This window comes from Stenella coeruleoalba, assembly GCF_951394435.1.
Source record: "Stenella coeruleoalba genome assembly, chromosome: 17".
Classification (NCBI taxonomy): Eukaryota; Metazoa; Chordata; class Mammalia; order Artiodactyla; family Delphinidae; genus Stenella; species Stenella coeruleoalba.
In genome coordinates, this window is record NC_137163.1 from 33,060,275 (window position 1) to 33,204,453 (window position 144,179).

General features: G+C 44.3%; 1 protein-coding gene and 1 pseudogene across 2 annotated transcripts; one reads left to right on the plus strand and one right to left on the minus strand.

Moving 5' to 3' along the window:
* Positions 1-35,902: 35,902 nt before the first annotated feature.
* LOC307175974 (large ribosomal subunit protein eL8-like) lies at positions 35,903-75,160 on the minus strand (annotated as a pseudogene). The gene is made up of 5 exons (XR_013831787.1): positions 73,992-75,160; positions 66,439-66,552; positions 59,502-59,574; positions 55,290-55,391; positions 35,903-35,967 (listed from the first exon to the last, which is right to left on the minus strand). The product of XR_013831787.1 is annotated as a large ribosomal subunit protein eL8-like (transcript).
* A 12,868-nt stretch (positions 75,161-88,028) lies between these two features.
* Positions 88,029-120,376, plus strand: AZIN1 (antizyme inhibitor 1). The gene is made up of 12 exons (XM_079901958.1): positions 88,029-88,388; positions 92,878-93,015; positions 107,371-107,568; positions 109,569-109,742; positions 110,914-111,086; positions 112,744-112,878; positions 114,227-114,308; positions 114,662-114,736; positions 115,337-115,496; positions 116,865-116,980; positions 117,307-117,521; positions 118,068-120,376. Exons 3-12 carry the CDS (start codon positions 107,467-107,469, stop codon positions 118,177-118,179), a joined length of 1,344 nt encoding a protein of 447 aa, XP_079758084.1. The 5' UTR covers positions 88,029-88,388; positions 92,878-93,015; positions 107,371-107,466; the 3' UTR covers positions 118,180-120,376.
* The last annotated feature ends 23,803 nt before the right edge of the window (positions 120,377-144,179 follow it).

The window sequence follows — 144,179 nt, forward strand, 5'->3', positions numbered from 1 at the left end:
TATTCACTTTTTCTGTTGTACCATTTCTTCACTGGGGGGATGAAGCTCATCTGATGAGTGTTAAAGGAAAACTGCAACCATCACTCACATGAGCTTTTATCTGTGACTTTCAATACCTTAATTCCTTTTTTTTCTTCTTCCATGGGCCCCTCTTCAGAATAGTGGTTTTAAATGCATAAAATAAAATAAGGAAAGGAAATCAATCATATTGAAATACCATTCTTAAAATATGTTTTAAAATGTGAAATAGTAATACATACATGTTCTTCATTAATACATTAGAAAACAAGATCTAGAGGCAGGTCTAGTAGTTTTCTAATTTCAAAGTATGATGAGTATAAATGATGTTTTGAAATAGTCACAGCAACTGTAATGTTATATGAAAATATCTGTGATTTTTATTGGTGACAAAGTCTTAGGTACTGCTAAGTTTTGTTCTGTACATTCATAATTAAAATTTTGGTTAAATGAGAGTGAAAGTAAAAATACAATGTTTTCCTCATCCAAGTTCACGGGCTCGCTGAATTCAAGGTCCTTGGGCTGTGGGTCCAGGTTAAAAAATCTTGCCTTAATCAAATGGCTTGATTAATCATAGCAATTCCAGTCACTGCAGCTGGCCAGTGCAAACTCTTCCTATGCAAACAGGATGTGATGTGAATTTTTTAGCCATAAGTCTCCACCTGTATTGCCTGGCAGTTAGTAAGTGATTAGAAATTTTTTGGAAGCTTCTCTACCTTGGGTGTTTATCTGTGCTGTGTCCCCATCCAGTTCCATCTATTCCAATGATGCCCCCAGGCCTTCCTGCTCCCATCCCATCCTCCTCTGGAATCTTCAGCTGCTGGTCCAGGCCCCCTTTTCTCCTCTCCATCAGGCTTGATGCTCCGTCTTGTGCCTGTTCCACTCCCTCCCCTTCAGCTTCTTCTGCTTTTCACTGTGTCCCCTACAAATCCCCCATCCCCTCTGGGAGCTAACCTGGCTGTGTTCCCCAGTCTGTCAACAGGTGCTTACAAACTCTTCAAGGCTCTAGTCCCATGAGGGACACAGAAAAATACCATTCCTCTGGCCCCACTGATCAGCCAGGTTTGGAAATAATTTTTTTCACTCTGTGGTCCCAGGCATCAGTGACAGACACTTCGGCAAGTCATTTGGCTGCAGCCTTACTGGATACCAAAGCACTGATCTGACCCACTTCTCTAGTTGAGTGCCAAGCCTGAAACACACATCCATATAAAAAGAGGCACTTCATATCCTTGAGAGAGAGAGAGATTACTATCCATGTTTTACAAAGGAGGAAACTTAGATACGAGAGGCTCAATAACGTCTAAAATCAAACAACGAGTCCGTAGTGGATCCAGGATTTTAACTGCTGTTGTCTGATGCTCATCTGTAAACAGCAGGTGGTCAAAAAAGGGTGATTGTAATAATAATAATAATAATAAATAATGATTATTATTATTACAGAGTTGGTGGCTTTACATTTGTATTCCCTGGAAGCAGATTCTGAGACAAGGAATATCCATAGGAAAACGATGCATTAGGGAGTGCTCCCAGGAAAAACCCTAGGAGAATTAGGAAGTGGGGCTGGAAAGAAATGAGGACCAAGTAAGGGAGTGACATGAAGCAGAGGTGATTTGGAGAGGGTCTGGGTCACATCTCACAGTTGTCCCATCAGAGGAAAGGGATGGGACCATTTATATGCACATATCTGTCAGTCATTGATTAAGGGCTGCTCTTGGGGGTTGTAGAGGGGGGCGGGGAATCACCAGGGAAATCTGGCTGTCTTAGGAGCACAGGTAAAGTGGGCTATGGCAGAGAAATTGTGGCCGGTGGTGGAAACCACTCCCAGAGCCACACTGACAGCATCTGCCAGGGTGATCTTGAAAATGGAGCAGCATCATAAAAGGAAACAACATACAGCTCTGATTTTGCTATGTTTTCTTTCCATACAGATACCCAGCGTACCCTCAGCCTCCCCTCAGAACCATGTGCAACCTTAGAGGCAACACTGAAGATTCTAAGTAAACGCTTGTTGGTTGACTGAAATCATTTTATTATTTCAGCACTGTAGGAATTTAGGTGGTGGCTAGCCTCCAAGCCCCCTTCCTGCTGGGTCTCTAACAGCAAGACTTCCTCTCATTTTCCATGTTTTTGTTATTCTTCTGGGGGGGGGTTGCTTTTGTATATATGATTCAGCTCTTCAGAGGGAACCCATGACAGTCATGTGAGATGTGTTTAATTTTGTACAGTTTAACTGTATATTAGTAACAGGGTTTACTGGATGACTCTGCTTTTCCAACAAAACTGGAAAGGAAAAATCATTCCAGATTTGTTTTTCTAGGAGAATTTAAAATTGGGAGACATAAATGACTATTCTCTTTTTAAGTATCCATGCTGTAATGAAGTAATAGCAAAGAGTGGGCTCTTTCCCCAAAACGTATGAATAAGTGACTCTTTTTTTTTCCAGTCTCAGATGAGATTGATGCTGTTAGGCCTGTACTCTAGTCTTATGGTATTCTTCAATTAGTTTGCAGCTGGAATGAACTTTTGTCAATGCTGTTATTTGAGGCAGTTGGGTGTGAGGAACGTGACCCCGATGACATGGTTGACACAGAGACGTGCTGCCCAGGTTCCCCTCAAGGAAGGATGTGCTGCCCAGCCGTGGGACTGTGGTCCAGCAAACGACATCCAGCTGTCAGCTCCTTCAAGGTGGGCCTCAGCTGCCTCACCCCAGGTCCTGCCCTTCCCAAGACAGCCTGAATCCAATGACTGCAGAAAGTAGGGATAGAAAGGCATAACCATTTTGGCCTAACGGGGGAAACCCTGACAAGCGGGACTGCTTCAGATTTTCCTGTTGGGTTGCCAAAGATTCTGCTGCACCGACGTCACAGTTAACTTCTTCCTCAACGCAATCCTGCTTCCTCTCACATCCTTTTACGGGAGTGGATCACTAATAACATCTTGCACCGCAAACTTCCAGAGACTCTAACCTGCAGCAGTGGTTGCAGGACGGGTCTCAGAAAGCAGGCAATAAAGTGAGGGTTTGGAAGTGGATCACACAACATCTGGCTAGCCATGAGGATCCCACAGCTGGTAGCAAATAGAGTCCAGATGCCAGTAGCACAGTGGCCACTGAACTGTTAAATCTTCTATGGGGAGTGATCTGGGCGTGTGTACCAGTAAGAGCAAATACACTAGCAGGTACAGTGTATCAGGTATCTGCAACTCTGAAGGAAAAGGTAGATGTAAGGATGACAAGATTGAGTAGCTATGGCTAAGTGCCACTGATGTGCTACAGACAGATAAGAAGCAGCTGGGGGTGAAAGCCACGTATGAAACCAATTGTGAAAGCCAGGAGGCTCATAGGATATACAAACATGCTCCTTTGGCCCTGCAATAGCAGGACAAAAAAAGATTTGGACTTGCCCAGCCAAGATACTGAACTTCATAAAAAATCAAGGCAGCTTTGTGTCAAGGTCAGGGCCTAGGTTAGAAAAATCTTTAATCCTCACAGATGGAATGAAGACATCTTGGTGGATGTCCCCAGGTATTTCCACATCACAGGCTCTGAACTTCCTAAGCCAACAGCCACCCTCAGACTGGCATGCTGGGCACATGAATGGAGCGGCCATGGTGACAAGATGGACACTGCAGATACTTCCAACGGCACACGAGGGCAGTTCTTGCCTTGCACAGTAGAACAGGATGGTAAAAATGACCATGCACCCTGGGACCAGGTAAAGCAATCTTAGTAATCAGTGGGGAAAATTACAATTGCTCTGTGACTTTAAAAAAGTTTTGTCAAAATATTAAAAACAGTTTTAGTATAGGGAAATGAAAAACAGTTGTGCAACTGGTATTTGTTAGTACACTGCAACTTAAAATATTAGAAACACTGAAAATTAAAGTGGTTGATTTCTATCTAAGCACACTTAGCAAGAATAGTTTGGGCAGGGACTTCCCTGGTGGTGCAGTGGGTAAGATTCCGCCCTCCCAATGCAGGGGGCCCTGGTTCGATCCCTGGTCAGGGAACTAGATTTCACATGCATGCCACAACTAAGAGTTCGCATGCCACAACTAAGGAGCCTGCGAGCCTTAGACCCTGTGCAACCAAATAAATAAATAAAAATAATTGTTTGGACAGTGCTTATCTTCGTCTTGTTATTTATTTTTCATATGGAGAGAGCATCTTTTCTATGCCTCTAAGGAGAATTGTATACCTTACTAAGTCTGGATCAGCTTCCAGCATTTTATCCTTTGTACTTTCAATGTCGTGAAAAATTTCCAAGAGTTGCTTCAACGTGAGATTTTTGCCAGATCCACCTCCTCTGGAACATCTTCATCTTTTTGCTACAACACTTTCTCAGTTACGTCGCTAAGTCTGCCTTCACTGAGTTCCTCTGCTGCCCATGTAGGGTCTCCCAAAGGGCGGCCATGTCCAAGTTCCCACAGTCAGCTGCTTTTTCTACTACTTTATTCCATTCAAATTTCACTTCCAGGTTGTTATCACTTTTTGGATTTTTTGCTGCACTTTCATCTTTGTTGGCCAATTCCTCTTTCTAATATTCATTCTTATAAACTGTGACATGGGTTTATTCAAAGAGAAAGAGGCAACACAACTAGATGCTTGGCTGTGTGTGAGCTGAGCAAAGATGTGCTGTGACCAATCACCAACCGACTTTGAAAGAAGTGATGTGATTGGTTACTGATCATGACAGGATCTTCTATTTACATAGTGACTTGTGAACTAAAGAGCTAGCAGTGAGGTTTGTACCCTATGCGGTTATGCATGGTTAATACAAGGTTGTAGCTGAAATTTGAACCACACTGTTAGGGGACTGGTATGATTTAACTAAATAATAGTAACTGAAGTTTGTGCATATTGGAACTGTGCAAAGCCAGGACTAAATGTTCTTTCAACACTTACCAAGACTGATCTAGCTACTGCTACTGTCCAATGTCCAATTTGTCTGCAACAGAGGCGATACCAGCCCCCGATGTGACACCGTTCCTCACTGAGACCAACCGGCCCTTGATGGCAAGTTTGCCCCTTCCATTTTGGAAGGGTGAGCAGTTTGCTCCCACGTGTTTTGGGTAGAAGCTTTCTTTTCCTGCCTGTAGAGCCTCATCCAGCACCACTCTCTGAGGACTTAGAGGATGTGACTCAGCAGCACCAGATCCCATGTAACATTGTGTCAGACCAGGGGGTTGACTAAACAGGAAAGGAGGTGTGGAAATGGACCATGACCACGGATTCCACGGATCACACTGCCCAGAAACTGCCAGCCTTATGGGCTTGGAACCACCTGCTGAAGACAGGCCTGAAGTGCCAACTCAGAGACTTTTCTCTGTGAGGATGTGGCCTCCGGAGTACAGCGTGTGCATTGAAACTAAGTCTTTAGATGGCTTTGTGTCCCCACTAGGAAGAATAAAGAAGCCCATATGACTTCACTTACTATTACTGTCAATGACCACTTCTGAGGGATTTTGTGTTTCCTGTCCCCGCACTCCTGAGCTTTGTAGGCTTAGAAGTCCTTGACCTCAAAGAGGACTCACTCTTGCCAGGGGACCCAGCAGGAGTGCATCAAATTATAAGCCTCAGTGGCTGCCCAAGCACTTCGGGCTTCTTGTGTTCAGGGACCAGCAGGCAAGAAGAGAAGTCACCATTTTGGCAGAGGTAATCGACCCTGGTCATCAGGAGAGGATAAGCCTATTATTACACAATGGGCAGGAGAAATAGGTATAGAACTCAGGTGATCTCCTTGGGTATATCTTGGCATTCCTTTGCCCAATTATGACTGTAAATGGACAGGTACTAGAGCCTGGCCTGAGAAAGGGATAGTGACCAGGGCTCAGGTCCCTCAGTGACAAGAGTCTCGGTCAAGCCACCAGGTAAGACTCCAAGGCCAGAGGAGGTGGTAACCAAAGGAGAGGAGGATCTGGAATAGATAGTGAAGGAGGGAAATTTATGTGGGTCAGTTGTAGGTGGAGACCAACGCCAGAGATGGGGGCAGAATTTGTCCCTCAAAAAGTATACCTTAAGAAGAGAGGCCACCAGAATCCCGGAGAAGCTACGTTCTCAATGCGCTTGGAGAATGAATCCAAGCGGCACAAGGGGTGGACTATAGCAGACATGACGGCACACAGCCCAGGACCTCCCTTTGAGAAAGGATGGACATGCTGCCCAGCTGCAGGGAGGGGGTCAACGAATAGCCTCTAGTTGTCAGGGTCGGTACAGCTGCAGAGAGACTCCTCACCTGAGTTCACACCTTTCTCTGGTGACCTAGTAAGGCAGGCGTATAAAGACCAGCCCTATCAACCTGACGTGGAACACTGATGGGCAATACGCACTTTAGGGCTCCCGACACGGTTGAAGGCTTTGTGGCACTACATCAGATTTCATCTCCTTCTGCCCAATCTGCTTCCTCCCTTATGTTCTGATACCTGATAAATATCTTATACCCCAAATTCCATCTCAGTGTCTATTTCTGGAGAACCCGACCTCCAACAATATGTGTCCACATCCTGAGACTTTGTTGAGCTAAACCTCTGTGTAATCACCATATTTCAATTTTATTTTAGAAGTAATTTAAAAAATTTTCATCCTGTGATGGTGAAGATGTTATCATTGCAAGAAAGCTGATAGTCCTCTAAATATAAGAACTCCAGTAACCCAGATTGCAAACATCACTATACTAAGTTGTGAAAGATAATGCTGTATATTTGTACAATGTGTCACAATTTACAAAGCACTTTTATATTTATGGGGTTACTCTTTCCAAACAGCTATTCCATGCACTAGGAAGATATCTGAATTCTCTCGTTAGAGAAAAGAAGTTAAGATGGACTGCAAAATATCTAGGCATAAATCCCAGAGAAAATTTCCCCCTTGTGCTCAAGGAGAAAATACAAAATTATAAATACCAGACTTTTAATAGTGAAAAATTGCAATAGTGAAAAGTTGGAACAGCCTAATGCCCCTCAGTTGGGGATAAATAAAATGTGGTATAATAATAGATTACAATAGCATACAGTTAGTTAAAACAGATGCAATATAATGTAAAGTTTACAAAATATACCAAATCTCAATATAAATCTCTAAATATAATATCGAGTCACTGAATAGAAAGTTTCAGAATATATATACTGTGATATCACTTAGGTAAATTTTAAAATATTGAAATATAATTTACATACAATATTATGTTAGTTTCAGGTATACTACATAATGATTTAACATTTGCATACAATATGAACTGATCACCACGATAAGTCTAGTAACCATCTGTCCCCATACAAAGTTATTACAATATTATTGACCATATTCCTTATGCTGTAAATTATATCCCTGTGACTTATTATATAGCTGAAGGTCTGTACCTCTTAAACTCTTTTACCAATTTCGCCCACCCCCTGACTCCCCTCCCTTCCGGCAACCACTCTTTTGTTCTCTGTATCTGTGAGTCTGGTTTTTTTTTTTGGTTTTTGGTTTTTAAAGGCAGACTGCTACCTGCAGCGCCTCATTTGGATGTGTCTGGAGTCTTGGAAGCTTGACTACCCTACGTTCTTCTACAAATGGACCTTGAGAGCTTGTTTCGAGGTTCTAGCAGGGGAGCGCAACTACTGGTATACCCTTGACCGAAGAACAGTCCTCTATCGGGGAAGGTCGTCCTCTTTGACGGAGCACGCAGCTTCGGGAGGGACACACATGGAGTAGTGAGGGAGGAAGGGGACACCCGCCTAGCCAGCCAGATCACCTGAATCAATCCTGGTGATCAATGGGGTGACAGATGTCGCAGCCAGATCGCCCTCACATCCTATGAGTCTGTTTCAGTTTGGGTTTTTTTTTTGTTTTGTCTTGTTTTTTAGATTCCATGTATAAATGTAGTATTTATCTCTCTCTGCCTGACTTGTTTCACTAACCATAATATTCTCTAGATCCATCCATGTTGTTGCAAATGGCAAGATTTCAATTTTTTTATGGCTGAGTAACTTTACATACTTCTTTACCCATTCATATATCTATAGACACTTAGGTTGCTTCTGTATCTTGGCTATCATACATAGTGCTGAATGGGGCTTCCCTGGTGATGCAGTGGTTAAGAATCTGCCTGCCAGTTCAGGGGACATGGGTTCGAGCGCTGGTCCAGGAAGATCCCACATGCTGCGGAGCAGCTAAGCTTGTGCACCACAACTACGGAAGCCTGTGGGCCTAGAGCCTACGAGCCACAACTACTGAGCCTGTGCTCCACAACAAGAGAAGCCACCGCAATGAGAAGCCTGCACAACGCAATGAAGACCCAACACAGCCAAAATAAATAAATACATTTTATTAAAAAAAATAATAATGCTGCAATGAACATTGGAGGGCATATATCTTTTTGAATTAGTGTTTTTGTTTTCTTCAGGTAAGTACCCAGAAGTGATATTGCTGGATCGTATAGTAGTTCTATTTTAAATTTTTTGAGGGACCTCCATACTGTTTTCTATAGTAGCTGTGCCAATTTACATTCCCACCAACAGTGCACAAGAACTCCATTTTCTCTACATCCTCACCAGCATTTGTTATTTGTTGTCTTTTTTTTTAAATATTTACTTATTTATTAATTAATTTATTTTGGCTGTGCCGGGTCTTAGTTACGGCATGTGGGATCTGTACTCGCAGCATGAGAACTCTTAGTTGTGGCATGTGGGATCTAGTTCCCAATCAGGGATGGAACCCGGGCCCCCTGCATTGGGAGTTCGGAGTTTTACCCACTGGACCACCAGGGAAGTCCCTATTGTCTTTTTGATGATAGCCATTCAGACAGGTATGATGTGATAGCACGCTGGATTCTGATTTGCACTTCCCTGATGATTAGTGATGTTGAGCATCTTTTCATGTGTCTGTGGCCATCTATATGTCTTCATGGGGAAAATGTCTATTCAGGACCTCTGCTCATCTTTTAAATGGGTTGTTTGTTTTGCTGATGTTGAGTTGTATGAGTTTTTGTATATTTTGGATATTAATCCCTTATCATATATATCATTTGCAAATATCTCTTCCATTCAAGAGGCTGCCTTTTCACTTTGTTGATAGTTTCCTCCACTGTGCAAAAGCTTTTTAGTTTGATGTAGTCCCATTTCTTTAGTTTTGCTTTTGTTTCCCTTGCCTGAAGAGACAGATCAAAAAAATATATTGCCAGGACAAGTTGTCAAAGAGCATACTGCCTATATTTACTGTTAGGAATTTTGTGGTTTCAGGACTTATATTTAAGTCTTTAATACATTTTGAGTTTATTTTTGTATATGGTGTGAGAAAGTAGTCCAGTTTGACTCGTTTGCATGTAGTCGTCCAAGTTTTCCCAACACCGTTTATTGAAAAGACTGTCTTTTCCCCATTGTATATTCTTGCCTCCTTTGTCATAGATTAATTGACCATACAAGTATGGGTTTATTTCTGGGCTCTCTATGCTGTTCCATTGATCTGTCTTTGTGCCAGTACCATACTGTTTTGATTACTGTAGCTTTGGGCTATAGTTTGAAATCAGGCAGTGTGATGCCTCCAGCTTGGTCCTTTCTCAAGAGTGTTTTGGCTATTTGGGGTCTTTTGTGTTCCCATAAAAATTTTAGAATTATTTGTTCTAGTTCTGTAAAAATTGCCATTGGTATTTTGATAGGAATTGTATTGAATCTATAGATTGCCTTGGATAGTATGGTCATCTTAACAATATTAATTATCTCAATCCATGAGCATGTATATATTTCCAACTGTTTCTGTCATCTTCAATTTCTTTCATCAATGTCTTGTAGTTTTCTAAGTACAGGTCATTTACCTCATTGGTTGGATTTGTTCCTAGGTATTTTATTCTTTTTGATGCAATTATAAATGGGATAATTTTCTTAATTTCTCTTTCTGATAGATTTCTGTATATTAATTTTAGATCCCATAATTAACGTAAAAACAATACTAAATATTTATACTTATATAGAACTTTTAAAGCATTTTAAACAGACTGATTAGTTACACCCTACAGTCCCTGCAACGATTTAGGTGAGAGTAAAGGCAGGGAAGATCCCTTGCTTTGTAGAAATTTTTCTTGGATTTAAGATATTTTAAGACTGTATTGGGAGCTGGCAAAGAAAGATCCCATTGAATCATGGTTGGTAAGTAAGCACAGCCTGATTTTTTAGCTTCCAGCTTTTTGCAGAGACCCGTGATCTTCATTTCCCTTCTTCCAGAGCTAACCCATTCTTCCCACGCTCAGATTTCTGATTCTGGAATACAACATGTGCTCTGTGAAAGTCTGGGGGAAAGGAATGCCCCTCACAGCCCTACCCTCCTAGCCCCTCTGCACCTCCCCATCCTCATCACAATGAGGTTTAGTCCTGAGGTTAAGCCCAGTGGCAGTGAGCACTGGGGCTCAGCCTGCCTCTCGGCACCTGGGGCAGGGATGCTCTGTCTGCCACCCCAGGACGGTATGAAGTGAACAGCTTAGTGGAAATCCACAGAATCTTTCTTATTGAATGGAGTTTAGTCAGAAAGGGAGGTCCACTGAAAACCAACCTGGCGAGGGAGGCTCGCGCAGGTTCGTGGCTCTCCATAGCGCCTGACACCTGAGTTACTGCAGATATTCCTCCTTCCCTGTTCAGTGTGGGCAGAGTGCTGAGCTCAGGGAGGAGGAAGAAGGTACAAGAACCTCATCTTTTCCAGTTTGGGGAGGAAAGGAAAGACGGTCTCAATGCCTCCTTAGGCATAAACTGCTGAGGCATGCTGCACTGTGGGAGTATCCAGAATCCATCCCAAACTCTCTAAGATTTGGCTTGATCTGATTTATCATTCCCAAATTCCACTTAACAGTATGTATTTCTTGATAATTTTATTAATTTTTTCACACCTATCCTAACCGGAGTGCTTTTGAATTGCTTCTCTTCTCATAGGTTGAAACTATCAAGGCATCTAAGATCATCCCAGCTGTTAGAGTTTGCAGCCCAGGGAACAAAGAGAACAAAGGAATATTATGTCAAAATATTTTACATATTGAATTTTTTAAGCAATTATTTGAAGCTTTTGAGACACTAATGTATTCTTTACACCCAAAGGGGTCACAGAGAGCAGAAAAGATTTTTTTATTATTGAGAATAAAGATCAACTCTATTTTACAAGACTGGGACATCTGAGAATTAAGTGAGGCAGGGTTTGCAAAGCCCTTGGTAGATGGCCTGGCTCTCAGCAGGTGTTTAATAAACTCAGTTGCCATTCTGTTTTGTGTGGGCCATATTAACTCTTCAGTCCAGTTTAGAAAGATTCCCGCTCTCTTTAAAACAGTCCTTCTCACAGGTTATGTGCAAATAAATGACCTGGGGGTTTTGTTAAATTGCAGATTCAGACCCAGTGGGTCTGGGGAGAGGCACGACAGTTCAAATTTCCAACCAGCTCCCAGGTGTTGCTGATGCTGCTGGAATGAGATCCACACTTGGGATATCAAGGTTCTGCCTCATGGATTGAAATTATCATTCCTACTCATTTCTACTCCTACAGTTGTAAGTACGTTGCTTTATCCCATGAATCTTCACCTGTTCACCCCCAATCACCTATTCAGATCCTACATAACTTTCAAAGTGTAGTTGAAGCCGCATTTTTTTATGAAACCTTCTTCCCCAATTTTTGCATTTCTAAAGGATTAATATCATCTGATACCCTGAATCAAATTTAGTTGAATCTTTTTTATTGATATTAATACTGGTGAGAGATTGGTTAGTTCACCTAAAAAGTTGGTTAAAGTGGGAATAACATAATTTAAACATACCTACTTTAAATGTTTAATAAAAACCTTTAAATGCACATTTGTTGCCCAATTTTTTGATGTGAGGCCTAGTCCTTTCGTTTGAGTAGGTCTCCTTTGAGATGTGTTCTGCTTCTTCTTTCTTACACAAACCATCCCTATTCATATTGTTTAATTCATTTTTTCTGAAACTTTCACAGATTTCCTGGCCACCTAATCTGACCACATTTTTTTTTTGATTTTTTGGTATAAATTTATTTATTTTATTTATTTATTTTTGGCTGCATTGTGTCTTCGTTGCTGCAAACGGGCTTTCTCTAGTTGTGGCAAACGGTGGCTTCTCTTGCTGCAGAGCACAGGCTCTAGGTGCATGGGCTTCAGTAACTGTGGCTCGTGGGCTCTAGAGCTCAGGCTCAGTAGTTGTGGCGCACGGGCTTAGTTGCTCTGCGGCATGTGGGATCTTCCCGGACCAGGGCTTGAACCTGTATCCCCTCCACTGGCAGACGGATTCTTAACCACTGTGCCCCAGGGAAGCCCCATGACCACATTTTTAAAATGACTTACCTTAGTTCATTTAACGTGTTTTCCACGGACACTGCAACTCTTTCTTTTTGCCCTCAAATTTCATTGGTTTCATAATTTTTAAATTGAATTAGGTAGTTAGAAGGACAAGCACAAAGACAGGTCTGGAAACAAACACAACCAACTGTTGGTAAGTGTACAGTTCACCTGTGGGAGGAGAAGTTGAGGGATGGGGCCGGGGGCAGGCAGAATAATGGCTCCCCAAAGATGTTCACGTCCTAGTCCAGAAACCTGTGAATATTACCCTATATGGCAAAAAGGATTTTGCAGGTGTGATTAAGGTAAGGACTTTTATTTATTTTTCAAGTTTTAAAAAAAATTTTACTTATTTATTTTTGGCTGCGTTGGGTCTTCGTTGCTGCACCTGGGCTTTCTCTAGTTGCGGCGAGCGGGGGCTACTCTTCTTTGCGGTGCGCGGGCTTCTCATTGCGGTGGCTTCTCTTGTTGTGGAGCACGGGCTCTAGGCATGCAGGCTTCAGTAGTTGTGGCACTCGGGCTCAGTAGTTGTGGCTTGCAAGCTCTAGAGCACAGGCTCAGTACTTGTGGTGCATGGGCTTAGTTGCTCCGCGGCATGTGGAATCTTCCCGGACCAGCACTCGAACCCGTGTCCCCTGCACTGGCAGGCGGATTCTTAACCACTGTGCCACCAGGGAAGCACTTTTAGGATTAACTTTAATCCTAAAAGTTAAGGATTAACTTTAATCCTAAAAGTTAAGGATTTTTAGATGAGGGATTATCTGGATGAACTCAACATAATCACAAGTATCCTTACAAGAGAGACAAGAGAATCAGAGTCAGTAGTATATGTGACTATTGAAGCAAGAGGTCAGCGTGATGTGAACAAGGGGCCATGAATCAAGGAATACAGACAGCTTCTAGAAGCTGAAAAAGGCAAGAGAACAGATTCTCCCCTCAGAGCCTCCAGAAGGAACCAGCCTGGCCAATACCTTGACCTTGGCCCAGTGAGACTGATTTTGGACTTCTGACATCCAGAGCTGTAAGATAATAAATGTGTTGTTTTAAGCCATACGTTTGTGGTAATTTATCGCATTGGCCATAGGGAACTAACACGGGGCGCAAGTGTACTGCTCTGAAGAGGTACTCAGAGTGCTGTGGGCAGAGTGGTACTGAGGGGATGTGTTGGCTTGTCTGGCAGGTGCAGTAAGTAAAGAGTAATCAAAAGCATTTCTACTGACATGAAAAGCTGCTCAACATCACTAATTATTAGAGAAATGCAAATCAAAACTACAATGAGGTATCACCTCACACCAGTCAGAATGGCCATCATTAAAAAGTCTACAAATAACAAATGCTGGAGAGGGTGTGGAGAAAAGGGAACCTTCCTACACCGTTGGTAGGAATGTAAGTTGGTGCAGCCACTATGGAAAACAGTATGGAGGTTCCTCAAAAAACTAAAAATAGAGTTGCAGTATGATCCAGCAATCCTACTCCTGGGCATATATCCAGACAAAACTGTAATTAAAAGAGAAACATTCACCCCTATGTTCATAGCAGCACTATTCACAATATCCAAGACATGGAAACAACCTAAATGTCCATCAACAGATGAGTGGATAAGGATGTGGTACATATATACAGTGGAATATTACTCAGCCATAAAAAAGAATGAAATAATGCCATTTGCAGCAACATGGATGGACCTAGAGATTATCATACTAAGTGAAGTAAGTCAGAAAGAGAAGGACAAATACCATATAATGTCACTTACATGTGGAATCTAAAATATGACACAAATGAACTTATTTATCTATGAGACAGAAACAGACTCACAGACATATAGAATAGACTTGTGGTTGCCAAGGGGGGTTGGGGGAGGAATGGATTGGGAGTTTGGGGTTAGCAGATGCAAACTAGTATATATAGAATGGATAAACAACAAGGTCCTATTGTATAGCACAGGGAACTGTACTCACTATCCTATGATAAACCCTAATGGAAAAGAATATAAAAAAGAATGCATATATATGTATAACTGAATCACTTTGCTGTACAGCAGGAGTTAACATAACATTGTATATCAACTATACTTCAATTAAAAAAAACACTTCTATTGTAATTAATTTGGAATTGTATTTTGTTCACTAAACCTTTCATATGTCTTACCAGATGAATGGTGAGTTTTTTGAGGGCATCAACATGTTCTTTTGCTGGCTTTGCATCTTGAGAGATAGCATTTTAAATCAGCAGCTAATCACTTTAGTTATTTGTAATTTAAAAATTGTGTGGCGTTTTTGTGGCTTAATGTTTAGACTAGTATACTTAAGATTTATTTTCCTGTCAAAAATATTGTATCCTCAAAAAAAGAAATTGTATCCTCTACTGTGCTAAAAACCTGTAATCTAGGAGACAGGAGCTGAAGAAAACATAGCAAAGGTTTTGGAGTCTTAGCCTGTTTTCTGCTATTGCCAACACTGTGGCCTTGGACCTGTTAGGGAACCTCTCTTACCTTAGTTTCTTCTTACGTAAAATGGTGATTATAATACTTTCCACCTAACAGTCTTGTTGGGAGGAATGAATAAAGTACCAAAAAATGCTTGGTCCATAGATACACAACAGTGGTAGTGATTCTTACCACTGTATTGTTGCTAGAGATCATACTCTAGGAATGTGTGAAGGAGTGAAAGGACACTGAGAGCAGCAGTGCAGATCAGCAGACCTTTTATATTCTAAAGCCAGAAGGACTCTCTAAGACCACCTAGAATAGGGGTTGACAAACTATGGCTCATAGGCCAAAACCGCCTGCTTCCTGTTTTCATAAGTAGAGTTTTATTGGAATACAGCCACGCCCATCCATTTATCTATCATCCACGGCTGCTTTTGCACTACAATGTCAGAGTCCAGTAGTTGTGACAGAGACTTTACGACCTGCAGAGTTTAAAATACTTACTTTCTGGCCTTTTACAGGAAAAGTTCAACCACCTTGATCTAGAACACCTCATTTACAGATAAGGGAAAAGGGCTAAATGACTTTGTCCCCAGTCACATTGCTAGCTAGAGACAGAATCAGGACTCAAATGTAGATGCCTTGACTCCCAGTTCAAAGCCTGAATGAGGGAGAGAAAATGACAGTTCTCTGAATCCAGCCCAGAATGGGGTCCTTCGGTGGAGTTTGGCTCTGATCTAGGCTTCTAGGGAAAAGACTGACAAGGGCCTCTCCAGACACTCCCAGGCTGGTTCACACCTCCACCTCCTGATATGTGCAACTTATAGAACCACCCTGTGAGAAATGCTAACAGGAGTCCTTCAAGCAGAAAGGAAAAGATACTAGAGTAACCTGAAGTCATACGAAGAAATAAAGAGCACCGGGCTTCCCTGGTGGCGCAGTGGTTGGGAGTCCGCCTGCCGATGCAGGGGACACGGGTTCGTGCCCCGGTCCGGGAAGATCCCACATGCTGCAGAGCGGCTGGGCCCGTGGGCCATGGCCGCTGAGCCTGCGCGTCCAGAGGCTGTGCTCCTCAATGGGAGAGGCCACAACAGTGAGAGGCCCGCGTACCACAAAAAAAAGAAAGAAAGAAAGAAAGAGCACCAGTAAATATAACTACATAGGTAAATACAAAGCCAGTATTATCAAATTTTTCACTTGTAACTCATTTTCCCCCATATGACTTAAGATACAAATGCAAAAACAGCAAGCATAGATCTAGGTTAATGGGCACATAATGTATAAAGATTTAATTCGTGATGACAATAACAACATAAAAAGGGGATGGAGTTGAACAGAAGTGGGGTTTTCGTATACTATTGAAGCCAAAGTGGTATTCATTCAAAATAGATTGTTATGTATACACACTACTTATAGCACAGGGAACTGTACTCAGTATTTTGTAATAACCTATAATGGAAAAGAATCTGAAAAAGAAAGATGAAGTCTCTTCCTGAGACAGCAGAAGTCCTGGGAGTCATTCTGATTGGACTGGTGATGGGTCCTGGGGGATTCGGGGCCCTGATGTCCAGTCCTGTTCTGGAGTCTGGGTCAGAGCCCCACCTTTAGGGTGGCCGCCCTAAAGGAAGGAGAGTGCTAATACCTGTAGAAGGGGGCCTCTCCACCCTGTCCTCATGTAGGATGCCAGATGGTGAGAACACAACCAAGGTCCACACATTCTTCACTCAGATGTTCCCGAGGGGGGATATTGATCAAGAAGGGAGTCAGAGTCCAAGATGTTAGACGTAGCTGCATCCTCAGGGAGCCTCTAATCCAACCCCCTTCATTGTGCAACTCAAGAAACTGAATCCAGAGAAATGAATGACTCCCACAGGGTTACAACTTCTTTGTAGCACTGTGCCGGGGAAAGTCCAGGTATTCTGACCCCTTATACAGACCGCTCCACTAAGTAACACTAGCAGAAGGGGTTAATTAGTAGAACTTTCTGAATACCTTAGGACAAAATCTTTCTCAGAAACGGACAAAGATCATAACTTACACTTTCTCTACCTCCCCATATACCCAATAAGATGTTGAAATAGATATATGTGTGTGTACATATATATAGATTATATGTACATGTATGCGTATAGATACAGGTGTATATGTAATTGTATGTATATAAATGGTGAGAGAGAGATCGCATTTTAGACTCATGCCTGTGTAGAAACACTTTAAAAAGCTTTTGGTTTTTTCCTTTAAAACGTATAGAGTTACAGGATAATTATTGTTCATGTCCCCTGCACTGGCAAGTGGATTCTTAACCACTGCACCACCAGGGAAGTCCTCCCTTCTACATTTTAAAGAAAACGTTTTATTTTCAAAAGTCACACTTAAGGTCAAGGGTATTATCTTGAAAATTGCATGAAGTTGACAGTTTTGGATGGCAGATTTGGGCAATCTGACCCAAGTGATTTTCAGTCCCTGCTCTAGTAAATTATCTGAAGGCTGCTTCTTCTGAAATTCACTCTTCATCATTGCTAGGACTTGATCAGGTCACCTTGCCAAAATTGCCAGTTTATTTATTTAAAGAAGAAAACTGTTCAAACTCTTTATCCATTTGAAACCACTCTTCTCTGTTCTGGAGCCCCAGTCTCAAGGTCACCTAGGCCACCAAACTTAGTGTCCATTAGTGGAGGAATGGATGAGTAAAGTGAGTGGACTGCACACTGTGGCATTTTGTGCAGCAGATAAAAACAACAAATGTGATGAATGGACCACAACAAGCTTAGCTCTGTAAAACATAGCACTGGATGAGAAAAAAATTAGCAAGAAAAAATAAAATTTATAGCACATACACACAAAGCAATATACTTTATTTTATAAGATAAAGATATATTTAAGGAAATATATGAAACACGAAAGTAGGTACTTAGCGTGGGGAGTTGGGGTAGGGGATGAAGGGGAAGAATAAAACAAGAGAAGCTTTGCTGCAAATGCGATCATGAGGTAGCATGAACAGAGGAGTAAGATGAACTCTTTTGAGGCCTCAAGAGAGGCGCAAATAAATACTAATTCAGAAAGATAATCCTGTAGATTAATGCTTCCCAACAAGGTTCTGCGGAACTTGAACATTCTGAAAGATGTTAATGGGTATTTCCCCAAAGCAGATTCCACAGTCAAGCACATCTGGGAAACTTAGGTTAAACGAAGCTAATCAGGCCTCTTCACTTTAAGTGTTCTCGGAGCATATAATAAACAGTCTAACGTAAGATGGTATGCGCAGCATTCCCCAAACATCTTTGGTCTTGAACTGCTCTTTGCCAAATGCCATTTTGCAAAACACAGAGCTCTGAACATTGACGACAGTTACTTTCTTCTCTCAGGACATCCTTCATAATCCATCCCTACCTGTGCTCCAGGTCTCAACTCTTCCATGAAGCCCCTCTGCAGCCCACAATAATCTCTATTCTGATCTTATTGCTGCAACTCTCTGGCCTTTGGACAAAGGCCAATAAGCAATAAGATCAGAATACTTTACTGTTGCTGCAAAATGCTTATTACTACAGCAGTCAGATCAGATACAGCAGGCAAACTTTACTGCTGCTTCTGCACAGACTGCTTTCTTACGGACGGGTGTGACATTTTATTTTATCTATATCTAGATATTGGTTAAGTTCAATAAATTACATGAACGTTCCTTTCAGCCAATCATTTCACAGCATCTATTCAAATCGGGTTAATCTTTACAGTCTGCCTCTCTTACTGAGAGGTGAAGGTGGATGAGTCCTATTTACAAAGCATCCCAACAGTCATAGAAAAAAAGCTTTCTTCACAAAGTTTTGATGCTTTACAGGGAAGCATCCTATCCTGTCTTGAAGGGTAAGAAGAAACTTGCAGGCAAAGAGTAGGAGATGATCATGACGTATTGGCAAATGTGTAAAACCGGCACTCCAGGTAGGGGAAGAGCACTGATGTGAAGCATTTGCTAATTTCCATGGTGTAAATTCTCCTGCTGCAGCAGAATTCAAGGTTCCAACGTGATGTCACTGAACAGAGTTGGGACTAGATGTGCATGAGCTAGTAAGAGCCAGATCCAGCCAGCACACCACTGGAGGCCCCAGATGAAAGCAATAGCACAGGCAAAGGCATGGAGTCTGGAAATGTCCGGTGATTAGGTGGCTGTTGTGTGGAGTGTGAGACAGTAAAATCGAGCAGGACCCTGTGAGGTCTTCCTGAGGACAGACCCTCCCCCCACCCCCCACCCACTCTTCCCCCTCTACCTCTTGTTTGTAGAAAAGCTTTAGCCTCCCAGGCCTTCCCTGAGTTCCAAAAAGAAAAATTTGATCAGAGAAGTTAAAAAAAGATACAGAAACAAAAGAAAACTGTCAAGCAAAACAAAATAATAATAGTTCAGCCATAAAATAGTCAAGGACCTTTAGTTCCTTTTCAGGGGCTGTAGATAATATCCTGAGCCATATCCTTGAGTTGTTCGGCAAATTCTCAACTCCCCACCAGGTGGAAGAAGTTAACTGCATGCTGACCACCAGTGCGAGACCCCAGACTGGTTGGAACCAGAAGGTTGGTGATTGAGATTCCTGAAACATCACCCTGTTACTTCACCATCAACCAGAGAACTGTCCACGAGCTGATCACACACCCTGTGACCCTCTCCCTCACACTGTCTTTTAAAACCTTTCCCTGAAATCCACTGGGGAGTTTGGGTCTTTTGAACATGAGCTGCCTGTTTTCCTGCTTGGCCCTGCAATAAACACTGTACTTCCTTTCACCACGACCCCAGTGTCAGTAGATTGGCTTTTCTGCGCATCAGGTGAGTGGACCCAAGTTTGGTTCGGTAAAAATAAGGGCTGGAATATAGATGGAAATGGAGAAGCTTGCACAATCTAAACCAGGTAATTCCCAAAGAGAAGACAGGTGTAGCCTGGGATAGGAAAAACAGATCATGAAAGAAGAATTTGGAAAACAGTTTAGGAAGAGATTGCAAATAGCATTGAAAACTTTTGCAATTTTCTCTTTTATACAGTTGATAGTGATCTAAACCATCCAGATTTTAGAAGAATAACTCTAGTGGCAGTATGGAGGAATTACTGTAGGACAGGGAGACTGGGAGTAAGGCAACTGGTTGACAAAATTTCAAAATAATCTTGAAAAGAGATCTAAACTGCCAATGCTTGGCATCTTTGAGCCACAACGCAGCCATTTCAGTACTACTCATGTATATTCTACCTGAAGGGGTTCTTTAACTCAGGTCTCTGGAAAACAACAAAAGGAAATAAAATAATTTTTAAAACTACTAAATATAAACTATACAATATAGTTCATAGCTTAATCAAACACAACTGTGTGTATATGTTTTTACATACTACGAATTCTTTTATGAATATCCTGTTCTTCCACAGCAGGGAATACACTGTAGTTTATCTGCTTCTGCTTATCTTCTTATGGCTAATTCTTATTGCCACTTCCTGAGTATCACACTGGTCCCATTAAGCTCTCAAATTTGTTCTATATTTGCTTGATGTTCAATTATACAAGAGCTCACCCCCTTTAACTACAGCAAAGTTTGTTTCTGCAGCTGCAGCGCCCCTGCTGCTTGTTATGCTGAGCCAGGTTTCCTTGGCATTAGTGCTGGAGCTGAACTCAACACCTACCCTGGAGATGTCACACTTTCTCAGGCCTCCTGGACTAAGCCACATGGCCCGGGAGCTGATGGCCCTGGGTCTATGTCAGCTGACTGGTTGGAAGGCTCCCTGATGAGTTCTAGTTCCCTTGTCAATAGTGGTCCATGAGATGGTGACGTAACTGCAGCGTCTGTGCTTTTGCCACAGGCTTTAATGATTGTTTTCTAGGCACAAATATTTACCCCCATGGGTGGTCCTGTGATCTATAAAGGGAGGTGTGAGTGTGACAATGTCTGCAGAATCTCATACCAACTCTCTGTCTCTGTCTCTCTCGAGCTCTTATTCTTTCCTGTTCCTCCTATATTTGGCATCAGAACGAAGCATTTGTTACCAGGGCTGGGACCACCATTGCCCAGCTCCTTTAACTCTTGTACCACCAGCAGGTGGGGACAGCAGCAGCGCAGGAGAGCACGGGAGGTGAGGGAGGGGTGGGAAAGTCCGTTGCTGCTTCTCATACCTGCTCAACCGAATCCTTGGAGCCAAGAAGGCAATCTGCTCACTTCCTCCCAAACATGCTGGTATTAATGCCGACACACGTCTCCGGCCACACTGGAATGTGCTGGTTAAGAGTGTGGCCCTAGAGTCCCACTACCTGATTCAAACCTTGCTCTATCACCTGCCAACAGGATAACCTCAGTAGGCTTGCCAGATTTAGCAAGAACAAACAAATGCAAACAGGACACCTAATTTAACTTGTCAGGTTAATGATGAATAACTTTCAGTATATATATTGTCCCATGCAATATATATACTAACCTATTTTTTTTTATTTATGAAATTTAACTGTATTTTATCTGGCAACCCTAGCCTTCAGGCAAGTTACTTAACTTCTCTGTGCTCAAATTCTCTTACCCGGAACTTGAGAATAATGGAACTGTCCACCAGAAAGCATTGTCTTGAGGATTAAATGAGATAATATATGTAAAATGTTAGGAACCTGCTTGTTGGCACACACTAATAAATGTTATGTGGCTGGGACTTCCCTGGTGGCGCAGTGGTTAAGAATCCACCTGCCAATACAGGGGACATGGGTTCAAGCCCTGGTCCAGGAAGATCCCACATGCCGCGGAGCAACTAAGCCCGTGCGCCACAACTACTGAGCCTGCGCTCTAGAGCCTGTGAGGCCACAACTACTGAGCCTGCGTGCCACAACTACTGAAGCCTGCATGCTTAGAGCCCGTGCTCTGCAACCAGAGAAGCCACCGCAAGGAGAAGCCCGCACACCACAACGAAGAGTAGCCCCTGGTCGCCGCGACTAGAGAAAGCCCACGTGCAGCAGTGAAGACACAACACAGCCCCGAAAATAAATAAATTTATAAAAAAATGTTATGTGGCTATTAGTCAATATATTATGATGGAGTACATGGACTTGGGGAGCCATACAGACCAAGTTCAAGGTGAACTTGGGCAAGTTATATAACTTCTTTGTGTCTCAGTCTCATCATCTACAGAATGGGGATAATTATGGTTCTTACCTTATGCTGTTGAGAGGAGTAAATAAGACAGTACATGGCAATCATTTAGCACAATTCCTGGCTCGCAGCAAATATAACAAATAGTAGTCTCTGTAATAAATAGTCATAAGAACACCCTCCCCCGTCAATCTGTGAGCCCTCTTTGCTGTGCAGTGTCTCCATCCTATTCCAGGGGGCACTGATTTCTCTTCCTCTGAATTTCTGTAGTCCTTGCTGATTTTACCCCAAACAGAACCTTCAACTATACCCTGCCTTGCACTGTTTGCTAACTGTTCCATTTATGGATGCCATATTTCATTGGTCAGATCCTGGAAGCCTTTTCTTCCAGCCCCTCCCTTGGGTGCTGGGCACCATTTTTAGTACATATCTGTTTTTTGTTTATTTTTGTTTTTGTTTTTGTTTTTGTTTTAGCCGCACTGCATGACATGCAGGATCTTGATTCCCTGACCAGGGATCAACCCTGTGCCCCCTGCAGTGGAAGCTTGGAGTCTTAACCACTGGACCACCAGGGAAATCCCCAGTACATATCTGTTGACTGATTAACTTTTTAGTGCCATCGTCATGGATGTGAGGCCCAAGAGGAAGAGTCACATTTGCACTATCCAATGACCTACTTCCTAAAATCGACAGGCAGAGAGGGGAAGTCCTGTTTGAAATGTCAGTGTACTTTCCCCGCCCATGGAACCCTGGAGAAGGATGCAAAGTGGCAGGGCTGCCATTGTCCTGAGCATGCTCAAGCAAGGGGCTGAGGTGCTTACCTTCTCTGAGTGTCTGTCTAGGTCTCTGGATCCTTCTCTCAAATCCTGCAGATGGGGCTTGAGACATGAAGATGTTCAGCATGTGGTTACTGAACAAATCAACCATTATGCGTTGGAAACACAGCCCTAGACCTTAGTAAGGTACAAAGTCAGGAGTTTTCCGTACATCCCAAACAGGATAACAATAGTAAACCCTGTATACCAGTGATTCTCGGCTTTGACTGAATATTATAATCACCTGGGGAGATTTAAAAGCTGCCAAGGTTCTGGCTTAGTTGATCTGGATGGGGTGGGGCTGGATGTCTGGAGTTTTAAAAGCTCCCCAAGTGATTCTAATGCACAGCTGTGGCCAAGAAACTCTGCTTATACTGCTTTAAATGGAAACTAATGACTTGCCTGATACGGGATTTTTGCAAAGTACAGAATATTTCTAAATTGCCTACAGGTTGACACCTAAACACATACTTTGTTTTTGCTTCTGGACAGTAGATAAAACAACTCTAAAATGACTTGATGTTCTTCCAAATTACTGTGTAATTAGTTATCACTGAACGAAGTTCTTGTAAAGCTTTGCCAGTAGCCTATTCCTATATCCTGTTTGGCGAGCAAACTGGGAGCCAATTTTCCATTGTGGGGTAAACTCTGGTTTGTGGGAACTGATTACTAAAATCACCTGGTGGCCCATGAAGGCAGGAGCAGGGATCACGAAACTACAGACTGTTAGAGCTGGAGGGGACGTGGGAACAGAGCTTTCCTAACTTCAACATGCACAAAAATCAACTGGGGTCTTGTTAACGCCCAGATGCTGACTCAGTGCGGGGACCTGGGATCTGTGGTGCTAACAAGCCCTCAGCTGGTCCCAGGACCACATTTTGATAGCAAGGCCTTGGAGTAAATCTGCCTTACAGAGCTTTTAAAAATTTCCAGTGCCTAAGTCCCACCCCAGATCTAGTGAATTAGAGTCCTAGGGTTGGGGTGTGGGGCTGAGCATCAGCATTTTCCCAAAGTTCCCTAACTGATTCTTTCTTTCTTTCTTTCTTCTTCTTTTTTTTTGATGTCCCTGAATTTTTTTAAGTGTTTTTTTAAACTGAAGAATAGTTGATTTACAATGTTGTGTTAGTTTCAGGAATACAGCAAAGTGATTCAGTTATACATACGTATATATCTTTTTTCTTCAGATTCTTTTACCTTATAGGTTATTACAATATATTGAGTATTTTTCCCTCCCCAACTGATTCGACGTGCAGTTAAGGGGAGCACGATACCTGACTCCAAAATATTCCACTTTGGCATGTGGATTATTTTGAGCTGAAGGGATTCAAGACCAAGCTGACTCAAGAAGAACTTTTATCTCTCCCTTAACTACCTAAAAGTATTCAGACAGGAGCCCTGGCTCAGAGAGAGCTATTACCAGAGATAACTTTTATCTAAATGACTGACCTAGCTGTATGGCAGGCAAACATCTAATTACCAAATATCTGCTCTTCTTATCATCCTGTGAATTCATCCTCCTCCCCTTTGAAGCCACAGGCCCCATCCCATTCCTTAGCTCAAGATGGCATACAAACCTCAACTCTCCGGCTTGTCTTTGGGTCTCACACACTTATAGGGCTCCCCTACATATGTAATTACATTTGTTTTTTTCCTATTAACCTATCGTATGTCAATTTAATTAATATAGACCAGCCAAGAGAACCTAGAGGGGTAGAGGAAAATTTTTCCTCCCTACAGCAGCCAAGACTGAGAACCACCCATCTGGCAGCTGAGGAAACTGAGGTCCAGAGAGATGGAGTGAAAGAGGCAGTTGAAAGTCCCACCTTTTAAAACAGCACCCAGGATTCTGCCTATAAAAACCTTCTTCCTCAATTCTACAGGGACAGGAAGTAGATTAGTGGTTGCCAGGGGCGAGAGAGAGAAGGGAAATGAGGGGTGACTGCTAATGGACACAAGGTTTTTTTGGGGGTGATAAAAATGTCATAAAGTTGTACAGTAGTGATGGTTGCCCAACTCTGTAAATATATGAAATGCCACTGGGTGGTACACTCTAAAGCGTGAATTTTATGGTATGTGAATTATATCTCAATAAAGCTATACAAAATTTTTTTTAACTTCTGCTTCTCCTCATCCTATCATTTTCCTTCATCTGATTAAAGAGATTCTAAGAGCAGTTGATGGGGGTGGGGGAAGGAGAGGGTGCACAGGTGTGTATAAATCAACTCCTGATTGGTCACCAGCTAACTCAGGGGTGTTTCCAGCTGAGCGTCCTTACCCCTTAAAAGCCACCTTCCTTCCCATACTCCATTAACTGCCATAGTTTCATAGCATCCTGGGGTCTCTGTTCTGTACGGGCTTTCAGTTGCAGGGTGAAATTTGGGGTTAAGTCATAAATGGTTCAATCACTGTTAGGTCACCTGCCTCTCAAAGGTGACCCCCTACACTTAGGGACAGAAGATTTTTCTCCTATGCAAATTGGGACTATAATAAAATAATTTCCTTGAGATGGCTTTTCTCTTCAGAGACAAGGAAATAGGAAGTGAAACTTTTTCCATAGAACCCATCACTATCATTGTAATATAGTTAAGGTTCACACATATTTATATTTCAGAAGATTAAGTAGATCTCAATAATAAATAGGTTTAAGGTGATAAACGCTCAGCAACCTGTAGGTAATTGGCAGGCAAAAGTGTTTAAAAGGATATATCCGGGCTTCCCTGGTGGCGCAGTGGTTGAGAGTCCGCCTGCTGATGCAGGGGACATGGGTTCGTGCCCCGGTCCGGGAAGATCCCACATGCCACAGAGCGGCTGGGCCCGTGAGCCATGGCCGCTAAGCCTGTGCGTCCGGAGCCTGTGCTCCGCAACGGGAGAGGCCACAATAGTGAGAGGCCCGCATACCACAAAAAAAAAAAAAAAAGAATGAATTATATTGACTTGGAAAGACTTTCATATTGGTTGTTGCTGAATGAGATCTACAGAGGTGAATATAATTTCATTTAAAAAATATCATGAGCATTTTCCAGTACAAATATGTAAATATATATATATCAGATTTTATGAGCACTGAGAAATAAGTGATAACACAAAGCTGTTAACATTGATTTGTGGGGAAACAGGGAGGGGATAAACTTGATTCTTATATCCAAAATGAAGCAAGAGTCATAATGGAATTTTTTGAAAATAGATGTTATTTTTTTAAATGGTAGATTACAAAAAATCTTTACTTTTTTTTTTTTTTGGCCATGCCGTGGCATGCGGGATCTTAGCTCCCCGACCAGGGCTCAAACCCATGCCCACCCCCCAACAGTGGAAGTGCGGAGTCTTAACCACTGGACCATCGGGAGAGTCCCGAGAGGCACTTTTTTCCTGCATCGGAAAGTCACATTTGTGTTTGGGTAAAGGATCTACATAATTAGATTCATTACTGCTCCTGGAGTTTTTAGAGTTACTCACTGCTATTTACATTTATATTTGAGAAAATCAGATCTGCTGTGATTATACATGGTTTTCTCTCCCACGTCTCATGATCGCATTCCTTGGGGCTAGTGGAAGAGGATTAATCCAAACCATGAGGTGCTCTTGAGACACTGCCAGCTCCTAATGTTGGCCCTAGCACCAGGCCCTGATAACACCCTTTTTATTTTTTAGGAGAATCCTCAATTTGTGAAAGACTAGATGGGAAGCAGGACACCTCCTGCCACTACAGAAGCTGGAGGGTGGACATGTGACCCAAATCAGCCAATCAGATGCTTATTTCAGGACGACCTCTCAAAGGACTGACACAATAGTGCAGGGACATTATTCAATATGGCAGCAGCAGGGTTGAGAGTCCACTGGGTGGTGAAAATAGGTTTTGGTATCTGCAGCAGCAACCCAGCACTTCAGGTTTTTCCTGTGGTGTGGCCTCAGCATGTTTTTCCTGCTGCTCGGCTCTCATGGCTATTTCCTGAGCCTGATTCTCTAGCCCTCCAGTTGATTATGCGAACACAATATTCTTCCAGTACATTCCAGTAAAGAGGTTATCGAGAGTCTGTTTCTGTCGGAGACACTGTGATGGGCTCTCTAATTTCCCTTTCAAGTCTGAAGGATTTATTTTGTCAGCTGTTGAGTGGGTTGCTGGCAGGCCGTGCTCAGCTGTCAGCCTGCCTCAGAACTGCCTCAGCTGAAGAGAGGCTCATAACCCAAGGTCACACCCCTTGCACTGGGGCAGTCTGAATCCAGAGATTGGTCAACATAGGGCGGAAAGACCTGGCCCCTCGTCCCAGCTCAAGTGGGATTGCCAGAGAAAATACACAATGCTCAGACAATTTCAGATCAACAGTGAATAATTTTTTCAGTATAAGTATGTTGCAAGTACTGTAGGAGCCACACTTATATTAAAAAAATATAGTCACTGTTTATCTGAAATTCAAGTTTAACTAGCCATCCTCTATTATTATGTGCTAAATATGGCAACACTAAACTCAGGGCAAGTCTGAAGGACCATCCCAGCCTCAGAGCACTCTGTGGGGTTGGCTGGGGATCACACTGAGACTGCATTTCAGCCCAGCTCCTCCCCCTGCCCCCTCCTGCTTCCATCTCTTCTCTTCCTTAGGTGGTGATCCCAAGACCACTTCCTGATACAGCTGCTGCCAGATGATCTCTGTCTCAGAGTCTCCCCTCAGGCAACCCAAGCTGTCACAGTTTCTCTTCCTTGCAGTAGGGTGACCAACTGTCCTGGTTTGCCCAGGACTGAGGGAGGTCCTGAGATGAGTTGATCACTCTAGGTTTGGAATTCTAACAGATATAACTGTCAATAGCTTGGGCGACCAGAAAGTGTCACTGCTCCTTCCCCTTTGAGGTGCCTAACAGTCTATGGGCCTGGGCTTTTGCCTTATTGTCTGAGCCCAGTGCTCCCATGCCCTGTCAGGACCAAACGTTTGTTCTGAATCCAAGCCTGTTCCACCGAGGCCCTGAGGTCCTGCATGAGATCATATCCTGTGCTGCTAGAACCCGAAGCTATTACTTCCTGACTTGGGCAATTGTCTGGCAGCTAGGCTTTCCTTGTTCTAACTGCAGGATTGGTCCATCCATCCCCTGCCACACCACTATTACATGCCTCCAACTACACTTGAGATTTCTATTATTAATAGCTCAGATGTTCAGACTTCCCTGGTGGGGCACTGGTTAAGAATCTGCCTGCTAATGCAGGGGACAAGGGTTCGATCCCTGGTCTGGGAAGATCCCACATGCCACGGAGCAGCTAAGCCCATGTGCCACAACTACTGAGCCCACACGCCTAGAGCCCATGAGCCACAACTACTGAGCCTGCGTGCTGCAACTACTGAAGCCTGCACGTCTAGAGCCTGTGCTCCACAACTAGAGAAGCCACCACAATGAGGATCCCACACAACGCAAGGAAGAGAAGTCCCCACTCACCACAACTAGAGAAAGCCTGTGCACAGCAAGGAAGACCCAATGCAGCCAATAAATAAATAAATCTTAAAAAAAATAGCTCAGATGTTTTCTCCAGGGCCAGTCTCTCTCTTTCCAGAGCTGACTTTTTTCTCTCTTTTGATAGCCCATGTTTCTGAAGCCACATGCCTAAGCATCCCTCTCTATTGATCGGAAACCTAAGAGCAAGCTGAAAACGCATATAGATTCATGTTGTTTCCAATAATATTAATTGAACATTCCCTCTATGCCACACTGTACCAGGAACTTCATTCATTCATTCACTCATTTGAAAAATGTAATGATTATCAGCTATGTGGCAGGTACTATGCAAATGACATTAGGGATATAACAGTAAACAGGAAGATGAGGTATCTGCTCTGGGGCTTCCTTTCTAGCGTGGGATGCAGTCAATAAGCAAGTGCAGCCAGTACTATCCCAGCCTTGCTCCCTGGGATCCCTTACAGTATTTCTGGGTGCCTCTGCCCTGGCTCCTGTGTGCATTCGCTGTGATGGCCACGCCTGCCAGTCTCCAGCAGCCTGCTCTTGGGCAACTGGAGGGAGTTAAAAGTGATTGGGAGTTGACCCCTCCCCTAGTCACCCTTAGCTAATGACTGATTGGAGCAGGAATGTGAACATGCTGCTCATTTGCTTCAAGGTGGGATAAGCTCAGAGGCAGGATTTGCACTGCAGAACTCCCCTATAGGACCAGGTTGAGGCTGGACCTGTCCCTTATTTGAAATTTTGGGGACTTTACCTTATGGAATCTCACCTTTATTTGCCTTCTTCCCCATCCCCGTTCTGCTTCCCCCACACCCTTACTCATTTCCCCTGGGAGAATTTCCTTAATAAATCACTGCACTTGAATCCTCTTCTCAGGATCTATTCCAAGTGAGCCTGATCTATGAAAGCAAGTAAGTAAATAAGTAATGATAAGCTGTGATCAGTCTATGAGGAAAGGAGTACGGTTATAGAGAAAAATGGAGGGACTTATTCTAGACAAGAAGACAGGACAGGCCACCCAAAGAGGGCACATTTCAGCCAAGAAGGAGCCAGATACATGAAAAACCAGGGAATGTGTATTTCAAGGCAGAGGGAAGGGCAAGAACAAAGTTCTTAAGGTGTGAAAGAACTTGGCACTGACCACGTTCTAGGAATTGTCCAAAGACTAGTGGGGATGGATGGCAAGGAGCAAGGGGGACGGGGCACAGGAAGGCAGAGGCCAACTCACATGCTGCCTTGTAGGCCATGATAAGGACTTTGGAGTTTACTGTAAGTGAGATGGATACCGCTGGAGAGTCTTCAGCTGCGGTGTGATACATCTGATTACCTTTTAACTTTTTTTTTTTTGTGGCTTGTGGGATCTTAGTCCCAACCAGGGATCGAACCCGTGCCCCCTACCCTGGAAGCATGGAGTCCTAACCACTGGACCGCCAGGGAATTAACCTGAATAACATTTTAAAACAATTGCTCTGGCTATCTGGTATAGATGATGGGTGGAAGTAAGAAAAGCAGTTGGGAGACTATAGCAACAGTCCAGTACTCAAATGAGAGCTGGTGTCGACTGGGACTAAGGAGGAGGTAGAAGTGGAGACAGAAAGGGTATATTTTGGAGGCAGAATTCTTTAAGATTTTTTTTTTTTGACATGGACCAATTTTAAAGTCTTTATTGAATTTGTTACAATATTGCTTCTGCTTTATGTTTTGTTTTTTTGGCCTCGAGGCATGTGGGATCTTAGCTTCCCGACCAGGGATCGAACCCACACCCCCTGCATTGGAAGGCAAAGGCTTAACCCCTGGACCGCCAGGGAAGTCCTTTGGAAGCAGAATTGACAGGGCCTGTTGATGGGTATTAGCGAGAAGGATTAGTTAAGAACAACCCTCAGGTTTCTGTCTTAGTAATTGAGTGAATGGTGATGTCTTTCATTAAGATAAGGATCACTGGGAAAGAATCAGGATGTGGGGACAGAGAATCCCACACATGATCTAATTCTTGCAAAAGCCCTTTAACCAATGTGGAAACTGAGGCAGGGAGAAGTAGCTGTCTCCAGTTTACAGCTAGTACATAGTAGTGGAAGACTTGAAACCCTGATCTGAACACTGGCCATGGCAACTCTGGGCTGTCACAGCAGGCCACCAGAGTCTTATTTGCATAGGAGGCCCTCTGTCCCCAGAGAGTAAGACTACAGGAGGGCTCATGCTAGATGCTGAGGTTACGAGATGCAGGAGGGACTCCCCTGGTGGTCTAGTGGTTAAGATGCCGCGCTCCCAATGCAGGGGGCCTGGATTCCATCCCTGGTCAGGGAACTAGATCCCACATGCTGCAACTGAAAACCATACACGTGGCCACAAAGGTCCCACATGCTGCAACTAAGACCCAGCACAGCCATATAAATAAATACATACATAAATAAATATATATTTTTTAAAAATAAAAGAGATGGGGGAGATGAATCTACCCTAATGTCTCAAAAGACTGATCAGGGAGCTCACCTTGAAAGGTTTTTTCACTCCTATCAAAGGCTTGGCTGAAAGAGCATCAAATAAAATCACCTATTATTGGGGACAGAAAAGTGATGCCTCTTCCCAGTGTCAGGGGCAGCTATGGGGCTGGAGGGGTTGCAGGCAGGCCTGGCCGGGATTCCAGTGGACCTCTCCTCGGCCATCAGCTTTAGCATTACAAGGTCCTTCCTCGCCCCGCCCCATGCAGCTCTCGCGCCAGCCAGGATCAGCTACCTACTGCTTTCTGAAGGCAGCAAGCTCAAATGGATCACTGGTCCCTCTGTGGGGTGCTGGGAATGCGGTTCCTTCCCAACCCTATACCTGGTGGTAACACCTCCTTCACCTCTAGGATTTAGCTCTAAAATTAGCTTCCTTGTGAAGTTGTCTCCACTTCCGCAGGCTGTGTTAGTCACCTGTCTGTGTTCCCGCAGCGTCCTGTCGATGCCTGTGCTATGGATTTAACTATCCGCATATTGCAGGCGGGGAAAATCTGAGCCTATATAACAACTGAACAGAGGGGAGAGAGGTGGGGCTGGATGTGGGCACTAGAAAATTCTGTATCACTTGAGCCACATGGAGAAAGAGAGTTTCCAGATGACCCCAACAGGCCTGGCTGGGCGAGGATGGGGATCCAGGAATGATGGCAGAGGAAGTGGAATTAGGGAAGGCCTGTTGGAGAGGCTGTGACATGGGTTATTTTATGTTCTTTCTAAAACCTTTTCCCACAGCAGTCCACAAATTGAAATTATTCCTTGTTGTGTCTTTTCTCTGGAACTTCTAAGAGGACTGTGGACGTGAGCACTTCACTTTGTCTGCCTTACTCAGGAAGACCCTAAGTGTGGCTCTTCACCAAAGTGACCCCAATTCATCCTGTCTGCACACAGCACTGTGCAAAGTAAATTAAAGAGAACTATCCCCTGCTTTATATGTTGTGAGTTCTTGCCAATATTTGCATTAATAGAATCTCCCATTTATGCAGCACCTTGCAATTCACAAGCTGCCAAATTGTTTCATTTCCATTTTCACAAGAAGTCAGGGTAATTCTGCTGTAAACTCATGTTACACGTGAGGAAATTGAGGCTCCCATAGTTCAGGTACCCCAACAGGAGGTCACAGACCCAGGACTAGAACCCAGGTGCCACCAATTGTAAGTCCATGACTTACCTAAAGCATGACTAACATATGCTCCCTGGGCTTCCCTGGTGGGGCAGTGGTTGAGAATCTGCCTGCCAATGCAGGGGACACGGGTTCGAGACCTGGTCTGGGAGGATCCCACATGCCACGGAGCAACTGGGCCCATGAACCATAACTACTGAGTCTGCGCGTCTGGAACCTGAGCTCCGCAACAAGAGAGGCCGCGATAGTGAGAGGCCCACGCACCGCGATGAAGAGTGGCCCCCGCTCGCCGCAACTAGAGAAAGCCCTCGCACAGAAACGAAGACCCAACACAGCCAAAAATAAATTACTTACTTAATTAATAATAATAATAAAAAAAACCCATATGCTCCCTGAGGAAAGGTCTTGCTTCCACTCTTCCAAAAGCCTGAGAAAATTCTAACTGCTTGACCTTCAGAACTCAGGAAGACCTTTTTGACTGTGGTTTGTGTCCTGGCCAAAAAAAGCATTATTACAGGGCTTTGTGATGACAGGGGCAGTTTGCAGCAGGCCCTAACCAAACCAGGAAGAGCTCCATCATAGGTTGATAAATAACCCTGCTTCCATAAAAGAGAGATGATTCCAGAGAAAATAAACACTCAGCAAATTGCTCCTTGTAGTAGGAATGTTCCAGTGTGTGGGTATAATAAGGAGCATTTCATAAGGAAGGAAGAGAATGCTGTTGGGGGATAGGAATAGGAGATATTGTGAAAAAGAACTGAGAAGAAATACCAAAGAGCAAAAAACGGGATTGAACCATTGGCAAAAAGAAAAGGATGTAGAATGTGGTCCAACAGAAAGGCCTTGAAATGTCAAAGATAAACATTTATTTAACAATCTGAAAGTAAAAATGAAAGAAATGTGAGGTTCTGGATTGAATCAATATGTACTGAATCCCACAGGGTGATTGTGCCATGACAAGAGAGAAAATGACAAGACAGAAAAAAGACCATTATAGTTATATTTACTGAGTTCTTTGTGATATGTCAGGTGCTGGCCTAAGGCTTTAAAGATATAACCTCATTTTAAAAAGATATGATCCCATTTAAGGGCACAATGACCCTTTAATTTTGCAATTGTACAGATGAGAAGCTAAGGCACAGACAATTTACCTACCTTACCCAAAGTCACTTAGCTGGTTGGTGCTGAAGTCAGGATATGAACGTGAGGCTCCTGAGCTGATGCTCTTAACTCTATGCTGTATCATTTGGAATAGGTGGCCTGCCTTGACAACTCAAGGTTTACAAGGTTAGTATTCAGATTAATCTTTAAATCCAATGAATTCTACAAATGGATCCTAGCAAACGTGTGTGGGGAGAGGGGGTGGAGGGGGTGGAGAGAACTCTCTGGAGAAGGAAGTGATAAAACACAACTTAAACTAGGTTAAGCTAAAAGGGAGATTTTTGGCAGCCAACTGAGATGGCTTCCAGAATGAAGGATGAATTTGACAACTAAGCTGTGGGGCTCAGGAAACAGAGAATCTCTGAGATTTTAGGTCCTGGAATCAAGGATTTGAAAGGTCTCAGGATTCTTCACCTTTCACCCTGTTTCTCTCCTTGGGTTGATATCATTTCTCCCATTGCAGGAAGTTTCCTTTATGGGGTTGAGGTTGGCCTCTAGTAGCCCTGTGCTCCCAGCCTAGCAAGAAACTCCACAAGTGGAGAAGAAAAAGCCCTCTTCTTTACCTCTTGTTCCCAAGGTAAAAAAAGTTCCCAAGGAAGAACCATGATTGGCCCAGCTTGGGTCATGCATTCAACCCTGGGCCAATCACTGTGGCCTAGGGGCAGGGTTCTATGATTGTCAGCTCCCACCCACTAGGGTCAGATGGGGCTTTGGTGGAGCTTTTCTCAGAAGAAGGGAGCTGCTATTCTGGAGAGTTAAACCAATAAATGTCCATGTGAAATTGGACTACTGCTAAGAAAATTACAAACATCAGAAGAGATGCAAAAACAGCCAAGATCAAACATATGATATAGCAAGGATAAAATACTCAATAAACTTTGGAAACACTATATAATGAAAGCAGGATTTAGGCATGACGAGCAGAGATTTATCTAACAAAGTAGAGGGTCTAAAAAGCAATTTAAGAGATGAATTAAGATGCCAGCTCTGAGGAATTCCCTGGTGGCACAGTAGTTAAGAATCTGCCTGCCAATGCAGGGGACACGGGTTTGAGCCCTGGTTCAGGAAGATCCCACATGCTGCAGAGCAACTAAGCCCATGCACCACAACTACTGAGTCTGCACGCCACAACTACTGAGCCTGCATGCCACAACTACTGAAGCCCACGCGCCTAGAGCCCGTGCTCCACAAGAGAAGCCACCGCAATGAGAAGCCTGCGCACCGCAACGAACAGTAGCCCCCACTCACCGCAACTAGAGAAAGCCCGTGTGCAGCAACGAAGACCCAGCGCAGCCAAAAATAAAATGAATAAATAAATAAAAGCAATCATTAATTAAAAAAAGGGAACAATTCTTTTTTTAAAAATTTATTTATTTATTTTCGGTTGTGTTGGGTCTTCATTGCTGCACGCGGGCTTTCTCTAGCTGAGGCGAGCAGGGGCTACTCTTTGTTGCGGTGCGCAGGCTTCTCATTGCGGTGGCTTCTCTTGTTGTGGAGCACGGGCCCTAGGCACGAGGGCTTCAGTAGTTGTGGCACATGGGCTCAGTAGTTGTGGCTCATGGGTTCTAGAGCGCAGGCTCAGTAGTTGTGGCACATGGGCTTAGCTGCTCCGTGGCATGTGGGATCTTCCCGGACCAGGGCTCGAACCCGTGTCCCCTGCATTGGCAGGCAGAGTCTTAACCACTGCGCCACCAGGGAAGCCTGGGAACAACTCTTTAAAAAAAAAAAAAAAAGATGCCAGCTCTGAAACCTTTAAATAGTTCTATTATTAAGGTAAATGCATTCTGGGAAAGTTGACTAATGCAGGATCATGCTCCTAGTTTGTGCCCACTAAATTATTAATTCATTTTGATGACAGGTTTTATTAGAAATTATTGCCTGCAACACTTACATATTTATAACATATTTTTAGCAGAATAATTTGCATATATAAAGTTATGCATAAGTGCAACCAATAACAGTTTATTACAGAGTCATTGGGCTTATATTTACTCATTCATGTATGCATTTATTCATTAATCTGCTAGTGACTAATTGAGTGGATACTTTATTTCAAGGACCCTGTTGGGCACACCTGGTTTCTGTCTTCAAGGTGCTTAGAGTACAGGGGAGGAGACAGAGCTGTAGGTAAATTGTGCCTGGATAGGTGTAGAGTGGACACTGGTGCACTGGCAGGTCCCCCCTTCAAGACTGAGACACTTTGCTCCCATGTATAGGGAGTGTGTTAATGTTAAAGGCTCATAGATGAGTCCACCTTGGGAATTGCCCTTGACTGTTGGGAGCTGCTTCCTCCAAGGTTATGTCCTCTAAGGCTGGGACAGTCCACATCCCATGACTGGGCAATGACTGGTCATTGAGAGGGTACAATGGCCAGCCTCCTTGCCGCCACTGGTGCTGGCACTGACGGGTTGCCCCAGCCCTCAGGTCCTGGTGGGATCAGCTGAGGCCTCTGCTGCAATTGCATCACAGTGCAACTCCTTACTTTGCCCAGTCTTGCTTTGCTCACTTCCCTATAGGCATTGTTCCTGAGAACACTGTGTAAAAAACTCTACGTGCAGGTCTCAATTTCTGATCTCTTTTACAGGGAATCCACCTAAGACAAGGTGTAACTTAGAAAACTCTAATCAGGAAAAGTCAGGTTCACAAAGTTGCCAGAGCCTGCTTTCCAGTTAGAAGACACCAGTCACCTTGGAGCAAGTCTTTGTTTGGAGAAGAATCACCTGGATCGTTTCCCCACTTTGTGTAAATGTAGGAAAGAAGGTACCCTTTGCTCTGGAGAAAGAAAGTTATAGAATATTCTTTGTAGCATGAGAAAGCCTGGCCCTCTCAAGTGTCATGATGTATAGGGCCAGTTTGCTGGGGAGAAAGGATATTTTGCATAGGAGACCAGGAGCCTCCTGGGAAGGGAGGCATAGAGAATTGGACCCTCTCCCTTGTGAGGTTCAATGTTATTATAACCTCTCTGATAAATGGGATGGTCCCTACTGAGGTCCCCTGGTGAGAGAGGAGGAAAAGGCTTCAGCGAGGAACTTACCAGGAGCAAAGGGGGAGTCCCTGGGAAGCCCCTCATGTCCCAGCCAGCCTGGTAGGGAGGGTAAGCTTTGAGAGAAAGAGAAAACACAAGATTGTAAGTTAAAGAGCCAGAGAAACATTTTAACTGAGGACAACACTGAAGGAATGAAGTCATCTTTTCTCAGAGGACTGCTTGGCCAATGAGGAATATTAACTTGCAAGACCATCATCTCAAACACCGTTTTACAAAGCCAACTTTCACTAGCAACCCTGTAGGGTAGTAACAGAATCAGCCACATGGAAAATAGGGGCATACCAGGACACTGATGAGGATTTCCTGTTGCCTTTTTCAAATGTGGGTGACCGGAGTTCCCAGTAACTGGCTAAGGGAGGCTGTGAGCAATTTAACACTCAGAAGAGACGTGATTGTATAGGTACTTTAATCTGGTGAAAGGGGCCATGCAGGGCACAAAAAATTCCCAAACATTATGAGTTGTACTTTAAGGAGGAATGACTACTGTCAGGGAGGAAGCCTTCCCAGAGGTGAGCTAAGCGAGGTCTTGCAGGCTGAGTGAGATTCTGAGGGTAGATGATGAGATGCGGACATTGGTCAGAAGAGCATCTGAGACTTCCCAGGACAAAAGCACCAAGGAGAGAAGGCACACTGTCTCCTGTAAACAACCTGCGTAGATCTGGAGCCCAGGAGGCACTGAAGGAGGAACTGCAGGTTGGGTGAGACAGTCAAAGGCCCTAGAAGCCAGGATAAGACATTGAAACATGCCCAGGTTACCAAATCTTGTCGAGAAGAGCTGGAATTCCTGATTTTTATCAGACAGACCCAGAGTTTTTTCAGTTGGCAATTTTTCCAAATTGAAAAAAAAAACAAACAACCATTGTGGGAGCTAAAACAAAACATCCTTAGAGGAGGCCACGGGCCTCTAGTTTGTAACTTCTGCTAAACTGAAGGGAGCTTTTAGACAGAAAAGTGGAGAGATCAGACTGGCATATTAAAAGTTCACTCTTGGCAGTATGATTAGAGAGAGTAAGAGACTTGACAGGAAGACTGGTTAACCCAACAACAAATATTTTGAGACTTCTGTGTATGGCGAGAACTAGAGTCACAACAGTGGGTTGTGGACCTGAGCTTGGTGTGGGAGACCAATCTCAGCAGCAAATACACAAACGTGTAATTAGGCACAGTTACAAATGTGTGATTATTCCAGGGAAGAAAAGGGGAGGGCCTAAATCGTGGGGAAATATGGAAGAGAACACATCAAAGAGACATTTGGAAAGTTTGGTAACAACTTTAGACAGGGAAAAGAGAAAAAGGGAGTTTCAAGGTCTTACTTGGGTGAGTGGGTAGATGCTATTTTAGAAAGAAGCATAAAAACGATCACGGGGAACTTTGCCACTACTGAGAGTTCTATAAACAGAGTAAGTATGGTTTAGACAGACAGGGCAAAAGAATGAGAGCTAAGACCTATATTTTCATTTTTATCCTGAGGCTTCCAAAATGTCATATTTGCTTGTTTCTGAAGATAATACCTGCCCTGCTTATCTCACAAAGCACTTGGATTAGTCAGGGTTCTCCAGAGAAACAAAACCAGCAAGAGTAGAGAGAGAGAGAGGAGAGATTCATTGATTTAGTTAGTATAAGGAACTGGCTCATTCAGTTATGGAGGCTGACCAGTCCTCAGGTCTGCAGTCGGCAAGCTGAGGACCCAGGACAGCGGATGGTGTATTTCTAGTTCCAAAGCCAGCAGGTTCAAAGCCCAAGAAGAGGTGATGTTCAAGTCCAAATGCAGGGGAAAAACTGGCGTTCCATGTCCAAGGCAGTCAGGGAGAGGAGTTCCCTCTTAGTTGAGGGAGAGTCAGCCTTTTTGTTCTATTCAGGCCTTCAAGTGTTAATTTCATCCAGAGACACCCCCATAGAAGCACCCAGAATAACGTCTGACTACATGTCTAGGCACCCTCTGACCTAGTCAAGTTGACACATAAATTAACCGTCACAGAACCTTTGAGTATAAAATGAAATAATTGAAAAGAAACTACCTTAGGTAAGTCAAGGGCCATACATATATATGTAGTAAGTAGAAAAAAAATTCATTGTCTATAATGTATATGTTGCGTATTCTCTGTTTGCCCCTCCTGCCCTATGCCTGGCAGGCTGGTCTCCGTCTACTGTAGTATCTGGACTCCCTGACGCTCTGGTTTCTGGTTGGGAGGTACAGCAATAGGTTGAGAGTAAGAGGAAAGAAAGACTGGGTGGGCAGGGCATTTGTTTCCCCATTCCCTCTTTGTCCCACTTGTGACTCAGCCTCCGCTGGCATCTCCTCTTCCTTTGACTGCAGCTTCCTCCCCTACCCCATCAGGCCTAGGGGTGCTAACAGCTTCTCTCCGCTTGCATCTCTGGGTGCTTCTCCATCCCTTATGGGGCTCTTACCCCTGCCAAAGAGCAAGCATCTAGGTGCTGTATTGATAATGTTAACATTAAATTCATATCTAAGCTCTCAGAGGAAATTCTTGTCAATTCTATTTCTAATCTCAAATCAATTTCTTGCCATCTTTTTTCATTTAACTTAATAATGACGGCTTTAACATGAACATGTGTTTGACTCTCAAGAAACCGTCATATGTACAGGGAAGAGTGAGCTGCCCACTGAAGGGAATGCATGATGCTTAGGGATGGAGGGAGAGCTGTTTCTGGATCCAGGTGATATTCAAAGACAGCAAAGCAACTGAGAACTGTACTCATTTGAATAATCAGAACTTCTTCAACTACTGGGTCACTTCTTCCTTGGGGTAGGGGCTGAGTACAGGCCCTACCCCAAGGAAGGGCCTTTCCTTCCTTGATGGTGACATTCTTGGGCTGCTCCAGCCATAGCATGAGGTCAGGGTCTCAGCTGGCTCCTTTAGGGCCTTGAGGACCACCTTGCACATGCGCGCCTGATCCTGAGGACAGGCAGCTGTGTGCGGGAGGTGGCAGGAGGTGTGACAAGCCTGAGCTACCGAGCCGCCCACTGGCCAGGAGAACTGAGCCTGTGACAGATCGGTAGATCCGTCTGTGACACCAAGTATGGCACCAGGAACTGCAGCTCTGCGCCGAAGGGTGCTGTCTTCTTGCCCTGTTTCTTGCCACCTTCACTGCCAGTGCCCTAGCTCATGCCACTATCTTCTCCCCACTGGGTGACTGCAGTGGCCTCCTAACTGGACTTGATGCTCCTGTGCTGGGTATTTCCCTTGGTCTTCAGGATACCCTTCTAAGCTCTTCTCTACGATATGGGGTTGGGATAATGCAAACGAAATCTCCCCACCTCCCAGCTAGCTGGCTTCCTGTTAGGTTCTGCAATGTGAGGCATTAAAAGGAGAAAGAAAAGTGGAGGGGAAGGAGAAGGGACTTCTTCTTTCCTGATTTTCACTTCCTGCTTTTCGGCATTGCTCCGGTAGCAGCATATAACTGGCCCCAGCTTCCAGAGACTTTGAGTGCTCCCAGCATGCCCCAGCTGCCAACAGTCAACAGTCAGGCCCCACTGCCTCACCTGTGGAGCTGTTGCCCCGGCAGGGCGGGCAGGGAGGTCCCCTTGGTGGAAGCCCGATAGCCAGCACTTCCTCCTCAGAGGTCTGAGCAGGGCAAGCCTTCCTTCAGAGATCCAAGCACCAGCCCCCTGGGCCCCTCTGCCAAGCTCCTAGTACAGGTAATACCACCTGTTCTCCAGCCTTAGGAGGCAGGAGTTTCTTCTTGCAAGTATTAATCCCTGGATTACTGCCTTCTTCCTTTTTTTCTTTTCCTTTTCCTCTTTCAGCCTTCTAATGCCTGTGAAAGCAATTCTTTATAGTAAAGCCCCTCTACTTGAAGTAACGTGTTTTGATTTCTGTTTCTGGCTGGTCGCTGGCTGATACCCCTTCTTATCTATTTTCCACTTAGTAGCCAGTTATCTTTTGAAAATGTGCTTCAGATTGCATCACACCCCTGCTGTACTAGTCAAGATGCTTGCTTCCAAACCACAGAAACCAGCACTGGTTGACATTTAAACAGAAGAAGAATTTACTGAAAGTGACTGTGGAACTCAGAGCATAAAGAACAAGGCTTGCACAGTGAAGCTCCTGGAACGGTTTATTGAGGATGTGGCCCCTGATTCCTTTTCACAGGACACTTACGGGCATCCAGGTGCCAGTAGACATTGGTCACCATATGCTGGACTCTGCTGCCCTTGCACACTCATCCCCATGCACTCCTGACTGTACCACTGTCACCTTAATAATTTCTAATTGACCTTGAATCTTTGAGACATGCCCTCACGCTTCAAAGTCCCAGGTAGGAGCATCAGCTGGCCTTGTGTATGCCACAGAAGAGGAGAGGAAATACTTTCTCTTGCCTTCGATTTCTATAAGCCTTGGAACTAGGACCCTGCCTCCCATTAGTTTTGTGATTCCCCAAAATAAGAAGGGCTTTTGAATGCTGGCCAGCCAGTGACAAATGTCTGCCATACTGCCTAAAACCCTCCAATAGCTTCCCCTATCTCTTAGAGTAAAATCCCCAAATCTGGCTTTCACGCCACCAAACTTTCTGACCTCACCTCATGTCACTCTCCTTTGCTTCATGTACCAGTCCCATGGAGTTTCTGTCTGTCCCTTGAACATGCCACACTCATTCCGACCCCAAGGAATCACTGTTCCCTCAGCCTGGAAGACCCTTTCCTGCTCTTCTCAAGGAACTTCCTTCTCACTTCCGAGTCTCAGCTCAAATATCTCTTCCTCGGTGAAACCTTCCTAAAAGAGCCTCCACCGCACACGTCTTTCCTTTGTAGCGTTTGTTTGTACCTGATATTTTCTTGTGTGTTTAATTATCTGCCTCCTCTCTCCTTGTCTGTCAATTGCTGCAGTATCCCAGCACCTGGGAGAGCATCTGGCTCAGAGCAGGTGCTGCATGTTTGTTGAATGAATGGATGGACGGATGGCCCAATTTTGTTTATTATAGAATTCTACCTGATTAAAAAAAAAGCAAAACAATTTTGTGATGGAAGAAACAGCAAATAGGATTACATGAAAGCTTTTTAAAATAATTAACTTTTTGACATTTCTTATGGAAGTTTTACTAAGGAGTTAGGGCTCTGAGGTGAGCCCTAAGAGGCTGTTTTGACCTTCTGGAGAAGCTGTAGGTTTCCTTCTAATGGCTGCCAGCTGGGAGTCCTCCATTTTGTGAATTAAAGCAGAAGGTAAAGTTTAGGTAAGGAAAACCACAAAGCACACCACATCTTACTGAGTATGAAAGAAGCCATATAGTATAATTGTTATAGTCTTGGGTGTATGATAGACCTGAGTTTTACTCTCATGTCTGATTCCTATTAGCTGTGTGTTTGCTGGCTCTGCCACTTCTAGCTGTGTGACCCTGGGCAAGTCACTGAACTTCTCTTTGCTTCAACCCTATATCATAGGGTTGTTGTGAGGATTGAAATGGGTCAATATATACAAACCACTTAGAAGAGTGTCTGGCATTTAGTTAGCTTTGATAAAGCATACTATAAGCATAAGCTGTTATTATAGTTAGAATCGTGTTTGTCTGTGATAAAAGAAATTTTAACAAGATAGAAGTTTATTTATCTTTCACACAAGTCAGAGATAGGCAGCCCAGGGTGGGTACAGCAGTTCTGCGGTCATCAGAGAACAAAGTTCCTTCTTTCTCCACCACCATCTAATACATGCCTTATATCTTCAAAGTCCAAGATGGCTATTGAAGCTCCTGTCACCACATCTGCATTTCAGGCATCAGGAAGAAGGAATGGAGAAGGACCTTATGGCAGAGTCAATACTCTTTACAGAATCTTCCCCAAAGTCCCACATAGTACTCCATTTGCGTCTCATTGACCAGAATGTAGGCACATGATCACACCTAGCTGCAAGGGGCACTGGGAAGTGCAGCTTTTTCATTGGATGCATTACCACCCCAAATAAAGCTGGCATTGTGTTACTAAAGAAAGGGAAAAGGGATATTGCACCTTGTGCAAATTATTTAACTTCTCCAAATTTTAGTTTTGTCATTTGTAAAATGGGAACAATGGTTCATACCTCATACAACTCTCTGGAAGTTTATATGAAATAAAGTCTAAAAACTACTAGCACAGTGCCCAACGCATACTAAATAAAGATTAGCTGTTATGAGAAGGAAAAAAATATATCTCTGAATACTTTTAAAAATAAGCTAGATAAAACCAAATGGCACAAAAAGAAGAAAAAAATATCCCTGCCAAAAAAGTACTGATTAACTTCAGAAAGAAACCTACTCCACCTGCAGGTTTCTTCCACCTTTTCATGGCTTTGGCCCTCTTTTTCTGAACTGATTCTCAGCTGACAAAGTTCCAGTTTTAAATATCGCATCACACTGCTTTGCTACTAACAAAGGGCCACTGTGTCTGGGTGGGGACATCCCAAACTCACTCTCCTAAATCTTTCTGGTTTCACCCACCGTCCAACTTCTGTCCATCTGCGTCCAGTATTATAGACCAGTGGATTGCGAACCTGGCTGATCCTAAAAATCACTCACTTGCAGAGTTCTGTAAAAATACAGACTCTCGGTCCCCACCCCAGCAATCAATCCAAAAAACTTCTATATCTGCCTCACCTGTGTCAAACTGACCCTGGGTTTTTTTGGACTAAACGACTCAGCAACTTGAACATTTACATAATACAAGGGAATGTAGTTTGAAACATAAACATGGTTTGAATGCTACTAGGAGCCAGGCACTGTTCTAAGCACTTTGCATGGACTAACTCATGTAGGTACTATTATTCCCCTTTATACAATCAGGAAACAGTCACAGAGAGGATAAGCAACTTGCTCAAGGTCACACAGCTAATAAATGGGGGAACTGGGAGTGGGGATTCAAGCCCAGGCACTCTGGCTTCTGAGAGTCTGTGCACTTAACCTTTATCCTCCACCACCCTCCCATCTCCCAGGTTCGTATTAAACAGTCATGGCACTTCAATACATATTATGGAAAAATTTGAACAGACTTCCTCCTAGCGTCTATCAGTAAATCGCAAGAAATTCTAATTCATGATCATTTATCCTCCCAAGCACGTGGGTCACAGATAAGCCTGATATAACAGTATTTCAAGGCAGCCATCCATCAAAAATGGTGTTGACAGGGCTTCTCTGGTGACGCAGTGGTTAAGAATCCGCCTGCCAATGCAGGGGACACAGGTTCCAGCCCTGGTCCGGGAAGATCCCACATGCTGTGGAGCAGCTGAGCCTGTGCACCACAACTACTGAGCCTGCACTCTAGGGCCTGCAAGCCACAACTACTGAAGCCCATGCACCTAGAGCCCGTGCTCCGCAACAAGAGAAACTACCACAATGAGAAACCCGTGCACTGCAACGAAGAGTAGCCCCTGCTCGCCACAACTAGAGAAAGCCCACGCACAGCAACAAAGACCCAACACAGCCAAAAATAAATAAATAAAATTTTTTAAAAAATGGCCTTGACAATGTTCACTGCAGCTCTATTTACAATAGCCAGGACATGGAAGCAAGCTAAGTGTCCATTGACAGATGAATGGATAAAGAAGATGTGGCACATATATACAATGGAATATTACTCAGCCATAAAAAGAAACGAAATTGAGTTATTTGTAGTAAGGTGGATGGACCTAGAGGCTGTCATACAGAGTGAAGTCAGAAAGAGAAAAACAAATACCCATGCTAACATGTATATATGGAATCTAAAAAAAAAAAGTTCTGAAGAACCTAGGGGCAGGACAGGAATAAAGACAGAGATGTAGAGAATGGACTTGAGGATACAGGGAGGGGGAAGGGTAAGCTGGGACGAAGTGAGAGAGTGGCGTGGACAAATATACACTACCAAACGTAAAATAGATAGCTAGTGGGAAGCAGCCGCATAGCACAGGGAGATCAGCTCAGTGCTTTGTGTCTACCTAGAGGGGTGGTACAGGGAGGGTGGGAGGGAGACGCAAGAGGGAAGGGATATGGGGATAGATGTATACATATAGCTGATTCACTTTGTCATAAGCAGAAACTAACACACCATTGTAAAGCAATTATACTCCAATAAAGATGTTGTTTTAAAAAATGGTGTTGAAACTATATTTTTATATGGTATATGTTCACTATGACCGATACTCTTTATGTGAAGAAATATATCCACACACATATATATACACATACTGCGTATGACTATAGAAAGTCTGGGAGAAAACACAGCCAGGTGTGACAGTTAATTCTGCGTGGTAACATCACTCTTTAATTTATCTGAAATAAGCATTTGAATTTTATTTAATAGAAAAATTGTGAAAATTTACATATTTTGAAGCAAAAGCAATGGAAGACAATGACTATATCCCGTCTGTTTTCTCAGAGAGTCTTACGAGCTCTTCATTTTAACGTTCCTCCTATAAGACCCTTTAAAAGGAAATCTGATGGAAGTATGGGATTACAGGTGTGTTTGCATGGTGGCGGAGCTATTGGTTTCAGAGTCTAGCAGATACAGGTTTAAATCCCAGCTGTAAAGCTTCCTGGCGGAGACACAGATATAAGACAGGTCACCGATTGGTCCATCCTCACTCAGGCATCTGTGTAAAGGTCCAGGGGCCGAGGCATTTCGCAGAGCTGAGCACATATATACAGTGGGTGATATAAGGTAGCAGCTGTGCCGAGCAAGCGGCTGTCATCATCAGAACATAACTCGGAATTGTTAAATGCCAATCACAAACCCAGCACGTTTTTTGGCTCATAATAAAGATTGTAAATAAATTACTACTTAGAGTTGAGAATCCACTTTTGTGAAGAGATCCGAGGAAAGGGAAAGGTCAGGCTGCCCTCGGGAATCCAGCTGAAGTTGGTTTAAGGTATTGTTTCTAGTTCAATGCATGTATGTTACGTGGGACAGGCAATCCCTCTAAGCCTTGGCCTACCAGCTTCTGAACTTTCTGTTTTCCAAAACACAGATTTCTGTGTGGTCATACCCTGTTGTTCCTTTCTGCTGCCTCTGTGGTCGGCTGCTTCCATCGTACCCCTGGCCGTGCCCACCTCTTGTGCATCGCTGGAGACTCCTAAGCCCTTCCCTCCTCACTCTGCTTCCATCTGGCTGCCTTCCCTGCAGCACTGCTAAACCTGCTGTCTCAGAGGTTAGGGTGACATCCTTATTGCCATATCCAGGGTTCAGCCTAATCTTTCTGGACCTTCTTGATTCATTGTCACTCTCGCCATGGGTCCAGGTACCTTCCTTTCAGTCTACAAACATGCCCCAATCTCCGGTAGCCTTAAAAAATAATAAGAAAATGGGGCTTCCCTGGTGGCACAGTGGTTGAGAGTCCGCCTGCCGATGCAGGGGCCACAGGCTCGTGCCCCAGTCCAGGAAGATCCCACATGCCGCGGAGCGGCTGGGCCCGTGAGCCATGGCCACTGATCCTGCGCGTCTGGAGCCTGTGCTCCACAACAGGAGAGGCCACAACAGTGAGAGGCCCGCGTACCGCAAAAAAAAAAAACATATTACTAAAAATCTTCCAGATACATGTTAACTATTTTTTAAAAACATATTTATTTATTTATTTGGCTGCGCCGGGTCTTAGTTGTGGCATGTGGGATCTTTTAGTTGTGGCATGCAGGATCTAGTTCCCTGACCAGAGATCGAACCCTGGCCCCCTGCATTGGGAACATGGACGGAGTCTTAGCCACTGGACCATCAGGGAAGTCCCAACTATTTGCTTTTATGCTAGAAAAATGAGAAAGAAAAAATGTGTTTTCAAAACCTTAGGAGAAATTCAGAACATTCTCTGCAGGCTGATATAGATTCCCACAGGCACCGTTTATTATCTACTTGTGGGCATCTCCTTTGCAAGCTGACTATTACTTTCAAGCACAGAACCCAAAGAATGTCTGCATTTTTGGTATCTTTGTGATCATTGCTTTTGCCTCTGACATTAGTAATTACTAAGAGAGATTCACCATTCCTAGAACCAGTTATTGCCTAAAAAATAAGAGGCACTGAGCAGTAGTACCAATAATTAAGTTTTAAAGAATCAGAATCTTCTTCTTTCTTTTTAAATAGATAATGTATTCATATAGTCCAACATTCAAAAGATCAGAGTGTACAATAAAAATTTTTCTTCTGCTTTGTCCTTTAAGAGATCTTCTGTTTATACAAAAGAATACGTATACATATGCATTTTTTCCTACTGCCTGCTTTTTTCTAGATCCCACTATACACCCTATCTTGCACCTAGCTTTTTTCACCTAACAATCTATTTTCACCTAACAAACAATACATAAAGAAAATTTCTCACTTTATTTGTTACATTATATAGATATACCACAATTTATTTAACCACTTCCCTACTCATGGACATATAGGTTGCTTCCAATATTTTGAAATTCAAACAGTGTTGTAAGGAATAACCTTACTTACATCATTTTGCACATGTGCCAGAATATCTGTGGCATAAATTCCTAGAAGTGGATTAGCTGAGCCAAAGGGTATGTTCACTTGTGATTTTGTTAGCTACGGCCAATGTTCTTTCTAGGGAGGTTGTTGTAGCAATTCGCCCTCCCACCAGCTTCCTTGCATCTCCACCAACAGTGTCAGCTGACTTCCTAGGCTTTGCCAATTTGGAAGGTGACGAATAACATCTCCATGGATTCAAGCTTGCATTTTTCTTATCATGAGTATGGTTGCACTTTTTTTTTTTTAAGTCCTCAGTGCTATTTATACATTCCTCTCTCTCCGTATAAAATAATGACAACAACAACAATAATGATAGCAAACACTTATGGAGTGGCTTACATCTCCCACGTATATTACAGACAGCTCATTCATGCCTCTCAGCAGTTCTGTGTTGTAGGGACTGTTACGATCCCCAAATTACAAATGGGGAGACTGAGGCTTGGAGAGTGGAAGGGGCTGGCCCCAGAGTCTCATAGCAGCAAGCAGCAGGGCCAGGGCTTGAACCCAGGCTTCTGACCACAAAGCCCCTGTTCTTAAACACAAGGCAGCTTCACCTACTACCTAACAAACGCAACAAAAGTAGAGACCTTGGGGCACTGACTCTCAGATTACCTCCCTGAGATTCCAAAGAAGTCAGAGATGAGGCACCGACTGGAGCCTCCCGAAATGCAGCCACGAGAGCTGAGTAAGCGGGCAACTGCGTGGACACTAGTTCACAAATAGCAACCTCAGGCCTACAGGTAAGGAAGAAGTGAAGTTCATCCAGTCAGCAAATACTTACTGAACATCTACTGTGTGCCTGGCAGTGTTCCAGGCACTCAGACACAGCAGCGAACAAAACAAACCAGGTCCCTGTTCTCATAAAACTTACGTCAGACAATAAATAAACAAGAAAAAAAAAAGGATAGTAATAAGTACTATGCGGCGAGTTAAAACCGTGTGATCTGGTAAAGAGGGGCTATCTTGGATTGGTCAGTTGGCGAAGGCTTCTCTAAAGGAAGTGCCAGTTACACTGAGAAATAAATGGTATATGGGGGAAGCAGCTATTGAAGTTCGGGGGAAGAGCATTTCAGACAGAGGAACAGCCAGTGCAAAGGTGCCAGGTTGGGAGCAAGCTGGTGTATCTGCAGACGGGAGAGCCTAGAGGCAGGGGGAGGCGAGGCTCTGGCAGAGGCGGGGGTGACAGGTGTGACCAGATCTCACCTCAGGGCTCTCTGGATCAGGAAAGAAAACTTGGCTTATACTGTGTCCAGTGGGAAGCTATGAGAGGTTTAAACTGGTGGGTGGGTGGGGGCTGGGGAGAGGAGGGTGTGTTTGTGTGTGACATAATCTGATTTAATTGTTTTTGAAAACAATCACTCTGGCTGCTAGGAGGAGAGCAGATTATGGTGCAGTGAGAGAGTAAGGACGGAGACCAGTTGGAGGCTATTGAGGGAGCTTGGACCAGAGATCACAAAGCCTTAGACCACATGAGTACTACTCAAACTTATTTTTTTTAAAAATGGTTACGATGGTACATTTATTTTATTTTAATTAATTTTGGGGGGCGCACCGTGCAGCTTGTGGGATCTTAGTTCCCAGACCAGGGATTGAACCAGGGGCCACGTCAGTGAAAGCGCTGAGCCCTAACCACCGGACCACCAAGGAAGTCCCAGTACCACTCAAATTTTAGAAGGCATCAGAATTCTCTGGAGGGTCCCATCCTCAGAGTTTCTGATTCCGGAGAAGGCTCCAAGATTTCTGCATTTCTAACAAGCTCCCAGGTGACACTGATGCTGCTGGTCTGCCAATGGCACATTGAGTAGCATTGGACTAGACTGGAGATGGAAGAAGTGGATAGATTTCAATATATTTTGGAAGCAGAGTCAACAGGATTTACTGATGGATTGATTGCGTCTGGGGGACAAGTGAAAGAGAAGAATCAAGATGACTTGGGGTTTTGGTTAAGCAACGGAGGAAACAATTACAGGCATATACTGAGAGTAGAAAATAGAAGGAGGGGCAGATGGAAGGGGAGAAAAACAAGAGTTCTGTTTTCGGCATGTGAAGTTTGAGAGGCCTGTGAGGCATCCAAACGTTTCCACCGGGTGGTGAGTTCTGGTGTTGGAGCGAAAGGTGAGGACTGGGTAGACCTCAGCATAAAGATGAAATTTAAAGTGATGGGACTGGATGAGATGGGCCAGGGAGAGATTGGACTTGGGGAAGAGAAGGAGCAGGGAACTTAGCTCTGGGCATCCAACACCTAGAGATCAGGAAAAGCAGAGGGATCAGTGGGCAGGAGGACAACCCAGAGACTTAACGTCGTTCACGCCAGGGGCAGAAAGCCTTTTAGGAATAACGGAATGGTCAGCAATGGGGCTGGAAGCAAGGTGTGGTATGAGAGATCCAGAGAACAGAGGAGAGCACCCTCTGGGCAAAGAAAAGAACCAGCAAAAGTGACTGAGGAACTTCAGAATCTGTAGCTCTTTGTATCCTCAGATGGATCCTTCGAGAGTTGTGATTAACAATCAACTCAAAGCAAAAGGCCCCATGCTTTTATTTTTGGGAAAGTAGAGAAGTGAAGAAACGTCAGATATATTACAGCTGTCTCTCCAGCCAGCCTCCTGTCCTGGAGGGGTGGTGCCTTTGAGGAGGGAAAGAAACAGACTGAGTTCCGGGAACTGGGCCTGGAAAGGAGAATGTAAGTAGGAAGATGTCTTGGGATTCCAATATGACCATAGATGGCTTCTCAAACAGACAGGCTGTACCATTCTGGAAACTTCTCTACTTCCACCTCAAAGAAACAAGCATCCCTTCTCCCATCCGAGAGCGGTTCTTCAGCCAGTGTTTGCGAGCCCTGGCTCCAGTGGCTGTCTCCTCCCTCGTCTGTATTTTGATGGCTTCCTCTAGCCTGGCTCCTTCCCCTCAGACTACAATAATGCCACTCCAACCTAAAAGAAAGCTCTGTTCCTCCACCCTTCCTCCCCTGCAGCTACTGCTTTCATTGCTTTTACCCCAAACTTCCTACACCAATGCTCATGCTTCCTCACTTTCTTTCTCGTCTGCACCCACTGGAATTTGGCTTGGGTCCCTGCCACTGTCTCCAAAGCCATGGCCACGTCCTAGTCATCCAACCTAGGGCCTGCTCCCCCAGGCCCTTACCTCAGGCCATCTCCCTGCTGCATTCGCACAATGGCCACACACTCCTTCTGGAAACTCTGGCATCCTCCTCTCGCCAGCCCACACAGTGCTCTCCCTTCCCTCAGTGTGGTCTCGGGGGGCCACTACTCTGCGTTCTGTAACTGGTGGTCGCATCTCCTTCTCTGCCCTCTCCCGGATGATCTCCTCCAGACCCTTCCACCATCTCCTGGCTGTGATCTGATGACTGATGACAACTTACACTGGTATTTCCAGCTGCCCATGTGAGACTTTCTTCAGGCACGTAAAAGATGTCCAAAATAAAACCTAGATCCACAGTTTGCACTTAATAAATGGATATTAAGTACATGTTTACTGAACGAACTGTTTTCTCCTTGCCCACTCCTGCCTCCTACATGTTAAAGAGAAAACAATAAACAACAAACCAAACACAGATACGTCTTCCCCTTCTGTCTGGACTAGTGGAATCACCTCACACCCTCCTCTCTCATACATCTAATTGCTCACATGATCTTGATTCTATCTCCAAAATGTTTCTGGGATCATTCCTCTTTTCTCCTTTCCGTCCCTACTATGTTGCAATTATCCTCTTCCCAGCTGCCTAACAGTAGCCTAACTCAGTGGTTCTCAAAGCTGGCTACACGTTAGAATCACCTGGGAGATTTTGAAAATCCTCACACCCAGCCTCCACCCCAGATTAATTCAATCGGAATGTCTGAAGGTGAAGCTGGAGCACTGGTATTTCTAAAAAGCTCTACAGATAATCATAACATGCAGTCAGGTAAGAGAACCACAGATAGTTTCCTTCGCCAGTATCCAGTATTTCCCTCCCTACCACCACCCACCAATCAGATCTGATCTTAACATTCTTCTGCTGTAAAACTTCAGATGACTTCCTATGTCTTACAGCAGGATTCTTAACTTGGAATCCAGTTTTAAAGGATCTGTAAACCCCATTAAATTGTATGCAAAATCTAGTATGTATGGAGAAGACTCCTCCATTCTCAAAGGAGTGTGATTCAAGAAAGGTAAAGGACTATTAGCTGGGTAGTAGTTAATAGTGATTCAACACTTACTGTGTGCCAGGCACTGTGCTAAGCACTTTACATATACCAGCTTGTTAACATTCAAAACTAACCCGTCAGTATGAGCATTACCCCCATTTTACAGATGATGGTTAAGCAACGTCCCCAAGTCAACAAACCCTTGGAGTCTGGACTTACTTGTAACTGGAGCTACTCTTTACCACCTCCCTGGTTTGCGGGACCATCCCACACCCTTTAGTGGAGCAAAAAAGGCCTCCTCTATCTGCCTAATTAGAGGCACCCCTTGTCCCCCAGCAGGCTCCAGCCGCCCACTCCTCTCCACTCTCTCGCCCATGCCTCTGTCCCCCTTCAGGCTGTAACCACTCCCTGGAATGTCCTCCCTGCACTTCCCTGCCATGTAAAATCCTAGTTACACTTCAGGGCACAGTACAAATGTCCCCTGCAATTCTCTGAAACCCTCTCTCCTCTCTGACACTTTCCTAGAAGACACTGATTACGGTGCTTTCAGCATTGGATGATAGATAGTGGTGTTGACGTCTCTCCCCTGCCAGGCAGTTCTTTGAGGGAAAGGACTGCTTCTTGTTCACCTGCAGCTCCCCAACATCTTGCAGTGCCCTGGTCCACGGGGGGGGGGGGGGGGGGGGGGCTCAATGAACATTTGCTGAAAAATAACACAATTTAAGTGTCCTTTCTACTTACTAGGGAGTACCCAGGTTCTAAATACAGGGAGTAGGCCTTTGTCTTGTGAGAATGACGTTGGGGAGGTTCTTATGTTGCCAGGATGTCCCTACCGATCTCATCGGGTTATTGTTAAGATTAGATGAAATAATTCTTTAGAAGCACTTGCATTGTTAAACACACTATGAAAAAGAAGGCCTGATTATTAACTAATTCTCTGCTCACGTCCAGTGGCTAACGGACCATTATGAATGCCAGGAAATACAGATTTAACAGCCACCAGCTATATGCCTTAAAAAAAATGTCTGTCATCACATTGGCATCTCCTGCTCCGAAAAAAACAATTTCCTCATTGCTGTGGCATTCTGCACAGCTGAAAGAGCCACACCAGTAATGCCCGATTGAATTAATACTTACTATAAATTAGTTTTATAAAACATGTCTCAAGTGTCTTGAGAGGTTCAAAGAAAATTGCTTTTTACAGGGGTGAGGGAAAAAGGCATCAGAAGTGCAGTTCTGCATATGTGGACTATTATGAAGCTTCCTGATTTTGGTGGTATCCTACTGAGGGAACCCTAAAATAGAGCACTTGGGAATGAATGAGATAAAATTGGTCTTTTAATGAAAATTATCAAATTGTGTCAAATTCATGAGGTTTGATCCTAATTTTGAATGTTCTCATACTTTCTAAGCACTCTTAAAGGTTACCCTAGCTTGCCCCACTTGCTAATGAAAGACTGGGATATTTCATTTGTGGGGAGTGATTTCCAAGCCCAATTCTACAGGCTAGTGGCAGAGAAAATTGTTAAACTGATGTTAGCATAATATACCAAGCATAATAAAGTGTGAGTCATTTGGCAACTCACCAAAAAAAGAAAGAAAGAAAGAAGAAAGAAAATTTGAAATTTTAAAGTCTACAAGGAACGGATGAAAGGAGACCTCACCTGAGTCCCCATCAATGGACAGCTATATCTAAAAACTTTATACTGTGTCTATAAGTCTGTGCTCACATGCATGTACTCAAAGTAGAATATTAAAAGAAAGCCTCAAATTGTAGGCAAGGATCGGAAAGACCCTACCAACTCCTGACCTCATCTAATTCTTCTTAGACAAGAGTATGACGAATGTAATAGTTAAGAGTTCTGGCTTGGATGAACCGGTTTGCAGGGCAGAAATAGAGACACAGATGTAGAGAACAAACGTATGGACACCAAGGGGGGAAAGCGGGGGGAGGGGTGGTGATGGTGGTGGAATGAACTGGGAGATTGGGATTGACATGTATACACTGATGTGTATAAAATTAATGACTAATAAGGACCTGCTGTATAAAAAAATTAAATTAAATAAAATTCAAAAATTCAAAAAAATAAAATTTAAAAGATCATTATTACTGGAAAAAAAAAAGAGTTCTGGCTTGGAAGTCAAACTGTTGGGTTTCAGTCCCACTTCTTTTTTTTTTTTAATAAATTTATTTATTTTATTTATTTATCTTTGGCTGTGTTGGGTCTTCATTGCTACACGTGGGCTTTCTCTAGTTGTGGCGAGCGGGGGCTTCTCTTGTTGCGGAGCACGGGCTCTAGGCATGTGAGCTTCAGTAGTTGTGGCACGTGGGCTCAGTAGTTGTGGTGCACAGGCTTAGTTGCTCCGTGGCATGTGGGATCTATCCCGGACCGGGTCTCGAACCCGTGTCCCCTGCATTGGCAGGCAGATTCTTAACCACTGCGCCACCAGGGAAGCCCTCCACTTCTACTTCTGATGGCAGTAGAGATCTCTATTTGTCCTGTAGTAACCATTCTCCCTTTCTTCCCTGAATTTTTAATGGACATGTGGCCAAGGTGAAGACTACATTTCCTAGCGTCCTTTGCAGTAAGGTATAGCTATGTGACCACATTCTGGCCAATGGACTGTGAACATAACTTCCAAGTCATCCCCTTAAAAGGGGCAGGTTTCCCCTCCATTTACGTTCTTCCTCTGTTGAAATACAGAAGTAACATTGCTCCTTGCTCCATCTTTGACATGGAGGAATAGGGTACCCCCTCTGATAAGGCAGAGCAACATGAAAGAGGCCTGGTCCCCAACAAGGTTGAGCTACCTTATCAGCCCCAGCCAGCTCAGGATGAGACTGACATGAGAGAGAATTAAATGTCTCTCTTGTCTAAGTCATTGTTACTTTGGGCCTTGTTAGTAGCAAAATTGATATCCTACTAGAGTAACTGTGATTAAAAAGCAAGTTACTTGGGGCTTCCCTGATAGCGCAGTGGTTAGGAATCCACCTGCTGGTGCAGGGAACACGGGTTTGAGCCCTGGTCCGGGAAGATCCCACATGCTGCGGAGCAACTAAGCCCGTGCACCACAACTGCTGAGCCTGTGCTCTAGAGCCCGCGAGCCACAACTACTGAGCCCGTGCACCACAACCACTGAAGCCCACGTGCCTAGAGCCCATGCTCTGCAACAAACGAGGCCACCGCAATGAGAGGGCTGCACGCACCGCAGCAAAGAGCAGCCCCTGCTCCCTGCAACTAGAGAATGCCCGCAGGCAGCAACGAAGACCCAATGCAGCCAATTAATTAATTAATTAATTAATTAAGTTTTTTTAAAAAAGCAAGTTACTTAACTTCTATGGACTTCAGTTTTCTCATCTGTAAAATACGGAAAATACAATGACAACAAGAAAAACAATAACAAAAATACCTTCCTCATAGGGATAGGGCATGTCAATTGATTAGATGAGTTTCTGGCTCATGGTGAGTACTCATAAGTGTTAGCTATGATTACTAAAGTAAAATTATCGAATGCCTATTATATGTACGGCATGATCGTAGCCTCTAGTAGTTGTAAGTTCATCCTCTATACAGCCTTCCTCTTCTCATTGGTATATGAATATCTTTGTTCAACTACTAAACACTATTATAATTATATTTGGTGTGTATCAGTTGTATCCCCTGAGTATCGCATGGTATATTTTTTTAAACAGCTATTCTGTGTAGATTTCAGAGTATGACTTTCATTAGTTACGATCCAGAAGAAGCTCAAAGTTAATCATGAAGGGTGGTATGTATAGACTCGAGGGAATTCAGTGATAGGCAGCTTTGAGATTCCATTAAAATCAGGATTTATGTTTATAATAGGAAGCTGAGAGGTCACACGGATAAGCTCAATATATTCAGAGCTGATTTCCTCTCCCAGGCCCTCCCCAAACTCAATCCTCCTCCTTTATTATTACAATCCACTTTAACCACCAAAAAGAACTCAGCCCTAAGCACTGAAATCAAAAACCTGTATGTGTCCCCAAGCCCTCGGGGCTGAGCTGCTTCTGGTGTGTGAAGCGATGCAATGCTCCTCCCAAAGGCACTCATGTTTGCAACCTGCAAAGAACTTTCTGGAAGGAAACAGTGAGACCTAGGGCCTCTCTTTATAATATAAAAGTTAATATAATATCCCGGCTGGACTTGGGCTGAGGTTGGCTGGTGGGAAAGAACAGAAATGTCCCCCAGGGGACTCAGGGTCAGAGTGGGGTTCTGTTCTGGACAGCTGACTCTGGGAGCAGTACCAGAGCTGGTGCCCTGTGGTCCAGCCACTTGACTCCATGGGTGAGCCCAGGGAAAATGGCTAAGAGTGTGGGGTCCTCTTGGCTGTGGAGTGGTCACATCTAAGCATCGCACAGGGCATCGCCCTCCTCAGCCTGAGACTGGGAGCCTCAGCGATGCCTCATTTTCTACTGTGTTCAGGGTCTGGCCTAGACTGCTGTGGCTGGCTGGCATTCGTGCCTCAGTTTCTGCAGTAGGTCCAGGGATGAATGGAGCCTCCTGAGGAGATGAGGCCTCCCCACTAGATGACTTTCTGCTTGGGGCCCTTATACCTTTAGCCACTGCAGAGGAGAAGGGCTTATCAGTAGACATAATGGTAACCAGGACTGACTCCTTAAGACCCAATGAGCTCCCCTGGGGTTTTGTAAACGTATTCTAAGAAGGAACCCCAAAAAGAAAAGGAAATAAAAGGAGGAAGGGAAGAATGTATCATCATATTTGCTTGAATGCACATTTTTAAATATCTCTGGAAGGATACATAAGAAACTAGAAACAGTGGTTACCCTTTGCAGGTCCGGGTGGGAATTGAGCAGATGGGAGAGAAGTGAGAGGAACACTCTTCACTGTCTTCCTATCCTGTCTTGAATTTTGAAGCATCTGTGAAACTGAAGTCAAAAAATAAAATAGAATAAATTAAAATAATAGTAAAGTAAAACGATGTCTTCAGATAATGTAGGGAGGCTGAGCAAGGATGCCTAGAGAAGAGAAAGGAGGAGGGAAGCAGCTACAGACCCCATTCCCATTGCAAGTCTGGGGTTCCCACAGCTTTGTCACAAGAAGGGGGCGTGGGAGGACCGGCTGTCTTTCAGCTCTGCAGAGCCAAAAAGAGAGGTGACCTCATTTTGGACCTCGAGCTAGTAAAATAGCTACAATTATTATCTTGTCTCTGCTGCCTCTGAAATGGCCCTTGCGTCTGGGCTTTCTTCATCTCTCACCTTGGTTTCTCTGACAACCTTCCAGCTGGCTTCCTTGTGCCAAGCTTCTAATCCCTCAAATCCAACCACCAATCTTTAAATTTTTTTGCGGAAACGAAAACCTGATTGTGCCCCTCCAGGAGCCCTCCGTGGTTAACGTCCTCCCGCAGTTGCCCATGGAGCACATGGTAACACCTAAATTCCTTCTATATTCTTTCAGGATCTTGCCACTCTCCCACTTACCCTGCTCTACCCACACCTGGCTGCTTGTGGATTTCTGGATGGCCCATCATGTCATGCTTTGTGGCTTTCCATATGCCATCCCTTCCCCCTGAAGTCCCTCTTTGTGTTTTGTCGCCCTGGACAACTCCATTCTTCTGTCAGGATTTGGTTGAAATGTCATCCTGTCTCTGTGACCCATGATGGCCCCTCTTCGTGCCCCCAATCCTGACCCCGGTCACCCCAGAACACATTGAACACATGACTATTAACATTTACTTTAATCTATTTGTATTATTTCTACATTTTTATCAGACTCTCAGCCTCCTGAGAGCAGGAGTTATGCCTTATTCTTCTTTGTATTTCCAGTAGATGGAAGAAACTGGGGTTATAAATGGATGAAAATTTTGTTCGGAATTAAATCCTCAGGATTGGCCACAGAGAAGAACTGTTAAGGTACCCTGAGGTTAAGCTTGCCTTCCAGAATTCTGTAAAGTTGGCTCTGTCCCTGTCTAAATGATGAAGCTTAAACACTGCAATTGGCTCCGTCCCTGACTAAACAATGATTGGAGTTTAAACTCTAACCAAATAAATCCTTAGCTCACTTTTTTTTTTAATGCTTAAGTATTGAAGGAGATGTGGCCTTATATCAAGGAACAGAGTGGTTTTATGTACTGTGTGAATGCTCTGAAAGTCAGGACATGTCTCATTCCTTAGTAACAGCACAGTGATACTGTAGCAACAGGTAGGGTCCAATAGCAACCATGTGTGGACAGATTCACTTTGGGGGAACTCCAAGGAGTAGACTAGTGGTGTTTTCAGTTCCAGCTGGGAGAGCCAAGTGTGGTTCTCACATGGTACTCCTCTCTGTAGCGTAGTTATGGTGACTGTCAATGGAATTATAAACTGCTGAGATGAAACCCCACAGAACTTTTTATATACTTTTTTTTTTGGTGATTTTTTTAAATGGTACTAAAATATACATAACAAAATTTATCATTTTAACCATTTAAAAGGTATAGTTCAATGGCGTTAAGTACATTTGCAATGTTGTGTAACCACTATCCATTTCCAGAACTTGTTCATCACCCCAAACAGAAACTCTGTCCTCATTGAACTTTCCGTTCATCTCCCCCTCCAGCTCCCAATAACCTTCATTCTACTTTCTGTCTCTATGAATTGGCCGATGCTAGGTACCTCATACAGGTAGAATCATATAATATTTGTCCTTTTGTGTTTGACTTATTTCACTTAGCATAATGTTTCCAATGTTCATCCATGTTTTAGCATGTGTCAGAACTTCATTCCTTTTTATGGCTGAATAATATTCCATCATATGGGTATACCACAATTTGTTCATCCATTCATGCATTGATAGACATTGTTTCCACGTTTTAGCTATTGTGAATAATGCTGCTATGAAAATGGTGTACAAGTATTTGAGTCCTTGCTGTCAATTCTTTGGGGTATATACCTAGAAGTGCAATTGCTGTACAATATGGTAATTCTATGTTTACCTTTTTGAGGAGCTGCCAAACTATTTTCCACAGCAGCTGCACCAGTTTACATTCCCACAAACAATGCACAAGTGTTCTTTCTTTCTTTCTTTCTTTTTTTTTTGCGGTACACGGGCCTCTCACTGTTGTGGCCTCTCCTGTTGCGGAGCACAGGCTCTGGACGCGCAGGCTCAGCGGCCATGGCTCACGGGCCCAGCCACTCTGCAGCATGTGGATCTTCCCGGACCGGGACACGAACCCTTGTCCCCTGCATTGGCAGGCGGACTCTCAACCACTGCGCCACCAGGGAAGCCCAAGTGTTCTTTCTTTATATCCTTGCCAAGGCTTGTTATTTCCCTTTTTTTTTTTTTTTTTTTTTTTGGTTATAGCCATCCTAATGGGTTTGGTAGTTTTGATTTGCATTTCCCTAATGACGAGTGATGCTGAGCACCTTTTCATGTGCTCATTGGCTCCTTGCATATCTTTTTTGAAGAAATATCCAAATCCTTTGCTCATTTTTTTAATTGGGTGTTTATTTTTTTCTTGCTGAGTTGTAAGAGTCCCTTATACATTCTGGATATTAATCCCTTTCAGATATATGATTTGCAAATATCTTTGCAAAATTTTAAGATTTCATCCAAAAGAAAGTAGTAATGTTATACTTAGTAGCCATCAAAGTGGTGATGCCCAGGCTTTCCAATGCTAAAATGAAAGCTCTGTTACCAGCCAGGCAATACATTTCCCTCCTGTCAGCACCTCAGAAATGGGGGCAAGCAACCAACAGCAACAGGTGGCAAGAATGAGAGCTCAGCAAGGTCAGGGTGGGAGGGGAAGGATGACCAGAGCTGGAGTCTTGTTTTAGGAACTCAGAGGGTCAAGGGAACAACCTGGGTTCTCCCTCCCTGTGCCCCCTGCTGCCATGGATGTTGACTGGGAAGTCTCTTCTGACTCCTTCTAGAGCCTAGTCAGAAACATCCCTTACTGAATTTGCCACCTGGGGGCACCCCTCTCCCCTGCCTCACCTCCCCACCTTGTTCCCCAGTCAGGAGTCATGCAGTTATTTTAGGCCAAGCTTTCTTTTCACTTTGCTTCTGGGGCCTCATTCATTCAAGGCTGACAATGGAGCTGGTAATGAGACAGCTGAAAGTCCCTGTCTCTCCCAAATAGAGTTGCAGTTAAGAACAAGGGCTCAGGTGTCAGGTGTAGTATCATTTTTTTTTTTGGCTGCACTGTGTGGATTGCAGAATCTTAGTTCGCCGACCAGGGATTGAACCCCAGGTCATGGCAGTGAAAGTGCCAAGTCATAACCACTGAAATGCCAGGGAATTCCCAGTAGCGGCATGTTTGAGCTCAGTTTTTGAAGAAACTGGCTGCATTCGAATCCTGGATCCTCCGTTTACGAGCGCTGTGATCTTGGGAAATCACATCTCTGTGCCTCATTTTTTTCATCTGCCAAAGGGGGATAATAATAGGATCTACATCAGAGGGCCAAGGTGAGGATTAAATGACAAAGTTCCTGGAATGTGCTTAGACCAGGGATGGCACATTGTGAGGGCTTAATAAGCATTAGTTATTATTATCTTCACTCCCTCCAACGTTCCTCTTAAGCTCTGGAATTGGCACTTTCCTGTGAGTGACACTAAATGTTGTTCCTCCTGTGAATTTCTGCTCTGCACCTGTCCCGGATGGCTGACTGCATGTTCTACGAATAGGTGATGATGCTGCCAAAGGGGTCCGGGACTCACCACCGATGACATTAGAAACTGAGTCACAGTGCCCAGGTACAAAGCGAGAGAAGAGGGTGTCCCAGGGAAGGTGAATCACTCAACGCCACCCTCTGCAGAGCATCCACAACACTCTGTGACATTTTCCTTGACCACCGACAATAACATCATCCTCACCTGGGAACTTGATATAATTTCAGCGTTCTAGCCCAGAGCCAGTGATGGCAGCAGCAACCCAGCCACGAATAGGTCTGGCATGCCCGGGAAGAGATATTTGAATGGATACCCTGACTCAGCCCAGAATCACCATGGCAGAGCAGCTAAGAGTGTGGGTACTGGGCTCAGGCGGCCTAGATTCTTACCTGGGCTCTGCTATTCATCAGCTGTGTAACGTGGGCAAGTAGCTTAACCTCTCTGGACCCCAAGTGTTATTATCTGTAAAATGGAGATTAGGGTGCTAATCACTTCATGTTCTTTTATGAGGATAAAAAGAGTCAATACACGTACAGGACTTAGAACAGTGTCTGGTGTATAGTAAGCAGTCTCTTAAAAACGTATGTGATGCTCTGAATTCATCAACCACTAAATGCACAGAAATGGAGGAAAAATGGAACTATCAAAGAGAGACAGATGGAGAGGGTGACCCCAGATCCACCAAGCAGCATGTCTGGCTGTGCGGTGAGGGAGAAGATAGCGCGGGGCCACGCCTCAGTGCTGGCACTCAGTGGAGAGGTTGGCCCTCACTATTCCAGGGAGACACCTGCACAGCTGGGTACGGGGAGGAAGCCGAGGTTAGGAAGGATAGAGAAGCCTCACAGGGGCTCTTTAGGGGCTAGGTATTGGGAGGTACCCCCAGATGGGGCATTCATTCCATTCAAAACATCTTGGAAGAAGACCAGTTTATATTTGCATATGACTTAAGCAACATCAACTTCATGGTTTCCACCAGCCTTTAGCTGGGAGATGACATTAACACAAATTCAGAAACTCTTCCCTGGCTCTCCACACCTCTGCCACTTCCAAACTGGGTTAGCATAAGGCAGTGGCCAAGGGTGCTGCCTTTATGCTCCTCAACAGGCGCACGGGGTCTGCTCTTCTTGCCTCCACTTGGTGTCCCAGGAACACCTCCGCTTGGCCCCGTGCTTTCCAGCTACTGGACTGCCACTTCTCAGGTCTCAGACCCCTTCTGGTTTTGACACTTTGGCAATGACTGCCTTCCTGGCTCAACTGGCATCTCCTGGCGCCCACCCTTGTTAAATCTATCGGCCTGAAGCAGCAGTACACCCTGATGCTGCAAAGCTCAGGGCTTGAGAATCAGGTGAGAGTTCAAAGTTGCTTTCAGTTCCTACTGGCCATGTGAGTTCCTACTGGCCACGTGGCAAACGACTCCATTTCTCAGAGCCTTAGTTTCCCCATCAGCAAAATGGGAATCACTGGCACCTTCCAGCACTGTGGTGAGGTTTACAGGAAATAAAGAAGTGTTTAGTGCATACCTGGCAGAGTGAGTGCTGGATAAATGCGAGCTCTTCTTAGCAGGCCTTGGATGGCACATCTAGGTCCTGTTTTGTTGTTGTTGTTGTTTTGCGGTACGCGGGCCTCTCACTGTTGTGGCCTCTCCCGTTGCAGAGCACAGGCTCCGGACGCGCAGGCTCAGCGGCCATGGCTCACGGGCCCAGCCGCTCCGCGGCATGTGGGATCTCCCCGGACCGGGGCACGCACCTGCGTCCCCTGCATCGGCAGGCGGACTCTCAACCACTGCGCCACCAGGGAAGCCCTGCAGCTGCTCTTTTGAATCCCCACTCCTCCTCCTTCCTTTCTGCCAGGCACCAGGTTTTAGGATTAGGGTAATTACTAAGGTGTTGACAACTGGGTGGGGCACAGGTACATTTGGAATTACAAATCAGTTTGTAACAGACTACTTCAGCAATGCAGATTGTGGGGAGCCATCGGCCCCAGGCAACTAATTGCTGCTGTCTTGTGAAGTAATTTGAGTTGGCGCCCCAAACACCCGGCTCTGTTTCTGGCAGCGGAAGTGCGCTGACCTGGGCAAGAACTCTAAAGGAACCCACCCACAGGAAGGGGCGGATCCGGTCCCTTTCTGTTCTCCACGTTCCAGCTGGATTACTTGCGAGGGCTGGGGACAACTGAGCCAGAAGCCGGAGGTACTAGGATTTGGTTTTTGGCACCAGGGTAACCAGACCTTAACTGACTGTTGTACCCACTCTTGCAGGGCAAAACAAAACAGAATCCACCACCACCAACCCAGGTGTCTTTGGCCCACACTGAGCACGGCTACTCTGACGAGGGATGCTGGTATTTGGTGACCTTTGACATCACTGGAATGAGCTCTACTTGTCTTCCAGGCAGAAACAAAATAGAGCTTGGGTCCTCTAGCCCAAAGGAAAACAGTCTGTATCTCTTTGAGGTCAACCTCTTCCCTTTTTGCCGAGCACAAAAGGGTCAGAGGTGCCCATGCTTATCGCTCAGCCAAATCCAGCTTTTCTTTTCCGAAAGCAAGCTTTCAGAACTGGCCACTCTCCACTTGTTACAGGTGAACCACATCATTCTTCCTGGAGTCCCCTGGGGCTACTGCCCTTGGGGCCCAAGAGCCCCCAGAGGTCCCTCCCACCAGGAAGTATCAAGCTCTGGCTTCCCAGTTTCCTGAAAGTTGGTGTGCACTACATCACACTTCCTGTGTGAAATCCAAACTGGAGCTTTCTGTTGCATGGGAGGAGGCAGAGGAAAAGGAAAATTCCCTGTAGCATTTCTAAGCGGGGCTGTAATTATATACACAGATGTATTATATCCTCTAAAAACAAAACTTGTGACTTTTCTTTTTTTTTTTTTTTTGCTTCCGGTTAACCTTCCCTGAAAAATCTCCTAAGAGAGTCCTTGATATTGGTTTCCCCTCTTTCCCTTTCCCTCATCTTTCCTTAGAGCCTTCTCCTTTGCTCCCCTCCACAGACAGTTTTGGAGGCTGGCAAATCATCCCTATCAGGCAATTGCAGAGATCGGATATGGAAGTAAAGATGGTTGGACATACAAACATTGCCACAGCTTCAGATTTCGCATGGTATTTTCTATCAGCCAATGCCTCTCTACGGGAACAGCAAGAGAAATCTGAGCCACTGGCTTATGACTCTTTTCAGGTCTTTAATCCTCAAGCCCACCAGCTCTCTGCAGGTCTCTTGGGGCAATCTCAGAAGCAGCCCATTTGACCCAGGCCTCTCTGCTCTGTCCCTCCCACAGTGGTCCAGCAGGACCTGGAGTGACCTAGAGTGCTGACATCAGGACTGGAGCAGTTAAAAAACTATGGATAAGCATGAGTATACAAGGGCCCTGGGCTGGCAGGTCCCTAATGACCAGGCAGCACACAGCTGAGCCCAAGAGAACTGGAAAAGGAACAAAAAAACGAATCCAGAATCTCCCCATCCACAAGTCCTTAGGCATGTGAAATAAAATTTATATTTTAAGGCAAGACAAGAAAAATCTAAACATAAAAATTCTTCTCTGGGGAATTTCCTGTCGGTCCAGTGGATAGGACTCTGCGAGTCCACTGCAGGGGCCATGGGTTCAATCCCTGGTGGGGGAACTGCGATCCCGCATGCCACGTGGTGAGGCAAAAAAAAAAATTCATCTCTGCCCTTTGGCCTCCCCTCTCCCCTCACTGTGCATTGTGTATCTGCATTATACTTCAACCAGACCTCCCCCGTGAGCAGCAATACCTACTCAGCCATAAAGAGCAACAACAAGACAACTCCTTAAAAGATAACATTCTTTCTTGATCTTATAAGGGGTCACATGACCCACCATGATGACGTGACGCTTAGATCTGGATTATGTAAACCGTCAATAATACGTCATTTATGTACAGCCCTCTGTCTCAAAAAACGTATATAACTGTGCTTTGACTTCTAACTGGCGGAACAGTTCTCAGAGTTTTCTGATGTGCTCTTCCCGCATTATAATCCTCAAATTTGCCTCCAATAAAGTTTTCCATTTCTTTCTTAGATCGACTGATTAATTTTTCATCGACAGGTACCTTCTTTAAGAGGTGGGTGAGTAGAAACTTCTCTCCATAGAGGGGCTGGGCTGCATCTGAGGGGCTCCCTGCCTTGAGGGGAGACTCAAGAATCCCCTTGGCATGCAGGGAAGCAAGACCTAGAATTTCCCTGGGGCTTCTCCTGAGTCACTCATTCTGCCTCAGCTTTGGCATTGGAGGGGAGGCACCAGAATGGTGTGAAACCCCTCCCTCGCCTCCACGTATCTGCCCCTACCCAAGAAGGAGAAAGCTTTCCTTCTCTTACCTATGGGAACCTTGGACATAAGTGGTTTTAATTTATCTGTTTTCTTTTTCTGTGAGTGCTGGGAGCCACAAAAAACAAAACCAAACCAGGAGGTTTGTTGTTATTACTATGGAGAATTTTTTTTTTTTTCACAGTTAAACAAAGGCAGAGAAGAACCTCTCTAAACTTTTTGCTCAGAGGACTAAACTTGAACTTCCATCCTTGAAGGATTCTTGGAATACTGTTCAGGTAAGCACAGAATCCCCACTTACACCACAGGGTTTTTAAACTTTGCTGCCCAGCCCCTCCACGCATGCCAAATAGACACTGTGTCCCAACCCAAGAGGCTGAAATGCTCATGAAGCTTAATCAAAAAATTATCTGAGGGCTTCCCTGGTGGCGCAGTGGTTGGGAGTCCGCCTGCTGATGCAGGGGACACGGGTTCGTGCCCTGGTCCGGGAAGATCCCGCATGCCGCGGAGCGGCTGGGCCCGTGAGCCACGGCCACTGAGCCTGCGCGTCCGGAGCCTGTGCTCCGCAACGGGAGAGGCCACAGCAGTGAGAGGCCTGCGTACCGCAAAAACAAAAGTTATCTGAGAAGAAACAGAAAGAGTAGCAAGGCCGCAGAGGGCTGTGATAAATCACACCAACAGCAGCTCACACTGTTTTGCATGCAGGCACTCTGCCCACGCTGCTATCCGGGTTATCCCACTTGACTATCACCACACACTAGGAAGGAAGCATTCTGTTTAGCCCATTTTACAATTCTGGAGAATCAGAGGCAGGGGAAGAAAGCGGCCCAACGCTCTGTTCCTAGAGTCACACAGCCAGGTTCAAATCCTGACTCCATCAGTACCTGGCACTGTGACCTTGGGCAAACTACCTAACTATCCCTTGCCTCAGTCTCCTCATCTGCAGAAGAGGGATAATAATAGTACCCAGAGTTGCTTCGAAGAGTAAGTGAGGGGGGCTTCCCTGGCGACACAGTGGTTAAGAATCTGCCTGCCAATGCAGGGGACACAGGTTCAAGCCCTGGTCTGGGAAGATTCCCACATGCTGTGGAGCAACTAAGCCCGTGCACCACAACTACTGAGCCTGCACACCACAACTACTGAGCCCGTGTGCCACAACTACTGAGCCTGCACTCTAGAGCCTGCGAGCCACAACTACTGAAGCCTGAGCACCTAGAGCCCGTGCTCCGCAACAAGAGAAGCCACCACAATGAGAAGCCTGCGCACCACAACAAAGAGTAGCCCCTGCTCCCCGCAACTAGAGAAAACCCGCGTGCAGCAACAAAGAACCAAAGCAGCCAAAACTAAATAAATAAATTTTATTTTTTAAAAAAAAGAAGAGTAAGTGAGGTAAGAGACACAAAGTGCTTAGGGCAGTGTTTGCACACAGTAAATAAAGTTTTATCATCGTGGCCTTGTTCGTTCAGCTGGCAGGCCAGACTTAGACCCAAGTTATCTGGCCAAGGCCTCTCGCTCCTGACCGTGCAGGTAGCTTCTAGGAAGCAAGAAGCCAGGGCCCGCTGACAAAGCCCCAGGGCATAGCCTGACTTGTCTAGCTTCAGGCGCCTCCTGCTCAGGCAGGTCCAGGTCTCCCCTTTCACGCGAAGGTGGAGCCACAGCTCAGACACATCTGATGTCAGCGGTGAACCTCAACACACAGGCAAAACCTGCGAGTGCCCATCTTTCCCCTCAGTGGCCAGCTTGTGACGCAAAACCCTGCTCCAAGAACTGATTTTGGGAGTCCTTCGCTGTACCTTTCACCCTGGTGTCCTGCCAAGCCCTGTGCTTGAGGCGGCCTCATTCTCCAGCTCTGGCCTCTCAGGCACCACTCTTTTCCATGAACAATTCAATGAGTTCTTTCTTCAGCCCAGCCATGCGTCAGCGAGGCCCGACACGGGCTTGGCTCACCACCTCCAATCAGTGGGATTGCTAGACTTCAATCACCAGTAAGGGTGGCCCCCTCCCTGCTGGGGCTGCTCTTTCCAGGGTGTTCCCTTGGCTGGTACCCTCACCCTGGTAACTATTCTTTTTTTTTTTTTTGCGGTACGCGGGCCTCTCACTGTGTGGCCTCTCCCGTTTTGGAGCACAGGCTCCGGACGCACAGGCTCAGCGGCCATGGCTCACGGGCCCAGCCGCTCCACAGCATGCGGGATCCTCCCGGACCGTCCGCATCGTCAGGCAGACTCTCAACCACTGCGCCACCAGGGAAGCCCTGGTAACTAGTCTTGAGGGATTTCTGTGATTGTTATTAAAGCAATCTCTCCTTCCCCTCCTCCATCCCCACACCCCACTGTCAGGTTGGGCTTCCCTGATCTCAGGGAAATAGACCTAGAATTCAAGTTCATGTTGCTGCTTCATGGAGAGGCTCAAGGGACACCAAGGAAAACCCAGCCTTTCATGGTAGTTGTGAGGCCTGGAGATATTTATGCAAACTGTTTAGCACATGCCCAGCAAATTATAGACTTTCATTAAATAACCTAGATGCTATTGTTATTATTTGCTGTGCAATCAACCTAAAAGCAGTCCCACTAAAACGGAGCGGGAAGACTGCAACTGCACCTCCCAGAGTGTTGCCCTCTTACTGCGATGGACTTTTCCTTCTCTAGGCTGCCTCTGAAGTTCAATGCCAGTTGGGTTCCCCTACAGGAACTTCTTGTCATGGGAGGGGAAACACACAGGTGATTTGTTCCACAACTTGCTTAGGGTCATCCTTTCTTAGAAAATAAGGCAAAAAAATTGAATGGGTGAGAGGAAGCACTACGTGTTTGGGAAGCGTCTATAACATTGTTGGTTGCAGAAAGTAGGGGTGAGGTAGAGAGGGGGCAGAGCAAATATGAAAAATGGGAAGGGTGTTCCAAGGGCACCTTCATCTGCTTTGCAGTACTGTGTAGAACCAAGATGACAGCTCCATTCCCTCTTTCATCCTCGGAAAGTCCTATGAGGTGGGATATTATTACCCCATTTTCACTTGAGAACACTGAGGGGAGTGGTCAGATAACTTACCTGAGGTTCAACAGCTGTTGAGAAGCAGCATTGAGCACTGAGATTCACCCCAGGTCAGCCTGAGCCAGAGCTTACGTGCATCCTTCCCAGATTGCTGTCTTCTCCATAGTGGTCCTGGGGTAGGGAAAGCAAGAAAGATCTGGAGTGAAGTAGCCTGATTTCCATTTCCTGACCCAAGCTACAAGAGGTGGGACAGCACTGCACTCACCCCCAGCACAGGGCCTGGCTACGGTAGGCTCCCAGCAAACACTGAGTGGGGCAAACAATGAGAACCGAGTTCAGGTGAACTCTAGCCAGGCCATGGAAGAAGGGCAGACAAATACCCACACTAGAAGTGCCATTTGCATCTTTTCTAAATGCTCTTTATTTGCTTCTCCCACAAGGATCTTGAATCAGGAACCCAGAGAAAAATGCAATTATATAGTTTGTTTGGGAACCATTACTTTTTATTTATTTATTTATGTAAAATAGACAAAATAACAGTGCCCATGAGATGCCTATAAAAACGGCGTTGACCTAAATAATGTATATGTAATTTACAATGATTTCTCTTTCTTTCTAAGATTCTTAGAATTAATACTTACATTTGGGGGCTGGAAAGGATCTTGGCATTTTTCTGATCAAAAAACCCCATTTCTCAGATGGGAAAGTTGACACAATATCATGCGGCTTGTCTAAGGCCAGCCTCCATGGAGCAACAGAGCTGGTTAAAAGGCCAGGGCACTCCTACAGGTCACAAGTTTTTAAATTGTGGAGAAGAAGCCACCAGCAGGTAGTAAAATTAATTTTATAAATTGCAACCAACTTTTATCTTTATTTTTAAGATATTTTTTAATAGATTTCATTTTTTAGAGCAGTTTTAGGTTAACACAAAAATTGCACAGAAGGGACATTTTTAATTGATGAGCTGATATTGATACACGATTATTAACTAAAGTTCATTGTTTCTGTCAGGGTTCGCTGTTCGTGATACTCTATGGGTTTTGACAGATGCATACTGTCATGTGTCCATCATTACCATATCATACAGAATATCCTTGCTGCCCTAGAAATGTCCTGTGCTCCGCCTATTCATCTCTCCCCCACTCCTCCTGGACCTGTAATTCAATTTTTTATACACAAGATAGAATAGAATAAAAAAATCATAGTGCATACCTCATGGTATGGATATTAGTTCATGAAACTTTTAGATATTTGTAAATACATGTGTATTTGGGTTAAAATGTAAAATATATTTCTTACTATGGATTGAAGAGAAAAAGTGTTTGAGAAACACTGCTCTAAGCTATCTTTTACTTAAAATTCTGGGGAATAAATCCAGAAAATGAATACACAGATGGAACATTTCTTATATGAAACCGAAGCAAGAAAAACACATAACCAAGGGACATTACCAAAATAAACAAGCATAAAAAATGCTCTGAAGAGTGAGTACAAAGAGGTCAGAAAATTACTGTTTTTCCCCAAATCAGTTTTGATTTTAGTTTTCACTGGGCCTGCAAATCATTCAGATTTGAAGACTTTAAAGTTCTCAGAATATAAGCTACAGTTAGTGTGTAGGGAGGAGGGGGTAGGAGCAAGGGCTGCCTCCTTGCAAACCGATTCTGTTCAAAGTTTCCAAAACTGTTAGGTCCGTATGGTAATCAACAAAGAGAAAAATTTCTTTTCCGGAGGGTTTTTGAGGTTTGTTTGGCTGTACAGCTTCACATTTCTTCCTTTTTCATCAGAAAAATCACAGAACAGGGATGCCGTTGTATTTAACTTCATGTCATATCAGGTGTCTGAAGATTTCTAAAAAATTTGAATTTATGCTTGAGTTAGATTCCTCTATTTTTAAAAATCTCCTTTCCATGTATATCGATGCTTCATGTGTCCAGGAGACATGTGGAATCTAGATATACCAGGGTGTCTAAGAGAAAATCCTGATTTCAAAATCAGAATCGCATTGGCTCATTATGTGGCCTGCAGGTAGACTAGGGTTTGAGTCCCAGGTTCTACTAGTGATCCCTGCGTGACCTTGAAAAGGAATTCTCTCCTAGGGTTCTTTTTTTAAAATTTATATATATATATTTATTTATTTATTTGGCTGCGCCAGGTCTTAGTTGTGGTATGCAGGATCTTTTTAGTTGTGGCATGCGGGATCTAGTTCCCTGACCAGGGATTGAACCCAGGCCCCTTGCCTTGGGAGCACAGAGTCTTAACCACTGGATCACCAGGGAAATCCCAGGATTCTTTTTTAAGAGTGACATATAAAAATTCCATATTAAATGATGCTAAGATTATATTAAGTGCTTCTCCTTGTATGAGTAATGTGCTGGGCTAAGCCCTTTGCATGTGCTTCTAATCCCATCAAGAATCCTATGACATAGAAATTATTGTACTCATTTAACAGTTGAATAAACTTAATCTCAGAAAGCTTAAGGAGCATGCCCAACACCACCCAGAAAGATAGTGGTTAAGCTAGATTGGAACCCATGCCTGAAAGAGCATGGGCCTATCCTTCTGTGCCCCCAGGGCCTAATACAGTGCTCCGTATGTAGAACATGCTCAGTAGATGTTTCCTGAAGGGATGACTGATGGATAAGCAAAAGCTCAGCAAAGATTTGGGGGTGGGATAAGTAAGATACTACTACTAGTACTGCAATAATAATATATTATGCAATATAATAACATAATATACTACCACTACTTCTGTATCTGTCATTCATTGAACACTTATTTGTGACAGGCACTATGTTAAAGGCTTTACATGCATTCTATTATGTACAGAATGTACATACAGGAATTAACATAGCATATGATGTCAATGTTACTAACATTATTACATATGACTATAATGGGAGCTATCAGCATTATAGCAAAAGAGATGAAAGTTATGATCTCTTCCAACACACACACTTGGTGCTTCTCTTGGAGCGGTATTGAACAGGTCCAACTGAGGGTCAGCTCTTTCAGCAGTGAACCAGCCCCAAACCTGGTTTCTCCTTCCGTCTCTTTTTCAGGTGGGTGCAATTATAACACGCTGTGTTGGTTAATCCCTACATCATATAAGGACGTGCTTTTTGGTGTGAGGGAGGAAGGGGGTTGCGTTTTTGTGCTCGCGCCTAGTTTGCATAAGGTACTCTTCTCTTTCGGGCTGAAATGAGAAAGAAGCCATGTGGTCTGATGGTGGCAGCTGGGAGGAGAAGGTGGTGACTCAGCAGGACTCTGCGTGGAACAGTGCAGGGCAGCTCTGGGGAGCAGCACGATCGGCCTCCCCCTAAGCCATGTGTGGGCTGCGAGCTCTGAGCAGAATCAGCCTGTCAGGCAGCCCTGGCAGGTAGGAAGGAGAGGAAGAAAGTTGCCTGTGGTGGGACCTGGTCAGGTTGTGTCAGTGGCCTTGGGGACACCATGAGCAAGTTCTGGGACACAGGACTGTGTGGCATCATGCTAGTACTGAAAGTTCTTTGTGACCCAAGATAGCATATTTTTAAAGTGGGAAAGTACCAGGTATTGCTCACAGGTCTAGGTAAGGTCTTGAGCCTGTAGCCTTGAAATTAAACTTCAGGCAGGAATATTATGCATATTTTTAGAAATATAGCATTTTATCATAACTGGAGGTCTTCAATCTAGTGGTCCTACTATTGAACTCAGTATCAATATATTTTGAAACAGGACTTATATAAATAGAATATGAAGTCACTGTTACCTCTAACGACTTGAAAGTTTTTCAACAAAAATTCTCATGGAAGAGATCTTAGAGTGTATTCATTCATTTAGAGTGCATTCATTCATTCATTCAAGCTACAGTTTATTATCCTTTTAAAAAAATATTTACATTCTCTGAGGTAGGCTGATGGTGACCTGAGTATACAGAGATCTTGGGAAGTCTGTAAAATATGAATAAAATTTCTTTGCCATAGTCTAAGAACTTTAAAAAAAATTCATGTGAGATAATGTATGGAAAGTAATTGGTAAGTGGTAAAACATGATATGAAATTATTGTGTTTTACCTATTAAAGAAACGAGACATGGAGTGAGCAAAAATTTTGCTGAAAGTCATCATTAGCTAGTAAAGGAGGGACAAAGATGAGGTATAAATTCAGGTGACTGGACACATTACATGCTGGAGTTGATTCAGCAAAACAGTTTCCGGGCTTCCCTGGTGGCGCAGTGGTTGAGAGTCTGCCTGCCGATGCGGGTCACGCGGGTTCGTGCCCCGGTCCGGGAGGGTCCCGCGTGCCGCGGAGCGGCTGGGCCCGTGGGCCGTAGCCGCTGGGCCTGTGCGTCCGGAGCCTGTGCCCCGCGGCAGGAGAGGCCGCAGCGGTGGGGGGCCCGCGTACCGCAAAGAATAAACAAACAAAAACAGTTTCCTTTTTGTAGCCAGGATGTGCGTGACTGTAAGAAACATCAGTCCAACTGAGGTAAAACGGGGTACTTACTGAGAGTACACAGAGATCTCACAGGATCCAAGGACAGAAAACGAAGTGTTGCTGGGCTCCATTCAAATTGGCCAGAGAACTGGGGAGCCCTCAGGAGCAGGGTGACTCTTCCCTGTGTCTCTCTGTCTCTGCTTCTGCGCCAGCTTCCGCCTTTCCTCCATTTTGCCTTCCTTTCTCTGCTCCTTCACCCTGCCAGAGGCACAGCTTGGCCGTTCCTCCTGGACTTACACCATGGCTGGTAAGCTCCAGGACCCACCCTCAATTGACTACACACACTGAAGTCCTTCAGAGAGGAAGGAATAGCCTGGCTCTTCTGAGAAAACCTGGGCCACTCAGGTCGTTTCTGAGCAAATGATTGGTTCTTGCTGGGTCAGGTGTGTGCTCACCCCTGGTCCAATCAGCTGTGCGTTTCCCCACCCCCATCACCTCCACCGCCCATCCCTAGAAGTCACAGTATCTTACACTGTCTTGTGTAGCTATATCTTCCAGAGAGCTGTGGCTGGCAAGGGTGCTAAATTGCCAGGCTGGATGTTATCACATAAAGAGAGAAGCTATTTATAGGGAGACTGTACTTGGAAAGCCTTTATGATGTATTTCATTTATGAAATCTAAGCCCCAAATTTCCTGGTCAAAAAAATTCAATTCAAGGGAACTCCCTGGCAGTCCAGTGGTTAGGACTCCATGCTTCCACTGCTGAGGGCCCAGGGCTCAATCCCTGGTCAGGGAACTAATATCCCACAAGCCTTGAAGCACGGCCAAAAAAAAAAAAAAATCAATTCAATTTAATAAATATTGTGTTGGGCTCTGAAGATAAGACATATATGCCCATAAGATATGTCCACAAATAATTATAATACAAGACAATTCTATGAAAGTTTCTTAGAAAACTTTTTAAGAAACTGGGGCTTCCCTGCTGGCGCAGTGGTTAAGAATCTGCCTGCCAATGCAGGGGACAGGGCTTCGAGCCCTGGTCCGGGAAGATCCCACATGCCGTGGAGCAACTAAACCCGTGAGCCACAGCTACTGAGCCTGAGCTCTAGAGCCCACGAGCCACAACTACTGAGACCACACTCCACAACTACTGAAGCCTGCATGCCTAGAGCCCGTGCTCGGCAACAAGAGAAGCCACTGCAACGAGAAGCCTGCGCACCGCAACAAAGAGTAGCCCCCGCTCGCTGCAACTAGAGAAAGCCTGCGCTCAGCAACGCAGACCCGATGCAGCCAAAAATAAATAAATAAATGAATAAATTTTTTTAAAAAAGAAAACTTTTAAGAAACTTACAAAATTACATGAAAGCTTTATAAAGGATTATAAGGGTTAAGAACAGGCCTCCCTAAGGTGTGCTAATTTGGCATGTGGATTATTTTGTGTTAAAGGCAATGGAGACCCTGTAGGCTCAAGAGAAACTACTGCCCCTCCCTTAACTACCTGGAAGAATTAAAATTGGGGATTTTTCCCAGAAAAAGTTATTACCAGAAATAAATTTTACCTAAGCAGCGCCATCTATATGGCAGAGTAAACATCTAATTCCCAGCCATCTGCTCTTCTTATCATTCTGAAATTGCCTTCCTGTCCTTGGAAATTCCAGGCCCCGATCCCATTCCTTAGCTCAGGATGGCATATATGCCTCATTTTATCTTTCTGTCTCTGAACCTCTCATGTATGTAGGGTTTCCATATGCACAGATTAAAATTTGATTTTCTCCTGTTCATCAGTCTTACAACAATTTCATTCTTAGACCAGCCAGAAGAACCTAGAAGGGTAGAGGTAAGCTTTTCTTCCTCCCAGACAGCTTTTTTTTTAAATACATAAATTTATTTTATTTATTTATTTACTGGCTGCGTTGGGTCTTCGTTGCTGTGCATGGTCTTTCTCTACTTGCGGCGAGCAGGGGCCACTCTTCATTGAGGTGCGCCAGCTTCTCACTGCCGTGGCTTCTCTTGTTGCAGAGCATGGGCTCTAGGCACGCGGGCTTCAGTAGTTGTGGCACACAGGCTCAGTAGTTGTGGCGCACAGGCTTAGTTGCTCCGCGGCATGTGAGATCCTCCCGGACCAGGGCTTGAACCGATATCGCCTGCATTGGCAGGCAGACTCTTAACCACTGTGCCACCAGGGAAGCCCCCAGACAATTTTAAATCTCCTGGGGGAGTCAGAAAACTTTCACTGAGTAAATGCGCTTTGAGATATGTCTTGAAGTGTTCATTAAATTTTTATAGAGTGACCAGGAGGACATATGTGAAGCAGTGGGAAAAGGATAAGCAAAAACTTGGAGAAGGGAAACTATGTGTGTGCTCTGAGACAGCAAAAACTGAAGAGCAGTTGTGCAGGAGGGAGAAAAAGAAACAACGTGGCAATGTGTCTGAAGAGCAGGGTGCAGGAGGGAGAAAAAGAAACCAGCACGAATTGACTGGTCTCAAGTATATGCTGGACATTTTCAGATGTCACCTCATTTAATCGTTTCAGCAATCCTTGAGGTGGTATCTATTGCCCCTATTTTACCAAGTGCACAAAGGCCAAAGCCATTCCCTCCATTGTACCGTGGTGAGGATGAGGTGGAGAGGATGCAGAGAGCAGAGGGAGGGAGGTTGCCTGCCAGGTAACGAGCCCACACTCGACTCCGGAGGCACTGGGAGGGAAGTCATGCAAGAATTCGGAGCCAAAAATGGCCTGATTGCCTCTGAATTTTAGAAAAATAATGCTGGTGGTAATGGAAGAATTAAACAGAGTATTCTTTCTCTCTCCTTCATTCATTTAAGTCAAAATATATATTGAAAACTTCCTTTGGGACAAGACTGCGGTGTACCAGACCTGTGGGAAAAAATGTCTGGGGCAAGATACAGCTCCACATCTCACGAAGTTCACAGTTTCTGTGTGTGTGCATATAATGCATAGCTCATACATACTATTTGATTTCATTTTATTTTATTTGGCTGCGCCACGTGGCTTGCAGGATCTTAGTTCCCTGACCAGGGGTTGAACCTGGGACCCCGCAGTGAAAGCACTGTGTCCTAACCACTGGACCTCTGGGGAATTCCCATTTGAGCTAATTTTTCTTTGTTTGTTTGGGTTTATTTTTGGCCAAAGAATTTTTATTACTTTTATGTACAGAAAACTCAATAGTGTACACTCACCTGGCCAGTTTGGTAGGCAGCTCCTTGGCCTTTGCCTTTTCCAGCTTGGCAATGTGAGCCCCTGATTTTGGACCAAGGATGTTGCTTCCCCAGTGAAGGCAGAGGTTGTCATATCATCATCGTAATCAGTCCTGATGGCTTCCGCTAGCTTAGCCAGAGCCCCTTTGTCTTCCGAGTTGACTTGTGTGAAGGCAATGGTGGTGCAGGTCTTCCTGTGGACCACATGTCCCAGCCTGGCCATCCCCTTGATGATGCAGTAGGGATCCCCCATCTTACAGCACAGGGCAGGCAGGAAGACCACCAGCTCAATGGGATCCATGTCATGTACAATCACCACCAGCTGAGCCTTCTTGTTCTCCACCAAGGTGGGGACAGTATTAACCCCTGCTTGAAGGACAGGTGGCCTCTTGGTGGGGACACCCCCTTTGCCCTCAGCTTTCTTCTCAGCTCAGGCCAGCAACCTCTGCTTCTTCTCTTGCTTCATCTCTGGTCTGTACTTGTGGGCCAGCTTAAGCAGGTGAGTAGCTGTTTGGCGGTCCAAGGCCTGGGTGAATTGGTTAAAAGCAGGAGGCACTTTCAGCTGCTTATAGAGGATTTGCCACTGCAGCTGGATATAGCGGGGCCGTTTGACGAAGTGGGTGAGGTCCCTTTTGGGCTGGATGTCCTGTCCAATGCCAAAATGCTTGGGCCTTTTTTCAAACAGGAGATTGATCATCTTCTTGGCCTGCTGCTTCTTCACGGCAGCAGGGGCCGGGGCCACCTTCTTCCCCTGGGCCTTCTTTCCCTTCGGCATCTTGAACGGCTGGCAGAGAGAACTTGAGCTGATTTTTGTATATGACGTAAAGTAAGGTCCAACTTCATTCTTTTGCATGTGGATATACAGTTTTCCCAGCACTGTTTGTTAAAAAGACTGTCTTTTCCTCATTGAATGGTCTTAGCACCTTTGTTAAAAAGCATTTGACCGTATATTCAGGGTTTATTTCTGGGCTCTCTATTAGCTTCCATTGGTCTATATGTCTGTCCTATGACAGTACCATATTGTTTTGATTATTACACCTTTGTAGTAAGTTTTGAAATTAAGAAGTGTGAGTCTTCCGATTTTGTTCTTTTTCAAGGTTGTTTTGGCTGTTCTCTTGAGATTCCATTTGAATTTTAGGATGGGTTTTTCTATTTCTGCAAAAAAAAGCCATTGAGATTTTGATAGCAATCACGTTTGAATCTGCAGATTGGGTAGTATTTACACAGCATTTTGAATGCACTAAATGTCACAGAATTTATACTTTAAAATGGTTAATTATACATTTTGTTAATTTCAGCTTGATTTTTAAAAAAAAATTGGGCAATTTTACCTGAAGAGCAGGTATGGGGATGGCATGAGGCTGCTGGAAGGTAAAGGAGGTTGCGATCAGAGGGAGGAATGTTGGGATTGAAGACCCCAATACTGAATAGTTTAGGGCAGGTGAGGGCCCCTGGAGTTGAGCAGTAAAAATGGCTAAGGTGACCCAAACCTTATCTCCAAAGATACTGACTTCACAAGGAGATTGAAGACTGCAACTTCAGAAGGATACATGTCCAGTTAGGGATGGTGGCCATCACTGGAGTGGGGTGGGGATAGCTGAGATTATAGGGGAATTTTATTACTATAGTATCTTTCTAAGGAGAAAGAATAATGAAAGTTGTTTTAAAGCTATAATACAGGAACTTTACTTTAGGAAAGGAGGACAATGACCTAAGTGCCTTTTTTTTTAATCGTCGTGGGAGTGGCAGCAAGGTGTCAGATGATACAGGCATGGATAGGGCGTGGGCAGGCCAGCTGACTTAATCTCCTATTTATTTTCAGAGTAATGGTCTGGCAGTAATATTGTGGAGCTGGGAAATGGCCAATCCTGCCTTCCAACCCTGAAGTATGTGAGGCTTGTGAGAGTAAACATCCCTCAATTCAAGACGATAGCCAGGTTTCAGTTAAGGCAAGGAATGGGAGACAGACTGGGGATGTGGAAGGATTTGTTCACCATGAAATGGGGGTTCCAGAGAAAACAGAAAAGTGTGAGAAGGAAAGGGGCAGCTGGGGAATGCGTGTGGGAAGGCACAGGGCAGTTTGGGGACCAGTACACAGGATAAGGTGGATGACCAGAGGCATTCACATTTTGGCACTTATATGGAATGGGAATAGGGTAGTTCAGTGAGTCACAGTGGCCTTAAAGGCCCAGAAAGACCTGTGATGTCAAGTTTAGTAACAGTGGGACAGGCCTCCTGGAATTCAAACAGGATACTGGACTTCAGCTGGGACTTCGGACAGTAGACTTCGGGTAGACAATAAAACAACTGTACAAAGTCCCTGAGGCAGACACAATCATGGATAACTCGAGGGCCCACGAGCAAACCAGACAAACCGAAGCTGAAGGTTTGTATGGGGGTTTAGAAGGCTGGCTCCCAAGGGTGGGGCTGGGGTCTGAAGAGCCTTATAAGCCAGCAGAGGAGTCAAGACATGATTTGTGGGCGGACTCTGGGAGGCTTCACGCCAAGGAGTACTTCCCAGAACTTCTGCTGCCAGTGTCCTTGTCCCCACAGTGAGCCACAGCCACCCCCCGCCTCTGCAGGAGACCTTCCAACACTAGCAGCCGTGTGGCTGACAGGGTCTTGGTGCTCCGGCCGGGTGTCAGGCCTGTGCCTCTGAGGTGGGAGAGCCGAGTGCAGGACATTGGTCCACCAGAGACCTCCCGGCTCCACGTAATATCAAATGGCGAAAGCTCTCCCATAGATCTCCATCTCAGCGCTAAGACCCAGCTCCACTCAACAACCAGCAAGCTACAGTGCTGGACACCCTATGCCAAACAACTATCAAGACAGGAACACAACCCCACCCATTAGCAGAGAGGCTGCCTAAAATCATAATAAGGTCACAGACAGCCCAAAACACACCACCGGGCGCGGTACTGCCCACCAGAAAGACAAGATCCAGCCTCATCCTCCAGAACACAGGCACCAGTGCCCTCCACCAGGAAGCCTACACAACCCACTGAATCAGCTTTAGCCACTGGGGGCAGACACCAAAAACAACGGGAACTACGAACCTGCAGCCTGCAAAAAGGAGACCCCAAACACAGTAAGTTAAGGAAAATGAGAAGACAGAGAAACACACAGCAGATGAAGGAGCAAGGTAAAAACATACCAGACCAAACAAATGAAGAGGAAATAGTCAGTCTACTTTGGACCACCTAGAGGGGTGGGGTAGGGAGGGTGGGAGGGAGACACAAGAGGGAGGGGATATGGGGATATATGTATATGTATAGCTGATTCACTTTGTTATAAAGCAGAAACTAACACACCACTGTAAAGCAAGTATACTCCAATAAAGATGTTAAAAAAAAAGATATGATTTGTAAGTAACAAAGCTTCATTATGGATTTTTACCAGTGGAAGGACATGAAAACAGCATTTAAGGAAGATTAGTATGAGAAACATCCATGCTAAGTGGATTGGGGCAGGAAAAATTGGGCTTGCCACAGATTTTGCAACTATCCAAACATGATGTGGTATAGGATTGGACTAGGGAGGAGAAAAAATGATAATTTCAAAATAAAAACAAACAGAACTCAGTTTATATGTGGGAGAGATAAAGAAAAGAAGGGATTAAAATTTTTCAAAAATTTGAACCTGGCTGAGAGTTATATCAAGCATGGGCAGGGGAGACCTGAAAGAGAAGGATCAGTTTAGGGGGAAGGAGTGGACAGTGATGAATTTAGTTTGGGACCTAGATTCATTTGAATCTTACAGCTAAGTGAGACTTTGCATCTAACAATGTGGAACAACTAAGTATCATGTTATATAGATAAAGAAATCTTGAATTTGAGATAACACAGAACATCCTAGAAGAGATGTCCTAGAGGCAGTTGGCCATTCAGAGCTGTACTTTAACGACAGATCAAAACTAGTGATATCCGTTTTGGAGTCATAGGAATCGTCTTGTCAAATAACTGTAGGAATGGATGAATTATCCAAGGGAGAGGAAACAGTGAGAAGAGGAGAAAAGCCATAGGAGGAGACAGCAGAGAATTGAATCAAGAGGCAGAAAAGAGACAGGAATTTTGGCTTTGCTATTTGTTAGCTATAGGAACTTGACAATTTATTGACCTTCTCTGGGTCTCAGACTGCAGTCATATCAAGGCTTTCCAGAGTCGGGGTGGGGTGTGGTTGGGGAATCTGCTTCCAAGCTTTGAGTGAGCTTGGAAGCAGCCTCCGCTCCCTGGCTGTTGGCTGGAGACATTGGTATCTAACCATGTAAGCTTCTCCATAAGGGCACTTAGAACACGGCAGCTGTCTTCTCTCTGAAAGTGAGTGAATGAGAGAGGGCCCGGTCTCATACAACCAAATCTCAGAGGTAACATCTCATCACTTTTGCCAAATTCTATTCATTAGAAACAAGTCAAGGGGAAAGGGTTACATAAGGGTGTGAATACTAGGGGGCAGGATTATTGGAGGCCATTTTAGCAACTGCCTGCCATAATATCTAACAGTTATATTCTTAGACACTCATACTCATTACTTTTGTAGCTAGTTCACTTAAATTGGCAATTTAATAAATATTGAATCCACTGAGGTGGGCACAGGCACAGGTGGGGCACAAAGAAGGCAATTTTACCTAGAGGGAAATTATGCTTGCACTGATTCTTTTTTTTTTTTTTTTTTTGGCTGTATTGGTCTTAATTGCCTCACGTGGGATCTTTCCTTTCGGTGCTGGGCTCCAGAGCGGGTGGGCTCTGTAGTTGCGGTGCGTGGGCTCAGTAGCCCTGTGGCACGTGGGATCTTAGTTCCCTGACCAGGGATGGAACCCGAGTCCCCTGCATTGGAAGGCAGATTCTTAACCACTGGACCACCAGGGAAGTCCCGCTTGCACTGATTCTTAACGGATAAACAGGAGTTTATCAGGAGACAAGATGGCCAAGTTAAAAGTTTATCCAACGATTATAATTTGGACTGTGGAGTTCTTAGGAACTGATTTTAAAGTTGAGTGGAAATATGGCAGGCATGAAGAAAATATTTCCTAATTTGAGAAGTCTCCAATCTTATCAAAATGTGAAACATTGAGCGATTCACAGGATTTTATCATTTGGTTTCAAATATATCTTTAGAAATCCTAATAGTTTAACACAATCTACAAGATCTTGAAACCCATTTTACTAAATTAGCACTCCTAAGTTTCATCTGTTTTCTAAAAATATTTTATGAGCACACTGATCAACTAAAAACTTGCATGAAATAATTCAGAAATTTAAGATTACAATTTAGAATGTACTTAGGAAAAACACAAAGGCTATTCTCCCATTTTCAGTGCTATTACTCTAGTACGATAAAGCTGAAATTCTAGTTTTATTTTTCATTGTTGATTTTACTAATTCTGTGAGCTTTGTAGGCCCCCATAGTTGACACACATTCTAGTACCTTCTTGCTTTCCTCACCCATACATTCAGTACTCAGGACGCGTAGGATTATGAGTATGGCTGAACTTCAAGTAAGCTGGTTTGGCAGTTTCCCAAAGTGTCAAAAATGACAGAACAGGGCTTCCCTGGTGGCGCAGTGGTTCAGAGTCCGCCTGCCAATGCAGGGGACACGAGTTCATGCCCCGGTCCGGGAGGATCCCACATGCCACGGAGCGGCTGGGCCCATGAGCCATGGCCGCTGAGCCTGCGCGTCCGGAGCCTGTGCTCCGGAATGGGAGAGGCCACAACAGTGAGAGGCCCGCGTATCGCAAAAAATAAATAAATGAATAAATAAATAAATGACAGAACATTAAGGAGTTTCTCTAAGGGCTTCTCTCCTCATGACTAGGGCTATCACTGTAGAATGGGTAGTCCCATTTCTCCCCTGTAAGTCTGAATTACTCTTTGGGGCTGTCTGATCACTCAGGCTTTGGCCCAGTCTAATCTAACTCCCCCAAATCTAAGCAACCAGAAGGCATAACAAGAAGTGACAGGAGGCCCTGAGTAATGCCAGCTCATCACATTTGGAAGAATATTGATTTTGATTTTCTGACCATTGTTCTCTAACAACTAAAAGGTTTGGTTCATCATTTTACTGTGGTATTAGCAACCAAATGTTGGATCCCAGTGCTTGATGGTCATGTAACTCTGCTGCCAGTGGGTACGGTGCCTGGGAAGTAAGAGGCATGCCACAACACAGACCCTCTGTGTTAAATCATCTCCCACTCAAGGGCTGCTGCTGGCAGCTGGAAATTTGACTTAGGAATCAAATATGTTGTTAAGCACCATTGTTTTTTGTGTACAAAGAACAATGACTGAGACTTTTTTCTTTTAAAGCATTCTTAATGTTATACTATTATAGTGTCCCTCATTTTCTATTTCTTCACTTTCTTTGAAAAGCAAACACTCTTTTCTTGGTAATTAGGCACACAAGTAAACATAAAACACCCCAGTTTTTCTTGGATAGCTTATCTCCATTTTTATGACTACCATTTAAAATTAAAACAAACAAACAAACAAACAAGCACTATTCAGTTCTCTCAAATTAGAGGCATTTTCTTTTCTTGCTTTTTCTTTTTCCTTTTTTTTTTTTCCTACTGTAGGCTATTGATTTCCTTGGGGAGGAGGAGGAATCAATAATAGCTAATCACAGATAAAATGCATCCTAATTTTAGTATGAGTAAATAATGCATTATAAAGAAATAGAACTTCACATGTTAATATGCAATCATCACATTTAAAGTTAAAATAATTTTAAATTTTGCTGGTTTTTAAAAAATAATATTTAATGAGTAGTAATGAATATGTTTCACCTTTACTTTGTGACTAAGTAAGGAAAGTGTCTAAGAGGTCCCTCTTCTGCAACATCCTCCCAGGGCAGAAATCCCTTCTGTATCTCTGAGTGAGTCCAGTGACAAGATATTGATAGCTTTCTGCTCCACAAGACATCCTAGGGCACTGCCAGTTACTATGCTGTTAGGAAGTAATCAGAGGTCTACGTGCAAGGCACTGTGCTGAGTGTTCCATCAGATTAAAAAAATAAGAATAAAATCCTTGCCATAAAGAAGCTTCGTGAACTTTTCACAAAGTTCAGACAATAATTACAATAACATAAGACAAGAAATTAAAGGGGCTATAGGAAGGCACAAACCAAACCTTGTGGAAACTCAAGGGGAGGAATGAGATAGCACATCTAGCCAAGGAAACCCACTGGTCCTAGCTCTGCTGTCTGGACTGACATTGTAGTTTCTCTTGTCCACTTGCAGAGCTTGACATAGTCTATAGACGAGTCCAAAGAGGCAATATAGTTGAGGGGCTTGAAGCTGGGTCTTGGGCATTAGACATCTTTGGACATGAATCTGGACCTTTTCTTTTTTAGCTGGGTGACCTTGAGCAAGTTACATAACCTCACTGTACTTCTGTTTTTTCATTTGTAAAATGGACATAGTAAGACCTACCTGACAAGCTTACTGAAGAATTAAATAATAATATAAGGGGCTTTAGCATTAGTGCCTGGCACTTGGTGTATAAAAACTCATAGCTTTTGCTTTTACCTCTTTTTCATTTTCCCTGTTTCTTTCTCCCCAATTTATCTCTAATATTTTTATCACTCCTAATAATATGTTGTTTCTAGATCTCCTCACCTTTATGGCTATCCTCCTCCAAACTATCTCGTTTTCATTCTCCTGTACAATGTGCTACCTAGAACTTTACAACAATAAAAATTTCCCCCCAAAATGTTAACTTTTCCTGTTGGTTGGTTTCTGACCAAAACAGTAAACCAAACCACTACTTCCCTTCTAACCTGTACTTCTATTAATGCATTAATTTATTGAATGTTCAAAATTATTGCATTCAAGTTTTTTTTGTTTTGGTTTTGTTTTTTAGCAATTCCACACATGCCTTATCAGTTCATGGCAAGCTTGTGGCCAACTACCTTCTCTAGGTACTATTTAGGTAATTAATGAACAATAGGTCTCTCCTGTCTTGTACTTGTGCTATTGATTTTTTTTTTTTTTTTTTTTTTTGGCTGGTCAGACGGTTTGTGGGGTCTTAGTTCCCCTAACAGGGATCGAACCAGGGCCATGGCAGTGAAAGCACTAACCACTAGACCGCCCGGGAATTCCCGTGCAATTGATTTTTTTAACCTAAGTGAAGGTCTTTTCCTTTCACTCTCTTGTGTAGGCTTTGATTCTTAGTAGCAAGTAACAGAAAGCTAGTTGGAACTAAAAACTTAAGAAAGACAAATTTTTCTGTTGGCATAACTGAAGAGCAAGAAAAATGGGACAACTAGAATGCTGACTATCCCTTCTTCATCATGAGCAGTGGCTTCATTTTCTCACATTGCTTTCTACTGGGACCCTTATGGCAGCGGCTCCTGGCTCATACTGTCATGACTTGAGCCATAGAAAAAATGATTCCCTCGAGAAAAAATGATTCCCTCGTCCATTCCTCCTCCCTCCAACCAAGGTCTGAATCAAATATATGCCAATCGTTATTGAGCTGCCTCTGCCCCCAAGAGAGGGTGAGAAGTTGTCAACCCTTAAACTGGTTACTTTGTCCCAGCAAGGCAGAAGGTTGAGAAGGTAGCAGTTCCTAGCAGAACTCAGGGTATGGCAGGGGAGATGTTCTCCCAAAGGGATGAGGAGTACATTTTCTAAAAGCAATGGAGGGGAAATTCCCTGGCGGTCTACTGGTTAGGACTCTGAGCTTCCACTGCAGGGGTCACAGTTTCGATCCCTGGTCAGGGAACTAGTATCCTGCATGCTGCGTGGCCAAAAAAAATAAATAAATAAATAAATAAAAACAATGGAGGTGGCTTAGAATTAAGTGATTTAGACAAGTAGGACCTAGATGAAATGAAGATTCTCAAACTACTGTTGTTACAGACGGTTGAATGACCCAAAAATATTACTTTTGTGAAATCAAGTCATTTATGTTTCTTCTCCCTATTTAAGTAAAGAAGGAACTAATCTTTTATTGTCTTATACTGCATGGTCTTTCCTCCTTTTAGTTAGTATTAGGTAAAGCAAATTTAGATTGATATAAATGTTTATCCAAGAACTTGCAAAACTTCAAGTTAAATGACAAAGTAACAAAAAATTCTCATTAAATAAAATGTAGCCCGCAGTTACTTATTAATAATCATTTAGGTGCTCAGGTGACAGCACCTAGGCTAGGTTATTTATTTTAAAAAATAGAGTAAATCATAATTCAGACTGGACAAGAATAGATTTCAGAGCTCCGATCTTCTATATGCCCTGAACCAAAAAGTTTAGGATGTCTGCCAGGAAGTTGTTTTGAGACAGAGAGATACAAGCTTATCTTGCTATGTACTACCCAACAAACAAAACACTTATCAGATAATGCCTGACAGCAAAGTGAAAATGAGATTAATTTTCCAAGGATTTCCTAACTTCCAAGGATTAGAGAAAGATATGAGGGAGTAAACTCATGGGTCACGTCCATTGATTATTCTAGTCATGTATGTTACATTTCTTTTTAAAATTTTTATTTATTTATTTAATTATTGGCCAAGCTGTGTGGCATGTGGGATCTTAGTTCCCTGACCAGGGATCCAACTCATGCCCCCTGCAGTGGAAGCTTGGAGTCCTAATCACTGGAGCACCAGGGAATACTTGTATGTTACATTTAATTTGTAAAACTGGATTATTGCTTTGCCCTTTTACAGAGGTTTCAAAAACAGTCCTCTTAAATTAACAGTGAGTAATTTGTTATTTCTTGAAGTAATAAAAGACATCAGTGTATTGCTTATGACGTGCTTATCTTAGAAACCATCCAAATCACTTGGGAGATATGCTGACCCATAGCTAATGACATACGCAACAACTGCAATGAAAATAGAAAAAAATTCTTTTCCCTCAAACTGGGTTTGTATCTGGGCTCTCTCACCCTTTGCCTGCCAGGCATACCATTCTATAGTTCAAATTGTCCTGTGGACAAAGATATGGGTGATGGACATGAGCGATTTCAAATCAGTGCTGGGATGCAGGACACCTGGACTGGAATGCCACATAACCCCTGCTGACCTGATCCCTACATCTTGTGAGAAAAAAAATTAAATATGACAATAAAAAGTCTCCTTCCAAATTAAGTGATCTTCATCTGAGGTGAAAATCAACCTAGGTAAAGGAATTACGACTCTAAAAGATTATAACAACAGATTCTTAGCAAATAAAGGATAGCACCTTATATCAATTCTGTTCAAAGAGAGAATGGTGTATAATCTGAACTCTGTGCTCAGCAAAGTAATTTACAGAGCAAGTGAGTAATAACTCATTTTTACCTGTCCGTAAAAGACATAGCACCAGATTCTTGATAAGCAAGTTAGCTTTTTCGAATATTATCAGTGCACAAAAAGATGTGGTAGACAACTGAAATATCATAACATATTAAAGTGTGAATGTTTTAACTATTCGAAATCTATATATTTTGCTTTTCTACATGATAAGGCGTACTCTAAGAATGTACCTTAGCAATAGAAATTCTTATTAAGCTCTCTTTAAACATTCCCATTAAATTAGGATTTTCACTCTCAGTTATCACTGGCCTCTTTATTTTGTCACATTTATATATGTGACTACAAGATATTTCTATTACAGGCTAGTAATTTTAGGTTTACCTATTGTTTTTTGAGTGACTTGTCATTATCAACAATCTAATTCATTCAGTCTTTTATATCTACTGGCACAAAGGCAAACAACTTTGAATCAACAGACCAGTATGATCTAAGTGTGAATGGTATTATATCATTTTATCTTAAGGCTCTCTACTTAATGATAATACTTTCTCTGGAACAACCTGTGTTTTTGTGTATGTGTAACCTGACTTGGCAAAAAAAAACCCAAACCTCAAACCCGAAACACAATTAAATATGCTGTTCTCATTAGGCAGCTATCATTCTGTTAAAGTTACATACTATGTTGTCTAGTTCATTGAAATACAGTTTTTAAGGCTCTATTGTATTCATTAAAAGCTAGCATTATTTAGATTTGAATACACAAATACTAATTGTGAGGGCACATAGTTTGAATGATAAATTGTTCGGTTGCTTCATTGTATAAATGATGATGGATTAGGGTCTAATCCAGTTGAAAGGGTGGACATTCACTGACTTCACTTCAGCTGCTCCCCACTGGAACCTCTGCCATGTGTCTGTGCCTCCCACTCCACTGAAATTCAGTTAAAGGTCACACATAACTTGTTTTCAGGCCCTTATCATTCTCCTTACTGGATCCTTATAATAGCTTTCCAAGTGTTCTCCCTGCCACACATGTATAGTCCTTTTTCTTCTCACCCCTACACTCTCCCCTTTTCTAAAATTCAAATCACTCCCATGATTGAAACGTTTTTGTGTTAAAAATCCAGACTTCTTAACCTGAGTTTGGAGTTTACCAATGACTTGCCATTTTCCTAAATCAGAACCCCTTTTCAGCCATTTCAGGGATATGACATCCTGATCATTCGTTCCATCTTGAAACACCTTCCTTGAATGGCTTGACATCGTACTACTGTGATTCTCCTCCAACTCCTCTGGCTGGTCCTCTTTACTGGCCTATCTTCTCTCTGGCATTTCTCTAAGTCCTGTGCTTATATCCCTTTTCCTGTAGACCTTAACATTTCCTTAATTATCATGTCTGTAGGAGAGGCTCCTCAATTCACAGCCAAAAGGGCTCCAGATCTCCCTATTTCCAGGGGCTTTTGGACCTTTTTTTTTGCGGTACGCGGGCCTCTCACTGCCGTGGCCTCTCCCGCCGCGGTGCACAGGCTCCGAACGCGCAGGCCCAGCGGCCATGGCCCATGGGCCCAGCCGCTCCGCAGCATGTGGGATCTTCCCGGACCGGGGCACGAACCCGTGTCCCCTGCATCGGCAGGCGGACTCTCTACCACTGCGCCACCAGGGAAGCCCTGGAACATTTTTACACGGATATCTCATCAACAGCTCAAACTATGCTCAAGGAAGGCTCGTAGTCTTCCCTCCGAACTAGGTCATTCTATTTCTATCTCTGTTCATGATTCCAGAATTCTCCCTGTTGATTAGTTTCATATCTCCAAATCATTTGACAACTTCTCCTTTCCCTTGATATTCAAGATTACCTCTACACTTTCTTTGACTTTTCCCTCCCATCTATTCTGAACCTCCTGGTACTCTTCTTAACTGCTATAAGAGTATCCTTCACTGTTTCCCTCTTCCACATTTTCTGTTTTCAATTCCACTGATGCCAGAGTAATCTTTTAAAAATATCTTTGAGTATATCATGCCCCTGATTAAATGGTTCCAGAATGAAGTCCAAGCTCTGATCCCTTCTTGATCTCACCCTAACCCACCTTTTCCATCTCATTTGCAACACGATGCCCTAAGTTGGAGTCACAAAGGTCACTCACAGTTCTCTGAACTGGCCCATTTCTGTGCCTTCTCTCACATAGTTCCCTTGCCTGGAATATCTGCTCTCAAAATCACTTATTTCCCATGTCTGGAATGTCTGCTCTCAAAATCTATCTCTACCTTTCCCCACCAGCCTTTCTCTCACTTAGCTGCAATCATTTCCCACTTCCACTAGGTTCCATGCAACATTTTATCTATCTGTCAACAATTTAGTTATTTTGTGTAGTTGTTTTATTTCCCCTGCTAGATTGTAAGCAAGATTTCAAGTGGGGTATTCATTTCTAGCCCTCCTCCCTCCACCAGGGAGGGGGTCTAGTAAAGTGCTGTGCTTATAAATGTTCTGAAGCGAAAAGAATTTTTATGGAATGAAAGAGAAAATCAAGAGGCAGCAGAGTGAAATACGGAGACATGAAATCAGGAAAAGAGTCCACAGCTCCTGATTTCTACCTAATACTTTCATCCCAGAGCCTGCATTTCAGCGTTGCTACCGTTCTACTCAGGAATGTTCTCTCTCTTACTTTCGTATCTCATGATTTAGTAATCAACCACAGTGCAGCTCACAAAGTAAACAGACGGTCGGCAAGTACCAGAGGAAAAAAGTCTGGGTCTTTATCTCAAAGATTTTGGAGGGGTGTATCAGTACATATTGAGTCTCAGTTGCAAGGCAATAGCACGGGAGGAGTCAGGGTTTCTGATGAGTAGCGCGAAGACATGTTAAAAAGATGAGAATAAACTAAAAGGCATGCAGGTCGTCCTAGGTTCGCCAGTAAAAATAAGTTTGTTATGGAGTAGTAAAATTCAAATGACCGCGCAACGAGACGTAGGGGGTTAAAGTAATGTGCCCTTGTAACGTCGGTAATGCCCTCTCCGACACTGGTCCTTCATTAATAAGGACTGGGTCTGACTGCACCAACTCTTTTAAAAAGGAAGACATAAATGCCACTCCTTAAAAAAAAAAAAATTCCTACTGCACCACACTGCAACGTGCGAGCACGGGGACATTTCCACGCGGTCACGAGCCTCTGCAACCACCCGAACACTGGGCCGAGCCTTCCTGGCCATTAGGAACTCGCTTCCAAAAAGGAGCGCTGCATCCCGCGGGGACTGGAGCTTCACCCTGGGAGGGCAGTCCCCAGGCGCAGCCTACAGAGCCCTCCAAAGCGGAGGCTCTCGAGGGGGGGAGTCTCCGGGGTGGCTGGCACGGACCTCCCTTTCACCCTCTCCAGGCAGTGCTCGCGTCGCGCAGCCCATGGCCCCGGACTGCGCTCGGCGCTGCGGCCGCCCGGCCCAGTTCCTAAAGCGCCCGGGCCCGCCTCGGGCGTGAGCGCAGGCGCCCAGGCGGCAGGGGCGCGGGCGATGCAGCGTTCTACCGGAGCCACCTCCCTTATCCCCCGCCCGCCCACGTCCGCGCGACGGTCTTCCACGGGCGGGGAAGCTGCCGAGGGCGGGAAGCTACCGGACGACCGGCACCTGCATCGCGGGGTCGCCCGGCCCCACCCCCTTTCTCTCCCTCTGCGCCGTACCCCTTTCTCTTCCGCCCCCTCCCTTCTCTCCGGGCCTCAGCCCCGCTCCGCCCGGCTCCCGCGGCGACCCTGCCGGAGCGACGTCACTAGACCCCGCCCCCTTTGTATAAATACTGGCGTCTCTGGTGCCGCCTTCTCACACTCTCTGGCTCTTCGCTCGGTTGCAGTGTTTGGTTTCTTCGCCTTCTCTGCCTCTTCTCATCCTTTCTCGCTCTCTGCTCTGCGGTGTGACGAGGCTGAATCCTCTCCGCACCCAGCCCTCGCCTTTCTTCTTCTGCCCGCGCTGTTGTTCTATTTCTCTCCTTCGGCCGCCGCCGCCACTGCTGCACAGCTGGTGTCGGTGCCGCGCTTTTCCCCCCACGTCGTCCCCGCAGCCTATGGCCCAGGCCGCCTTGGGTATTTCTGCTCAAGGTAACCACATCCCTCTTTAAAAATTCCGCCTAAAAAGAGAAGACGCTTTACCCGACTCTTTGGGCCGTTATCTCACGTGAGTACTGACCCGAGGGGCGCGGCCGGGGCCGGGGCGCGGGGCGGCCTTGGGGTGCTGCCGGGTGCCTCCGGCTGGGCCCCGCCGCCCGGCCGGCGTCCCCGCAGCGCCCCGCGGCCGGCCGCCTCGAACATGGCGGATGGCGGCGTGTGTGGCGGCTGCCGGTGCTTCCGCGGTGGCGGCGGCGCGGCGGACTGGGGCGGCGGGAGGCCGCTGGCCGCCGGGCCGAGCCCGAGCAGCTGCTGTTGGGGCGAGGGGGCGTGTGTGTGGGGGCGCGCGCGGGGGTCTCGCCGCCGGGGGTCGGCGGCGCCTCCGGGCGGCGTGCGGCCCCCACCCCGCTCCCGTGGTGCATTGCTGTTTCCGGGGAGGGGGACTGGCTGCAGCCCTGAGGGGCCTTGGTCCCGCCGCCCGACCCTGAGCGGCGCCGCGCCTTAGCCTCGGGAGCCTGGCGGGAGCGCGACCGGTTGCAACCGCCGCGGCCTTAGGTTATGAATGGAGCGGGGCGGGCCCGGCGCCGGCCTCCTGTGACAGCTGCCGGAGGAGGACGGGTGCTCGAGGGTGCGGGGAGTGCGGCCCCCCTCTGCTGGAGGAAAGTTGACGCCGCAAGGGGCCAGGCGGCGGGGAAGCCCCGGTGTCAGGTAGCGAGCGAGAGGCCTTTGGCCTCTTCTGGAAGCCTCGGGGCTGCTGCTCCGCCCCCTGCGGCGCTCCTGATTGGGTCGAGTCGCCTTCACTCACCCCAGCCACCTCCTGGAGCCCGAGGATTAGTCACCATGGCTTCGTTTTCCCGGCCGCGCCACGATTCCAGGGCAGAGAGAGGGAGAGCGGTAGGCTTGGGTGGCTTATCAAGCACTGTTTTGGCAGTTAATGGTGCTGTTTTAACCCTTCCCCAGTGTATATCCTGAACGTGTGTTTCTTAGGCTAAGCTGCTGGTTCGGCGACCTGAAACGGTCGGGAACACAGTTTACGGCCCCATGATGTTTCAGCAGATTTAACTGGCTTTTGTGATTGCCTCGTGGATACATTAAGATGTTTTGTGTCCCGTCTGGTTTCCACTGTTGAACCCCCTGCTTGGATGGGAACCGGAGGACACTTAAGGATGTGTGATCAAGGAAAGGTTGATGTGGACGAGCCTGGCAGAAATACAGCTAATGATTATAGGGCAAGGCTCTAACAATCCTTTGATTTCTTTTGCAACCATAGGAGAGTACAGATGCTGGTTATGAAGGCAAATAAGCCCAGAAGAGTTAGAAGGAAAGATAGGCTCCTGATGATTATAGGTGATATGGTAGGTCCTGGAATCAAGTAATAATCAGTGCCGTCCCTCCTGCCACCCAGGTTTAACTTATAAATTGTCAAACATACAGAGGGAGTGAAAGAATTGTACCCTCACCTACGTTCAGTAAACACTTAACATTTTCCTTTATTTGCCATTCCACTGTGCATTCATCAGTCTTATTTTTCTTTGTATTTCAAAGTAAGTTGGAGACACCAGAACACTTCACCACCCCTCCAACTTCAGTATGCACATATCATTAAGTAGAGTTTAATAGGGTAAAATTCACAAAACAGCAGAATGCACAAATCTTAAGTATATCATTTGACGAGTTTTGACAGAAATACAGCTGTGTAATCCAAACCTTTAACAAAGATGAGAACATTGCCATCAAACCCAGAAAATTCTCTTTTGCCCCTTCAAACTCCATCCCTCACTACCCACAGAGGCAACCACTGTTCTGACTTTTTACTAACCATATAGATTAGTTATTATGTAAACCTATTCTAGAACTTCCATAGGCATATATAATGTATGCATTGTATTTTGTGAAAGGCTTCTTTAACTCAGAATGCTTTTGATATTCATCCATTCATCAGTAAATTGTTACTTTTAACTGCCGAGTAGTAGTCCATTATATGAATACCTTGCCTGATTTTTTTTTTAAACAACTTTATTTTGGAATAATTTTAGATTTATGGAAAAGTTACAAAGATAACATGGAGTAACTTTGTATTTCTCACCTAGTTTACCTTATTATAAGAGGTATCCATAGTACATTTGTCAAAATTAAGAAACTACTTTGATACATTACGGCCACTTAAACTCCAGACTTTCTTTGGATTTCACCAGTTTTTAATGTGCTTTCTGTCCAGGGGCCAATCCAAGATACCACACTACATTTAGTTGTCATGTCTTCCCCAGTCGTCTCTGATTTGTGACAGTTGCTCATGTCTTTGACAGTCTAGAGAAGTACTGGCCAGATACCCAGTAAAGTGTGCCCAATTTGGGTTTGTTTGATATTTTTCTCATGATTGGACTAGGGTTTGGGGTTTTTGGAAAGAATACCCAGAACAACTTGAAAAGTCATTGGTAAAGGCAATGTAAGTTGTTCAAAGAAATACTGATAGTTTGGGGGATACTGAGTTTCTGGGTAGTTACTGTCAAAGTGATGGGAGGTTTTTGGTGATTTATTGGCCAGCTGCTGACTCGGTTAACTCTAGTTTTCCCTGTGCTGTCTGCCAAGATAGTGTAGAAACGGACATTCTCTTCAAACAGTTAAGGAATTTGATTGCAGTGTTGTACACGATCCAACTGATAGAAACACCATTCTAAATGAGAAAAATTTATCTTGCCCTATACCTACTATTTTTCCATATCTTTATTTTTTTTATAAATTTATTTATTTATTTTTGGCTGTGTTGGGTCGTCGTCGCTGCGCACGGGCTTCTCATTGCGGTGGCTTCTCTTCTTGTGGAGCACGGGCTCTAGGCGTGCAGGCTTCAGTAGTTGTGGCAGGCGGGCTCAGTAGTTGTGGCTCACAGGCTCTAGAGCACAGGCTCAGTAGTTACTGTGCACGGGCCTAGTTGCTCTGCGGCAGGTGGGATCTTCTCGGGCCAAACTCACGTCCCCTGCGCTGGTAGGCAGACTCCCAACCACTGAGCCACCAGGGAAACCCTCCATATTTTTATTTAACCCCTTCTTATGGTTTATCTTGACTGTACAGATGAACATTCAGTTCATCCTTTGTGTAAATGGCCCTGTACCCCTTTTATTTATATTAAAGGGTACCTTTCAAAGTTTAGAGTCTTCATTTCCTACTAGTATCTTTTTCATTAGGTGGAAATATTTTAGAGATCCTGCTGAAGAACATTCTTGAATGTCTGAAGTGTAATGTTCTCAATATTTCACAGTACTGCTCCTGGGTTGCATTAAGCAGCAAAATAGCTATTGATCTATAGCGGGTCGGGGTGGGGGGGATGGATGAAAATGTCTCAGCCAGGATAATTATCCTATTCCTTAGAACAGTTTAGAGTAAACTCTGTCTCTGTCTCTAGCGTGAGTCGGCTTTTAATTTACTTTTAAAATTACCTTGGTTTGGGAAGAATTGGAACGTTTGTTTTGGAGTACTTAGTTGGAATCTAACGTGATGATATAGTCACTGTTGCATATTAGTATGGATTTTTGCCTCATTGTCCATAAGTGTCATTGAGCATGTGAGCAGGATACCCCTAGTAGATTGAAAGAACATTTTACCTCCCCTAAGGGTGCCTCTATCCTGGTTGAGATGAGATATGCTTAAGATTGTCTAGAGTGCTTCTGAAATCTCAGATTCTTCTAATTCCTAAATTTCATTATTTTTCTGGTTCCCTTCTTACCACCCATCTTCTAGCAGATACTGTCAGGTTGTATTACTTTAAGGTAGCAATCACTGAGTTACAAATAGAAGTATAGATGTAGCTGTTTAGATTAGAGGTGATAAGTCTATCCTGTCAAATCATAATAGGTAAAAACCATTTCTAAAACTTATTTAGCATTTTGTAGCGTGCCAAGCACATTCACATTCATATGTTGTTCCTAGTGATAGTAGAGTGACTTAGGTTGGGAATGAGCAGGAGGTAAACCTTAAGAGGTTACTTGTCGGATACGTAAGGCAGGTCTCAAAAGTTATTTCACATGTGTACTTAGTGTATTAGCTAAGTCACAAAATGTTTTTCTCTTGGATGTGTAGTAGGATTTTACACTTAAGCAAAGAAGAACTTAGAATTTGGAGAGTAGAAGAAGGCTTGTGGGTAGTTTCACACTATTAGATATACATATAAAATCTTGCATACACACCAGGTTAGTGAGGGCACTTGGACATCTTAAAATTTGAGGCCACTTAGAAGTTTGGGTTTTGGAGGACAAATAAAAGCAAAAATGAAATTCGGTGAAGGCTGGAAACTGAGTAGGTAGATAGAGTAACTTGGTAAGATGACCATGACCTCAAATTCTGTCAGTTCTGTACTCTAGCAGCTTGGAAATGCTTACTACATAAAAAAGTACTTGGTACTGTGATAAACCCTTTGGAAACATCATTTTGTGTAATGTGCTTTAATGAAACACTTCAAACTAAAACTTCTTCCCGCACTTAATCTTTACATCAATTTAACCTTCTTGAAGCGCCACCTAACATTTTTTACCACTGGACTTATATATTTTTATTTTCTTCTTTAGGGCGAACTTTCTGACCAAGTATACAACTACCCAGAGGGCCTAGGAGAAGTGCTGTATAGAGAGCAGTTCGACTTCAACGCTGAGCCACCTTGGGAACCTAGCTGATGATAGGGGGGTTCCATCTCCTAACTTGTCCATGTAAGTATTTTCACATCTGCAGAGTGTGAGGGAGGGTCTTGTAAAGTAGAAGTAAAGGAGAGTTCTTGTTGCTCAGTCTTTTTCAAAACTTGAAATTGTATTTACCACTTACACCCCACCCCGCCCCCCACCTTTTTTTTTGGCCCAACTGGGTGGCTTGAGGGATCTCAGCTCCCCCACCAGGGCTTGAACCCAGGCCATGGCAGTGAGAGAGCCTGAAATCATAACCACTAGGCCACCAGGGAACTCCCCCACTTCCTTAAAGTTGATTCAGTTGTATGCATTGTTTACTAGTGGCTGGATCCTTATTTACTATATCTAAGTACATACTGCAGGGTAAGTTTTAGGAAATCTTACTATTCCAGATTTTAATATAAGTTGGAGAGGTGGTTTTTTGTTTGTGTTTTAATGAGGTGTGGGTAGTAGTTTAGCACGCCATTCAGTCATTTAACTTGTTAGATTCAAGTATTTGGAGTATTCAAGTATTCAATACTTGAATTCAAGTATTCAGGCAAAAAATTCTGCTCTCCATTCCACTCAAACCTCTACCACAGAGCATGAGATATAAGAGGTGAATCTTAGTTCTTATTTTTCTAGTTATGAGCATCTTGCCAAATACAATGTAATTTCTAAGAGTTTATGTTCTTTTTCACAAAATGACTTTGTATAATACTCACCTGGTAGAAAAACTGGTTGTTTTTAGAGGTATCACTGAGAGATGATACATGTTTATCTCTCAACCGGCTACCTTCCCAAGATATCTTCAGGGATAGTTTTTGACTATACTTGATTTTCTGTGTATAGATTTAACTTTGAATTTAAACCTCTGTGCCCAATGCAGTTCCACAGTAAACTGTTGTTTGAACTTGTGCTGCTAGATTTGTGTGGTTCATTTAAAATTTTTTATTATTTGTAGATTTCTTGCAATTGAAATTTGGGTTTTGGTGTTGAGGTTTGGATGCCTTTAAGTGGGCTGGAGACTTGGAGGGAGTAACGTTAGAAAATTTCAGGAAAGAGATCTAATTGGAGGGTGTATGTTAAAGCAGACCTTTTCAACACATTTACTGTTAACCTCAAATTACAATTTTAGACTTCTTTTTTTAAGTCTAAAGAGAAAGGGGGGAAACAGTTTAAATAATACGAATTCTTGAAAGTTCTACTGACTTGGAACCCAGGCTGGAGGGTTTCCTGTACTCCCATACTGGCTTTCTCCTAGCTGTGTGAATTTGAGCATATTGCTTATTTTTTAAATCACAGCTGTAAAATAAAGTTGAACTAGAACAGTTCCTTTAACTGTAAATTGATACAATGATTTATCTTTTTTTGAGGGTTTTAATCGCCCTTTGTTAATGCAGCGTGTGGTCTTTGGAACAGTAGTATTAGCATAACCTAGAGTAGAACTGCAGACTCTCAGCTCCACCCAAACCTGAATCAGAAATCTGCATTTTAACCAAGTGGCTTGTATGCATATTAAAGAGAAGTACAGTTGCCACCAGTTCACTGCCAAGCCAGTTATCTCTTTAATTTTTGTTAGTCATCTATTCTCCTTCCAGGATATCTGATGTTTTCTCGCAAGTTGGCTTAGAGATATAAAACTTTTTTGAGTGGGGTGTAGTTGACTCCATAGTTAGAGGGGAATAGATTCTAAGTTGGAAGTTTCATAACAAGCTTCATGTTTTAAGCACGACCATATTAAAGGATAAGATTTTTATTTCAAGTCTCTTTTTTTTTTGCGGTACGCGGGCCTCTCACTGTTGTGGCCTCTCCCGTTGCGGAGCACAGGCTCCGGATGCGCAGGCTCAGCGGCCATGGCTCACGGGCCCAGGCGCTCCGCGGCAGGTGGGATCTTCCCAGGCTGGGGCACACACCCGCGTCCCCTGCATCGGCAGGCGGACTCTCAACCATTGCGCCACCAGGGAAGCCCCAAGTCTCTTTAATGGAAACCTAACTTTGCATTATATTTTATATTTCTACTGGTGTTTCCTCTTAGGCTTGAGAAACATATTAGTGAGCTCATACATTTATAAATGATTCTGCCAACTCAGGGAAAAGTCTTCAAGGTAATTAATATTGTAGAACTCAAAAAGTCTATAATTTCCGCGTCTTTTTTTGTTTGTGGCGGCGTAGTGTATATAGGCACAGGTAGAAAATGCTAACACTACATTCTGAAGGTTCCGGCAGCCAAAGTGACTGACTTATTTATTATGCCCAGGTACAGTGTATATTATGTTAAGTGAAACTTTAGTTCTTGGTGCTTTGCTATAAAGCTACAGCCACAATCCCTTATTCATGTAATTCCAAAATCCAAAAGTTAAAAAAAATTATATAGCTTCCTTGATGTGACCTAACCTGATTTGGGAACAAAAAGTTGACCTGAATCTGAGCTAATATGAGGCTATTTTTATTTTGACTTATCCTGTTTAGTGCTAATATTCCTAATTCTGCTGCCTCCTGGAGAGCGTTAAATAATATATTAAACGTATATGTACTAAATTGCCATTCTAAAATCTGAGAAATTTTGAATCCAAAAAGATACCTTGCCCTAAAGGTTTCTTGACTAGAATTAGTAAAGGTGGCAAGAGAAATTGTACATTCCAGAAATGTCCTTAGATATCAATAGCTGTTTGCAATACTAGACATTGAAATCCTGATATTTCCTGTGGAGCAACAATACTGTTTGGAAAATTAGAAGTCAAAGGATTTAACACACTGGCCTTCATGGAAAACACTTAGCACATAGCACTGCAAAATGTATAATTCCATGACCCATGTTATGCTTCCAGCACTCCAGTAGGATTTCTGTGCAGGTGGTCTAAGCTCTAGGATTTGGCTTCAGAGTTAGGTTTTCAAATCCAGGTAACCATCTGAATTTTTAGATAGTTCATTTCATTAAGTATATGGAAACTATAAGCTGCTTGCATAGTAAAATTTTTTCTTTTGGATATGTGTGTGGTGTAATGTGTGAACACTGTAAAGATATCATAACAAATGCTTAAGCTTAATAATATCTCAGATTACTGAAGGGCTCTAATTGTGGAAAAGTTTTTGTGTACGTTTTAAATTTCTTAGGCTCTGTGCTGCAGTAGTTTTTTCAGTGGGCTATATTTTCAAGTTATTTTAGCTAGAGCGCCAATTATAATTAATAGATCAGCCTAATGGAAAAATTTTAAAGGCTGTTTCAGAAAACTAAATTCTCTTGTAACCAGCTGCTTTTATTAGCAGATCTAGTGATGACGTCAGATTAAGTTAATTATTAACATATAACTTTTAATGTTTTGTTTCTAAGAATAGAAAAGGGATTCAATTAATTGATTTGTCTAAATGGACAAATTTTGTTTAAAATTTTAAATATTTAAATTACCAATATTTGGTAATTTAAAGATTCTGTGATGTAAGCAAATTCACAGAACTTTTATTAATGGTTTTTGGTGCTCTTTGACCATGAAGACAAATAAAACTATCATTGAAAATACACAGATTTAGGGACCAGTTTTTAAAGTATGTGTATCCCCTTGGCATGCAAAAAGTAGTATTCAGTGGTGCCTCATTGCTTGTGTAAAATAGCAAAAAAGCATTCTGTAGAAGCCCAATGGGAGTAATAGGATGTTAATGGGTAAAACGGTTTGGGGGACATGGTATTCTTTCTTCAGGCAAATTTAGGCTTTTCTAGGGGGGCCAAATAGATTAGAAAGCAGTGTAGACCATTTTTAAAGGGAATAAAATTGTTCTTGCATTTATTACAGAAGATAGTGAGCTGAGAAAGTTAATAGTCACTACCAATCTGTGTATTCCATTACACTCCCTTTGGTCTTAAATTCAGAGTTTTTGAGTTTGGGGTTTTTCTTCTCTGCCCTCAAAAAAGCATTTAGAGACACTTAATTCTTCTGATTAGGAGTAAATAAGGTATTGTGTAAACTGTACGTCATAAGCTATAAAATCTAGGTAAGTGGTAGGCTGCAGATTTAGGCTGGCCATTATTCAGACCGGCCTAAGGAGGCCGTTGCAAGTGCAATGCCATCGTGTTGGTAAGGCCTAGAAGACACAGATGATTTTGTCCTTCACCTCCATTCCAGGGCCATCCGTGCACACTGAAGCAGTTTGTCACAACCTAACTGAAACAAAGATTTGGCCATCCTTTTTTCTAATCTAGGGAATAATGTGAAGAATATTATGGCATAAGTAGAAAATATTTGTGCAGCGTACTGAGTTGCAAGGATTAGGCTGATGAAGTTCAGCCTGCCCAAACCATACCCAGCCACCATGAGGTCTTAAATGCCTGTAACTGAGTGAGTTGCAGCAGGAGTCAAGATGATAAAACCCTTTCGGGATGCTCTGCTCTAAACTTTTCCACCTTTCTTCATTATCTTATGTAAGCACACATTTCATTTCTCTAGGATTTACTTGGTGTGGAGTTTTGACCTTTCTTTCCTTTACTGTCTAGTTTTGTAAACTTGTGAATTGATCTTTGTTACCTTGAGCAAAATTATTTGGGGGTACCATGGTTTTTGTTCTTGTTTTTTTATCTGTGATGTGTGTGGACTTGATCCTTAGAAGTTTAAAATTTTTTATGAAGACAGCATTCTCTAGAACTGCTCTGTTCAGTACAGTAGCCACTAGCCAGGTAGCTATATAAATTTAAAGAATTCAAATCAAATAACATTAAAAATTCAGCTGTTCAGTTACTTGGGCACATTTTGAATGCTTGGGAATTATATGTGGCTAATGGCTATTGTTTTGGACAGTGACAAAGAATGTTTCAATCATCATAGAAAGTTCTGTTGGACAGCATCACTCTAGGATAATTGTTACTGTGAATGTGAGTGGTATTAGCCATATTAATCTTAAAATATCTATTAATAAGAACCATAAGAATTACACATTCTCTTCTTTCTCCTTAGGTTTGTCTAATAAACTGTTCTTGACAGTAGGGGCTTTTCAGTTTTATATTCTAGTTGAATTCTTTAGTTGCCCAGCATGTTCTTAAGATCCAGCTCCCTGCTATACTTCATGTGCTCATACAGACTGAACTTAATATTAGGTTTACGTTGAATATATGACTTCAGATTATTTTTGATCTGTTTCTTTCTTTTGGCGGGGGGTGGCTTGTGGGATCTTTGTTCCCCAACCAGGAACGAACCCTGGCCCCCTGCAGTGGAGGCATGGAGTCCTAACCACTGGACTGCCCGGGAATTCCCTATTTTTTGTTTTTTACTGCAAAGATACTGTGGTGCCCAGTTTATAAAGAGCTCCTAAATAAGTATAGTCTCTCCTTAGTTCATCATCTAGGTTCAGCATGGTTGGCATGTTATATTTGGCATGACCAAGAGTAGGATGGGATATCCTAGTATGTTGAACATGGATACTATAGCAAAATAAATAAAACTCAAAATGAGAGATACTTGCTATCCCGAATTCATGAAGAGCTCTTACAGGTCAATAAGAAAAAGCAAAAAACATGTAGGGAAATGAGCAAAAGGCTTAAAAACAATTTTTTTTTTTTTTTTTTTTTGCGGTACGCGGGCCTCTCACTGTTGTGGCCTCTACCATTGCGGAGCACAGGCTCCGGATGCCCAGCCGCTCCGCGGCACGTGGGATCCTCCCGGACCGGGGCACGAACCCGTGTCCCCTGCATCAGCAGGTGGACTCCCAACCACTGCGCCACCAGGGAAGCCCTTAAAAACAATTTTTCACTAATAACAGCAGTTTCTACTCCCAGGTATGTGGCCCTAGACTGTAGCACACTGCTTGGTTCTTCATTTGTGGATCAGCTAGTTTGCAGACCACAACTTGAGCAGTGTTCCCCTTGGGTACATAAATAACAGCAAGAAATTATATTATGGTGTTTATAAACAATATAGCAAAAAAAATGGGACAACCTATAGGTCCTCTTTGGATAAATAAATGTTGTACATCTACAAAGAATAGTACACAGCAATGAAAATTAATAGATGGGACTCCAGTCCCATCTATCTGTGTGAAGGAATTGAAATTATAAAGTTGAGCAAAAGACGTCATAGTAGGAAAACAACAGTGACTCCATTCATGGTTCAAAACCAGTAAAGCCGATGTTTTAGAGGGCAGATAGAGGAATAAAAAGATTAAATAACAAGGGAATGATGATTGGAAAAGTCTGAACATGCTTATTCTAAAGGAGATGCGACCACTGCTACCTGTAAAGATGTTTAGGGGCTTCTGAGGTATTCAGTCTTCCTTAACCTGGTGTTTACTGCAGTCATTGTAATGGACACATGCTTTATATAATAAAAATAAATTTTCCTCTTGGTGAGGTGGCAATGAGATCTGCCCTAGGGTAATCAAAATAGTAGTTAAGTGCATTTATTTAAAAGGTTATTTCCTGTGCTGCACCAGGAAAACTAGAAAGCTTGAAATAATATGGTTATGTATTTGCTGCTATTCATGTTGCATTATAATAGTTATCTGTAATGTTACTACATTTTTATCACCATAGGGATTTACATATTTCACTTATGTACAGGTACATACTTGCTCCAGAAGAAATTTAGTCTTCACATCAGATAGTCAAGACACATTTTTTAAGAGAGCCTAATCTTGTCAAGTTCACTTGCAAAAGTATATTGCTATGAAAATCCTGTATTTCCATTTTCTCATTTAGATGTATTTTAGAGTTTAATGTGAGGCATTTCATTGGGCAGCCTTTACCCAAGCATTTCAAACTTACCCTGTTGGGCTCATTTCCTTTAGGATTCCCCCCACCTTTATGTATTTCCTATTCATTCTTGTTCTTGTCTGTTTTTTTTAAAATAATTCGTCAGCAGTCACCTTTAGTGTTCTTCCTCTAGAGTTAGTTTTTTTCAACCTTATCAGCTGAAAAATAAACTTAAGGGTGTTTATTGCCATTATTGGCTTTCCTCTTGCTGTCAATTAAAGCAACCCCTGTCCTGATGATCCTAAGTACTCAGTGTAGGCTGTTGTTGTTATCCATCACTTTTGGTCCAACATGGCAAAAGTTCATATGGTCTTATGATCACACAATTTATTGGAACTTCTACCTACTAGTTCTGATACGTAGCTTCCTGGAACTGCCTTCCTGGAGGCGTGCTCCAGACCTCATGTTTGTAGTACCAGTGTCATCCCTTCTGGCCGATTATTTCCAAAGGTATTCTCTGTGGTAAGTAACATTTTTCTGTGGGATGTAGAATGCAGAGGTGACTTTGACAGCATTGTGTCTATTTTTTTTTCCCCCATTGTGTCTATTTTTAAAGCTGTGAGCTGAGTGCTAAGTCATCAAATGCCTATGTAAAAGTAATAATAAAGGTAGATTAGAAAACTACAGGTGGAACTACCATGTGGCCCAGCAGTCCCACTGCTGGGCATGTACCCTGGGAAAGCCATAATTCAGGGAGAGTCATGTACCAAAGTGTTCATTGCAGCTCTATTTACAATAGCCCAGAGATGGAAACAACCTAAGTGTCCATCATCGGATGAATGGATAAAGAAGATGTGGCGTATATATACAATGGAATATTACTCAGCCATAAAAAGAAACGAAATTGAGCTATTTGTAATGAGGTGGATAGACCTAGAGTCTGTCATACAGAGTGAAGTAAGTCAGAAAGAGAAAGACAAATACCATATGCTAACACATATATATGGAATTTAAGAAAAAAAATGTCACGAGGAACCTAGGGGTAAGACAGGAATAAAGACACAGACCTACTAGGGAATGGACTTGAGGATATGGGGAGGGGGAAGGGTAAGCTGTGACAAAGCGAGAGAGAGGCATGGACATACATACACTACCAAACGTAAGGTAGATAGCTAGTGGGAAGCAGCCGCATAGAACCGGGAGATCAGCTCGGTGCTTTGTGACCGCCTGGAGGGGTGGGATAGGGAGGGTGGGAGGGAGGGAGACGTAAGAGGGAAGAGATATGGGAACATATGTATAACTGATTCACTTTGTTATAAAGCAGAAACTAACACACTATTGTAAAGCAATTATACTCCAATAAAGATGTAAAAAAATAATAATAATAATAAAGGTAGAAATACCCTTAGGCTTCTTCAGAATAATAGTAGTAGTGTAAATTTCAAAATATCTTAAGTTCTCATTTTTAATGAGTAAAATTCCTTTTAGAAAACTGGTCATGTGTTAAGGTTGGATTTCCTGCTTAGATGTCTCTGAAACAGTACTCTCAAACTTTCAGCTCTCCCTGTTCTACTTCCAGGGAGGTCTTCACTTCAGAAATCCAAGACTCATATTCATCCAGCTTGGTGTCAAGTGGGCTGTTGCTGCCAGAATTATCTTGTGATTATTTGAGAGATGTATCAGTTTCTTCTGAAGTACAATCAACTGTAGAAGCCTTTGTAGCAGGTGTGTAACAAGGCAAGTGCCCAGCTGCTGCAACCACTCCTCTTGGAGCTACCCTCTCGATGACATGAGGACTCATGACCTCATGAAAGACTCCAGGGAGCAGTGTGTGGTTCTTGGGAGCCTTTTCCTTCCTTGGCAGCTCTTCCTGAAAAATGTATTATCCAAAAACACCAATATGAAGGTGTAAATAAGGAATGTTAAACATGCTCTTTTCTTCCCAGCTATGATGTCCAAGAGGAAATTATTTCGTTTATAAACATAGTATTGTGATTGCAGCAGTTGTATTAGTGTAAAATAAGCTGAGCTTTCTTTCACCGTATATTTAGGTGTTTGGTTTTGAAAATAGCTCAAAGGCTCTTGTGAGTAGAGAACACATTTTAGTGTCTATTGATAGAAATAAACTTGGGAGCTTTTATTAAAAATGGATTTGCTCTTTTAAGTTTAATTTAAATAAGTCAATGTCCAGCAACACTAGACTGTAGTATGTAGTGGTCTATAACATGTTGGAACCAATAAATCAGTCCTGTTTCTGATTTATACACCTTTAAAAAAAAAGAATGGTGCAGTGTCCGTTGGGAATTATAACCAGGATTAGATTGGAACATGGGGGAAGTTTGGCATCATTTGGGTTTGAGTCTGCTGCATTCCTTTTTTTGGCCGGAGCACTTTGCAGGATCTTAGTTCCCCAGCCAGGGATTGAACATGGGCCCCCTACAGTGGAAGTGCAGAGTCCTAACCACTGGACCACCAGGTGAATTCCCTGAGTCTGATTCTTAATGGAGAGATCCCTGGAAATTCCCTGTGATGTGGATTAACTTGGTGGATCTGGCATACAGTATAAACTCTGCTCACCCCCAACACATGCACACTTATTTTCATTCTGACTCCCTAGGACATGCTGTGTGTCAGATTTTTGGTTTAACATTACCACCAAGTAACTTTAAATGCCTCTTGAAAACATTTTACTCAAATATTTCTTTACTTTAGTGCCTTGTAAAGCAGAAATGTAGAACATGAACCTTTTTGCAACAGTGAAACTTTAAAGTATTTTTGCTCACATGTTAAGAAAATTGCAAGCATAGGCTTCTGAGGGTATGGTTATGAACTGCTTTTAGGACTCTTTCAGTGAGATCGGGTGTAGGAAAGACTTAAGAATAGTCTATGCTTAGCCACCAACTTAAGCCTTTTCAATTGTTGGAAATACTGGGCTTCCAAGTGAACATTTCATTTGAGCACAGGGTTTGTGGCTCAAAATGTGTTAGAAACCCTCTTTCCTGAAGGTCTTTGTGTTTTGTGGATTCTTTTGAGGAATTAGTTTTTCCTGGGCATAGCTTTTAGTTTTTAACTGACAGTTGAGCTTTGCATTTACATGTGGGTCACTTGTATATCAAGGTTTTGGGCTCCTTTTAAGGATGTGAAAGATGGACCTCCTTTTCAACACACTTCAGGGAGTTCTTTCCTGTCATCACCACAACGCTTAAGTTTCAGAACTCCCCATTCTTAGAATTGTCCTTTGTCCATCTTTTCTCAGCACCTACTCTGGGCTAGGAAATTATGGAAATCTTAAGATCTTCTTAGGGAGCATCTGAGAAGATAAGCCGAGATAGAGCTCACTTATCTCAACATTTACCATCTTTTATGTATAGACGTTATTAGTATTGGTTTTAATCAACTATTATTGCAGTGCTTGGTATAATTACGGAAGTAAAAAAGTTCTACGTTTACATCTGTCTTAGTTGTTTCAGGTGTGTTGGTCCCAAAATCCTTTTTGTCAGGTCCTGCCAATATAGCAGATTTTATTTTATTTTTTCTGTCACAGTCCTTTCGTGAGTAAGCTAAGGATTGGTAAACTAACCCTATGGTTACTTCAGAAGTCAGAGTTCCATTTCAGTGATGGTAATATATCCACTCTAATGTACTCTCAATCTTTCCTTTAGAGCAGGGCATGCTTTAACATATCTTTATTCATGTTGGTAGTACATTTATTTGTCAGCTGTTTTAGTTTGGCCTTTACTGTTTAAAATTATTCCACTTCACAAAAGTCTGTAGTGACAGAAAGCAGATAAAAATGGTTGCCTGAGGTGGACAAAAGGGACATGAAGAAATTTATCTTTATGGTAGTGCTGGTTACAATGGTGTATACATTAGTCAAAGCGTGGGTGTACATTATTGCATGTAAACTGTTGATAAGATGAATGGAAAAGAAAGAAAAATTCAAATTTAGAGTTTACCTGAGAGCTTTAGACAAAAGATATAGAAGGAGCAAGGTTGAAATGTAGAAACTAGTCATAAAGAAAGGTTTGAAAGGCTATGAGAAGGCATGATAGGATGTTTTGGTACCACATGTGAATAAACTTTATTATACAGAGGTTTAGGAACTATGGGAATTTATATGTCTGAGAAATGGTTAATTGATTATGGGGGTGTCATTTAGTCTATCAAAGAGACTGAGAGTTGTGTTTGGTTTCCAAAAGAGGGATCCCATGTTTTCTAGGAACGGGACTGCTGGGGAGACAGAGTTTTCCTTTTAACAGACAGGCATACCTCGTTTTATTGCGCTTGGCAAATACGGCATTTTTCACAGACTAAAGGTTTGTGGTGACCTTGCTTTGAGCAAGTCTATTGGTGCCATTTTTCCAACAGCATTATTTTTTAGTTAAGGTATATACATTGTTTGTGTTATTTCGGTGTGTGTGGGGTTTTTGGGTTTTTTTTCACACCTAATAGACTAGAGGATAGTGTAAGCATAACTTTTATAGGAACTGGGAAACTGAAAAGTTTGTGTGACTCGCGTTAATGCAATACTCACTTTATTACAGTGGTTTGGAACTGAACCTCCAAGGTATGCCTGTTAATTTGATCATTAGCATCTCTAGAGCTAGCCTAGTTAGTTCTGTGCCTCGGTGTCTTCATCTGTAAAACAGAATAATACTGTCATAGTGGGGTTTTTTTTAATATTTATTCATTTATTTATTTTTGGCTGCATTGGGTCTTCGTTGCTACGCGCAGGCTTTGCGCAGGCTTTCTCGAGAGTTGTGAGTTGCGGCGAGCCGGGGGCTTCTCAGTGGGGGTGGCTTCTCTCGCTGCGGGGCACGAGCTCTAGGTGTGTGGGCTTAGTTGCTCCGCGGCGTGTGGGATCTTCCCGGACCACGCTTTGAACCCGTGTCCCCTGCATGGGCAGGCGGATTCTTAACCACTGCGCCACCAGGTAAGTCCCTGTCATAGTGGTTTTAAAGGTTAAGAGAATATTGTATAAGTACTTGGCACACTTATAAAAAATGTCTGCTTTTAGATTTAAGCTAGTTTAGCAGGCAGTGAGAGTTGAATCTGTAGATTTTATAGTTTGAAAATAGTTGGAGCGGCCGCCCGCTCCATCTCCAGAGCGCCCTTCAACTGTCCCCTGACCTGCTTCCGAGTGCCAGTGCAGCTCGAGCCTGCCGACCATGCCCGCGGGCGTGTCCTGGACGTCCTACCTGAAGATGTTCCCTGCCAGCCTCCTGGCAATGTGCGCCGGCGCAGAGGTGGTGCACCGGTACTACTGGCCAGACCTGACAATACCTGAAATTCCACCAAAGCCTGGAGAACTCAAAACAGAGCTTTGGGGACTGAAAGAGAGACAACATGAACCTCAAAATTCATCTCTGCCAAGAACTCTGTGAATAATATTATGAGAATTAAATATGTATTTTTAGGAAAAAAAGAAAAAGAAAAAATAGTTGGAAAAAATTTCCTATCCCTATGACCATAACCTTACTTAATCTAGAAAAATTTCTGAAGAATGTGGGCATTCAGCAGGTAAGACTGGATTGAATGGGCCTGATGTTTGTGCAGCTGTTTAGGATCCTGATGTTAGAGGAAAATTAGCCTTCTTGTAAACACTAGATGTAGGAAATTGAGGTTCATCTTGTCCTGGCTTTAAAAGCTAGACTTTACATTTGGTAGCAGTTGCCTGTGATGGTCAGTAATTGATAACTCAAGGTTCCCAGGTAAATACTGCATAGAGTCTCATGAGTGGAAATACTAGGCTAAAGATCTTGATTAAGTATTTTTCATCATTAATAGAATAATTGATCTTTTTGAATGAGTAGGTTTTATCTGTTCTGTTGCTTTAGTGCATAGTTGAATATCCCTCTAAAATTGATGTTCCAGCTGGTCTTACATTGCTTAAAATAAACATGTATCCTCAAGCCTAAAATGTGTACTTTCTGGGTACAGATTTAAATCATTTCTGGTATCATAATCTAAGAGATTTGCTCAGCTAAACTGAATGTAGTTGAGTTCTTGGAAATAAAATTGTCATTTTTAAAATACTGCTTGTATTTTATGAAATTTGACTAATGCTCTGGCTTATTGATGAGTTTGTTTTGGTACAACCAAAAAGCCGACACTTTTTAAAAAAATTTATTTATTTAATTTATTTATTTTGGGCTGCATTGGGTCTTTGTTGCTGCACGTGGGCTTTTCTCTAGTGTGGTGAGCGGGAGCTACTCTGTTGTGATGCGCGGGCTTCTCATTGCAGTGGCTTCTCTTGTTGTGGAGCATGGGCTCTAGGCACATGGGCTTCAGTAGTTGTAGTTCGTGGGCTCTAGAGCGCAGGCTCAGTAGTTGTGGCGCATGGGCTTAGTTGCTCCGTGAAAGCCGACACTTTTGAGAACCATTGAAATGGAGTATATTTTTAGGACAAGGGCCGTCACCCATGGTGAACTCTTGCATAGAGCAGGGAGAGGGGAAAGGAAAGGGGGCAATCAAGGATGTAGGAAAAGCTGTGCAGGTTTTAAAATAGGTTGCCAAGAGCTGGTCTATGTCCGTTATAGTTAATGTGGCAACCAGAAATCAGTCCCAGGCAATGAGTAGCATCCTGTCTAGAGGACTTGTTTTGTTTATGGACTTTATATTAAAATAAATCTTTGCCTAAAGTAATGTAAGGATCAGTGAGTTCAGCAAAGAACATAAACTTATTGTGTGTGCCGCTCCAGAGGACAGTGGGTGATTTGGAGAAAGAGGGAAAACTTTATTTGATTGGGGAGGGGTTGGATTTAGTCTGATGCCCTTTTAAAAATCAGAGTTCTTAGTAAATAAATGGTTTAGGATGTATAATAGGTTCCTAGCTTATGCCTAGTTTCAAATTATGATGGCATTTTTGTATTTCTGGCAGTTGGTGACTTAATTTTAGCTCTTCCGAGTCAACACTTAAACAAGCGATTTTAATTTTTTTACAACCATCTTTTGAGGAAGTACTTAAGGTAGTTAACTGAAGTTGACCTCAGATTGCGCAGCTATTAAATGACACAGCCAGGACTAGGTCTTCTGACTTGTAGTCCAGTAACATTTTCACCAATCAGCTCACCTCATAAGAGACTTAACATTGTTAACTTGATTTAACTAGTCCATTTTAGCTTGTGGTGGGATCTAGATAGTGTGTATCAAAACTACAGATTGTCCCCTAAAGTTGGCCTCCACTTTCACTCATTCCTATTGTTGATATTTACACATCACCTACTCTAGAATTCTACTTAGAAGACGTTTATCTGCAGTTACCTGGTAGCACACTGTTATGTGGCTGGCAGTGTATTGAAGTTCAGACTATTTTGATTTCTTAGCTGCAGACATTTATTCCGCTAGCTTTCTTTACTTAAAATGAGTAAAATTGTCTGTGTGATGGAGGAATCACGAAACAAGATGAATAAAACAGACTGGCTCTGCAACTCTGTATGTGAGGTGACCATGTTTACTTGTAATATTTTGTGCATATGTGTCAATTACCTTCTCAAGAAATTGTCATATTAAGCTTATTTTTTTAATGTATAAATTCACATTTATTTGCTTTAAAATGGGCACTAAAGGAAAGGATATTAGTGATCTAGTATTTCTGAAAGTGTTAAGTGATCACAGATTCTTCACTGAATTGGGTACTTCTTATTAACACACTCTCATTGACAACTCATACATTAGGTTTGACTAATGAAATAATACAGACTTGGAAATAACTTCTATTTTGACAGTTTGTTGCATATTCTAAGGACCCAGACGTAAGGCTTGGTGGCCCGTCTCTTGTTTTTCCTGGTTTATGACTTTCGGCTTTGTGGAATACGGCTGAGATGAAAGGATTTATTGACGATGCAAACTACTCCGTTGGCCTGTTGGATGAAGGAACAAACCTTGGAAATGTTATTGATAACTATGTTTATGAACATACCCTGGTAAGTGTGTCATCTCACATTTCTGAAAACAGTGTTATAAATTTCTGAAATCTGAAGCATCAGTGCTTTGTTTCCAAGGTCTTAATATAATAAAAGTACTTTGTTCCAGGTTGTCTTGACTTGACAACCCCAGTTCCCCTTGAGAAGTGATGAGATTTTCTTTCTAGCTCACATTAAAAAAAAAAAATGCTTCCGGACAGCCCTTTCTCTTCTGTGCTTTATAGCACCTGTTTTGTTTTTTGTGTGTGTGGTACACGGTCCTCTCCCATTGCAGAGCACAGGCTCCGGACGCGCAGGCTCAGCGGCCATGGCTCACGGGCCCAGCCGCTCCGCGGCATGTGGGATCTTCCCCCTGCATCAGCAGGCGGACTCTCAACCACTGTGCCACCAGGGAAGACCTGTATGTTCTTTTATTTTCTTGATATGTTGCCAGCTATCCACTTAATCAGTACATGGCTTCTTACCCATTTTTCTCAACTGTGTACTTCCGTAGATTTTAATTTATATTTCAGATAATCTTGGTTGTGTATGTTGAATGAGAATTTATACTGAATGCTTACTCTCCACTGCCCAAGTGTCAATTTCTATAGAATCATATTTATTGCTACTTAAGATCATTTTTGTTTCGTACTTACTGATAGAAAAATTTTGTTTACTGCCTTACTGATAGAATTTTTGTTGAAGCTAATTTCCCATATTCCCCAAATTCGAAGAATTGTTTTTGTGTTACTGGTGTTCAGTAATAGGATATCCAAAAAACTTTCTTCTTCTCTTGACCTTTACAAACGTGCTTAAGTCTTCTCACACACCAGCAAAATCCTGTTATTTCTCTCTTCTGCCATCAGAATTCTTTTTGGGGGGTGAGGAAGAGTGACGCTTGTCCTACCGTTCAGTCTGTTCTATAGCTAAGTCATTCTACAGTTAATTCTCTGATGTCACTAGTCTTAGTCACTTTTACAACACACTTCCTGGGGATGGCAGCATGTTTTTTAAGGATGGGGTAACTTCAGTACAACTGTCCTATATGTGCCACCCGTAACCCATAATTTCTGGTCGTGTCTGTTTCTTGGTCAGTATGTTCCAGTAATGTATATCTTCAAATAATGTGGACTATAGAAAACAGTAATAGCTTCATGGCTTTTCAAACAATATTTGGATGTTGTATGTTTTTAATAAGATTATTTTGTCTTCCATCTAACATTGGGTAATTTATGCTCTGGATGACATGCATAGTCATCTCTCTACCCCTAGAGTAGCCCCAACTTTGAAATCATTACACATCTCTCCCAATCCCTAATTAAAATCTGTTTGTTCGTTTGTGTCACGCTATGTGGTTTGTGGGATCTTAGTTCTCCAACCAGGGATTGAACCCAGGCCACAACAGTGAAAGCGCAAGTCCGAACCACTGGACCTCCCGGGAAATCCCCCAGTTTTCTTTCTTTTGAGGGAGGAATATCCTTACTCAGATTTATCTGACATTTAGTGTACTTCTGTATTTTTAAATTCAAGTTTGCCACCTATATGCACACAAACTACCAACTTTATCTCCTTAAAAATTGGTTTCTTTTGTTTCCTTGTTTTACTGTCTTTAAGTGAAATTCATAATGGAGATACAGCTTTTTGTTTAGGTTTCCTCATTCTACTTACCGTATTAGGAAATTAGATTGTATACTGCTAAAGTAGGTTTATTTTAAACGGTTAAGGAAAGCATGGAAGGAAATAGGTAGTCTCCTTCCCCTCCACTCCCCAAAAGTAAAATTGAGTCAATTCTGAAGTAGAAAGTTACTATAATTGATACATTTTTTTTTATCGAAGAGAATATTTTCTATACCAGCATAGCATAGCACAGCACAGAGTCAAATTTAAAAAGAAACAAGCCTTAAGTGTGGTAGTATGTAAATGTTTATTTTGGCTCATTTGTGGAGGAAAAGGGAGTTATTTCCTATTTATGATACTCTGTTTTCTATAGTTTATGTTTTTCTTTTTCATAACCATAATAGACAGGGAAAAATGCATTTTTTGTGGGAGATCTTGGAAAGATTGTGAAGAAACACAGTCAGTGGCAGAACATAGTGGCTCAGATAAAGCCATTCTACACAGTAAAGTGCAACTCCACTCCAGCTGTACTTGAGATTCTGGCAGCTCTTGGAACTGGATTTGCTTGTTCCAATAAAGTAAGTCATTTTCATTACTTTATTACTAAACTGCAACATTTTAAAATTGACTAATTTTTGGTGACCCACAGCAGTAGGAGAACAGTTGCAAGGAAGTTTTGACTTTTGAATGTGTTTCCTAACTCTTGTTTAAATTTGCAGTTTAATATTGGAAATTTACAAACTTTCAAGTGTACCTTTCAAGGAACGTTTCAGTGAGATGAGATTTTATAAGCTTTATTTTTCTTTAATCAAAAACTGTTATTCCTCATTTTTAGCCTAGAGCTAACTTGACCAAATTACTTCTTATGACAGCAAGATAATATCCTAAACTATGAGATTTCTCTGATGGTAATTACAGGCGTACCTCAGAGGTACTGCAGATTGTATTCTAGACCACTGCAATAAAGTAAGTCACATGAATATTTTGGTTTCTCAGTCCATATAAAAGTTAGTTTATACTATATTGTGGTCTATTAAGTGTGCAATAGCATTATGTCTAAAATATAATGTACATACATCAAATAAAATAATGCTGTTGAAAAAATGGTGCCAGTAGACTTGCTCAACACATGGTTGCCACAAATCTTCAATTGTAAAAATGCAGTATCTGCAAAGTGCAATAAAATGAGATATGCCTGTATACCTTTTTAAAAAAAAATAGGATCAGTATTTAATTTTAATTTTATTTTTTGGCTGCTTTGGGTCTTTGTTGCTGCATGTGGGCTTTCTCTAGTGCAAGCAGGGGCTGCTCTTTGTTGTGGTGTGCAGGCTTCTCATTGTGGTGGCTTCTGTTCATTGCGGAGCATGGGCCTGGGCGTACAGGCTTCAGTAGTTGTAGTTGTGGCTTGCGGGCTCTACGGTGCAGGCTCAGTGGTTGTGGTGCACAGGCTTAGTTGCTCCGCAGCTTGTGGGATCTTCCCGGACCAAGGCTCGAACCTGTGTCCCCTGCATTGGCAGGTGGATTCTTAACCGCTGCACCACCAGGGAAGTCCCTGTATACCTTTTTAAAAGGTTTTTAACAGAGTACTACAGTATGGTAAGCATTACCGGAATCTGAACTATGACATACATAATCCTAATTTAACCTTATGTAATTTGAATTTAACCCAAAAATAAAGGTATGGGGTAGTGATTGAAAAGTAATAGAAAGCTTGCCTTTTAGATGACACTGTTTAAAATCTGTTTTTAGACTGAAATGGCTTTAGTGCAAGAATTGGGTGTATCTCCAGAAAACATCATTTACATAAGTCCTTGCAAGCAAGTGTCTCAAATAAAGTATGCAGCAAAAGTTGGAGTGAATATCATGACATGTGACAATGAAGTCGAATTGAAGAAAATTGCACGTAATCACCCAAATGCCAAGTAAGTGTAAAACTAGGTACATGGGACTATTATTACCTAGGGTTTGGGGTTGTCTTTAGCCTGGGAAAAGGGGGCATTTATGTAGAGCAGTGGTATATGTTGTGATTACTGTGACTTATTTCAAGTTCCTTTATGGAAAATGCTACTAGCATTTTATTGGCTACTTCTGATCCTTCCTGTGGAGCTGGAATGAGATAAGGGCATTTTGGGATATGAATTTATAATCTTTAATTCAAGGAAGAGAATCTGGTTGGTAGGATAATCAAATTAGAGCCACAGCTATATTCTCACAATTACATTAACCATGCTAGTTATTTGTCATATTGGGAACAGGATGTGTTTTGGTCAGCTTTTTTTCCTGGTTAGCTGAGGGTTTAATCTGCCCTTTTAGATGTGGTTTCTTGAATGGTTGTCCTTTGTGTCAGTGTCTTAGGAGCCTAGTCCATAGATTCCTGGGATTTCTTGAAGGCCCTTCTCCTCAAACAGGAAGTTTAATGTTTTTACTTGTACCTATATGCATCCCAAGAGTTACTTTTTTAACTAAAAACTTCACTTTTTAAAAGCAAAAAAATTTAAGGCAAAATTAATATTGCCATGAATTGGTATATCAAGAGGATTTTACAATATACTGAAAGTATATTAGTACAAAATTGTTTCCTTTTTAATAGGTTATTGTGTATGTTATATGTTGCCGAAAATGTGTATCATATCCATATTTCCCTTGTATTCATAATTTTCTTATTGACTTTAATGGTATTCTTAGAAAGGTATCCTGACAGGATTTATTACTCTGAAAACCTTTGTTTTGATAAAGGCCAGTTTTTTGATAAAGTGGTTCTAGGGAACCGCTTGTCTCTCTTAAAAGTCTTCTGGGGGTGGTGGTGGGGGAGTCTTCCTTTTCTGTGACCTGATTTGGGGTGTTTACTGTATTAGATTATAAATGGAATGGTATATTCTTGATAGAGCTGGTTCTACTTGTAGGTAGAATAATTTTGCTTTTACAAACAGCATTTTTGTATAATTGCATTTTTTTAGTGGTTTGTAATTACTTGGAGATTGCCTGATAGTCATGATCATTTTGCCTTGGTTGGCGTGGTTTGGAAGGAGATACCAAATAGATTTGAATCAGCAGTCTAAAAGGCTGCTGTTGAGATACGTAAAATAACTTAGGACTTCCTAATTTTTTTGTTAGTTGTACAAAATTAATGGGAGGAATGTTCAGAATAAGTGGTAGAAGTTTCGCTAACTAGAACAATTTAGGAAATTTGGAACATTTAAAGCCCTGATCGTTTTTACTGAAAGACAACGATGGCATTGCTATTCAATTTAGTCTTTCTAGGTGGATTTATGGACTGATGGACTTGATTTGAAAGTAATGTCTTTCATTACAGAGCCCAACCGACTCTTGATGCTACAACAGAGTCTTAACTTCCTGCGTTTTCCAAATTCCCATCCTTGTAAGCTTCATGCTTTAGGCCCTAATTGCTAGTTTTTTCTCTATACAGGATTGTTTTTCATTAGGTTCACTTGATTCATCCGACGCTGGATTTTGGAGCGCTGACAACATAATCAACACACTTCCTACAATCTTCAGGCTTCACATGTGCTGATGATGATGTAAACCAACTCTGCCCCAATCATCTTCCCCTTCTCTTAGGGTCTTACTACATATTGCAACAGAAGATAATATTGGAGGTGAAGAGGGTAACATGAAGTTTGGCACTACCCTGAAGAACTGTAGGCATCTTTTGGAATGTGCTAAGGAACTTGATGTCCAAATTATTGGGGTTAAGTGAGTATTTGTTTTAAACTTCATTTTGTGATGATAATCTTTGTCTTTATGTTACTGATTTAGAATTTCATTTGCATGAACTCTAATAGATTCAACTTTGGGTTTAATACACACATTTCCCTTAGTTCAGGAAAGCAACTAAATATGCTTATCCTTCATACTGTTTTGTACCTGTACCTTCCCCTCACCCAGTAAAGAGAGAAAATAGTAAATAACAATTCAGCTAGTAATGTAAATCACCTCTTTTTAAATTGAATGGAGGGATTTACTAGAATTCTAATGAATACCAAAATGGCATTCAGCTTCTAAGTTGTTGGAGATGTCATTTCATTTTTTCTTTTTCCTATCCTAAGACTTTTTCTCTTCTTTTTAATTCCTCAGGAGCACTTCAAAAAATCAGTAGACTTTGTTTTACCCTCTCAGCTTTCTGTGTGAGGAAACTAAGACCCAGAGAGTTAATGATTTTGATCATAGTTTCAGAACCATGATCTGAATCAAATTTGGAGCAGCTTAATGCTCCAAATTTTAAAATTGCTCATAAAGATGGATAAAGAATCACCACTGTTAAGCTTAAATCTACCATACTTGATAATATCAACAGTATTGGAGAGTTTTCATAGTTCAGCTAAATTTTATTGTTAACACACGGGAAAATTGATTTGGGGTATATTCTTCTATGAATTTTAACATATTTTTGTAACCACTGCCACAGTCAGGGTACAGAAAGAACCATATTTCGATTCAATTTATTTTATTTTATTTTTTGGCTGCACCATGCAGTTTGTGGGATCTTTGTTCCTCAACCAGGGATTGAACCCGGGCCGCCTGCAGTGGAAGCATGGAGTCCTAACCACTGGACCGCTAGGGAATTCCCTATTTAAATTTAAATAGTCTGAATCATTGATAAGTATCACTGTTAATGAATACTAACCAGTATCAGTACTACTCAGCTGAATTAATGTTCACTTGTATTTATTTCACAGTAGATACATTTTTATATTTTTAGATAAAATTGTGCGTTCAAATTAAAGGTTTTGTAGGGTGATGCTTGTTACTTTACCATATATGCATAAAAAGCATGTCCCTATCTGATAGTCATGAAGCATAACTGATAACTTATAAAAAATTGTTTATAAAATTACAGTATTATCCTAATATTGGATAATACTTTTCTAAAAGGCTGGTATTGTAACTTGGATGATTAGAGGCTCATGCTTCTAATGCTTTAAATATTTGGTAAGGTTAATGTGAATATTTTTTGTGTCAGTATGGTGAATGAGAAAGGACTTACAGGAAAGGCCTCTAAAACTTGCAGCAGCTTCAAATTTATTACTCTTATTTCTTTCAGATTTCATGTTTCAAGTGCTTGCAAAGAATCTCAAGTATATGTACATGCTTTATCTGATGCTCGATGTGTATTTGACATGGCTGTAAGTTTCTCCCTTAAATTATTTTGATATTTTAAGCCAGGATGTTATCTGAGATTCAGTGGTTTTCTACCTCTGAAGTACGCTCATTCATTCTTTTTTATGACATGCACATTTTAAAAAATGGGTGTGAAGGGATTAAATAGTAATTTACTTGCATATGTCTAAAGATAATACAGAAACATCAGGAAGACAATATATATAACATTGAATGAATCTGCTTCTGTTAGTAGAAAGCAAGAAATTTACTAAAGGTCAGAACAGAGATTATTTACCTCCCTTTTTTTTTGAAATGTCCCTATATGCATTACAATTTGGAAAAGCATTTAAAGATTTTCCCCCCTCCACATCTCTAGGGAGAATTTGGCTTCACAATGAACATGTTAGACATTGGTGGAGGCTTCACAGGAACCGAATTTCAATTGGAAGAGGTAAACCTTGTTCAGTGGGTGGACATACTGGAATAATCTCTCATTCTTTACTGCTTACCTGGTAGATTTGTAGACGAGAGTTTTTACAGCAGCAACTAAAGGTGTAACATTGTTTAAAATTTTATTCTAAGAAAATGAATAGGCAATGAGAAGATAGCTTAACTTTGAAAAGTTTAAACTCTATAGCATAATTTTATCACAGAAAGTTTCTATTTTCAGTACTTGATGGCACAGATGAATTCATAACTTGGAGAGCTTGAGCTATTTTATCCAGATACACACCACTCCTCACCTTCCTAATATATAGAAACTGATTTGAAATTTTGTTCCTTCATTGATAGTGATTGAATATAGAGACATGACTTTAAACAATCACCAGTAGCCATTTGCCATTGGAGTTAAGAAAATTTTTTTTTTAATGCCATTATGATAGTTAGAAAATAAACTTTGATGACTTCAAAGCCTGCTTTATCACAAAGCTTCATGGTCTATAATTCAAATACTTAATTTTCCTAGAAAATTTAATAGCTATTAGTCTCTTAATATTGTGAATTATCTAATCCAATATTAAAACCATAATGTGGGGTTTTAAATCCATAGGTTAATCATGTTATCAGCCCTTTGTTGGATGTCTACTTTCCTGAAGGATCCGGCATTAAGATAATTTCTGAACCCGGAAGCTACTATGTGTCTTCTGCATTTACACTTGCAGTTAATATCATTGCAAAGAAAGTTGTTGAAAATAAGTTTTCCTCTGGAGGTAAGTTAAAAAGTTTATAGTTTTGTTTCTGTTAGTAGGTAATTCCAGTTAGTTCGAAGATGAGTTTATCAGATACTACTCAGGTACAAATTTACTGTAGGACATTTCATGGATTATAAAGTTGTGGGTGGTCTTCATCCATCAGTAGGCAGCAGCTAGGGAGCTTTGCAAAATGCCCTAGCCAAGGTCCCATTCCATAATAAGACTTTCTGAATCCAACTCTCCTTGATACTGATGTTGAGATAGGCTTATTTTAGATAAACTTACCCACGTGATTGATTCCCCTTAGGAACCAGTACAGTCTTAAATGTATGATTTGACAAGTTAATGAAGGCTTACACTGTCATCTCTATCAAGCTACAAATAATTTTCGTATCTTAAAGTTTTTTCTCAGTTTTGTTCCTTTGCCAGATAATCACTCTGATTATTTTTCCACCATAGATTAGTTTGGGCTGCTCTTGAACTTCATATAAATGAGGTCATATAACATATATTCTTCTGTTTAAGACAGCTCAGTATAATGTCCGAACCATTTTGTTTTACATTTATTGCCAATTAATATTCCATTTTCTGAATGAATATACATTGTATATTCATTGTATCCATTCTCTTGCTGATGATTATTTGATTGTTCCCAGTTTTGGGCTATTAAGAATAAAACTAGGGCTTCCCTGGTGGCGCAGTGGTTAAGAGTCCGCCTGCCGATGCAGGGGATACAGGTTCGTGCCCCGGTCCGGGAGGATCCCACGTGCCGCGGAGCGGCTGGGCGTCCGGAGCCTGTGCTCCGCAATGGTAGAGGCCACAACAGTGAGAGGCCCGCGTACCGCAAAAAAAAAAAAAAAAGAATAAAACTATTACTACATTCTTGTACTACTGGAATTGTGGACATTTTTCATTTCTCTTAGGTAAATGATTAAGAATAGAATTGCTGGGTCACAGAGTAGGTGTCTGCAAAGATTTCAGAATGGTGTTACTATTTTGCCCCTCCAATGACAATGTATATATGCAAGTTCTGGTTGCTCCCCACCTTTACTGACTTTTTGGGGGGGGGGTGTCAGTGTTTTAAATTTTATCCATTCAGTAGGCGTATGGTGGTGGTATTTCAGTGTGTAGTTTTAATTTGCATTTACCTGGTGACAAATGATGTAGAGCACTTTTTTCATGTCTTCATTGGTTATCCTCCTTTGTGAAGTGTGTTCAGTATTTTAGGCTAACAGTTTTAAGGTATGTCAGTATATATATATCGGTGTTTATGTTTTGAGGAATGTGAAACCTACAAGTCAGTTCTGTAAATACTAATTCAGACTTTAATACACCTTTTAGATGTTTTACTCTAAACTCATCTTTACTTTTCCTGTTTCATTTCAGTAGGAAAAACCGGAAGTGATGAACCAACCTTCATGTATTATATGAACGATGGTGTTTATGGTTCTTTTGCAAGTAAACTGTCTGAGGACTTAAATACCATTCCAGAGGTTCACAAGGCAAGTTTTATTACATATAATATAAAAACTGCTTATATGGCAGTTTATGAACGAGCTGTTATTTTTAAGATACATCCCAATTTTTGGAGAAATATTTTAGGATGGGGGAAGGTTGCCCCTTTTTTGAGGATTTGCATATCTCTGGCTGAGTTCCTTTAGTTGCTTCCTTAGATAGAGTTAAGGAGCATCACTGCCGCTGGTTCTAGGCCTTTCTTCCAGGGGCACATTTGATCTGAGATAGTGAAAAAATGCTCTTATCCACCTTCAAATTCAGTGCCTGCCTGAGTAAAAACCTAACAAAACAACAACCTTTTTTTCTCCTACAGAAATACAAGGAAGATGAGCCTCTGTTTACAAGCAGCCTTTGGGGTCCATCCTGTGATGAGCTTGATCAAATTGTGGAAAACTGTCTTCTTCCTGAGCTGAATGTGGGAGATTGGCTTATCTTTGATAATATGGGAGCAGATTCTTTCCATGAACCATCTGCTTTTAATGATTTTCAGAGGCCAGCTATTTATTATATGATGTCATACAGTGATTGGTAAGATGTTGTTTTTGTTTTAAAGCAGATTGGGTATTTGAGGTGACAGAATGTTTGCTAATTTTAATTCTGTAATGAACGCACAACTTAAAAGTAATAGCAAAATGATCTTTTAAGAGTAATTGGGGGACTTGCCTGGTGACGCAGTGGTTAAGAGTCCGCCTGCCAATGCAGGGGACACGGGTTTGAGCCCTGGTCCAGGAAGATCCCACATGCTGCGGAGCTACTGAGCCCGTGAGCCACAACTGCTGAGCCCATGTGCCACAACTACTGAAGCCCGCACGCCTAAAGCCTGAGCTCCGCAACAAGAGAAACCACTGCAATGAAGCCCGCGCACCGCAATGAAGAGTAGCCCCTGCTTGATGTAATTAGAGAAAGCCCGCGTGCGGCAATGAAGACCCAACACAACCAAATAAATAAATGAAAATATAAAAAAAAAAGAGTAATTGGAAGACCACTTATTTTACAGTCCTATTTCATTGTCCATTTGTTATGTGGTTGTGTGCTCTTTATCCTTAAATTCACATTTTCTTTTTTCTTATGTAGGTATGAGATGCAAGATGCTGGAATTACTTCAGACACAATGATGAAGAACTTCTTCTTTGTGCCTTCTTGCATTCAGTTGAGCCAGGAAGACAACTTTTCCACTGAAGCTTAAGCAGGCATTAACGCTTTTTTAGATATGAAGTTGCAGGTTAAGCTTGTCTGGTCTACATTCCAGTGTGGAAAAAATTTGAACAATCTTATTCTGTTAATTCTCTTGGAAACAAAAACTACTAGTAATAGCTGTTTGGGACCAGACAAAATTAGCTCTCACCTATAATTCACTGGGGGTAATTGGGAGATTAAGATAATGTATCCACATTTAAACTTACCAGTTTGCCCCACCCCTTAAGCGTTTAAAATAAAATATGCAACAAAATGGATGACTTAGTGGAGATGGAAGCCCATTAATTGGGTTCCCCATTAAACCGTTTACATACAAGTACACAGTTTTTATACTAAGGATTCGTGTTTAAAAAGTCTTGTAAAGTTAATGTCTTTCACCCAGATATATCAAATGTCAGTGGAAGACCAGTGTGATTTCATTAGATACGTTTAGTGTATTTAGAATGTGTAAATTTGTGCTTTGAACTGTAGTTTAATAAATGTACAATTGCATCATAGTATTTGTTGTATTTGACCTAATGTAACCCTTGTATGATTGCAATAAAATTTTGTGTAGATTTTACTGTTTTTTCAGGCTAAAACTTTGGGAAAGGGGCTAGCTAGCAAAGGTAGTTTTGAAATAGATGTGTATATGGACTGTTTAGAAGGTTATTTTCCTTTATAGCCCATTTAAGTTTAGTTTGGCTCAGTACATTTTTCAGTTATTTAATTAGTAATTTAAGTAAAATGTTTGGTAAATCATTGTGAAGTTGAGATTCATTATGGAGAGTTGATGTGCAGTAAGCATGTTGTTTAACAATTTTAACACCAAAAATGTTAATCCTTCATAAACCAATTGTAATAATTAATAGGTGTTTCTGTACAGATAGAATGCATAGAGTACCTTAGTAAATCTTTGAATCACAAATCTTTTGACTGAAATGGAAGATTCTCTTAAGTACCTTGAAAAAACTTTGGGGGAGGGAAATAAAATTGCAGAAAACTGCAGCGCACTAAATCTTAAAGAAGGGCTACATCTATATCCAGAAACCTGATGCTCCTTTGCACGGAATATTATTTAAATTGAAAATTGTGAGGTGGGGTGGGGAGAAGCACACCTATTTTCAGTTTCTCAATTGCAGTGATTTCAGACTTAGGGTTTGTTTTGTTTTAGCTGTTCACTTAGCTTCTTGTTATTTCCCATTTGTTCAGCTTAGTGTAGTTTTAATTCTTTTCATACTAAAATTTTATGGTGATTGGGGGAAGTGAGTTAGAGTCACTAACATGACAGTTGTTGCCAGGAATTTGCGTTGTTCACTGCTAGTATATTAGTTATCCTAGATCTCAGAATCACAATTGTAATAAGCAACAGGGGTCATTTTTTCCTAACTTACTCTATGTTCAGATGTGGAATTTCTGTCTACCAAGAGGAAATGTGACTTCACTTTGGTGCCAATGGACAGAAAATTCTACCTGTGCTACATAGGAGAAGTTTGGAATGCACTTAATAGCTGGTTTTTACACCTTGATTTCAAGGTGGAAGGAAATTGATCATGAATCTCTAATAAATTTCAATCTCTTAAACCAGTAGGTGCTTAATATTTTTGATTTGATTAATTCCCATTTGAATTTTGTGGGTCCTATTAATTAAAAAAAAAAGACCCCAATCTGTTGTCATCTAAATTACCTTTGGGCTTTTCCAAGATGTAATGTGGGGTTTTATGCAAAATTCCAAGCTACCATGCAACTTTTTTTAACTGTAATGAGGAGGAATTGTTCCTAACCTTCTTTACTTGTGCTTTTTGGTCCAGAAATGCCAAATCTTTTAAGAGATGGTACAACTTTGAGTCGTTGGCCTGACTATACAACTTTGAGTTTCATGGCGTGTCGATTTTGCCATATTTATAGAAGAGCTATTCTGTGTATAACAGCTCAGAGTTGCAAGTAAGACATGAATGATACGGTAACTTTAAGAAATATCTGTGTTGTATTTGAAGACTGTTTGCCATAAATCTGAAGTTTGAACTTATGTATTTCAATTTGGTTTGCTTAAAATAATTAATGTTAACAATTTTTTTTAAACTATTGTAATCTCAGTTCAGAATTTAACTGAAACTATAAAACCCAAATGATTTCTATATAGTAAATTGAACTGTAAAGGTAACTTGTGTGTGATTCTGAATACACAGATAAAATGTTTTTATTCCTCCTTACATTTTAGTTTTGCTTTGCTTTGGCTTCTGTCGTGAAAGACTTGTAATTTTACATATCAGCTTTGTGTGTTAACTTGTAAGCATTCTTTCAGAATCTTGCTTTATCACATAGTAACAAATTGAATCTGGTAAAATGATTCTGGATATTACATACGGAATACTGAAGGCTTTGATAAAGTCCAATATATATGTGAGCCCAAAGATTTTTCTTTGGGTCACATATTCACCAGCTTCCTAACAGGTTTAAACTTATACTTAAATAGTTCTGTATAAATTAAGCTAGATATTCCTTCCAAGTAAATGTGGGCGCTGATATTGAATGCAAATTTGGGTTGAAAAAGCCACACCAGTTTTTTTTGGGTTTTTTTGTCTCTTTTTGGGGAGTTACTCTTGATTTCCTCACAGTAGTTATTAGCAACTTGAGCAGTAATGTAGTAAAGGATGCTTGCTTAATTGGCTTGAAAGTATGAAATCAGAAAAAAAAAAATCTTAATCTTGCATATTCAAGTTGTGAATAAATCTTACAAATACTTTAATCCCTGCCCCATCCATCCTGAAGTAGGGATAGAAGTATGGTATAAAGTGTTTGCAGATGCAGGCTTTCAGGGGAAGAAACCTGGCCTAGGGGTAAGAAACAAAAACTAGTTCTAGTCTAGCTTTTGCTGGAGGCTGATCTTTACCTACTTAAAGGGATAAGCTACCAGCTTTTGTGTGTTGTCTTGGAGCAGGTAAGCACCATCTTTCTTACTCCTGAATTCCATGACCTATACCTATATTGGCTTCAGTTTCAAAAGCAGTTCCATTTTAATCTTTGAAATCCTGATTCTACCATAATACCGCTTATGCTTGTCAAAACCCTTTGTAGTTGATGGATTAGGAAGAAATTTAGCACTGGGTCAATTATGGGAAAGTGCAAAGTTAATCCACAGCTGGCTAACAGACGAAGTGATCATGTATTGGCAATAGAAAAAAGGGGTTGGGGCTTCCCTGGTGGCGCAGTGGTTGAGAGTCCGCCTGCCGATGCAGGGGACACAGGTTCGTGCCCTGGTCCGGGAAGATCCCACGTGCCGCGGAGCGGCTGGGCCCGTGAGCCATGGCCACTGAGCCTGCGCGTCCGGAGCCTGTGCTCCGCAACGGGAGAGGCCACAACAGTGAGAGGCCCGTGTAATGCAAAAAAAAAAAAAAGGGGGGGTTGCATGAGAGTGCAAGAGAAGAAAGATCCTTTGGTAAACCAGCAGGATCTTATTAGATTCAGCCCCAGATTCCAGTTAGAGTTTTTCCTAAATGACGGTGCCAGACTTCATCCTGTTCGCTTGTGCTTACAATTCTGTCACCACTCCTTTTTTTTTCTGTCACCACCACTCAACCTGAGTGGCCCCTTTTTATTGTCAACACTTTAACCTCTCTCTTCCCGCAACTCAGCCCCCAGACGGCCATCACCCACTTTGCTGGGACAGCAGTATACAAAATACCCTAAATCCCGGCCCACGTGGCACTTCCATCTCAGGAGGCCTCCTAGAGGCTTTCAGCTCACTTCTGGATTCTGAGGGATGGACCTGCCCCCACTTTATCTTTCGGCCTGCTACAGTAAGTGGTCTGACCCTTCAGGGTCCCCCGCATCCCTCATCCAGGATGCTGGGCTGGACAAGAGTCAGCAACTGTGTAATATCCACACAACCTCAATTACACACCAACAACTGCAGGTGGTTCTGTGCCACACAGCTCAGCTTGTGAGTTCCTCTTTCAGTCTGCGACCCTGAAACAAAGCTGCTTTTCCCCATTCTGGCCTCGGCTGCTGCCTGACTCAGACTTCATGAAGCAGCAGTAGAGCCTAGTGGTTAAGAACGTGGACTTGGGGTATCGTAACTCCATTTCTACCACTTACTAGCTGTGTGACCTTGGACAAGTTATTTAACTTCTCTGATCCTCAGTTACCTCTTCCATGTATTGATGTATAACAAATTGCCCCCAAACTTTGAGCTGCTTTTCTTCATCTACAAAAAATAGGATTGTAAGAATTCAATGAGTTTTTACATTTAAAGTGCTTAGAAAAGTGCTCAGCATGTAGTAAAATTTCAGTATGTGTTTGCCATTATATCTCCTGGGTTCCTGCTCATTGAATCTCCCTGGGGCTTAGAACCCTCTTGCTCCTGATGACTCCTGAATAAGATGCTTTGGTAATGGAGACTGTGTGGAATTACTGGTGACTCTACCTTCTTCCAAAAATTCTTTGAAATATCCTTCATATAAGATAGAAACTAGAGGGGACTTCCCTGGTAGTCCAGTGGTTAAGAATCCACCTTGTAATGCAGGGGACACAGATTCGATCCCTGGTGGGGGAACTAAGATCCCACATGCTGACGAGCAACTAAGCCCACAACTACTGAGCCTGTGTGTTCTAGAGCCCGTGCACCACAACCAGAGAGAAGCCTGTGCACCACAAGGAAAGATTCCATGTGCTGCAACTAAGATCCAATGCAGCCAAAAAAAAAAAAAAAAGATAGAAACTAGGTAAGAATATGGCAGTTGGGCTTCCCTGGTGGCGCAGTGCTTGAGAGTCTGCCTGCCGATGCAGGGGACGCGGGTTCGTGCCCCGGTCTGGGAAGATCCCACATGCCGCGGAGCGGCTGGGCCTGTGAGCCATGGCCGCTGAGCCTGCGCGTCCGGAGCCTGTGCTCTGCAACGGGAGAGGCCACAACAGTGAGAGGCCCGCTTACCGCAAAATTAAAAAAAAAAGAAAAATATGGCAGTAAAGTGGAAAACAACTTTAAATATTAGATAAAACTGAGGCAAGGTTAGTCCAAAAGTCATCATCATAAGGTGCTGCTAAAGTCTGACCACGCTTTGTCTCTGAGGTTCCTAGCAGCCAGAGTTAAAAGGGAAACACTTTAAATTCAAATTTTAAAAATGTTAACAAAATTCAAAGCATCCATAGGATATGAGTGAAGCTTTCTTTCCACAGTGCAGAGCACAGTGCCAGGGGCAATTAAGCTCAAAATGCTCTTTCTAGCAAGGGCCCAGATGCAGATGGCTGGCCTTCCCTGTTGGTGGAAACATAGAAGACATCGCTGCCACTCAAGAAGGGCTCAGGGATTGGGCGGCAATGGCTGATCTTCCCACTAGATGGCGCTCGTGGATTATCTTTGCTCATAGTGCCTCCTCGAAGTTGCAGCAAGCAATTTCGGTTTTCTTAGTTGATTTCACGTAGTATTAAATTCTTATGTTCTAGCATGTTTCTGAACGTCACACAAGCCTCCGCCTCTCTGTCCCAATCCATTGTTACAGTGGGTTTCGAGGTGGGTCGGAGCCAGGAGGAAGAGGGGATTCTGCCTCACCTTCCTTCCCCTCCTCCATTCACCCACCCCCATTAGCAACAGCTTTTGCCACTGCAAATCCCAGAGTACAGGTTTGCAGTGACCATGACAACTGCTGGAGCTGAGCCCACTGACAAGTTACCGTGACAACTCTGAGCCCAAGGGGGACCCTTGTTCCTGGGTGTAAGACAATATAACCAAAGGCTAGAAGACCTGGGCACTCAAGGAATGTGGTGGTTAAACTTTGTGGCTTTTTCCAGGTGCATTTTGAATTCTAAGTTGGGATGTCAGGTCCACCAATGACATACCTATGGCCACACAAAACCAACTTTACATAGCTTGATGCATCCAAGGAACCCAAACACCACGCAAGCCTTTGGACCCTCTCAGTCTGAAGGTCAGGTTGGGCTTTTTGTAGGATCAAGTGGTTGAGGCCAGCTCAAAAAGCAGGGAATGATTAGGGCTGGTGGGTTGGGAGAAAAGGGACCCTTGCTGATTGGATCTGTGGGGAATGTTTTCTATGTGACTATGGCTTTGCTAGATCCATGAATCAGTTTTTGCGATTTAGAAGTTAAGATCTTGAAGGCAGTCAGTCAACTGGTTTCTCAGTCTGCCATCTTCCAGTAGCTCTTGAGGTCATGGCTGTATCTTTTTCATATCCCCAAAGCCCGGCACATAACTGATGCTCTTTGTTGGGTGGGTGAATGAACTCACAAACACCGCCTCCTTTCCGGGGTTGTCCCAAGATGGGCGAGCAGACAAGATAGCGGATTCATGGAATACATATTCAAGAAGTACTGACTTTATGCCAGGCACTGGGCCAGGTGCTGGGAACACCATGATGGGCAAACCAGACAGGACCATGTCCTGAGGGAATCAACAAATACATGCAAGACTACAAAAGAGTCTCAGCTTTGAAGGAACAGCACTGGTGCTAAAGAGCAGATGATGGGGCACTTGGCTTGGTCAGGAAGATTTCCTGGTGAAATGATAGTTGCCCTGAGATGTGAATGAAGAGTGGAGTTAAGTAGGTGAAGAGATGGAGGGAGAATGTTCCAGGCAAGGAGTACGGCCAGTGCAAAGGCCAGGAGATGGAAATTCAAGGGCCTGAGGAAGAAGGTCAGTGCTCCTGGAGGATGGAGACTCATAGCACAAGCATTGTGTAGGATGCCCCAGCCCAGGCAGGGCTCTACCAGCCTTTTGATGGATTTCTATTTTTATCCTAAGAAAGATAGGGGTGGCGTTACTCCTTTTATAGCTCGAGGTGGGCTGTGTTTCAGAGCTGTCAAACGATTCTGCAGAAATCCTAGGTGAAGCCATAAACATTGGAGCCTCTCCTGGTGGTCCTGCAGTGTATGGGAAGTAATTGAGCTTGTGTTCGAAGGGATTTGTCTGGCTTCATTGTGGAGAAAGGACCTGAGGAGGGCAAGAATTGGGCGTGGCAGCCTGGTTAGGCTCTGGCATTGGGACCAGATGGTGGTGGTGCAGTGAAGGGCTGCTTCAGAGGTAAATGGGCAAGACGTGGTGAGTTGGATATAAGGATGGAGGAGACAGAGGGGGAGGATGCCTCTGAGTTTCTAGCTTGTGTAACTGGATAATGGGCTCGGTCACTGACACGTTGGTCACAAGAGAAGAGAACCAGGTTTTGAGGGGAGGCTTGTGAGTGTGGTCTCGGACATGTTTGCATTTGAGGTGACTTTGGGGTGGGGATATCAGTGGGAGCCTGGGTACTCAGTCTGGAGTTCAGAGAGAGGCCCAGCCCAGAGGCTGCGTATGGTTCTGTGCGTGTGGTAACAGCACAACCAAAGAATGTCAGCCGAATGACATGCCCTTTTGGAGAAGTTACTGTCGTGCCCCTTTGGTCATAGGTGGGTGCGGGTGTTTTGGGGGACTTCGGCTCTCTTCCAAAATCCCCAGGTGGGGTCCACTGGGACAAGCGTAGCCCTAGAAGTGAATCCAGGAAGAAACAAAGGCAACCACACATGTGGTGACGTCCATTGGTTTGAAGGTGGCAGCCTGGAGTAGAGAAGGAGGTGTGGCCACATCCAAAAGTCTAATCCAACCATATCCTACCCTTTCACAGGGCACCCCACATTCACTCACATCTCATCAGCTGGCACCTCAATTACCTGTGATTACCGAGCACAGACTGAGGCAAATGGGAAAACAAGCGCACACAGCAGAGACTCACATCTTCAGACCCTTGTACCTGAGGTTAGTGCAGTCTCTTCAAATTCAAAATGTTCTGGAAACTCAAAAGTTTTTTGTTTAGTTCCGTGCAAACTCATTTGGCCTCAAAACCTGCCTGAAGGGACATGAAGCTGTTTATAGTGTTTATTTATCCTAGTTGGTGCGAATAGTCACACATTTTGCTGCAGGAATGTGGTGTGTTTGATTACAGGGTGTTGTGCTGTTCCAGAGCCCGCAGCTGGTGGTGGTGGCGTGTGGGGGGTGGTCACCTTATACAGATACTGTGAATAATTCTAAATTCCAAACACATTCCTTCAAATTCTAGAAGGGGGCTAGTGGACCATTTTATCATCAGTCTTTTACTACTCAGGGGAGCATACAAGAAAATTTAAGCATGCTAAAAATGATGGTCTTGAAAGTGTGAAAAGCATGATCCCATGTTGGTAGAAACAATTGGTTTTTGAGCACTCAGAACACTGCTAAACAGTGTTCTAGACACTGAGGATGGTGCAGTGAACAAAACAAGGTCTATGAGTTCACAAAGCTGACAAAATTGTACTTTTAAAATTCTATAAAAGATGCACACACAGATTTGCAGATATGAAGTACTTGAAGGTCAGACAGTAAAATTCTAAAACAGGCATTATGAGTAATTTGTTTTCTTTTTTTCTTCTCCACATTTCCAAATTTTCCTCTAATGCTCAGCACTCGTTTTGGAATTATTATTATTATCTTTTTTTCAGTACGCAGGCTTCTCACTGCTGTGGCCTCTCCCGTTGCAGAGCACAGGCTCCGGACGCTCAGGCTCAGCGGCCATGGCTCACGGGCCCAGCTGCTCCGCGGCATGTGGGATCCTCCCGGACCGGGGCACGAACCTGTGTCCCCTGCATCGGCAGGCGGACTCTCAACCACCGCGCCACCAGGAAAGCCCTATTATTATTATTTTTAAAAGAGAATGGAGATCTTTAATTAACTAGGAATTTCTACGAACCTACAGCAGGACCGGAGCCCTCCTCTGCCTCTGCAGTCGGGTAGTCGCTGTAGATGCGGGGGGAGTCTCCGTGCACTTCTGAGTCCGCACCAGCAGAGGGCGCCGCGCTCACGGGGCTCGGGGCGGGGCCGCGGCCGCGCTTTTCTCCCCAGCAACACCCGCCCGCGCGCCGCTCCGGAGGCGCGGCCTCCCGGCTTTCCCCGCCGGGCCTCCCCACCCGCCCCGCCCCCCGCCCGCAGAGCACCCAGCCGGGGCGGCGGCCGCGCTGCTCGGACCTAGCCAGCGCCTCGCCCCTAGGTCCGGGCCGACCCTGGCGCGGTGGGCGGTACCCGGCTCCTCGCAGACCCGCCCGCGCAGCGCGGGAGGGAGTAGGGGGTGCCGCGCGCGGCCCCGCCCGCCCGGGCCGTCTGCCCCCACTCCGCACCCGGCGCCGCCCTCCCTCTCCCTGCCTCCGCCCTTCCGCGCGGTTGGCCGGGCCGTGGCTGACTCGTACTTTGGAGCCGGATGGGGAGACGTGACTGCCGAGATACGGGCTGCGCCGGGAACAGGCGCGGGGGGAGGGGGCGGAGGCCGAGTTTCTGGGCACCTGGCGGCCGGGGCGGATGGGGAGGGCAGAGGCTGCCCCCTCCCCCCGCTCCGGGTTCCCAGGGGAGCTGGAAGGGAAATGCGCCCCTCCCTGGCGCTCGGGGGCCCCCGCCCTGGGCCTCGGCGTGTGCGCGTGTCGCGCCGGTTCCGTTCCTTCTGCTCCTCTGCTCTGCCGCGCCCCGGGCCGCCCTGCAGCGGGGAGAGTCTGGCCTGGGAGGGCGGCCAGGTTAGCAGTCGTGTCCGCCGTAGGTGGTCAGTCCTCTCTCAGGAACGAGGGAAGGAATTTATGCAGTCAGATCCAACCAATATTGAATCCCAGCCTCGGTCCAGCTTAGTTTCCTAATCTGTGAAATGGGAAAAGGAATACCTAATCTCCCAGTAAGCCCGCAGGTTTCACACCAGGAACCTTGTGACGCCAGGAGATGTGCCGGGGAGAATTCTAAGGGAGGGAAGAATTATCCATTCCTAAATCCAAGAAAGGGCCATCTCGTGGCGTCTCTACTGCATTTCCCAAGGCCTTCGACAATCTCTTGTTCGCCCTCATTTTGCCCAGGAAAGACCTTCCAATACACACTAGTTACCCTTCATAGAGTTTCCTCCTCCGTAATGGGGATTCAAAGGGAGAGGAGTGCACAAGCACTTCAGTGACACACTTTCTCTTTGGGTTAAATGCGTCCGCCCTAGGATTAAGTTTGGCTTTTCTAGGGCTCTGATTGCAAACAAGGCTTGAGATGAAAAACTCAAAATCCCAAGATCTTAGAGTCAAAAAGCGGGGTTGGGGGAGGTCTTGCCCCACTATGCTTAACGGCTGGTCTTTCACATTTCAGTCACTGCTCTGCCACCTGCTGGTTGTGCCTGCTTTACCAAGGTACTGAATGTCGCTGTCTCAGTTTTCTCAGCTGTCAAATGGGAACACAACACTGCTTGGTGGTGACAGGCTCAGGTATCCAGGATGGATCTCTGACTTTCACAAACTCTCATGAGTCCTTTAGGCAGCATTGCCATTTGTCAGGAAATTCTTCCTAGTTGTAGATCCTCCCCAGGTTCAAGGCCATATTTCTGCTTCTCAGTCCTGGGAGAGGACCGTTGGTTCCCCCCTTGTTAATGTCATCTCCCTTGCAGCAGACAGGCCACTGCCAAGCTCCTCAGCCTGACCTTCCTTTACCCCTGGCTTCAGATATGGTTTTGGGGTCCTCCCCAAATCCTGTAGATTGAGGAGGTGCGGGTGGACAAATGCTGAGAGAGCTGAGAGGCCCAGACATGGACATTTTCCCTAAATTTGTGACTTACTAGCAAAACAGGAAGAAAAGAATGCTTACTGAAAATTACCTCCACGCTGGGGTGATTTATCTCAGGGCCCTCACAAGAACCTTTGAGGCAGGAAGCATCACCTCCTTTTTGCCCGTAAGAAAGCAGAGGACCTGTTGCCCAGGTCCCCAATCTGTCCTTAGCTGGGTCCTCCTCCACCTCTGAGGACAGAATGTTACAGGTGGTGCCACCTCCACCTAGGGCCTCTTCCAGGTATGCCTTGTCGACAGGAAATGGCTGCAGTTCCTACTGATGCCTGGTTCTCCTGCCAGTGAGGTTCATGGTCGTTATCACTGGCTTGAAAGGCCAGTTGGCTCTTGGGAAACAAACAGAAGCCTCACCCTCCCTTCCTGTTGGAAACTTTGGCCTCAGCTGCAGAGTGGATGCCTGGGAAACACGTTTCAACTCCAGACTTGAGGAGCCCAACTGCTCCTGGAGATCTGCCAAGGCCGCTCTCGGGGGAGGTGGGGGGTTGTTGGAGTTGGGAAGTCTGAAGGCCAGGGGGCCCCCGCTCTGGGAGTGTGGGCCTCATCTGGACACTCTTGACAGTGACCATCTGCATCAGTGGTTCTCATTCCTGGCTGCCCAGTGAAAGAATGCTGATGCCTGGGCTCCACCCCAGACCAGTGAAATCACCTTTCTGGGAGGGAGCCCATGTGTCAACATTTGTGATTTCTAAAGCACCCCCAGGTAATTCCAGAGTGCTGTCGCGGTTGAGAAACACTGAGGGAGATCAATACAAACAGTGGTCAAAGGACAGAATGGGAAAGCATTCGATATCTGAACAAAGGAGGGTCTGCGTTAGAGACCAACTAATAAAAGCTGTCCGAGGCAGGAAGGCTCCTTCGGCGGTGGCTGAGCAGGACTGTGGAACACTTGGAAAGAGTCCACCCGTCTGGGAACTGGCATGACTCGGTGCCCAGGGACAGAGGGAGGAACCCAGCGTGACTCCAGGTCCCTCTGGGCCACTGTGCCTGCTTCTGAGATCCACGTTCGTGCTGCCGGGAGAGGCCCCTGATGCTCCTGTGCGCCTCAGTTCTTCCAGTCCAACTGGATTGCTTGCCGTTCCCAGAACTCCCCCTGATCTTTCCCCTTCTAGGTTTTGGTTCCCGGCATTTGATTCCATCTGGAATGTCCTTTCCCCATCTGTTGAAATCCTTCCTCTTCAAGGTCCCTGCCCTAATGCCAGCTCCACCAGGAAGCCTCCACCTTCTGGAAGCGCCTTCTGGAAGCGCCTGTACCCCCTTCCCAGACTGTCACTGCCCTGGTGTGCGCAGGGTTGTCTCCCTGGCCAGGCTGTAGATGCAGGAAGGGCGGGGACGATCACACTCCTCTGTGCCTCTTCCTCCCCAGCCTGTCTCTGGGGGTGGGGTGGAGGCGTCTTGCGTGGAGGAGCCCCACGCTTTTCCTGAATGCTACAGAATTTGTCCCTGTTCCAGGACAGGGTGGACAGCCACAAAGATAAATCCTCTCTGCTCATGCCCCTTCCTGATAGTTCTCTGGCCCGTCCGCTCCATTTCCGGAGTGTCAGGGGGGCTTGTGGTTAGCAGGCAGCGACAGGAAAGAGCTGAGGCCAGGCCTTGACCCAGCACGTGGTGTCCGCAGCACCAGAGCAGCTTCCCTTGGGGAGGGACGGGTAGAAAGACTGAGGCAGGGGATGAGAGCGTCGAGTCCCTGGATGCTGGCGCAGTCTCTTCCCACAGACAGACCCAAAGTCTTAAAGGGAGGGGTAGGACCCCGTGACCTCGGGCGCCGCCGAGGCCAGTGCTGGAGCCACGGAACCGCCTCCTCCCGACAGCGGGGCGTCCGCCAGCCCGCGCCGCAGGTGACCCCGGTCGCTGCCAGTCGTCCCCGCTCCCCGCCGAGCACCCCCAGCGCCCCCGCCGCAGCCGCCTTCTTGGGGTTTTCCGGCTCGGAGCGCCTCAAACGACCTCGGCAGCCGCCGGCCCGGGCCGCTCCCCCGCCCCGCCCCCCGCCTCCCTGGCCGCGGAGCAGGGCTTTCTGATGAGTCAGCGGGAGCCGGGGAGCCTCCAGCCTCCCCGGGCATCTGCTCCGGTGACGCACCGTGACTCACGGGCGCCTGGGCAGCCGCAGCCGCCGAGCGCGCAGCGCGGAGCCGGGACGCCGAGCGCAGACCCCCGCCGCGGCCGAGCGGCCCCCGGGAGGGCCCGGCTCCGCGCCCCGCGACCGGCGTCTGGCTCCTCCCGCGCGCCCAGCGCTTCCAGCCTCCCGCCTCCCGCGCCTCCCGCGCCTCCCGCTCCCGCCCGCCTCCGGCACCCTCCTCCCCCGGCCCCTCGGCTCCCCTGGCCCCAATCCAAGCTGACATCAGACGCTGGCCGCCCGGCCACCCTCTGAGTCAACAGTTTCCGAAGCGGAGCCCGCTGCCAGGGGCAGGGAGAGAGCGCTACCTCCGGGGGAGGCGGTACGGGGCTGGCCGGGGCTGGCAGCCGCGGGAGGGTGGAGGTGGGTGGGGACCAGCGGAGCTTTTTACAAGAAGTCACGGGGGGTAGGGGAACCGAGAGGGTGAAAAACGCCCTGCGGAGCTGCCTGGGCGGGGAGGGAATCTGCGCCCGGAGCCACGTGCTGGAGCCGGCGCTGGGTGGGTGGCTTGGGGAGGCGTGGGGGAGGGAGAGGCCCTTGCTGGGAAAGGCCCCAGGCCACGTTTCTGGGGGAGGAGAAGAACCGCGGGTGGACACGCTCGGCCTCAGGCCACCAGGGAATGTTCGTGTCTGGAGAACGCGGCCCAGATCCCTTTGATGGGAGCAGCTCTGGCCAAGCCTGGAGGGCTGGCCCTGCCTGCTTAGGGTTGGACCTGAAGAAATGCACTGGCCTAACCCAACGGCCTCCGCTGACCTCGGTGGGATGGGGTTAGGGCTGGAGGCACCTCCACCTCCCACCCCTCAAAGAGGATGTCTGTCCAAGGGTCAAAGAATTGGAGAGGCTGAGTAAGTTGACGGTGGGTGGCTGCCCAGTGAAGGCGGGGGGGAGTAGTAGGAAGAAGGAAGGAGGCGTAAAAAGAAGGAAGAATTTTAAGAACATGTCAAGGACATAACTGCAGTCCTTGGAAAGGTGAGTTCCCTACTACCTGAGGAATCAGGCCAGAATCCTCAGAGGAAAGAAAATGGATTCGCTGCAGGAAGGAATGTGGAGCCTGGGCTTCTTCCTCTGAGTAAGAGGCTGGAGCCTCTGGGTGCTCTGGTCTGCCACTGTCTGTGTTGAGCACCCACTTTGAGAGGCTGCCTCCTGTGGCTCTAGGATGCTCAAGAAGGGCAAAAGACCCTTTAAAAAGCACCCACCTGCAGTGGCCTAAGCGGCACCTAGAAGCTTCCTTAACCCTGACAGTTTTCTCTGCCCTTGTCAGAAGGGAGAGGAGCCAGGAAGACAGAAAGGCAGCAAAGCTCCACAGGCACCTGGGTTTCCTCCTCTCCCACTCCATCCCACCTCACCCCACCCTCCCTTGACCCCCAGGATGAGCAAGACACAACTGCCGTTAGTGGGCCTCCAGCTGCAATTTATTCTCAGTCTCTTTCCAGGATTTGACTTGCCGTTCTTTCCAAAGCCACGGCTCGACAAGTGATGCCAGCCCATGGAGGGGGTGTTGTGTCTCATCTTGCAGGCAGAAGTAGCACAACAGCTGGGTGAACCAAACCCATCCGGATCTGTCCAGAGCTGTTTGTCAGTATGGCCTCACAGGACCACGTGAGCTGCCTCTTGCCCCATGTGACCCCCATTCAAACCCAGGCAGAGCAAGAGCTCCCGGCCCCCTTCTCCGTGGGCAGCCTTCTCCCAAGTGTGTGGATGGGTGGCTCATTCCTGCCAGGTCAAAATAGCATTGAGCCAGACTTCTGGGAAGCTCTGTATTCCAGGCCTCTGTAGAAGAGTTAAAAATAACAGCTCTTGGGAAGCCAGGGGGTCTAGTTTGCTGAGGTGGGACAAGATGCAGAGCCCTGTGACATCAAAGGGCAGAAATACTGGCTGGGGATCTGTATGGAAAGTGTTAGTAGCAGGAGGTCCCGGGCCCTGTGTGGTTGCCCTTCGGGGAAGTTGGTGGGCTGGACCAGTGGGGGTTATCCTAGGAGGCTAAGGCCAGGTGCAGAATGGGGGCTGTGGCCGGATACTTAAGCCACAAACACTGCAACCCCCAACTTCCACTTTTTTTTCATGCTGAGAACTCTCTTGGTAGAGGCTGCTTCCTCCAGTGTTTTAAATTCTGATTTCTCATGTATCTGTCAGAGAGACAGTTATCACGATCTGGGTGAAGCTCTTTTCTGCCATTCCACAATCTGTGGACTTGTAGCCCTCCGCACCTGCACGTAACCCTTACCATGCTTTGCCTGGCCTGAGAGGTTTTACTGTCTTCAACTTCCCTCTCTACCCGGAGGCCTACTGGGAGGCCCAGAGTTTCATCTTTGCAACTCCCTCTTGGTGGAACTCATGGGGAAGTGAAGTAGCGTCACCTCTGCCCTCCTCTGCCCCACGCTTGGCCTGATAGCCTCCTTTGTGTCTGAGGGCACTTCCTGTTTGCTGTGTCTGCTGCTTCCACAAGAGCTTCATCCTGGGTTTTGACCCAAGCTGCTCTTTGCCTGACAGTTCCGCCCAGCCTTTGGGACCCTGGCTTGTTATCCTGATTGACACCTGGCAGCTGTTCAGCAGGGAGAGCTTATGCATCTTCCCTTAGCAGTTGGAACTAGGGCAAAGGGTCGATGGAGCCTAAGTGTACTTCACTAAAGCCAGCCAGCCCGTTGCGTGTGCCTGCACATCCAGGAATGCAGGTGGACCTAACTGAAGCTAACATGTCCTGTGTAAATCCACAGTCATACAAAAAATAAGGGCTGCAACCCTTCACAAAACTTTTTTCAAAGCACACCATTAAATATGAGATTCCTGGTATGTAGTTAGAGGGCTCATTTTCCTTGCAGCTTCTGAGGAATAGATATATTGAAAGTGAGATACAAAATTAGGAGATGAATTAGCAGAGATTAGACAATTTTCAGGGGTCGTGTGACAAAGTCCTGTATTACTGCAGATGCCAGAAAAGTTGGAGATGAAACTGAGCCGAATGAGGAATATCTTGCCTCAAAAGATTGGGCGTAACTCCTCAAAACATCTGGCATCCCTTGGTAGCGTTTATCACTCCACTGAAAAGTTGACCTTCTTCAGCCATCCTTGACCACGTAATGGAGCAGAGAGTGGGGCACTGTGTGTCAGAAAATCTGGTTCCGTCTCTGGCTCTGCCGTGTCTCAGCTCTGCTACCTTGGGCCACCTGCTGATCTGTCTGTGCCTTGGTTTCTTCTCCTGTAAAATAGAGATACTTATACCTACCTCTTAGGGCTCTTGTGGGGACCAGAGGAGGTAATTGACACTTGGTGGGTGCTCAGTAAAGGGTAGCTTAAAATGTTTTAGACTTTCTAACTGTTGGGATAACAACTTCCTTAAGTGTATAATCTTCTCCATTGGGATTCTTTAGGTTTAGGGTCAAGAAGAATTGGAATTCTTCTGTCCAAGGTCAAGAAGGTCAAACAGAGAGCATTGAGCTCTTTTTCAGAAGCCACTGGAGCAAAGACCAACATCTCTAGGAGAGGTAAGGAATTCAAGAGCAGCACAATCTGCTAACCAATCGTGGGTTTCAGGCCTGAGAGAAACCTGATAGTGAATCATTCTGAGGCCTAATCGGTGACAGAGATGACCTTTGCCCAGACACTGGCATGTCTGAGCTGCTGAATGAGCCTTTAGTGCAGGAGGTGTTGAAAGAGCCTAATAAATACTTATTCATTGAGTCAAATCCAAGAGTTTGAAGACAAATGCAAAGTTTATATTTTGTGTGCCCCTTGACCGTGTGAGATGTTACCCTGAGGGAAAACACTAAATCAGACCCTGCTCTAGCGTGTGATGGGTCCCAGAGCCACATATCGGGGCCCTGGACTCTTGCTCCTGTGAATGGGAGCAGGTAATGTTCCCTGGAAGGACAGATTAATGGGCTGCATTGGACATCCTTTGGAGAGGGAGTAAGAACTGTCCTTTGCACCTCACCTCAGCTCTTTTTGGCCCATCTGACACCAATCCAGGGAACATATGGTATATTAGTCTCCTAGGACTGCATAACCAAGCACCACAAACTGGGTATCTCGAAACAACAGAAATGTATTTGCTCAGAGTCCTGGAGGCTGGAGGTTTGAAATCAAGGTATCAGCAGGGCCCTGCTCCCTCTGAGACTCTGGGTGGACTCCTTCCTTGGCTCTTCTTCCTAGCTTCAGATAGCTGGCAGTCCTTGGCATTCCTTGGCCTACAGCTACATCACTCCAGTCTCTGCCTCTGTTAGCCTGTGGTGTTCCGTGTGCGTCTTCATATGGCAATCTCCTCTTTATTAGAACCCCAGTCATACTGGGTAAGGGCCCACCCTAATAGCCTCTTCTTAACTTGTTACACCTGCAAAGACCCTGTTTCCAAATAAGGTCACATCCACAGGTACTGGGGGATTAGGATTTTACAATATCTTTTTTAGGGAAAACAATTCAACCCATAACATATGGTAAGAGCGATACCTTTGATAAACAGGCTGCCGCACAGGCTAAGAAGGTCGTCAGCATGGGCATTCTGCCCTGTGCCAGCAAGGGGGCAAATTGGGACAGTAAGTTGGCAGTCCATCTATCAGGAGCCTCAGAAACATTCATATCCTTTAATCCAGTGATTCACAACTGGAATCCAGCTGTAGGAAGTCATCAAAAATGTTGATAAAGGGCTTCCCTGGTGGCGCAGTGGTTGAGAGTCCGCCTGCCGATGCAGGGGACACGGGTTCGTGCCCCGGTCTGGGAAGATCCCACATGCCGCGGAGCGGCTGGGCCCGTGAGCCATGGCCGCTGAGCCTGCGCGTCTGGAGCCTGTGCTCTGCAACGGGAGAGGCCACAACAGTGATGGGCCTGCGTACCACAAAAAAAAAAAAAAAAAAAAAAATGTTGATAAAACCTTATGCACAGAGGTATTCATCTCAATGTTGTTTATAATAATTATTAGAAACAACTTCAATGTCCAGCAGTTAGGGATGGTTATTAAAATAAGCCACATCTACATGAGGGGGGTGTTATATGGCCTTTAGAAATGATATTTCCAGAAAAAAATTTGTAACATGGGAAAAAATGGAATAAAATGATATATTCTATATGTTGTCAACTTTATAAAAAATATATAAGGAAGAAAAACATCAACATAATGTTAGAAGTCTCCCCCCTTCTTGTGAGAGATTATGAGTGATTTTTTAAAATTATTATTATGGCATTATATATATTCTCTGCATTAGCTTTATAACCAAGGAAAAAAAACCCTAATGTTATTTTTAAAATAGACATATAACTAGTTTCCTGGAATATACATTCCAGGGAAGTTCTGGCTGGGAGGAGAGTAGCAGCTGCTGGGTGTCCAGCTGATTTCTGTGTTTATAAGCCATAGCCGTAACCCTCTAGAGTTTCTCAACATGTAGTTGGATGGCTCCTTGCCTCAGAATTACCCATGATGCTTATTTAAAAATGCAGAATTCTAGGCCCAACCCTAGGCCTACTAAATCAGGATCTCTGGGCGCAGGGCCCAGGAATTTGCATTCTTATAGGCTCTGCACACTTGAGTTTGAATTCCCCTTGCCTTAGAGGCTGTGGATAACCCACTCATCAGTAATCCAGCATGGTTTCTCACATCAGTCATTTTTGCTTTGAAGAGAAATTATTCTTTTTATAAAGTTCATTCTTGGTTGTGCCTAAGACAGGAAGCTGCAAAACATATTCAAAAGAATAGAAAATTCATAATTGTATTTTATTTTGGAACTCAGTAACAGCAAGTTGTGTTTCCTAATTTACATTAGGCTAATAATTAAAACGAGTTAACATTCCCAGACTCTACCCTAGGTTGGAATTGAGTAGCTGCAGGAGGACATCAGCCCACAGGGAAAGCTTTACCCTACTAACAAGTGGGTATTCCACATGCCGTTAGTTGAGAATCGTAATTATAGACATGATTACTTTTAACTCACAACCTGAGGTGTCCTTTATTGATTGGTTTAGGGGAGCGCTATCAGAGGACAGTAGAAAGTTCTCCACTTTGAGGTGTGTGCTGGCTCAGGACAGGTGCTGGCTGAGAAAGCCCTACCAGCCCTCTGGGGCTGTGACTTGTCCAGACCCAGGGGAGCTGTAACTGCTGGGCTGGGGGAGGGACAGCAGCTGTGCAATTTCAGCCATCTCGTCAGTAGGTGAAACTCAACACCGCAAAGAGGCAATAATTCAGGGTATTAGTCCACACTTGTTGCTTCCGGGAGTTGGTCACAGCCTCCTAGGAGAAAAGATGAGCCATCCTGAGAATGAAGACAGCTCCAGGTGGGAGCTGTAAGAAAAAAGGGCATCTTGCCTCCTGGCAGGGACCATATCCCCCCTCTGTGCCCTCTCGCCCTCTCGTAGAACAGATGGCTTCAGGCTGCAGGACCCCGCACCTGATCTGCGCTTTTTGGGGCGGGAAGAGGGCCACAGGAGGTGGGTGAAGTGCGTGGCCCTTTTAATAACACCTTCCATTTGTGCTGTGTCATAATCCCCAGCGCTCTGGCAGTACTGGATCGCCCCGCGGTGGGAAATGAGACCTGGATGGGCAGGGCTGTCGTCAGCTCACCAACTCAGGGAGGCCCCGAGCAGTGGGGCTGAGAGCTGGGCTCTGGGGAGCACAGGGCAGAAGGTCAGGCCAGTTGTGCCTTCTTCCCTGCGGCATGGGGAGGGAGGGAGCAGAGGAAGGCAGCCAAAAGGGTTAGGACTCATCAAGGAGGAAAAACTGTAAAAGGAAGCCCTGTAACTTTCATACAACATGTAATTAACTCTCTGCAGAAGATGCCATGGATTCATAATGGGAGCCGACAGCGGGGGAGGAAGGCTCTGACAAGCATGAGATTTCTTGGGGGTTTTTTAAATTTAATTTTTAAAGGAACACGAACAGTTGCAATTATAATCGTGGACCTTCCGTGATAGCGTCTCCCCAGCAGCAAGCCAGCTCATGCTGTCCCCCACCCTACCCAGGCAGGATGAGCAGGAAGGGCTTTTCTGCCTGGAGCTCTCTCCGGGCTCCTGGTGCCCCAGGGTGGGTCTGTCAGCAGCCCCTGCTCTGTCAGCCTGCCGGGCGTGTGAGTCCATCCCAGAGCCCTTTCTTCTCCGTGACAGCTGTCCTTGGAGTCACCCTGGTCTCCAGCCAGAGGCTCCCAAGGTCGCCCTTCTGGCAAAGCCCAGGCCTCCTCCCTAGTGCCCTGCCCTCAGTAGCGTGGCCGCACCCCATGAGGAAGGGAAGTGCAGCTGGAGAGGAAAGGCAGGGAGCCCCGGGGTGGGGTGGCTGCAGGTGGGCAGTGCCTGGACATCCGCCAGAACAAACGGGGCCAGCGTTCTCCCAGGCACAAAGGGCACTCTGTGCGGGACACACCCAGCCCCGTGTACAATCTGGGAGGCTCACGTTTCCTAACACAAAGGAGGCCCATTCCCAGACGGTCCTGGGTGTGGCCCGTAGGCTGAACCCTGCTGGGCAGGGCCCTGTGACCCATCTGGATGGGTGACTTCAGTCCTCATTATGCTCTGGTCTGCACATGAGGATGGAGAGAGGCCGCTTAACTCCACAGGACATTGGGCAACTGCCTTTTCTTCCTCTGGGAAAGAGGCTGTGAACTATGAAGAGGACATTCATTTTTTTTTCCTTAAAATTTATTTATTTAATTTATTTATTTATTTTTGGCTGCGTTGGGTCTTCGTTGCCGTGCGCGGGCTTTCTCTAGTTGGGGCGAGTGGGGGCTACTCTTCGTTGCAGTGCACGGGCTTCTCATTGCGGTGGCTTCTCTTGTTGCGGAGCACGGGCTCTAGGTGCGCAGGGCGTCAGTAGTTGCGGCACGCGGGCTCTAGAGCGCAGGCTCAGTAGTTGTGGCGCACAGGCTTAGTGGCTCCGCGGCATGTGGGACCTTCCTGGACCAGGGCTCGAACCCGTGTCCCCTGCATTGGCAGGCAGATTCTTAACCATTGCACCACCAGGGAAGTCCCGAGGACATTCATTTATTGAACATATATTTCTTGGGCACCATCTAGGTGCCAGCAAATAAAACAAACTTTCCTGCTCTTAAGAGCTTACGTTTGACACAGAAGCATAGGCGCTTCTCCTCTGCATTCGTTTCCTAGGGCTGCTGTAACAAAGTACCAGAGATTGGGTGGCTTAAGCAACAGAAATGTATTTTCTCACAGTTCTAGAGATTAGAAATCCAGGATCGAGGTCTGGGCAGGGTTGGTTCCCTCTGAGAGGCTGTGAGGCCTGTAAGGGCAAGTCTGTTCCAGGCCTTTCCCCTCACTTCTGGTGGGTGCTGGCAATCTTTGGTGTTCCTTGGTGTACAGCTGCAGCACCCCAACTTCTGCCTGCATCTTCACATGGTGTTCTCCCTGTGTGTCTCTTTATCCAAATTTCCCCTTTTTATAAAGACACCAATGGTGCTAAATTAGAGCCCACCCTAATGGCCTCATTAACTTGATCATCTTTGGAAAGACTTTATCTTCAACAAAGGTCACATTCTGAGCTACTAAGGGTTAGGACTCCGACATGTCTTCTTTTTTTGAGGGTGGACATAATTCAAGCCATAACAGCCTCTATGGAGAAGTGCAGGAAAGTATGGAGGACAGTCATTGGCCTTTGAGGTGCCTGCAGGCTCCTGCTTCCTCAAAGTCTCTCATGAATACATCTGATTGGTGGAACCTGGGTCATGAATCTGTGCCCCACTGCAAGGCAGGCTGGGAAATCGAGTTTCTGGCTTCTTACCTTGGGGAGGATGGACATCTAATGTAGGATCTTACCCAAACACGGGAAGCACATTCAAAGGATTCATGCAAAGGTGGCCACAAAGCACAAGAGAAATCTACTATGCAGGTGCTTTCAGATTTTCTCCAAGGGGACCCAAAAGCATAGAATGAGAAGAACAGCATCGATGTCTCATCTGCCCTTTAATGCCTGGTATTGTGTGCTGCCCACTGCAGGGACCAAATGTGGGTGACCACAGAGGACATCTGGCCAGTCTACATAATAGTGAACAATTAACATTTAGTAAGCATTTACTATGTGCTAGGAAATTTTCTAAGCTCCTTACATGCATTGCCTCATTTAATCCTCACAACAGCCTTATGAAATAGCGATGATGATTAGCCCCTTTCACAGATGAGAGAACTGAGGTACAGAGAAGTTAAGTAACTTAGCCTACTAGGTGAGAGGGCCAGTATTAGTGCCCAGCCATTTCAGTCTGAGACTGAGAGCTTAGCCACTGTGCTCTCTAAGAGCACAGTGATGGAAGAAGATGATGAGAGATGGAAGATAGGCTTTAGGGCAGGTGGGTGAGTGCTATTAAGCCATTGCCCAGATGTCAACCTGGGAGCTCACTGGAGCCACCCCTGGATGGCATATACATTGTCTCACACTGTCTGAGCCAAGGTGGGTGTGATGTTGGCCTGAGGCACCCTGACAAAGTCCTCAGGAATCCTGGGAGAGAGGCGTGGGGAGAGGCAGGAGGGAGGGGGAGGGGGGAGCCTGCAGCTGGGGTGCTGCAGGACTGGCCCAGGAGGCCCTGCCTGACGTGGCTGAGGATGGCCTACGTCCAGGATGCAGGGGGCTGGGCAGGGGCTGGCTCTCCTGAGGCAGGGAGAGCCCAAACTGGGCCCTTGCCAAGGTATTGCCTGGAGAGGGCCAGATGTTCCCAAAGGTTCTTCCCCAGTGACCTGGAGGAACAGCTGGGCCTTGGAGGGGCCGGGTGGCTGCCAGGGCCGACCCTCCGTGTTGAGGTGCATTTGGAAAGTGGTTCAGGTCCCTGACACACAGCCAGAGGCAGAGACCTAGGATCTCTGTGCCTGCCCTGGGGGAAGCCTTGGCCACGCCCTACTCCTGCGACTCTGGATGTTGGAACATTGCTGTTTCTAATACTTTGGGGGGGAAATGTGGGAAAGGGGGCAGCAGGAGACAAAAGTGAACGGGACATATTTCCGCAGCCCCAAGCATGTTCAGCTGGTGACCTTCTGAGGTCCTGGCCCTTAGGATTGGGCCTTGAACCTCATACACTCCAATCCAGAGTAGAATTTCAAGGGTGTCCATACACCAGGGGTGTCTGTCATTCACCAGTCAACCCTCCTCTCGAGAAAGCTGGGACCAGCCTAGCAGCTTCCCTTTCCAAAGGGAAATAGGGGATAAGGTGGTAGCTGGGCTTTTCTTAAAAGGAACAGAAGACAAAGGTAGAGTATTTTCCTCAACAAATGTGAAGGAAAAGAAATTTTCCACTAGAGGTTTTTATTTTCATTTTTTTTTTGGAGGTTTTCATTACAGTAGGTCACTGTGAAATACAGAGTTAATAAGATAGATCAGCTTCAGAAATGTATGCAAACATCAGTAGTGTTCCAGAGTTTTAAAACCAGGTTAATATCTACAATAACATGAAAAATACCAGTGCCTCGCATGTGCCCTGATGTTCAGTTATCTTCCCATAGATAAGAAGCAGAGAAGAGGGACATTCTTAGAATTTAAAGAATGAAGTGAGGCCAGGGTTGCCAGATAAAATACAAGATGGCCTGTTACATTTGAATTCCAGATAAAACAACGAATATTTTGTTAGTATAAAACCATGTTCTGAATATTGCATGGGACATGCCTCTACTAAAAAATTATTTGTCATTTATCTGAGATTCCAATTGAACTGTCCATCATGTATTTTCATTGGCTCAATCTGGCAACCTTGTGTGGGCCTCCATCCACCCCAGTAGGGGAAGGCAGAGAAGTGACTTCTGGGAGAGTCTGGCAGGCATACGCCTCGTGTCGGGGACTCCAGGGAGACCAGGCCTACAGCTCCAGGGCTACCGTGTAGGGCCCTGGGAAAAGGCCCTGAGCCTCTTCTCAGAGATCTCCCTGGAGGGAACAGGCAGGGCCCAACAGCTGCAGAAGGAAACCTTGAAAACAACCTGGAAACAATTCAGCCTCCTCCTGGCAGCTGCCAACACACCTACAAGTGCACCAGGGCTCCCAGACCACACGCCGGGCCACCTCTCGTCACCCTGACCCCCCTGGGGTATAGTAACACTGAGCCACACCTGAGCTGACCCTGTGAACGCCCCAGCCTGCACTGACCTCTCCTTCAGGTCTGCCTGTGTCAGCCCTGCTGGCTGAATTTCCCCACATTCTCTGGGGTTGAGGTCATCGAATACCCATGGGCCTTTCCTGCAAGGCTGAAGTGCCAATCCCTGGGCATTAGCTGGGTGACTAGTTATTTGTGTGCTGTCCACAGGTAACCTAGGGAGGGGAAGTGTGGGCACCTGCTGCCCAGGAGCCCTGGGAAATCACTGGGTGAGAGAGTCCAGCAGTCTCTCCCCAGAAGGTGAGTGGAGCCTGCCTGCCTGAGGGCTCTGGGCGAGCTGCAGACCCTCCAGCCTCGCAGGCCCCCTGCTATGCTAGCTCTGCTGAGGGGCAGGTCTCCTCGTGGCTTTCCTCCCAGGGCTGTGTGGCAGCTGTTCTCCAGTCCTTTCCCAGAGAACAGGGAGGGAAGAGGGAAGGAGAAAAAGGGGCAGGCCTGTCCTGGGAAGTTTCAGCTTGAATGTTGGACCAGAGCACTCACTGGAGTGCTGAGAAAGGAAGGAAGGAAGGACAGCTTGTGAGCAGAGCATGGCTTTGATAAGCATCTCTTGTGAGGTGCGTTTAGTCCCATTTTCACAGAATATGAAACTGAGGCCCAGGGAGTTTGTGGAACTTTCCTCAGGTCACACAGAAAATGCTAGAGTCAGAACTCACAGCCACACCACTGATTCTTTTTTTAAAAAATAGTTATGTATTTATTTATTTGGCTGTATCGGGTCTTAGTTGCGGCACGCGGGATCTTTCGTTGAGCAGTGTGGCTTCTCTCTATTTGTGGTGTGTGGGATCTAGAGCGCGCAGGCTTAGTTGCCCCGCGGCATGTGGGATCTTAGTTCCCTGACCGGGGATTGAACCTGCGTTCCCTGCATTGGAAGGCAGATTCTTAACCATTGGACTGCCAGGTAAGTCCCCAGACCACTCTGATTCTTAAACCTGGGCCCATTCTATTGCTTTTTGCTACCCAGGAGAGTCCTGATCTAGCTCAGGGGGAAACAGCTACTGTCAACTCTGTTATTCTACTATGTCAGGTTCCAGCCCCCTCCACTACCCCCAAGCTTGGCTCATGACTGTGAAATTTCCACTAGAAAATGCTGAAAGGAAACAGCTGCACTTCTCTGTGACACGCCAGGACCCCCATCTCCTGGGCTCGTAACCCTCCTGTCACAGAGCTGAGTGAACGCGCTGGGTGAGGCTGTGGTGCTCTCGGCAGCACGTTGGGAATTGCCCCCAGTCCCCACTCTCGTGGGGCTCATTTGGTAATTCGTGACAGGCTGAAAACCAGCCTCTTAAACCCAGCCTGTGTGCTTGGTTGAGCCTGGTGAAACTGGAACATATAGGTCCCCATGATGCTCCCACCCTCATCCCCAGGGGTTAGTCTGAGTTGTCCCTGCCCCCTTAACCCTCCTCTGATGTCTCCCACAGAGGGCTCAAGCCTTCCTTATCTTGGGCATTTCTCATGTCTCTGGCACTCCTGCCACCTTGGGTCACTATTCCTCCCCCTCAACACTTCACAGAAGTAGGATGAAAAGAAACGTCTGCGTGTGGTAGGGAGAGAGCAGGGGCTGGGAGGAAAGAGAGAGAGCTCTGTTTCTTCTGATCATGAACTTCCTTTTTTTATAATTTAATTTTATTTTTTAATAAATTTATTTATTTATTTTTGGCTGCTGTTGGGTGTTCATTGCTGCGCACAGGCTTTCTCTAGTTGGGGCGAGCGGGGGCTAGTCTTCGTCGCGGTGCGCGGGCTTCTCATTGCGGTGGCTTCTCTTGTTGCGGAGCACGGACTCTAGGTGCGCAGGCGTCAGTCGTTGCGGCACGCGGGCTCCAGAGCGCAGGCATCACTAGTTGCGGCACGCGGGCTCTAGAGCGCAGGCTCTAGTCGTGGCTCGCGGGCTCCAGAGCGCAGGCTCAGTAGTTGGCTCAGTAGCTGGTTCAGTAGCGCACGGGCTTAGTTGCTCCGCGGCCTGTGGGATCTTCCCGGCAGGGCTCGAACCCGTGTTCCCTGCATTGGCAGGCGGATTATTAACCACTGCGCCACCAGGGAAGTCCCGAACTTCTTCACTGACTCATGCGTGTGTACTGGCTGGATGCGGAAACACAGGAGGAGATGGAGACTGGATGTGGTAGTACCGGCCGGGTCCCCACACGGCCCAGGCTCTTGGCTCAAAGCCTGTTCCCAGACATTTGTTAACCAAATGACGTTAAAAAGGACTTCCAAGCTCTATTTGCACCTCCTCTGCTGAGGACTGACTCAGTAGCATTTCTCAG

What these genes read in the sequence shown, in the direction of transcription:
- AZIN1 (XM_079901958.1), top strand. Translation starts at nt 107,467, where the DNA reads ATGAAAGGATTTATTGACGATGCAAACTACTCCGTTGGCCTGTTGGAT. An exon ending in ATGTTTATGAACATACCCTG is followed by an intron (nt 107,569 to 109,568) that starts GTAAGTGTGTCA and finishes TAACCATAATAG; the next exon opens with ACAGGGAAAAATGCATTTTT. An exon ending in CCATTCCAGAGGTTCACAAG is followed by an intron (nt 116,981 to 117,306) that starts GCAAGTTTTATT and finishes TTTCTCCTACAG; the next exon opens with AAATACAAGGAAGATGAGCC.